We start from the raw sequence: 143,735 nt of genomic DNA, 5'->3' as shown, positions 1-143,735 counted from the left end.
TGTCCCTCAGAGCTCAGATTCTGGGCTAAGGAGCCCTCTGAGGAAAAGCCCAGTGAAATGTCCAAGATGCCACTCAGAGGAAAATCTTTGTAAATGTTTGGAGCATGGAGAGAGTTCCAGAAGGAGGCCAGAAGATTCAGGATTTCACACAGGAGAGAAACCTTATGAAGACTCTGGGTCTGAAAAATGCTTCAGCGTTAGCTCAGCTCTTCAAATCACTCAGCCAGTGGACTCAGAAGGAAAATTATATAAAGGTGAAGAATGTGGCAAGAGCTTCAAGGGAAGTTCTGGACTTAAGCAACATCAGAGAATACACACGAAGGAGAGACCCTACAAATGTCATGAATGTGGAAAGGGCTTCATGAGGAATTCATATCTCAGAGAACATCAACGGATCCATACAGGAGAGAAACCCTTTCCCTGTGAAGAATGTGGGAAAAAGTTTTCTAAAAACTCCAACCTCATAGCACACCAACGAATTCACTCCAGAGAAAAACCGCATGCATGCGATGAATGTGGGAAATGTTTCACGCGGCTCTCCAATTTAACCAGACATCAACGCTCACATTCAGGGGATAAACCCTATCATTGTAAAAGTTGTGGCAAAAAGTTCAGCTCCAGTTCAAACCTCACCGTACATCAACGAATTCACTCAGGGGAGAAACCTTATACATGCAAAGAATGTGGAAAATGTTTCAGTGATCCAACAGCTTTCAAAGTACATCAGCGCTGTCACACAGGGGAGAAACCTTATCAATGTGAAGAATGTGGAAAAATGTTCTCCCAACACTCTCACCTTACAAGACACCAACGAAGTCACTCTGAAGGAAAACCGTATGCATGTGAAAATGTTTCACACGTCTCTCCAATTTAACCATACATCAGCGCTCACATTCACGGAAGAGTCCATATCGTTCTGAAGAATGTGGGATAAGCTTCACAGCCTAGTCACCCTTCACAGAACATCAACAACTTTGTACTGGGGAGAAACCACATGAATGTGAGGAATGTGGAGAAAGATTTCTCTGGTTCTTCAGTCTGAGAGAACACAAGAAAATTCACTTCAGTCAGAACCTCTAAAATGATTCTTTGTCTGCACCAATTGTGTCTTTTACTTCAATAGTTTTATCATAATTTTAACTTCATCATTTTATGAAAATTGCCTTGAAACTAATAAATGATCGGATTCCAACTAAGTCTTTTTAGACTATCTGGAATATGGAAAGAGGAATCCTGACTGTGTGAGTGTGGAAATGTTGAGCTTCTTTACAAGAGAGGTGCTGACACAAGTTGGAAGTTTTATGTGTCAAGTTGCATCCAAGTTGCAGCAACGCTAAAAGGATTTAGAGGTTCTAACTCAGAGTCAAAGGACAACAACATAAATCATATTATCCTGGAGTAACCAATGATAAGTCTTTTCAGTGGACATTTTGGTCCATTCGTTGCCTCTTAAATGGTTTCGGGAGGAGACTGGCATTGGCCCGTACATAAGGAATCACAGCCTGGATGTTGAGCCCAGTTTTCCTTGGCATCTCTTCCTCTTGACTCATTCCCTTCCTCCTGTGTTTGAGGTTCCCCTCTCGATCGTCTCCTGGGTGGGATTCCATGAGTTTTCTCTTCTCCCTCTAGTCTTTTCCCTGGTCTTCCTTTCACGTTCTATGTGGTGGTATAGTGGTGCCTCACACAACGAGTGCACCGTAGAGCGATGAATTCGCTCTACGAGGCCGATTTTGCGATCGCAAATGCGATCGCATACCGATGCCTCAATAGGGAAAAAATTGCAGAGCGAAGGTCGGTAAGCGGTTCGCTTACTGACCTTCGCTTTGTGACCTGCCGATCAGCTGTTCGGCGGCTATAAAATGGCCACCGGAAGCTGCAAAATGGCTACGCGCAGCATTTTCGCACCCTCGTTAAGCGAGGGGAGGGCGCGAAAATGGCTGCCGGCCATCGGAGAAACATCGCTGAACGGTGAGTACAGCAGCCGATTGGAATGCATTAAACACTGTTTAATGCATTCCAATGGGTTTTTCTGCCCTGCTCAGCGATGTTTTCACACAGCGAGGTTAATCAGGAACGGATTAACCTCGCTGTGCGAGGCACCACTGTATTCTCTTTTTCTCTCCCCCAAATAGAGGGTTTTCTAGAAGGGTGATGTTTCCCTGCTTCTTATTGGACGACCTTCAGCTGGTGGCTTTTAATGTGGAAATCCTTTGGAGGAAATGTTCTCTTCCTCCCAAGGTTCACAAACCCCACATTCCTGAGCACATTCTATATGAGGAAGGAGATGGTCAACTGGGGTAATGCTCTGGTTCAACATCTGCATGTCAGAAGAGAGTGAAATAGACTGGATGTGATGTGTGGAACTTCCTGCCTCATGCTCTGTGAGTCTTTGTCTGCACCAATTGCGTCTTTTACTTCAATGATTTTATCCTGATTTTAACTTAATCATTATATGAAAATTGCCATGAAACCAATAAACAATCTGATTCCAACTAAGTCTTTTTAGACTACATGAAATATGGAAATAGGATTCCTGATTGTGTGAGTGTGGAAATGTTGATCTTCTTTACAAGAGAGCTGCTGACACAATTTGGAAGTTATGTCTGTCAGGTTGCATCCACGTTACAGCAACTCTGACAGGATTTACAAGTTCTAACTCAGAGTCAAAGGTGAACAACATAACAAGTCATAGCATCCTAGGGTACTTAACTTATAGAAAGCAAACGATATCTGCCAGGTAGTTGTCAAAGTTTCTCAGTGTGGGACTACTTACTACCTTTTGAGGTCATTGGTTTCACTGTTGTACTGCTCTAACAGATAGGATTTTATTCTGACATTCAATCGAAATCTTGCTTCCTGTAACTTTAGCCCATTGTTGCATGTCCGGCATTCTGGGGTCCATTCCAACACTTCATGTAGTTTGAATTTTTCTCTTTTACTTCTGCCTCAAAATTTTCCACAATTATCTTTCTTAGTGTTCCTTTGCTTCTCTTACTATAGCATTTTTCGTGAGTCTCCTTTCTCCTCTGTCAGTTCTTCCCGCCTCCCGTCTACGGTGCTTTCTTGATCTCAAGCCATTCACCTCCAAAACCTAAACTTTTTGCACTGCACTCGCAAGCATAACTGTCAATATCTTGGTGTGGCGTGCGTATATATATGTGTCTAAAGTCCTGTTGCCTCTGAAGAGTTCATCCTGAATTTCAGCGCAGTGCTGAAAGGTCTGCCTCTAGAGTCAGCTCATCATTCTCAAGTGAGCTTCTCTTGTCTCTTCTCCAAACCGTCGTTTGTAGGAACTCCTTTTCCAGTGTGAGGCAAGCAGTGCCATTTCACGAACTCTTCTATCAGGTCATTGGTATTTTACCTCACAAAGACATTTTTTAAAAGTGGGCCGATGTTCTGACAGAGGAGAGTAGAGAGTCTGTGATCCCGTGAGGGTTACATTGACTTGACATGTGGTTTGCTCTCTAGCTGAGAAAGTGGTCTGGGATAATAAACATTCCAAGGGAAAAACACCAGTGATTGAACAGTGAAAGGGAATTTCAGATAGACCTGGGACAACCCTGTGACAAACCCAGACCTACTGGGATATGCCACAGTTAACTAAGCTGCCACCAACCATTCCCTATAAGAAGTCACACAGACCAGGGATGGATTTTTAACAAATAAAGGAATAAGGTTTATTAAATAACACACAGGGAAAAATAAAAGGATCAAGTGAATAAGATATAGTAACGTGGCTTAGTCTCACTCATACATACACACAGTTTGGTTCACACAGAACACTCAACTTGAAGCACAGACCCTGAACCTATCAGTTCTGGCTAACCATACAGACACCTGAACCTATCAGGTTGGTACTGACTGACACACAGTAGTACCCTGTCTGACACACAGACTCCCACTCAAGCTTCTTCTCTCAGCTCTTCCAGCTCCTCCTCCAGCTCTCCTAACTTCTCCACACACGCTTCACATATATATACAGTACAGCCCCTCCTCCTGATGTCCCGCCTTCCACTCCCCATAGGATGGAACTTTCCCTCCAAACCCATGACAGACAGGTAACATCAGTGCTGTATGTAACAAACCCGCCTCCCTAGTTCCACAAAGATTGAGCCTTTAGAGGTTGGTATACAAAGGTTATAACTGTCAGTATCTTGGTGTGGCGTGTGTATATATATATATGTGTCTAAAGTCCTCTTGCCTCTGAAGTGTTCATCCCGAATTATAGCACACTTCCGAAAGGTCTGCTTGTAGAGTTGGCTCGTCCTCATCAAGTGACCTTCTCTTGTCTCTTCTCCAAACTGTTGTTTGTAGGACCTTTTTCCAGCTACGTGTGAGGCAAGCAGTGCCATTTCATGAGCTGTTCTATCAGATCACTCATACTTTACCTCACAAAGGCGTTTTTAAAAAAGTGGGGCAGTTTTCTGACAGAGGAGAGTGGGGAGTCTGTGATCCTGAGAAAAGTATAATGATTTGTCATGTGGTTTGCACTCTTGCCCTAAAAGTGGTCTGGAATAATTGAACAATCCAAGTCTGTCAGAGCCTGAGACCACAAAGGCCCTCCGTTGTTTTAAAACATCTTTTCTCCAAATAATTCAAGGGAATTTTTACCGACTCACACCCCTTGGGAACCCACTTCCACTTCCACTGGGTTTCTCTAAAATACCTTTGTGGTGATCAAAACCTAACCTCCACTTTCCAGATTTTATGATGCTTCTCAGCTTGCCTGCAGGTGACCTAATCAGAGGCCAGGATCCCTCCCAGAAACATGGATAGGAATGCAAACAAAGCAGGCTCATGGTTGGAAGAAAAGGGGGAGAGGAGGGAGGTTTGTAGCTCCAAATTCAGTGTAGAATGAGGAAGGATTTTAGGAACCTTTTCACCAAAGTTGAGTGTGTAAAGTTTTGGCGGTGAAAATCATTGCCACTGTGGTAGAATCAACAGGAACGAGAACAAATGCGGTGGATTTAAAATGTTCAATCCAGAAGCCAGGTTACCTTTTCCGCCCCCATGCAATGGCAATGAAATGAACTCTTTTCAACAGAGAAAAACTCTCCAGAAATATGAGGAAAGCGCTGTTGAGATTTTGATGTGAAAATGAATTTAATATAAATGTCGTATAGTTGAAAGTAAAATGATGGATTTTATCTGCGTCATTGTACTGATTATACAAGGGAATGTATGACGGTATCAAGCAGGATTTAGGTCCAATACAGAAAAAATCTGCTCATTTGAAGTCTGCTGCAGGTGTGATCATCCAGGAACGAGCACAGCAGATGGAACGCTGGGTGCAGCACTACTCTGAGCTATATTCTAGAGAGAATGTAGTAACTGAAGAGGCATTAAATAACTGCTCGACTGTCGTTTTAAAGGCTGAACACTTGTGCTGCTTTACTGTGTCCATCTATCTTGTATTTGATTCCTTTTTAAAAAATTTACTGGCCAGAATGTCTGTAAATCATCCAAATCATCTCTGAAGACACTCTTGCAAGACCTCTTGCATCCAGAGAGGTCTTGCAAGAGTGTCTGCAGAGATGATTTGCATGATTTACAGACTTTCTGGCCAGTAATTTTTTTTAAAAAAGGAAATGGTTACTGTCATTATAAAGGCTGAACACTTACTTGTGCTTCCCTACAGAGTCCATCTATCTTGTATTTGGTTGTCCTTCTCTGTTTTCCAGGAGAAATTGAACTGAATCCCAAAACCAGCAAAATCAGGGAGGTGGACAGGGGACAGATTATATTTGCCTTCAGTGTGGAATGGATTGTCACTCTCGAACTGGCTTTCTCAGCCACACTCCAAATCCTCCATACATACCACGTTATCATAGTCTCTCGAGACTAAAGGTTGCCAGAACAAATGAATTGTGGAGCAGAGAAATCTATCATCTGGGCTAGATGTTGTTTGGCTTATTTGGACTCCAACTCCCTGAATTCTTTGAAAATTCCCGGGAAGGAATTCTGCACTGCAGACCCACATCTTCAAGCACTTACATTTTCCTCAAAGCCTAGACAATGGAGGGTGCATTTGAGGCCTCAATTTCCTGCCCCATAACTTTTCTGGATATTCTAGTCTCTTTCCCTTTAAGGTCTGCAGTGGGCCCCTCCCAAAGTACTGCAACTCCCAGGAAGCATTGCAGCCCCAAATGAAGGTCTGGAATGCAACTTCATAAGACTTGGTTCTGGTACAGGTGAGGGAAATATAAGCGTCCCTCGGTGTGAGTTTGTGGACTGGGACTCTCAAGTCTTCAGGGGTCGGGGAGGAAGTCTTGGAATGTTCTGGGAATTGGAGTCCAAAAAGTTTTTATTCGCGTATCTGGACTGTCTTGTTTCAGTGGGTTTAGATAGTGAGCTTCGTGGTGCAATGGTTAAACTGCGGTCTTGCAGCCAAAACTCTGCTCCTGACTTGAGTTCAATTCCATGAGTCAAGGTTGACTCAGTCTTAAGCCCTTCTGTGGTTTGTAAGTTGAGTACTCAGCTCAGTGGGTTCATGGGAATATGTACCCTGCAAGATTGTTATCAACTCAGAGAGTGATTTGAATGCTCTGGGGCACCATATAAGCATAACACAGAGTGATCAATGACAAAACAAACAGCTGGATGAGATTGTCCCATGCAAAGCAATGGGACTGCTTAACCAAGACTAGTCAAGGGGACAGGATTGTACTCCTAGAAGGATTCTCCTCTGTTGTCCCAGGTGGCACATGAAGACAAGCGCTTGGCGCATACCTGGAAGGCCAGGAACACTTCTTGAGGGTGAGTAGAAGCAGCTGGAGACCCCGGAGGATCCAGAAGATGATGATGGAGACGAAGCTCTTGCTCTCCCCTCAGGCATATCGGAGGCATCTCAACCTCTGCTGGGTATAGAATCTTTTCTATGAAGGAGTCGGAGAGCCTTTCATCCTTGGAGTTGCGACAAAGTTACTCTGTTTCCCTATGCATGTTAATCATTGTATACATTTGTCTTGATTGCCACTCATTGCTTCTCTGTTTTATAATAACTTTATGTGTAACTTCCGATTCGTTCACCAGCAATGTATCTTAGACACTTAATGCCTTAGTTAAGCTGATTTTTCATCTTTTTAGTGTGCTTTATAGTCTATTCTGACTCACAACGCCCCTTTCCATGCTGTAGGGTACTCAGAGATGGTTGACCTGTCCCCTTTTTAGGTTGGACATGTATATCAAGTCCTTCTTGCTTTTCCGAATGTCAGTGTTTACTGTTTTCATACCTCTTGTGTATGGATTGGGAAGCAAAACAGAACAGGGGGAGTGCTACAAAAAATGGTTTTAGTTTACTGGTCTTGCTAATGCAATAGCTGATTCATTGTTCCTGGAACACTTGTAGTAAAAAAAAATCTTCATTCCGTATGTTTAATAGAACTAGGGCAATTTGGGGTTAATTTCTATACCCCTCCTATAATTGTTTTAACCCCACAGAAGAAAAAAGGTAGCAAATTATGAGAAAACATTACAAAGTCCCAAGAAGTATCATGGGGGTATCGAAACCTTGAACTCTACATCCACACTGCATTCACTGATCTCTTCATCCAGCTAGTTTTAGAAAAACATTTTGCTTCATGATAGGAACTTTTGTATTTGCATTCTCCTTTACATTCCCTTCCCAAGCAAAAATAAATGTTCTTGAACTTTAGTGCTCAGCCAATAAACCCTCGTTGTTCGTTCAGTTCCACCTAAAACATTTAGCACTATGACTGGAAATCGGATTCCTTTAAATTCTTTGACTGCTGTTGGTTTTTTGTTGTTGTTGTTTAGTCATTTAGTCTTGTCCGACTCTTCGTGACCCCATGGACCAGAGCACGCCAGGCCCTCCTGTCTTCCACTTCCTCCCAGATTTGGGTGAAATTCATGTTGGTCACTTCAATAACACTGTCCAACCATCCTGCCCTCTGCCGTCTCTTTCTCCTCTTGCCTTCACACTTTCCCAGTATCGGGGTCTTTTCCAGGGAGTCTTCTCTTCTCATGAGGTGGCCAAAGTATTAGAGCTCCTTCCAGTGATCACTCAGGTTTGATTTCTTTCAAAATGGATAGTTTTGTTCTCTTGAGAAGGGATTCTCAAGAGTCTCCTCCAGCACCACAATGTCAAAGCATCAATTCATTGGCGGTCAGCCTTCTTTATGGTCCAGCTCTCACTTCCATACATTGCTACTGGAAAAGCCATAGCTTTGACTATGCAGACCTTTGTTGGCATGGAGATGTCTCTGCTTTTTAAGATGCTGTCTAGCTTTGTCATCGCTTTCCTCCCCAGAAGCAGGCATCTTTTAATTTCGTGGCTGCTGTCACCATCTGCAGTGATCATGGAGCCCAAGAAAGTAAAATCTGTCACTGCCTCCATATCTTCCCCTTCTATTTGCCAGGAGGGGATGGGACCAGTGGCCATGATCTTAGTTTTTTTGAAGTTGAGCTTCAGACCATTTTTTGCACTCTCCTCTTTCACCATCATTAAGAGGTTCTTTAATTCCTCCACACTTTTTACCATTGAAGCAGTATCATCTGCATACAGTGGGGTCTTGACTTAAGAACGGCTCGAGTTAAGAACATTTTGACTTAAGAACTACTCTCATAGGAAAATAATGACTTGACTTACATACTTAGATTTGAGTTAAGAATTGAAAAAGAACCATGTGGGAGGCAGGGAAAGTGCAAAATGTGAACTTTCAGTTAACTGTTGGCCAGTGAAAAGTGTTCCTGTCTGCTTCCTCACTCCTCCCAGCGTTTAGAGAGTGGATTGGGAGACAGTCTTCAGACTGCCTGGTACTGTACTGCCTGGACTGTACAGTGGTGCCTCACTTAGCGACGTTAATCCGTTCCAGGAAAAACGTCGCTAAGTGATTTAATCGTTAATCTTTTCACTGGCCAACAATTAACTGAAAGTTCACATTTTGCACTTTCCCTGCCTCCCACGTGGTTTCCGCATAGGCGCCATTTTCCCCCAGCTGAGTGGCGGGAGCTTTGAAGCCTCACAGCTCAGCTGGGGGAAAATGTCGGCAGTGGGCTGCGGCCTCGGAAGGACCCCGAAGCCACCGTCCCCTGCCGACAATTCCCTTCCGAGCTTTCAAAGGGCCCCCTCCGATATTGAAAAAAGCCCTTTCGGAGCTCAGATGGCTCTCAGCGGCGGCGGGGGAAGGGTACGGGGGTGTCAAAGGCTTCCAGGCCTTTGCCTGGAAGCCTTCCGGACACCCCCCCACCCTGTCCCCGCTGCCGGCAGCCTCCCTGCGCTGCCTATCCCGGCTGTTCTCGGACGACTGGAAGTCCGAGAACGGCTGGGGAAAGCGGCGCGGGGAGGCTTCAAGCATCGGGGACAGGGTGGGGGTGGATCGGGAAGCTTGAAGCCTACCCGCGCCGCTTACCCAGGCCATTCTCGGACTTCCAGAAGTCCGAGAACGGCCTGGGTAAGCGGCGCGGGTAGGCTTCAAGCTTTCCGATCCACCCCCCACCCTGTCTCCGATGCCGGTAGCCTCCCCGTGCCGCCTACCCTGGCCGTTCTCGGACGCCTGGAAGTCCGAGAACGGCTGGGGAAAGTGACATGGGGAGGCTTCAAGAGGCGGCTGCAGGGTGGGGGGATGTCCGCACCCAGCCTCCCCCCGTGGCTTGGATCTGAGCAGCAGCGGCTAACCCAGCCATGGCCGGACTCTAGGGAGTCCAGCCATGGCTGAGGTAGCCGCCGTGGGTCAGATCCAAGCCGCGGGGGGAGGGAGAAAACCGGATAATCCATTCCAATTTGAACGGATTAACCGGTTTTCAATGCATTCCTATGGGAAACGGTGCTTCACATAACGATGTTTTCACATAACGTTTTTTTTCGGAACCAATTAACATCGGTATGCGAGGCACCACTGTAGATGTTTTTCTGTTACTCTCTGGCTTTCTCCATAATCCAGTGCTTGTTAGCAATTTGGTCTCTAGCTCCTCTGCCCCTTCGAAATCCAGCTTGTACTTCTGGAGGTTCTCGGTCCACATACTGCTGAAGCCTACCTTGTACGATTTTGAGCATAACCTTGCTAGCGTGGGAAATGAGTGCAATTGTACGGTAGTTGGAGCATTATTTGGCACTGCCCTTCTTTGGGGTTGGGATGTAGACTGATCTTTTCCAGTCCTCTGGCCACTGTTGAGTTTTCCAAATTTGCTGGCATATTGAATGTAGCACCTTAACAGCATCTTCTTTTAAGATTTTAAATAGTTGAACTGGAATGCCATCACCTCCACTGGCTTTGTTGTTAGCCAAGCTTTCTAAGGCCCACATGACTTCACTCTCCAGGATGTTTGGCTCAAGGTCAGTAACTACACTATCTGGCTTGTCCGGTGTATCCAAATCTTTCTGGTATAATTCCTCTGTGTATTCTTGCCACCTATTCTTGATGTCTTCTGCTTCTGTGAGGTCCTTGTCATTTTTGTCCTTTATCCTATCCATCTTTGCACAAAATGTTCCTTTAATATCTCCAATTTTTTGAACAGATCTCTGGTTTCCCCTTTGTAGTATTTTCCTCTATATCTTTGTATTCTTCATTTAAGAAGGCCCTCTTGTCTCTCCTTGCTATTCTTTGGAAGTCCACATTCAATTTTCTGTAACTTTCCCTATCTCCCTTGCATTTTGTTTCCCTTCTCTTCTCTGCTATTTGTAAGGCCTTGTTCGACAGCTACTCTGCTTTCTTGCATTTCCTTTTCTTTTGATGGTTTTTGCTGCTGTCTCCTGTACAATATTACTAGCCTCCAGCCATAGTTCTTCAGGCACTCTGTCCACTAAGTCTTGTTCCTTAAATCTGTTCTTTTCCACTGTGTATTCGAAAGGGATTTGGTTTAAACCAGTAGTTTTTCCTACTTTCTTCAGTTTAAGCTTAAATTTTGCTATAAGAAGCTGATGATCAATCCGCTCCTGGTCTGGTTTTTGCTGACTGTATATACAGTAGCTTCTCCATCTTTACCTGTAGAGAATATAATGAATCTGAATCAGCTTGTTCTCTTGACAAAACTCTATTATCCTTTGCCCTCCTTCATTTTGAACTCCAAGGCCAAACTTGCCTGTTGTTCCTTTTATCTATTGAGTCCTTACTTTAGCCTTCCAGTCCCCTCTAAAGAGAAGAACACCTTTCTTTGGTGTCAGTTCTAGAAGGTGTTGTAATTCTTCATAGAATTGGTCAATTTCAGCCTCTCTAGCATTGGTGATTGGTGCATAAACTTGGATTACTGTAATGTTGAAAGGTCTGCCTTGATTTCATATTGAAATCATTCTATCATTTTTGAGATTGTATCCCAGTACAGCTTTCTGCACTCTTTTGTTGACTATGAGGGCTAGTCCATTTCTTCTATGGGATTCTTGCCCACAATATTAGATATGACAATTGTCTGAATTGAATTCAACCATTCCCGTCCATATTAGTTCACTGACGCTCAGGATGTCAATGTTTATTCTTGCCACAGGACTCCACAGGACATCCCCAGAAAGAGTGGAGAATGAAAATGAGAACTGTGGGATCAGAGATGAATCACGAAGACCTAATGAAAATGATGTGAAACACAGAGAGAAGAACAATCCTCAGCATTATCTGAGAGGATCTGTCTGTGAACAAGAAGAGGAAAAGACAATAAAAAGACACCTCCAAGTCATTCAGAACTCAGAGTTTGGGCTAAGGAGCCCGATGAGGAAAAGGCCAGGGAAAGGTCCAACATGCCACACAGAGGAAAGTCTGTGTCACTGTTTGGAGCATGGAGAGAGTTCCAGAAGGAGGCCAAAAGATCCAGCATTTCCCAGAGGAGAGAAACCTTATGAAGACTCACGGTCTGAAAAATGCCTCAGTGTTAGCTCAGCTCTTCAAGTCACTCAGCCAGTGCACTCAGAAGGAAAATTGCATAAGTGTGAAGAATGTGGCAAGAGCTTCAAGGGAAGGTCTGGACTTAAGCAACATCAGGGAATGCACACTGAGGAGAGTCCTTACAAATGTCATGCATGTGGAAAGGGCTACATGTGGCATTTACATCTCAGAGAACATCAATGAATTCATACAGGGGAGAAACCCTTTTCCTGTGAAGAATGTGGGAAAATGTTTTCCCAAAACTCCAACCTTGTAGTTCATCAACTACTTCACTGGTTCTTAACCTTGGGTTACTAAGGAGTTTTGGACTGCAACTCCCAGAAGCCTTCATCACCAGCTGTCCTGACTGGGGTTTCTGGGAATCACAGTTCAAAAGAATCCGAGTAACAAAGGTTAAGAACCACTGAACTAATTCACTCAGGGGAAAAATCGTATGCATGTGATGAATGTGGGAAACGTTTCACTGCTCCCGCAACTTTGAAAGCACATCAACTATCACATTCAAGGGAGAAACTCTATCAATGTAAAATATGTGGGAAACAGTTCAGGTTCTGTTCATGCCTCAGTGTACATCAACGAATTCACTCAGGGGCAAAACCTTATACATGCAAAGAATGTGGGAAATGTTTCAGTGATCCGTCAGCTTTCAAAATACATCAGCGCCGTCATTCAGGGGAGAAACTCTATTGTTGTGAAGAATGTGGGAAAAGCTTCAACCAGAGGAAAAATCTTAGAGCACATCAGAGAATTCATACAGGAAAGAAGCCCTATCAGTGTGAAGAATGTGGGAAATTGTTCTCCCGATACTCTTACCTCACAGTACACCAACGAAGTCACTCCAGAGAAAAACCGTATGCATGCGATGAATGTGGGAAATGTTTCAACCGTCTCTGCAATTTAACCATACATCAGCGTTCACATTCACGGTAGAATCCGTATTGTTGTGAAGAATGTGGGATAAGCTTCAAAGCCGAGTCATCCTGAGATTCAAGGGACAATGTCAGCTCTACTGTTGACCTAAGCCTTTGTGGAAGGCTTTATAGAAAGAAACGTTATGGGGGCTTTGAATGTGGAAATCCTTTGGAGGAAATGTTCTCTTCCTCCCAAGGTTCACAAACCCCACATTCCTGAGCACATTCTACAGCAATAAGTAGACAGTCAACTGGGCTAATGCTCTGGTTCAACGTCTGCATGTCAGAAGACAGTGACAAAGACTGGATGTGATGTGTGGATCTCCCCGCCTCGTGTTCTGTGATTCTTAGTTTTCACCAATTGCGTCTTTTACTTCAATGGTTTTATCATATCTTTAACTTAATTGTTTTATGAAAATTGCCCTGAAACCAATAAATGATTTCGTTTTAGACTATCTGAAATATGGAAATAGGAATCCTGACTCGGAGTCAGAGGGCAATGACATAAAAAGTACTATCATTCTCTGGTACCAAATGATGAGTCTTTTTTGTGGACATTTTGGTCCATTTTTTATCTCTAGACCGGTTGGGGGAGGAGATTGGCATTGGCCTGTACATAAGGAGTCAGAGCCTGAATGTTTAGCCCAGTTTTCCTTGGCATCTCTTCCCCTCGACTCATTCCCTTCCTCCTGTGCTTGAGGTTCCTCTCTGGATCATCTCCTGGGTGGGATTCCATGAGTCTTCTCTTCTCCCTCTAGTCTCTTCCCTGGTCTTCCTTTCACATTCTATATGGTGTTATTCTTGCTTTCCCCCAAATAGAGGGTTTTCTAGGAGGTTGATGTTTCCCTACTTCTTCTTATAGGACCTGAAGCTGGACCATCTCCCTCATCCACGGACCCTTTTTGATGATCATAGAATCATGAAGTTGGAAGAGCCCTCTAAGGCCATTAATTCCAACAGCCTACTCTGTGCAGGAATACAAAACAAAGGATATCTGCCAAGTGCTTCTCAATGTGGGAGCACTTACCACCTTTTGAGGTCATTGGTTCCATTGTTGTGCTGCTCTAACAGATTGGAAGTTTTTCTGATATTCAACCAAAATCTGGTTTCCTGTAACTTTAGCCCATTGTTGCATGTCCTGCATTCTGGAATCCATTCTTACACTTCATGTAGTTCAGATTCTTTCTCTTTCACTTCTCCCTCAAAATTTTCCACAATTATCTTTCTTTCTGTTTGTGAGGGTTCTCTTTCAGGCTCCAGTTTTTCTTCAAAAAAAAAATCACTAGACTTGTGAGGTTTAGAAATTCGTGTAGAACTTATTGGATTGTACAACTGGAAAACAGTATCAGCAAAAGTGTTCCAACATTTATCCCCTTCTAACAACGTGTCTGCAAGTTTCCATTCTTCAACCTGGAAGTGGTTTCTCCCTTGAACGTTCCATGGCCCTGGCCAGTTCACCCAGGTTCAATAATGGTCTGGTCTCCCCTTCCAATAAGGGGACTATGTCTTCGTCTCTGTCGTCCAGCCAGGCCAGGTTTCTGGAGGGGGAATTGCCCTGCCAAGGTCCCTGGGGTGTCCCCTCATTTGCATCTCCTTCACCCTCCATTCTATCCTTTCTCTCCTCTCTCTCTCTCCTCCTTTAATTTCTTTCTCCACTCTTTAGCTTCTCTTTCTCCCCAATACGAGGGTTTACAGGTTGCTTCCCTCCTTCTCTGGGTGTCATCCTCCTCTCTTGGTATCCGGAGCTTCGCCACCTTCCCTGTCCAATGATCTTCTAACCAGACCCATTCCCAGCCTGGCGGCAACTCCTCCTCACCCCTCTTTATATCCACCAGGCCAGCCTCCACTTCCACCTGCGGTTTCCGCTCTGTTCCAGCCAAAACAGTCCCGGTCTTTTCAAGCGTTACCCCTTTCCATCGAGAAACCAGCTCGATATACTAGCGGCGCGGTAAGAAAAACTCAGGAAGCAGAAGATCTTTCTTTCAGCTCTGGAGGCATGGATGGAGTGTGGAGTGTTCGCTGTTCCAGCATATCAGTCTACCCCTGCTCTGTGTCAGCGCATATTTATTACTTACATACACACATACCAGAGCCCACTGTGGCAAAACTTAGCCTACCAAATACACACTGCGGCATTCCTTATCACATACTGCAGCATTTCTTATCCTATTACAACATTCTACAGGGCTTACTTATAAGAGTGGTCTTAACCGACCAGATAGGCGGGATATAAAATAAATAAATAAATAAACAAACAAATAAACAAATAAACAAACAAACAAACAAACAAACAAACAAACAAACAAATAAACAAATAAATGCCCATATGCATACATAAGCTATATGGAAATACACTAGTCATAGTTGTGACGATAATGTGCTCGCACTGCTCGGTCCCAACACCTTTCAAACTTTCTTCTATCTTCCCCAGGTCTGATCCCAGCGGTCTTATCTTCCTGGGTGAGGGAATAGGCAATGTCTGTACAGTGGTGCCTTGACTTACGAACTTAATCAGTATTGGAATGGTGGCCGTAAGTCAAAACATTCGAAAGTCAAAGCACCATTTCCCATAGGAATGCATTGAAAACCGATAAATCCGTTCCGGCTGAAGAAAAATATACCAAAAAATTAAAAATAAAAATAAAAATAAAATAAAAATAAAACACTGCAAGGCCCACGCTGGGACTGAAAAATATATATCCAAAAATAAACATTGGAGTGCTGGGAGTGCAAATAAACCCCACCAAAAAACAAAACAACACAGAACTGTAACCCCCCCCAGCCCAAATCTACCCTCCAAAACTCACCCAGAAGAACTTTTTTATAAGGAAAAAGGAGCACCTTACCAATCTGAAGCCTCTGCGGAGGCTTCTTGGGCTTCCAAAGCTCTGCCACCCGGCCACTTCTCCTTCCTCCTCCTGTGCTGCTGCTGCACGCCCCATCCACGGAGCCCTTCCGACCCACGTGCCCTGCCCAGGGCCTTCAGTGGCCCTTACTCCCAAGTAGACCTGCATTTTCCATGGGACTTACTCCCAAGTAGACCCAAACCAGGGATGGGCAGGGAGCGCACTGGCTTCCCGCACCCGGTGGAGATCCGGAGCTGCCCCGCCTCTCCTTCCTCCTCCTGCTCGGCCGAAGTAAAAAAAGTTCCCTGACCCCCTGCTCTAACCATTGGGACAAAAGAGCTTTGCCACCAATGGTTTGAATTTACCACCTTTCCCGCCTGCCTTTTTCCGTAAGTCAAAGCTCCGGCAGCAAGTCGAAGCAAAATTTTGCGGGCAAAGCATGTTAGTAAGTCAAATTGTTCATAGGCCAGGGCATTTGTTCTTTGTCGGCAACAGGCAGGAGGGGCGGCACTCCCATGAGAGGGGTTTTACTCTCACCAGTCTTACACTGTTCCTTTGCTTCTCTTACTATAGCCACTTTCGTGAGTCTCCTTTCTCCTTTGTCAGCTCTCCCCGCCTCCTGTCTAGAGTGCTTTCTTGATCTGAAGCCATTCACCTCCAAAACCTACACTTTTTGAACTGCACTCGCAAGCGTAACTGTCAGCATCTTGGTATGGCGTGTGTGTATACCTGTGTCTAAAAAGTCCTGTTGCCTCTGAAGTCATCATCCTGAATTTCAGCACAGTGCTGAAAGGTCTGCCTCTAGAGTCGGTTCGACCTCCTCAAGTGACCTCCTCTTGTCTCTTCTCCAAACCTTAGTTTGTAGGTGTCATGAATTTGATTATGAAAATAGAATAGTGTTGTATTTCATAGGATTTAGTTCAGAGCTGCAACGAAAAAGCTAGAAATCTGCTTATGCCCAGGTGCTAATTAGAGAGAAAATGTACAAGGTCAGTTCTTCTCCAGCTAAAGAAAAAAAAAGTTAAGAAGAGCAAGCTGACCCTTATCTTATCTCAACTCCGATAGACAAGGACATAACTTCTTAATTTAAGGAAGATGGGCGAAGGAGAAGGAGAAGGACGGAGAAGAGATGGAAGGGAGAGAGACGACACCGAGCGAAATGCAGCCGACAGAACTTTAATCAAAAGGATTGCGTAAGAATGCTTATTTAAGATCTAGTTAGACATTTTATTGTTTTCACTTTATAGAGGAAATGACTGGTGGCTAAGGCTGGGGGTTATTTTGGAAATACTAAATGACGTTAAACTAAGCTTGTTGAAATGGTATCTTTTGTAATAAAATATAAAAAGACAAATTGTCTGTAAGCTGTCTCCTTGTTTAGACCAAGCTACTGGAGTAAACTGGATATTTTTGAACTAAGATTGTTTTGATCTGGCCACATTACCATATTACCAAATGAGGGTCCTAAAGTAATACAAGAGGAAGAGCAGACCTTCCAGATTGTTTATTTAAAATCGAGACAGACTTGGGTGAAGGAGTGTGAAGTCGCCTAGAGCAAAATTACAGGACCCGATTTTGCTGGCATTAGGGACTAATCATTCTGAATCCCTCTCTGTCTCGTGTAAAGGCAGTTCTAAGGAACGCTTTTACCACAGTAGGAACCCCTTTTCCAGTGAAGTGCCGTGTGAGGCAAGCAGTGCTAGTTCATGAGCTGTTCTATGAGGTCACTGCTATTTTACCTCACAAAGGCATTTATTAAAAGTGGGGGAGGAAGAGGGCAGTTTTCTGACAGAGGAGAGTGGACAGTCCGGGATCCTGTTGAGAATTACTTTCATTAGACATGTGGTTTGGCGCTTGCCTGGCACCTTCTTGAGGGAATGTCCCCAGAGAGTACAACTTGGGGAGAGTGTTTCGGTCCCATGGAGTCTCAATTGTGGGGTTCTGCAGGGGTCGATTATCTCCCCAACGCTGTTTAATATCTATATGAGGCTGCTGGGTGGGGTCATCAGGGGTTGTGGGGCATTGTGTCATCAATATGCTGATGACACCCAGCTCTACATCTCCTTTTCACCAACTGCAAGGTGATGCCATCCTGTCCCTTCAGCGCTGCCTGGGGACCGTACTGCAATGGATGCAGGAAAATGGGCTGAGGCTGAACTCAGACAAGACGGACGTTCTGAGGGTGGGTGCCCCCACTGTTGGTGGTCTGGGTGACTCTCTCTCATTTGGGGGGGTGACCCTTGCCGCAAAGAGTGGGGTTTGCAGACTGGGGATCCATCTGGACCCAGTGCTCAGGATGGAAACGCAGGTGGCGTCGGTGGTCCACACCGCTTTCTTCCTCCTTTGGCATAGCCCGGCTGCGACCCTATCTCGATGTGGAGGCGCTCACCACTTTGGTGCATGCACTTGTAATCTCAAGATTATATCACTGTAATGTGCTCTATGTGGGACTGCCTTTGAGGCTGATATGGAAACTCCAAGTGGTGCAGAATGCGGCGGCCAGACTCCTTAATGTAGCAAGAAAATACCAACATATTTCTCTTATTCTGGCTGCGCTTCATCGGCTGCCCATTCGGTTCCGCATTGACTTCAAAATATTAATGCTTACTTATAAAGCCCTAAACGGTTTAGGACCTTGATATTTGGTGGAACGCCTGCTCCCACCAAGGTCTACCCGTATCACCCGTGCAAGTCAGGAGGTGAAGCTGAGGAGCCTGACACCAAGAGAGGCCCGGAAGGAAAGAACTAGAAACTGGGCCTTCTCGGCGGTGGCTCCTCGTCTCTGGAACAATCTCCCTCCGATGATTCGTGCGGCCCCCTCGCTGGGTATCTCCGAAAACCAACTAAATACATGGATGTTTGTACAGGCCTTCCCTCCAGTTAATCCTTGATTATTTCTTCTTTCTCTTTTCTTGCCACCTTGACTAATATATTATTTCTTAGCTGATGTTATAAGTTTTGTATATATTTTTATGTTTTTATTTATGCATCTGGAAGCTGCCTAGAGTGGTCGCAAGACCAGATAGGCGGGGTATTAAATAAATAAATAAATAAATAAATAAATAAATAAATAAATAAATAAATAAATAAGCCATATGTTTCCATATGTCTGACAAAGTGGACGAGTCCACGAAACCTCACATTAAAATGTAATGGCCGGTGTTTAAAGTGCAACATATTTATGTCTTTTTCTTTTGTTTCCGTTGCCTTTGCCTTATATGCTTGCACATCCTAACCCAGCTGCCTCTCCCATGATTTCCCCTGGACCCCTGTGACTGAGTCTCTGTTTTGTTCTGAACTACGCTTCCCAGGAGACCTTGAAGAATAAATGGCAAATCCTGGGCAGCTGGCTGGATTTGAAGGAGGAAACGCAAACCTGGGAGTGATCAAAGGGGAAAGAAAAGAGCAGAGTTGCAATTAGCAATGAGAGGCCAGCAGAAAGAAACAGGGATTGAAGGGGAAAGAGGGCCAAATCTGGCCACTTTTTTCTGTTCTTTTTCACATCAGATAAACTGTCCCACTGCCTTATCTATCTGGGATAGATGCTGTTTGGCTTATTTGGACTCCAACTCCCTGAAATACTTTGAAAATTCCCAGGGTGGAATTCTGCACTGCAGACTCACATCTTCAACCACTTACATTTCCCTTAAAGGTCTAGTCAACGGAAGGTGCATTTGAGGCCTCAATTTCCCATTTTGTTTCTGATATTCTAGTCTCTTGCCCTTTAAGCTCTGCAGTGGGCCTCTGCCAAAGAACTGCGACTCCCAGGAAGCATTGCAGCCCCAAATGAAGGTCTGGAATGAAGCTTCATAAGACTTGGTTCTGGTACAGGTGAGGGAAATTTCGCTGTCAATTGGTGTGAATTTGTGGACTGGGATTCCCAAGGTTTCAAGGGTGTGGGAGGGACTCTTGGAATGTTCTGGGAGTTGGAGTCCAAACAATTCTATTTGCACATCTGGACTGTCTTGTTTCAGTGGGTTTAGATAGTGTGCTTCGTGGTGCAATGGTTAAACTGCAGTCCTGCACCCAAAACTCTGCTCATGAGCCTGGTTCAATTCCATGAGTCAAGGCTGACTCACACTTCTGTCCTTCTGGATTTCATAAATTGAATACAGTGGTGCCTCACTTAACGAGTGCACCGTTTAACGAAAAATCCGTATAGCGATCCCTTTTTGGGGATCACTATACGGATCAGCCCCAATCGCCGCACTCGCTTTGCGACGATTGGGGCTCCGGCGGCCATTTTGGAGCCACCGAACAGCTGATCGGCGGCTCCAAAATGGCCGCCGCATGACCCGAAATGGCCCCTATCAGCGTTTTCGCGCCCTCCCCTTGCTTACGGAGGTCGCGAAAACGCTGTGGGGGGGCATTTCGGGTCATCCGGCGGCCATTTTGGAGCCGCCGATCAGCTGATCGGTGGCTCCAAAATGGCCGCCGGACGCGAAAACATCGCTGGAGGGGTAAATTTGCACACTTATTGGAACGCATTAAACTAACTAAGTTTAATGCGTTCCAATAGGTTTTACTTACCCGCACAGCGATGTTTTCGTATAGCGAAGGTTAATCCGGAACGGATTAACCTCGCTATACGGGGCACCACTGTACTCGGCTCCAGGGGTGGTGTAGGGGTGGGGATATGTAGCCTGCAGGATTGTCATCAGCTCAGAGAGAGCTTTGAATGCTATGGGGTGCCATATAAGCATCACAGAGGGTGAAGATCAATGACAAAAGAAGCAGCTGGATGAGATCGTTCCATGCGAAGCAATGGGACTGCTTAACCAAGACTAGGCTCAGGGACAGGATTGTACTCCTAGAAGGACTTTCCTCTGTTGCCCAGGTGGCCCATGAAGACAAACGCTTGGTGCATACCTGGAAGGCCAGGAAGTCTTCTTGAGGGTGAGCAGAAGCAGCTGGAGACCCTGGAGGACCCAGAAGATGATGGTGGAGAAGAAGCACTTGCTCTCCCCTCAGGCATATTGGAGGCATCTCGACCTCTGCCGGGTATAGAATCTTTTCTACAAAGGAATCGGGAAGCCTTTCATCCTTGGAATTGGGACAAAGTTACTCTGTTACCCTCTGCATGTTCATCATTGTAGACGTTTGTCTTCATTGCCAATCATTGCTTCTCTGTTTTATAATAACTTTATGTGTAACCTCTGATATGAAAAAAATATCTTCATGCCGTATGTTTAATAGAATTTCATGTCTATGGTAGTTTGATGGTGATTGAACAGAACAGAAAAGGTAGCAAATTCTGAGAAAAGCTTACAAAGTCCCAAGAAGTATCATGGGGGAATTGAACCCTTGAACTCTAGATCCAAACTCCATTCATACTGATCTCTTCATCCAGCTAGGTTTAGAAAACACTTTTCTTCATGATACTAATTTTTGCATTTAAATTCACTTTTACCTTCCCTTCCCAAGCAAAAATAAATGTTCTTGGACTTCAGTGCTCAACCAATAAACACTTGTTGTTCGTTCAGGTCCACCTAAAACTTTTAGCACTAAGACTGGAAATCTGATTCCTTTAAATCCTTTTATGACTATTGGTTAAAATGGTGGAAACCTAGGTCAGGAATGATTGTGATCTACTGTTTTCTCAGTAGAGAAAGGGAAGCAGCAGGAAATTGGTGTATTGATAGGAGTTTTCCCTGTTAAATGGCAAAAGCCTCTAATCACCATGAATTTTCTCTTTCTTCCAGCAGATGATGCACAGGAGGAGGAACGAAAACTCCACAGGACATACTCAGAAAGAGGGGAGGATGAAAATGAGAACTGTGGGAACAGAGATGAATCGCAGAGGAAGAAGGAAAATGAGACCAAGGAGAGGAAAAACAATTCTCACCCTTATCTGATAGGAGCTGTCTGTCAAGAAGAGGAGGAAAAGACAAGAAACAGATGCCTCAATGTCCTTCAGAACTCAGAGTCTGGGCTAAGGAGCCCTCTGAGGAAAAGCCCAGTGAAATGTCCAACATGCCACTCAGATGGAAATCTGTGTCACTGTTTGGAGCATGGAGAGAGTTCCAGAAGGAGGCCAGAAGATCCAGCATTTCCCACAGGAGAGAAACCTTATGAAGACTCAGGGTCTGAAAAATGCTTCAGCGTTAGCTCAGCTCTTCAAGTCACTCAGCCTGTAGACTCAGAAGGAAGATTGTATAAATGTGAAGAATGTGGCAAGAGCTTCAAGGGAAGTTCTGGACTTAAACAACATCAGGGAATGCACACTGAGGAGAGACCTTGCAAATGTCATGAATGTGGAAAGGGCTTCATGTGGCTGTCACGTCTTAGAGAACATCAACGAATTCATACAGGAGAGAAACACTTTCCCTGTGAAGAATGTGGGAAGAGGTTCACCAGACACACAAATCTTGTAGAACATCAACGAATTCATTCAGGGGAAAAACCATTTCCCTCTGAAGAATGTGGGAAAATGTTTTCCCGGAAGTGCAACCTTGTAGTACACCAACGAATTCACTCAGGAGAAAAACTGTATTCATGCGATGAATGTGGGAAATGTTTCACTGCTCCCTCAACTTTGAAAGAACATCAGGGCCGTCATTTAAGGAAGAAATCCTATCAATAGAAAATATGTGGCAAACCGTTTGGCTGCTGTTGAAACCTCACCATATATCAACAAATTCACTCAGGGGAAAAACCTTACACATGCAAAGAATGTGGTTACTGTTTCCGTCATCCATCATCTTTCAAAGTACATCAGTGCTGTCATTCAGGGGAGAAACCCTATTGGTGTGAAAAATATGGGAAAAGCTTCAAACAGAGCAAAGATCTTAGAGAGAAACCTTATGAATGCGTAGAATGGGGAGAAATGTTCTCCCAACACTCTAACCTCACAGTACACCAACGACGTCCATCCGGAGAAAAATCGTATCCATGCGATGAATGTGGGAAATGTTTCACGCGTCTCCCCAGTTTAACCATACATCTGCACTCACATTCATGGAAGAATCCGTATCGTGGTGAAGAATGTGGGATTAGCTTCACAGCTGAGTTACCCTTCACAGCACATCAACAACTTCATACTGGGGAGAAGCCACATCAATGTGAGGAATGTGGAGAAAGATTTCTCTGGTTGTTCAATCTGAGAGAACACAAGAAAATTCACTCCAGTGAGAACCTCTAAAATGGAGAGAATGTGGGGGAAATCTTGCAATGCAGAACCCAGAGCGTTACACAGCTTATGCACAGAAAGCAGAAAGTCTGCAAATTCTGCAAAATGACCTGAAACTTCTAAAACTCCATCTGAATATCTCTCCTGGGAAGAAAACATTCGGAGATTCAAGGGATAGTGAGAGCTGTACTGTTGACTTATGCCTTTGTGGACCTACAAATGAACTTTAGAAAGAAAAGTTATGGTGGCTTTGAATGCGGAAATCCTTTGGAGGAGATATTCTCTTCCTCCCAAGGTTCACAAACCCTACATTCCGGAGCACAATCTACATCAGGAAGGAGACAGTCAACTGGGGTAATGCTCTGGTTCAACTTCTGCATGTCGGAAGAAATTGACAAAGAGTGGATGTGATGTGTGGATCTCCCTGCCTCGTGTTCTGTGATTCTTTGGCTGTACCAATTGTGTCTTTTACTTCAATGGTTTTATCATAATTTTAACTTCATCATTTTATGAAAATTGCCTTGAAAGTAATAAATGATCTGATTCCAGCTAAGTCTTTTTAGACTACCTGAAATATGGAAATAGGAATCCTGACTGTGTGAGTGTGGAAATGTTGATCTTCTTTACAAGAGAGCTGCTGACACAATTTGGAAATTATATGTGTCAGGTTGCATCTAAGTTACAGCAACTCTAACAGGATTTAGAGGTTCTAACTCAGAGTCAAAGGGCAACGACATAAAAAGTCATATCGTCCTAGGGTACTTAATAATAGGTCTTTTCGGTGGACATTTTGGTCCATTCATTGCCTCTAGACAGGTTTGGGGAGGAGATTGGCATTGTCCCGTACATGAGGAATCACAGCCTGGATGTTGAGCCCAGTTTTCCTCGGCATTTCTTCCTCTCGATCCATCCCCTTCCTCCTGTGCTTGAGGTTCCCCTCTGGATCGTCTCCTGGATGGGATTCCAGGAGTTTTCTCTTCTCCCTCTAGTCTCTTCCCTGATCTTCCTTTCATGTTCTATGTGGTGGTGTTCTCTTTCTCTCTCCCCCAAATAGAGGGTTTTCTAGGAGGTCGATGTTTCCCTGCTTCTTCTTGTAGGATTTTAAGTTGGAAAATCTCCCTATTTTGTGCAGGAATATAAACCAGAGGATATCTGCCAGATGGTTGTCTAAATTTCTCATTGTGGGAGCACTTACCACCTTATCAGATCATTGGTTCCATTGTTGTGCTACTCTAACAGTTAGGAAGGTTTTCCTGATATTCAACCAAAACTTGGCTTCTTGTAACTTTAGCCCATTGTTGCATGTCCCGTATTCTGGGATTCATTCTCACCCTTCAAGTAATTTGGGTTCTTTCTCGTCGACTTCTCCCTCAAAAATTTCAACAATTATCTTTCTTTCTGGTCCTTTGCTCCTCTCATTATTGCCCTCTTTCGGAGTCTCCTTTCTCCTCTGTCATCTCTTTCTCCTTTCTCTACTTCCCCCCATTTTAATTTCCTTCTCCATGGCTGGCCCATCCTCTGCTGAAGATTGCTTTTCTCCTGGGCTGACAGGGATGTTCAGGGGAGTCAATTTCCCCTCTTTTCTTCACCTGTATCTAGAAGTGAAGAGGAGGTTATAATGTCCTCAGTTTCTGAAGGATGAAGGGGGTGACATATTGATAGCAGGGTTCTCCTCCATGTCCCTTTTCTCACTCCCACCCAGACCTTCATGCTTCCCCAACCATTTATTCCGTCGTCATGGAGAGTCATGCTGTCCCACCTGGAGATTTGTGCCATAAATGCAGTGACTCTGGAGATGCAGCACCCAACGCCTCCCATCTATGGTGCTTTCTTGATCTGAAGCCATCCACCTCCAAAACCTAAACTTTTTGCACTGCACTTGAAGCTTAGCTGTCAGTATCTTGGTGTGGTGTGTGTGCATATCTGTGTCTAAAAAGTCCTGTTGCCTCTGAAGTGTTCATCCCGAATTTCAGTGCAGTGCTGAAAGGTCTGCCTCTAGAGTTGGCTCATCATCCTCAAGTGAGCATCTCTTGTCTCTTCTCCCAACCATTGTTTGTAGGCACCCTTTTTCCAGTGTGAGGCAAGCAGTGCCATTTCATAGAACTCTTCTGTCAGGTCACTGGTAGTTTACCTCACAAAGACATTTTTTAAAAGAGGCGCAATGTTCTGACAGAGGAGAGTGGAGAGCCCGTGATCCTGCGAGGATTAAATTGACTTGACATGTGGTTTCTCTAGCCAAAGAAAAGTAATCTGGGATAATAAACACTCCAAGGAAACAACACCAGTGATTGAACAGTGAAAGTGAATTTCAAATTGACCTGGGACAGCCCACCTCCCCACTTCCTCAAAGATTGAGCCTTTAGAGGTTGGTGTACAGGATCATGACTGCAACCAGGTGACAAAGTGTCTTGACATGTTCATGGCACGGCATGTAGGAAATGAATCAAGATGGTTAATTGCCTGGCAAATTGTTAGACATAATTAACCATAGCAAGTTGCACAAACCTTCCGTGAACCCTGATAGGATTCTAGGTGATAAGTTGTTATCAAATGGCATTTCCTAGTTTTGCGTGCCCTCCTCTATGAAAGGTGGTCAGAGCCTGAGAACCACAATGGCCCTCCTTTATTTTAAAACATCTTTTCTCCAAATAATTCAAATGATTTTTTTAAATCAACTGATATCCCACAGGAACCTATGCAGGAACCCACCAGGTTTCCCCGGAATCAGTTGGTGATGGTCCAAACCTAACGTCCACTTTCCTCTCACTTTTAACCGTACAAGGAATGGTCTAGAATTTGTGATGATTCTCAGCTTGCCTGCAAGCGACCTAATCAGAGGCCAGGATCCCTCCCAGAAACATGGATAGGAATGCAAACAAGGCAGGCTGAAGAAAAGGGGGAGAGGAGGGAAGATTGTAACTCCAAATCCTGTGTTGGGTGTGGAAGGATATTAGGAATCTTTCCACCAGAAAGCTCTGGTGGTGGAACTCATTGCCACTGTGGTAGAAGCAACAGGATTGAGAATAGTTTTTTAGCTGTTCTTCCACATGGAACAAATGCAGTGGATTTAAAATGGTCAACCCAGGTTACTTTTTCCTGCCCCCTTGCCATGGCAATGAAACAAATGCTTTCAACACAGAAAAAGCTCTCCATAAACATGAGGAAATTACTCCTCTCATAACGCTGGTCCACCCTCCATTCCCTGGGTTTTTTAGTGCCACCCTCTGTTCTGGGGGGAGGGATATATTTCAACTGCCTTCACCCCAAGAAACAGACTCAGCCAATATATTTAGGAGATGAAATATTTTTTTGAAGGAATAGAGAAGAGCAGATTTCATTAATCTATGAAATTTAATAGAAAATACCTCCACATTATTGTTTTCTTTTCTTTTTTATTTGTTTGTTTTTAGACCAGTGGGTCACCCAAATGTTCTTGGACTACAACTCCCAGAAACCCCAGCCGGCACAGCTGGTGCTGAAGACTTGTGGGAATTGAAGTCCAAGAACACCTGAGTTACCCAAGATTGGGAACCACTGTTTTTTGACAACAACATAAGCCATAAATTACTCCATGTGAACATAGCAGAAAACCAACAGCCAATGGAGATTTAGAATGTTCTGCTTATAGGACAGATATTTCATTCACCGTTTCACTCTGTTTTTGTATGTCTGAGAAAGTGAATGAGTCCACAGAAGATCACATTAAAATGTCATAATTGGTCTTTAAAGTGCCACATATTCATGTCTTTTTTTTCCTTTTGTTTCTGTTGCTTTTGCCTGATATGCTTGCATAGCCTATCCCGGCTGCCTTTCCCAGGATTTCCCCTGGACCACCGTGCCTGAGTCTCCCTTTTGTTCTGAACTACACTTCCCAGAAGACCTTCAAAAATCAAGGGCAAATCCTGGGCAGCTGGCTCAATTTGAAGGAGAAAGCGCAAACCTGGGAGTGATTAAAGGGGAAAGAAAAGAATAGAGTTGCAATTAGCAATGAGACGCCAGCAGAAAGAAACAGGGATTGAAGGGGAAAGAGAGCCAAAGCTGCGAACAGGCTGCTTCCCTGTACCTGGTTTGCAAACTTTCCTGGGCTGTTGAGGTCACCTGGTGAGTAAGAGGAAAAGAATAAGAGAGGTTTCTCAGAGAGAGAGAGAGAGAGAGAGACGGGGGGTCTTGCAATAGTGATTGCAGAGATGATGTGGATGATGTACAGACATTCTGGCCAGTAATTTTTTTAAAAAAAGAAATGGTGACTGCCATTTTAAAGGCTGAACATTCACTTGTGCTGCTTTACTGCATCCATCTATCTTGTATTTGATTGCCTTCCCTGTTTTCCAGGAAAACCATTGAATTGCAGAGCACAGAAATCTTTCACCTGCGATAGACGCTGCTTGGTTTATTTGGGCTCCAACTCCTCGAATTCTGTGAAAATTCCTAGGGTGGAGTTCTGGGCTGAAGACACCCCTCTTCACGCACTTACATTTCCCTTGAAGACTACTCAACAGAGGGTGCATTTGAGGCCTCAATTTCCTGCCCAATTTCTTTTCTGGATATTCTAGTCTCCTGCCCTTTCAGCTCTACAGTGGGCCCCTCCCAAAGAACTGCGACTCCCAGGAAGCATTGCAGCCCGAAATAAAGGTCTAGAATGCAGCCTCAGAAGTCTTGGTTCTGGTACAGGTGAGGGAATTACAGGCATCCGATGGTATGAGTTTGTGGAATGGGATTCCCAAGATTTTGGGGGTGGGGGAGGGACTCTTGGAATGTTCTGGGAGTTGGAGTCTGAAAATTCTATTCCCACCTCTGTACTGTCTTGTTTCAGGGGTTTTAGATAGTGAGCGTTATGGTGCAGTGGTTAAACTGCAGTCCTGCAGCCAAAACTCTGCTCATGACCTGAGTTCAGTTCCATGAATCAAGGCTGACTCATCCTTCCATCCTTTCGGGGTTGGTAAATTGAGTACTCAGCTCACAGGGGTGGTGTGGGGGTAGGAATATATAGCCTACAGGACTGACCCGCTTCAGGCACACTTAGACGAAACAGATGCCCCGGATCTGTTTCAGTTGGGCTTCAGGTCGCACCATGGTACAGAGATGGCATTGGTCGCTGTGGCGTTCAGCTCTGCTCTCACCTGTCCATCACAGCTGGGCAGGGGAACCTCAGCCAATGAGAGGACAGAGGGTGGTGCAGAAGTGGGAGGAGCTGAGTTATATAAGGGGTGTGTGTGGAGTTTTGAGAGATCAGTTTGAGAGATGAGTGATCAGAGGGATTGATAGAAAGTGAGAAAGAGCCCGTCAGCGAGGGGAAAGTCTGTGTGAGCTAGTGTCTTAAAACAGTGATTGACTAATTGATTTTACATCAGTGATTTACTACTTTTATTTCTTGTAATCAATAAATCTTTTATTTGTTTGAAAGAAACCCTTGTCCTTTTGATTTAAAGGATAGGTTGGTGGCAGCAGTTTTTGGTGAGAGGTGGTGAGCACTCTTATAGGCCTGGATGGGTAGAGGCTTGAGAGTGGCCTGCTACAATATAAATTGGTGTCCAGTAAAGCCTTGTACTGGAAAGGTGCCCAGAGCAGGGGTCTTTATTCAGGGACGTCTGAGGGAGCGCGTGGGTAACCTTCTAGGACTTGTCTCACGGGGAGAAAGTCTAGTAGAAGGGCGTGCAAACTCAGATTGGAGATTAAGATAGGGAGGCTCTGTGGTAACCATTTCTGTGGAGAGAGTTGCCCAAGACAGAAATCTCTGGCAGTTTGGCTAGCTTGTCCTGAGTTTAAGGGAAAACTCTGAAGGGACAAAAGCGGAGCCAAGGGCAGATACGCTGAGAGGACTCAAGACAGCTAAACCTAGGACAGGGTAAAGCTGTGGGCTTTGAGTGATTTTGTGGCCTGAGGCAGAGAGAGAAGTTCTGTCTGTGGTGGGAGGCCTAGCTGGAGGCAGAGGCCGAGACACTGTAGCTAGATTACCAGCACTGGTGAAGCAGCAACTTTATAACACAGACTAGCACTGACAGGAAAAAAGTGTACTGTAGTTTTAAATCGAGGCTTGTAAGTTGGATCTGAAGCCTGAGGAAAGGAAAATGCCTTTGACTAGGGGAAAGAAAGCTGAGCAGGTGCCTTATGAAATGGCAGCTGGGTCAGATAGTGAAAATGGGGATGTTGAGGGAGGATTTACCTCAGCTCAGGAGGGAGAGTCCTCCAGGGAAGACCCAATAGAGTTCAGAAAATGGAAATTTGAGCTAGAAATGAAGGCCAAAGCTGAGGAAAGACAAGCCAAAGCTGAGGAAAGACAAATGGCCTTACAAATGGAGAAAGAGAAAATAGAGATGGAGAAAGAAAAACTGGCCTTACAAATGGAGAAAGAGAAAATGGAGATGGAGAAAGAGAAAATGGAGAGGGAGGAAAGAATGAGGCAGAGAGAAATGGAGGCCCAATTAGAGAAAGAGAGAATGGCTTTTGAGCTTAGGAGATTAGAGCTGGCAGCTCAGGCTAACAATAATAATAACAATACTGGCAGAGATGATTCTGAGGGAAGACAGTTATCAAAGGCAGATCTAAAGAAATTCCCTGTTTTCAGAAAAGGAGATGATCCAGAATCATTCTTATTGATGTTTGAAAGAGCTTGTGAAGATTTTTCTGTGAGGGATTCTGAAAGAATGATAGTATTGAGATCCCAAATTACAGTGGTGCCTCGCATAGCGAGGTTAATCCGTTCCGGAATAAAAAAAGCCATAGAATAAAATAAAAAATTCCGTTCCGGAATAAAAAAAGCCATAGAAACGCATTGAACTTTGTTCAATGCGTTCCTATGGCTTGAAAACTCACCGTTCAGTGATGTTTCTTCATAGCGCCGCCATTTTCGCGCCCTCGTTAAGCGAGGGCAGGGCGCGAAAATGCGGCGCGGACCTTCCGGCGGCCATTTTGGAACCGCCGATCAGCTGTTCTCCCCGGCTTCGTTCTGCGAAGATCGCTAAGCGAATCGCTTAGCGATCTTCGCAAAGCGAAAAAACCCCATAGGGGCCATCACTCATTAAGCGAGGCACCACTGTAGTGGTGGACTGGCAGAAATCTATGCGGAGACGTCTATCGAATTAATTAAAGATTATAATGAGTTCAAAAAGTTAGTTTTTGCATAAATTCAGAACAGTTGAGACAGAAATTCAGGTCTTTGACCAAGAAACCTGATGAGTCTTACTCTCATTTAGGGGCCAACCTGTCCAGATATTAAGACAAATGGCTGGTACAGGAAAAAGCTGAGACAGTAGAAGACCTTAAAAATATTTTTGGATTGGAGCAGTTCTATTCTCTCTTACCTGGAGAACTGAGATTTTTGGTCAAGGACAGGAAACCGAGAAATTTGAGAGAGGCAGGGTAGATTGTGGATTTTATTTCCCAGATCAGAAAATCAAGTGGTTATGAGGGGAAGGTTGTGAGAAAAGTGTGGGAAGACTCTAATAAGTACCCCAGAGGGCAATTTAAAAACCAGCAGAAGGTTGGAGGCCATTTTGTGGGAAAGTCCTCAGACCAAAACCAAGCCAGAGGACAAAATTTGGAGGGAAAAGGAGGTAAAGGTGCTTGGAATGATCAATGGAACTCTAGAACTTGTTTTAGGTGTAATGAAAAAGGCCATATTGCATCCAAATAAAGAATTTGTACCACAAAAAGTAAATTTAGGTAAGCCTAAGGCAGTATACTGTGTGCAACAAGAGCAGAACAATCCACCAAGGGAGGAGTCAGTCGCTATGGCAACACAAGCTGAACTCTCTACACAGGCTGATTATATTGAACCTGATTTACCTTTGGCCAAGATTAGACATTGCTTTTAATTAAAACGAACCAAGAGATATTTCAAACAACTGGGGACCATATTTATATCTTTGATAACAAATACATGGCTTTGAGGGACTCATGTTCACAAGTCACTCTGTGTCACATTGATATAATACCTCAGAAATACATCTTAAAAGGGGAAAACATGGTTGTAAAGGGAATTGGTGAAAAAGCAGTCACTTTGCTTGTGGCTGAGGTACACCTTAGGTACCGGGGATGGGAAGGACCTTGGAGAATTGGGATTTCTTCTCAGGTTCCAGCAGCGGTTTTAATTGGCAATGACCTCTCTGAACATGTGAAGAGGGTTTTAGTTGTGACACGTTCCCAACAAGATAAAGCAGAGACAGCTGAGGAAGGGAGTGAAAATCAGAGAAAGGGAATGCCTGACAGTAGTAACTCAGCTGAAATTTTTCCACTTAATATTTCTCAAAGCAATGCGTTCAGTCAAGAACAGAAATCAGATTCCACACTGAAACAATGCTTTGAGAGCATTTCTGAAGCAAAATTAACCCATGAAAGACCTGAGAGGTTCCACCTTGAACAGGGCTTATTGTATCAAGAGTCTCTAAGGGACGCCAAGAAAGGGGGGGGGACAATCTGCAAAAACAGTTAGTGGTGCCTATGAAATATCACCCGCAAACTAACGGGCTCACAGAGAGATTTAATGGGCCCCTTATGAGCATGATTAGGTCCTATTCTGCTGAGAACCCTTACAATTGGGATCAGAGAATACAACTTCTGTTATATGTATATATGTCTGTACCCCAAGACAGTACAGGATTTAGTCCTTTTGAATTGCTTTTGAATTGCTAATTAATTGACTTAATTAGACAAAGTTGGGAGAAGATAACAGAGTCTGATCCTGAGAACGTAATTTCATATTTAGACAACCTGATGAACACTTTGAAAAGAAATCTAGAGATAGCTGCTGAAAGTTTACAGGGGCAGAAAAATAAGCAGAAAGTATGGTATGACAAGAAAGCCAGGGAAAGAAGTTTTAATCCTGGAGATGAGGTGCTCGTGCTAAGACCTCTCAAAGGGAATAAGTTACAATTAACTTGGGCAGGACCATTTAGAATCATTGCCAAAATGAATGACCTTAATTATGTAATTAAGGAAGATGGAGAACTAGGCTGGAGGGTGGTTCATGTGAATATGATAAAACCATATTATAGGGAAGAGAGCAGAGTGTTGTTTGCTATGAAAGAAGCTGATAATGAAAAACATGACTTACCCTATTGGGAAGGAAGGGGGAAAACAATATATAATCCTGAAGACGTTAAAATCAGCCCTGTACTTTCCCATGAGCAACAGTGTGAATTGAGGACCTTATAACAAAGTACCGACAGGTTTTCTCCAACAAACAAAGGGAGTAGTGCACAAGATTGATACTGGAGATGCACCCCCACAATCAGTTACTCCATATAGGGTCACTGGGCCATATGTTGAGAAGGTGTGCAAGGAGCTACATGATATGCTGAAAGAAAACATCATTGTTCCGTCATCCAGTCCTTGGTCTGCTCCTATAGTCTTGGTCGACAAATCAGATGGCAGTGTTCGATTTTGTGTAGATTATAGGAAGCTGAATCATGTCACCAAGCCAGATGCGTATCCTATGCCCAGATTAGACAACCTAATAGAGACAGTAGGGGGATGTCAATATATTTCCTGCCTAGACCTAACGAAAGGATTCTGGCAAGTGAGAATTGACCTCAAAGACCAGGAGAAAACAGCTTTTTGTAGTCCTTTTGGTTTATACGAGTTCTGTGTTTTGAGTTTTGGTCTAAGAAACTCACCGGCAACTTTCCAGAGACTTATGGACCAAACTTTACAGGGACCTAGCGATTTCACAGTGGCTTATATAGACGACATAGGTATTTTTAGCCACACCTGGAGAGATCACCTGTGTCACCTAGAGACAGTGCTGCAAAGATTAACAGCAGCTGGGCTAACAGTGAAAGCAAGCAAATGCCAGCTGGGTAGCCCCGAATTGAAGTATTTAGGTCATGTAGTAGGGGGAGGTAGGATTAAACCCCTGGAAGCTAAGGTAGAAGCTATAAGTATCTGGCCTAGACCCACCACCAAGAAGAAAGTCAGATCATTTCTTGGGCTGGTAGGCTATTATAGGAGATTTATTCCTAGTTTCAGTGAGATAGCAGCTCCTTTGACTCAATTGCGGGGTTCCACAGGGGTCGATTATCTCCCCAATGCTGTTCAACATCTATATGAGGCCGCTGGGTGGGGTCATCAGGGGGTCTGGGGCCTCGTGTCATCAGTACGCTGATGACACCCAGCTCTACATCTCCTTCTCACCAACCGCAGGAGACACCGTTCTGTCCCTCCAGCGCTGCCTGGAGACCGTACTGCAATGGATGCAGGAAAATGGACTGAGGCTGAACCCAGATAAGACGGAGGTACTGAGGATGGGCGCCCCCATAGTAGGTGGTTTGGGAAACTCTCTCTTTTGGGGGGGGTGACTCTTGCCTCCAAGAGTGAAGTTCGCAGTCTGGGGTTCCATCTGGACCCAACGCTCACTATGGAAACCCAGGTGGAGTCGGTGGTCCGCACCGCCTTTTTTCACCTTTGGCGGATAGCCCAGCTGTGACCCTATCTTGATGTTGGGGCGCTCACTACCTTGATGCATGGGCTCGTAATCTCAGATTAGACCACTGTAACGCTCTCTATGTGGGGCTACCTTTGAGGCTGATGCGGAAACTCCAAGTGGTGCAGAATGCGGTGGCCAGACTTCTTAGTAGTGTGAGGAAATACCCACACATCACACCCACTCTGGCCACATTGCATTGGCTGCCATTCGGTTCCGCATTGACTTCAAAGTGTTGATGCTTACGTATAAAGCTCTATACGGTTTAGGGCCTAAATATTTGACAGAATGCCTTCTCCCACCAAGAACTACCCGGGTCACTCGATCAAGTCAGGAGGTGAGGCTGAGGAGCCTTACGCCGAGGGAGGCTGAAAGGAAAAAACAAGAAATCGGGCCTTCTCGGCGGTGGCGCCTCGCCTCTGGAACAACTTGCCTCCAGAGATTCGTGAGGCCCCATCGCTGGGTATTTTCAAGACCAATCTAAAAACATGGAGGTATTAGCAGGCCTTCCCTCCAGATAACAATTAAATCTTTTTCCTTCTTTGCCTATTATGTGCTATTTTTCGCCATCTTGAAGAATTTGCTTATTGTTTTTCCTTATTGTTTATTGTTTAATTGTTTACTTTTGTATATTTTTATTTTTTGTTATATGTGTTTAAGTCTGTGTTTTTATCTGTCTGGACGCAGCCTAGAATGGTTGTTTCAACCAGATAGGTGGGGTATAAATAGAATGAATGAATGAATGAATGAATGAATGAATGAATGAATGAATGAATGAATGAATGAATGAATAAATAAATAAATAAATAAATGTATAAATAAATAAATAAAACAAGCAGCTGGTGAGATCGTTCCATACGAAGCAATGGGACTGCTTAACCAAGACTAGGCTTGGTGCCAGGATAGTACTCCTAGAAGGATTCTCCTCTGTTGTCCCAGGTGGCTCATGAGGAGAAGTGCTTGGCACATAACTGGAAGGCCAGGAACTCTTCTTGCGGGTGAGCAGCAGCAGCAGCAGCAGCAGCTGGAGACCCCAGAGGACCCAGAAGATGATGACGGAGAAGAAGCTCCTGCTCTCCCCTCAGGCATATCGGAGGCTTCTCCAGATCTTCAGGGGATGGATTCTTTTCTACAGAGGAATCGGGGAGCCTTTCATCCTTGGAGTCGGGACAAAGGTATTCTGTTTCCCTCTGCACATTAATCATTGTATACTTTTGTCTTGATTACAACTCATCGTTTCTCTGTTTTATAATAACTTTATATGTAACTTCCGATTCCTTCTAATTGGGTGACTGAACCAGGAATGTATTTTAGACACTCAATGCCTCACTTAATCTGCATGTTCATCTTTTTACAGTGGACCCTCGACTTCCGGATTTAATCCGTATTGGAACGGTGGTTGCAGGTCGAAAAGTCCGTAGGTTGAGGGTCTATTTCCCATAGGAATGCATTGAAAACCTCTTTTTTTATTAAACACAGACAAACATACAAAACAAACACAAAAACTTATATGCAGAGAGAATATATCCATTTAACATATAAACCTGACTACATAAACCATATGCCCTACTAAGCATCTTTAGGCCATATCCATTTAATATATACAGTGGTGCCTCGCTTAACGAGCACCTTGTATAGCGACGAATCCGCATAGCGATCCCTTTTCCGGGATCGCTAATGCGGAGGCATCGCGTCGGCCTCTATGGCCGAAACTCGCATAGCGAAGATCGGTAAGCGTTTCGCTTACCGACCTTCGCTTTGTGACCCGCCGATCAGCTGTTCGGCGGGTCCAAAATGGCCGCCGGAACAGCCGAAATGGCTGCGCGCAGCGTTTTCGCGCCCTCCCTTCGCTTACCGAGGGCGCGAAAATGGCTGCCGGCTATGGGAAGACTTCGTTAAACTGTGAGTTTTCTGCCGATTTGGAACGCATTAAACGATGTTTAATGCGTTCCAATGGCTTTTTTGTTCCGTTTAACGAAGTATTCACATAGCGAGGCACCACTGTAATTCTGACTACATAAACCCTAAAGATTAACATACTTAAATTGTCTAATAGATAATCTTAAGCCTGTATTGATCTTATATTCAAGCCATTCTTAGTTGCATAGACCAGTGGTTCTTAACCTTTGTTACTCGGATGCTTTTGAACTGCAACTCCCAGAAACCCCAGTCAGGACAGCTGGTGGTGAAGGCTTCTGGGAGTTGCAGTCCAAAACTCCTGAGTAACCCAAGGTTAAGAACCAGTGCCATAGACCAACTATAGTTCACAAGTTACTTAGTATCTTCATGTTTCTAACTCCTCATCAATATGTGTGATCAGAATATGCAATCGAATTTAAGCATTACCTATATTTATCAACCATTAAAGACATTCAGCAAGTAACTTCCCCATTTTTATTATATTTCTTTGCTCCATGTATAAACCAGGGATTTTTAGTTATTTATAGCCTTGTGAATCTAGGAATTCATTTCTTTCATTCTTTTTACTGGCTTTTAAAGTGCTATCTATATAGTCTCTATATATTCTTTCACCTGTGTACACCTCTAACCAGTACTCATCATAAGCAATTCTAATTTCATCATAAAGGTGGCTTAGCCATACACACCTCCCCACGTAGAGGCTCTAGGCTGGCTCAATACATTTCTGAAAGATCCCCACTTTTACAGGTTAAAAGACATTGTAAGTCTCATCTTGTCTATATAATCAATATAGTGATTCACTCATATTTAAGCTCAATATATAAACCATAAGAGCCCAAGCATCTAATATTATTATTCTTCATTTACCTTTATGAAATTTATAGCTACATATATTTACCTACCTTTTAGCTTCCCACCTAGCCAAAATTGCTTATAATGTGATTACTCATATTGCTTTCTGTGTGGATATATCTCTCTCAGGACCAAGAAATCTTATCATTTAATCCGCAGGTTATTTTCTCCCCTTTCCCTTTTGCTTCTTGACTCCAGTATCAAACTTCCAAGATTAATTTCTTACACCCCTTTTACCAGTTTTAAAATGCCATCTATAAAATTTCATTGACATTTTCTATGCGATTTACTAATTTCCTCTCAATATAATCCATATCTTGATTTCCAAGCAACACAGATCTATTCGACCTCTGATCACAAATTTCTGCCTCTAAATTCACCCATGTCTTCCCTTTAACATTATTTTCCATCAGGATGAAATCCATGTACTCGCCCACCTTGTCTCCACCCCTCCTTTCCTCATTTTAAAATATTTCATTCTGTTTTTTTTTTTTAAGTCTCTCTCTGCCTCTTCGGAGGCTGTTGTTCGATTAGTTCAGAGCAGTCAATTGTTTCATCTCCCATCTCCTCCTCAGGAATGGTGGTCTCTCCCTCTCTCTCTGGCGATGATTCAGCTGATTCAAAAGATGCTGTCTGTTTGTCTCCTGTCTCTATCATAGTGACCAAGCCAAGAAGTATTGCTTTAATATCTGTCTTCAGTTCTGAAATTTGAGCCTTAAGATGATTTTTTATTTATTTATTTTATTTTATTTTGTTTATTTATTTTATTTATATCCCGCCTATCTAGTCGATAGACCACTCTAGGTGGCTGATTGATGAGATTAGATCGAAATTCCTGAAGACAGAATATCAGATTGGTTTCCATTTTAAAATCCCAAAGATGAGTCTCGCCCTTAAATTTTCATCCAAAAATCGGGAGGCGGGGCTTTGTTGCGGTGCTGCCAGCAACTCCAGAGAGGAGCTCTCTGGAAAAAGCTGGAACCCTCCGGCCCGGGATCCCCTTTTTGAAATGGGGATCAAAGGAGAGTCTAGAAGTCTCTCTGAAGCAGATGGTGAGCAGCAGAAGGAGAAGAAAGGGAGGCAGACCCGGACTTTTTTCTTCTGAAGAAATCACCGTGCACGGACTGGAGCGGGCGCCATTTTTTGGCACTGAGCCGCGAGGAACCCTTTACCGGGGGAGAGGAGAGCAATCAATATAAACTAATAATATATAACAAGTAAGTAAGCCGAAGCCTCTGATTTATGAAACAGCCTCATTAAGCTGAAATAAGAATGAAAATATTTGGCTGAAAGAATAAATGCAGCGGCGGGTTTATCTTATCAGTCTGACTCAAAAACGAAACTAAGCTTCTCCAAGTGAACTTTTAAACACCAGGCTGATTCTAAAGCCGAGAGTCTGAGATGGAAAAATAAATCTTATGTTTCTGGAGAAGAATCCCAGACAGCAACACCGTCTGACTGGATTTAAGAGACTTCGGTGGATGCAGTGTGGCTGGGATACGTTACTCTTTGCCTTCTCTGGAGTTTGTGAACTATAAATAATAGAATCTGGTGGTTTTCGGGAGAAGGAGCTGACGTGGCCGACTGGACTAAGGAGCATTAAGGGGTTAATGAAGATCACAAGACGAGCTCCAAGGACAATCTACTGGACAGTTTGAAACTCTGTGACTGTTGTTTTGTTTATCGGACTGCAGACCGCGTGTGAGTCTAATAATAGAAGCTTGCTGAACTCAGGAGAAGAAGAAATAACTGCGTCACGGTTCTAATTGATATTGTATTTGCTGGGCTAAAAGTTGATTTTTATACTACAATATTTGGACAAAGATTGGAGGGAGATCTAAGGGGAGGTTTATGATGAGGGGTTTGAATTGTTGATAAAATTGTGGAAACTGTGGAAGGATTTCTAGGGGGTGATTATTGTGGTATTTATACAAACCCCAAAGCCTGAGATGGACCCCAAAAATTCAAAAGAACAAATGGAGACTTGGTCTGTTCAATCCCAAAGTTCTGGAATAGTGGTGCAAGAAATAGAAAAGGAATGGCAGATTAATATACAAAGGCTAATATTATCAGGGTTCCAGCAAGTGAATGCAGGTCTTAGCAAAATAGAAGATTTGATGAAAGGGACGAAAGAGGGGACAGTAGATGCCAAACAAAACTTAAATGAAGTTGTACAGACTTTAGAATCGTCTGTATTAGACATGACACCAGGTAATATGAATGCAGTAGAGAGTTATCCAGTGACCCATGCAGCTTCCAAAATTAAAAAGCATTATGACAAAAATCTTAAGGAGGCAGAGATACTGAAACCAGACAATTTTATGGTGAAAATATGGGAAGTGAAAAAAATGGATATTCTGTCAGATGGGCTGAAAGACTGTTCAATTCAAAAAGAAACTGAACGATGGGATGTATTGTATAAATGGCAGCAGCTACCAGACAATGTTGGAATAACATAGAATAAAATTAAAATTAAATGATAAGATAAAAGCAGGAGGGTAATCAAACTGTGAAAAAGCAAAAAGTTGATATGTATTAGTAATATGAATTGATTGGATGATGTTATACTTTATGCTCTCCTATCCCCCAAAACCATTTTTCCTTTCCTATCCCCTCTTTCTTTTTGTACCCTTTATCCCTGTTCCTAAATAAAAAAAAAAGAGAGAGAGAGAGAAAAAAAATTTTCATCCAAAAATCATTAGAGTCAGACAGACGAAGTTACTACGCTTTCCATTCTCCTCCTTGGCCAAAACTGATTCAGAGACTTGTGGAAAACATTCTGGTCATAAAAGTGACTATTTGATATATAATCCTCCTTTATGGTCAAAGTAAAGTTCCATAGATTTAAGCTGCTCAGAGTCATTCAAGATTCTCAAGCTTCTAATGTATAAAAAGCCAAGACATAGGAGGGGGGTTAGGGTGGAAAGGACAGTTAAGTTTCATTTTCTCAGTTCTAACCAAGTTATGGTGTAGTAAGAAATACCTCCAAAGTTTGCCAAGATCCTCTGCCGCTTAAGAGATCGTCTCCACAATCAAACTTCCAAGAGAGAAACAAAATATCTGGTCTGTTACTTGCCATAGAGATAGCCCATCAACTTCTGTTCAAGCAGTCAGATCATAAATCTTCCTTTCTCCCCCTTCTCTGAGCAGCTACGCACCAATTCATCATGGCCATTTCACGAGTCAGTTGCTATTGAGGAAAGGAAACTCGTCCGAAAAAGCAGATTGCAGTCTAGCTTCTTCGGCATCTCCAGCCCCCCTGCTACAGTCCCGCTTCTCCTGTGGAAACTCGCCCCCCTTTCTTGGGGGGTCCACTGATTTGGAGTAAACCCAGTGGTTATCAGAGTCCTGAGAATTCTCCTGTTCTTGGTGCCTATTGCTCCACCCCTTTGAAAACCTCTTAATCTGTAACCCACCAAAGAAAAAAACACACCCCCAAAAGAAAACAAATGCAAAAAGCAGCACCTTACCTGTCCAAAAGGGTCCCTCGCTGCTGCCATCACCACTGCTGAAGCTCTCTGAGGGCTTCTCCGCTGCTGACGGAGGCCTCATGGTGGTCTGGGGCTGCCACCATCGCCGCTGCAGAAGCCCTCTGAGGGCTTCTCCACCGCCATGGGAGGCCTCTCAGAGGTCGGCTGCTGGTGGTGGTGGCGGACTTCTCAGGGTACACCGGGCCTACTCCCCTGGTAGGCCCGGTAGGCCCTGGGAAAGCCAGCGGTGGCGGACTTCTCAGGGTACAACGGGCCTACTCCCTTGGTAGGCCCAGTAAGCCCTGGGAAAGCCAGCAGTGGCGGACTTCTCCGGGTACACTGGGCCTACTCCCCTGGTAGGCCCGGTAGGCCCTAGGAAAGCCAGCAGTGGCAGACAACCAGAGAAGCTTTGGAGGCACAATCAGCGGTGAGGGGGACCTCTGGAGGCCTTCCAGGGCTACTCTGCCGCCATGGGAGGCATCTCAGAGGTCCCCCTGCCACCAATCGTGCTTTGGAGGCCTCCAGCAGTGGTGGGGGAGCCTCATAGATGCCTCCCATTGCGGTGGAGAAGCGCGGGAAGGCATCCGGAGACACGATCGGCAGCCTACGGACTGGAAGGGAGAGGCGGGGGAAGCGCCAAATTCAAATTTGGTGCTTTCCCCTCCTCCCTCTTCCAATCCATAGGTTGGTTCTCCAGCCGCAAGCCGAAGTGAAATTTTCCAGCCAGAGAAGTCTGTAAGTCAAAAAGTTTGCAGGTGGAGCCGTCTGCAAGTCGAGGGTCCACTGTAATGTGCTGGGTACTCAGAGATGGTTTACTCTTTCCCTTTTTCGGTTGGACGTGTAAATCAACTCCTCCTTGCTTTCCCAAGGTTCAGTGTTTACTGTTTTTATGCCTCTTATGTATGGATTGGAAGCAAAACAGTGCAGGGGTTTGCCAAAAATTGTTTTCATTCAGTGATATTTCTGGTGATTCATTGTTTTCAGAACACTTGTAGTAAACAATACCTTCACAACGTCTGTTTAAAAGTGCTTTTCTTTTAGGGTAATTGGGGTGGGGATTTTTATACACCCCTATGATTGTTTTAACACTCTTGAAAAGAAAAGGTGGCATATTCTGAGACAAGATAACAAAGTCCCATGAGCTATCATGGGGGATCAAACCCCTGAATTCTGGATCCACACTCCATTCAATGATCTCTCCATCCAGCTATACCTGGTTTAGAAAAACACTTTTGCATCTGATAGGACCTTTTGCACTTCCTTCCTCTTTATCATTCTCCTTCCAGGCAAAATAAATGTTCTTGGACTTCAGTGCTCAGCAATTCTGCTCATTGTTTGTTCTGGTCCACCTAAAAGTTCTTAAGCACTGAGACTGGAAAACAGATTCTTCAAAATCCTCTGACTTCTGTAGGTCAAGAAGGTTGAAACCCAGGTCACGAATCATAGAATCATGTCCATCAAGTCGAACTTCCTGCTCAACTCAGTAATACAATTGTGATGTACTGTTTTCTCAGCACAGAAAGGGGAGGTAGCAGGAAATTTGCTTATCGATAGATATTTTCCCTATTAAATGGCAAAATCCTTTAATCACCATGAATTCTCTCCTTTTCCATATGCAGAAGACCTGAAGACATGAAGAAGTGTTTTTAAAACTTGCTGGATGGAGAAACCAGTGAGTGGAGTGTGGATGTGGAATTCAATGGTTCGATCCCCCATGATGGCTCATGGGGCTTTACTGTTCAAAAGTGTTAGAACAATTGTAGGGGGGTATAGAAATCACACCCAAATTATTTTTCTGGACTCTCTGGCTTTCTCCATAATCCAGCGCATGTTAGCAATTTGGTCTCTAGTTCCTCTGCCCCTTTGAAATTCAGTTTGTGCACTTAGACTGGAAAACTGATTCCTTAAAATCCTCAGACTTCTGATGGTTAAGAAGGTTGAAACCCAGGTGATCTGCTGTTTTCTCAGCACAGAAAGGGAGGCAGCAGGAAATTGGTTTATCGATAGATATTTTCCATGTTAAATGTCCAAAGTTTCTAATCACCATGAATTCTCTCCTTCTTCCAGCAGATGATGCACAGGAGGAGGAAGGAAAACTCCACAGAACATCCCCAGAAAGAGTGGAGGGTGAAAATGAGAACTGTGGGAACAGAGATGAATCGCAGAGGGAGACGGAAAATGAGGCAAATGAGAGGAAAAACAAACCTCACCCTTATCTGAGAGGAGTTGTCTGTAAACAAGAACAGGAAAAGATAATAAACAAGGACCTCAATGTCCTTCAGAACTCAGAGTTTGAACTAAGGAGTCCTCATACAGGAGAGAAAACCTTTCCCTGTGAAGAATGTGGGAAGAGGTTCACTCACCGTTCAAACCTTGTAGTACATCAACAAATTCATTCAGGAGAAAAAACCTTTCCCTCTGAAGAATGTGGGAAAAGGTTTTCCCAAAACTCCAACCTCGTAGCACACCAACGAATTTACTCTGGAGAAAAAAGGTATGCATGTGATGAATTGAGAAATGTTTAAGTGCTCCCTCAAAGTTGATAGCACATCAGCACTCACATTCAGGGGAGAAACCCTATCAATGTAAAATATGTGGCAAACAGTTTAGCTCCTTTTCAAACCTCACCAAACATCAACGAATTCACTCAGGGGAAAAACCTTACACATGCAAAGAATGTGGGAAATGTTTCAGTGATCCGTCAGCTTTGAAAGTACATCAGTACCGGTAGGTAGAAGTACCTGGTGGCGCACTAGTTAAACTGCAGTCCTGCAGCCAAAACTCTGCTCATGACCCGTATTTAATTCCATGAGTCAAGGCTGACTCACCCTTCAGTCCTTCTGGGGTTGGAAAATTGAGTACTCAGCTTACAGGGGTGGCGTGGGGGTGGGGATATGTAGTCTGCAGGATTGTCATCAGCTCAGAGAGTGATTTGAATGCTCTGGGTACCATATAAGCATAACAGAGAGTGATCAATGACAAGAAAAGCAGCTGGATGAGATCGTACCATGCAAAGAAAGGGGATTGCTTAACCAAGACTAGTCAAGGGGACAGGATTGTACTCCTAGAAGGACTCTCCTCTGTTGTCCCAGGTGGCCCATGAAGAGAAACGCTTGGCGCATACCTGGAAGACCAGGACCTCTTCTTGAGGGTGAGCAGAAGCAGGTGGAGACCCCAGAGGACCCAGAAGATGATGACGGAGAAGAAGCTGTTGCTCTCCCCTCAGGCATATTGGAGGCATCTCGAACTCTGCTGGGTATAGAGTCTTTTCTACAAAGGAATCGGGGAGCCTTTCATCCTTGGAGTTGGGACAAAGTTATTCTGTTTCCCTCTGCATGTTAATCATTGTATACGTTTGTCTTGATTACCACTCATCACTTCTCTGTTTTATAATAACTTTACGTGAAACTTCCGATTCATTCTAATTGTGTTACTGCACCAGCAATGTGTCTTAAACACTTAATGCCTCTGTTAAGCTGATTTTTCATCTTTTAAATGTGTTATTTAGATTATTCTGACTCACAACACCCCTTTCCCAGCTGGAGGCTACTCAGAGATGGTTGACCTGTCCCCTTTTCAGGTTGGACATGTACATCAACTACCTTTTCTGTATGGATTGGGAAGCAAAACAGAACAGGGGATTGCTAAAAAAACTTGTTTTAGTTTAGTAGTCTTGCTAGTACAGTAGCTGATTCATTGTTCTTGGAACACTTGTATTAAAACATATATCTTCATGCTGTATATTTAATAGATCTTCAAGTCTAGGGCAATTTGGGGTTGATTTCTATACTCCCAAAGTTGTTTTAACCCTCTTGAACAGAAAAGGTAGCAAATTCTGAGAAAAGGTTACGAAGTCCCAGGAAGTATCATGATGGAATCAAAACCTTGAACTCTAGATCCACAGTCCATTCACTGATCTCTTCATCTAGCTAGGATTAGAAAAACAATTTTTTCAGGACATGAACTTTTGCATTTGCATTCTCTTTTACATTCCCTTCCCGAGCAAAAATAAATGTTCTTGGACTTTAGTGCTCAGCCAATAAACACTCATTTTTTGTTCAAATCCACCTAAAACTTTTAGCACTAAGACTGGAAATATGATTCCATTAAATCCATGGATTTATGTTGGTTAAGAAGCTGGAAACCCAGATCACGAATGATTGGGATCTACTGTTTTCTCAACAGAGAAATGAAGGCAGCAAGAAATTGGCATATTGATAGGTATTTTCCCTGTTAAATGCGAAAAGCCACTAACTGCCATGAATTCTCTCTTTCTTCCAGCAGATGATGCACAGGAGGAGGAAAGAAAACTCCACGGGACATCCCCAGAAAGAGTGGAAGATGAAAATGAGAACTGTGGGATCAGAGATGAATCACCAAGGCAGAAGGAAAATGAGGCAAATGAGATGAAAAACAAACCTCACCCTTATCAGAGAGAAGTTTTCTGTCAAGAAGAAGAGGAAAAGACAATAAAAACATGCCTCAATGTCCCTCAGAGCTCAGATTCTGGGCTAAGGAGCCCTCTGAGGAAAAGCCCAGTGAAATGTCCAAGATGCCACTCAGAGGAAAATCTTTGTAAATGTTTGGATCATGGAGAGAGTTCCAGAAGGAGGCCAGAAGATCCAGGATTTCCCACAAGAGAGAAACCTTATGAAGACTCAGGGTCTGTAAAATGCTTCAGTGTTAGCTCAGCTCTTCAAGTCACTCAGCCAGTGGACTCAGAAGGAAAATTATATAAAGGTGAAGAATGTGGCAAGAGCTTCAAGGGAAGTTCTGGACTGAAGCAACATCAGGGAATGCACACTGAGGAGAGACCCTACAAATGTCATGAATGTGGAAAGGGCTTCATGAGGAATTCATATCTCAGAGAACATCAACGGATCCATACAGGAGAGAAACCCTTTCCCTGTGAAGAATGTGGGAAAATGTTCTCCCAACACTCTAACCTCAGAGTACACCAACGAATTCACTCCGGAGAAAAACCGCATGCATGCGATGAATGTGGGAAATGTTTCACGCAGCTCTCCAATTTAACCAGACATCAACGCTCACATTCAGGGGATAAACCCTATCATTGTAAAAGTTGTGGCAAAAAGTTCAGCTCCAGTTCAAACCTCACCGTACATCAACGAATTCACTCAGGGGAGAAACCTTATACATGCAAAGAATGTAGGAAATGTTTCAGTGATCCAACAGCTTTCAAAGTACATCAGCGCCGTCACACAGGGGAGAAACCTTATCAATGCGAAGAATGTGGAAAAATGTTCTCCCAACACTCTCACCTTACAAGACACCAACGAAGTCACTCTGAAGGAAAACCGTATGCATGTGAAAATGTTTCACACGTCTCTCCAATTTAACCATACATCAGCGCTCACATTCACGGAAGAGTCCATATCGTTCTGAAGAATGTGGGATAAGCTTCACAGCCTAGTCACCCTTCACAGAACATCAACAACTTTGTACTGGGGAGAAACCACATGAATGTGAGGAATGTGGAGAAAGATTTCTCTGGTTCTTCAGTCTGAGAGAACAGAAGAAAATTCACTTCAGTCAGAACCTCTAAAATGATTCTTTGTCTGCACCAATTGTGTCTTTTACTTCAATAGTTTTATCATAATTTTAACTTCATCATTTTATGAAAATTGCCTTGAAACTAATAAATGATCTGATTCCAACTAAGTCTTTTTAGACTATCTGGAATATGGAAATAGGAATCCTGACTGTGTGAGTGTGGAAATGTTGAGCTTCTTTACAAGAGAGGTGCTGACACAAGTTGGAAGTTTTATGTGTCAAGTTGCATCCAAGTTACAGCAACTCTAACAGGATTTAGAGGATCTAACTCAGAGTCAAAGGGCAACAACATAAAAAGTCATATCATCCTAGGGTACGTAATGATAAGTCTTTTTGGTGGACATTTTGGTCCATTCATTGCCTCTTAAATGGTTTCAGGAGGAGACTGGCATTGGCCCGTACATAAGGAATCACAGCCTGGATGTTGAGCCCAGTTTTCCTTGGCATCTCTTCCTCTTGACTCATTCCCTTCCTCCTGTGTTTGAGGTTCCCCTCTCGATCATCTCCTGGGTGGGATTCCATGAGTTTTCTCTTCTCCCTCTAGTCTTTTCCCTGGTCTTCCTTTCACGTTCTATGTGGTGGTATAGTGGTGCCTCACACAACGAGTGCACCGTAGAGCGATGAATTCGCTCTTCGAGGCCGATTTTGCGATCGCAAATGCGATCGCATACCGATGCCTCAATAGGGAAAAAAATTGCAGAGCGAAGGTCGGTAAGCGGTTCGCTTACTGACCTTCGCTTTGCGACCTGCCGATCAGCTGTTCGGCGGCTATAAAATGGCCACCGGAAGCTGCAAAATGGCTACGCGCAGCATTTTCGTGCCCTCGTTAAACGAGGGGAGGGCGCGAAAATGGCTGCCAGCCATCGGAGAAACATCGCTGAACGGTGAGTACAGCAGCCGATTGGAATGCATTAAACACTGTTTAATGCATTCCAATGGGCTTTTCTGCCCCGCTCAGCGATGTTTTCACACAGCGAGGTTAATCAGGAACGGATTAACCTCGCTGTGCGAGGCACCACTGTATTCTCTTTTTCTCTCCCCCAAATAGAGGGTTTTCTAGAAGGGTGATGTTTCCCTGCTTCTTATTGGACGACCTTCAGCTGTTGGCTTTTAATGTGGAAATCCTTTGGAGGAAATGTTCTCTTCCTCCCAAGGTTCACAAACCCCACATTCCTGAGCACATTCTATATGAGAAAGGAGATGGTCAACTGGGGTAATGCTCTGGTTCAACGTCTGCATGTCAGAAGAGAGTGACATAGACTGGATGTGATGTGTGGAACTTCCTGCCTCATGCTCTGTGATTCTTTGTCTGCACCAATTGCGTCTTTTACTTCAATGATTTTATCCTGATTTTAACTTAATCATTATATGAAAATTGCCATGAAACCAATAAACAATCTGATTCCAACTAAGTCTTTTTAGACTACATGAAATATGGAAATAGGATTCCTGATTGTGTGAGTGTGGAAATGTTGATCTTCTTTACAAGAGAGCTGCTGACACAATTTGGAAGTTATGTCTGTCAAGTTGCATCCACGTTACAGCAACTCTGACAGGATTTAGACGTTCTAACTCAGAGACAAAGGTCAACAACATAACAAGTCATAGCATCCTAGGGTACTTAACTTATAGAAAGCAAAGTATACCTGCCAGGTAGTTGTCAAAGTTTCTCAGTGTGGGACTACTTACTACCTTTTGCGGTCATTGGTTTCACTGTTGTACTGCTCTAACAGATAGGATTTTATTCTGACATTCAATCGAAATCTTGCTTCCTGTAACTTTAGCCCATTGTTGCATGTCCGGCATTCTGGGGTCCATTCCAACACTTCATGTAGTTTGAATTTTTCTCTTTTACTTCTGCCTCAAAATTTTCCACAATTGTCTTTCTTAGTGTTCCTTTGCTTCTCTTACTATAGCATTTTTGTGAGTCTCCTTTCTCCTCTGTCAGTTCTTCCCGCCTCCCGTCTACGGTGCTTTCTTGATCTCAAGCCATTCACCTCCAAAACCTAAACTTTTTGCACTGCACTCGCAAGCATAACTGTCAATATCTTGGTGTGGCGTGCGTATATATATGTGTCTAAAGTCCTGTTGCCTCTGAAGTGTTCATCCCGTATTTCAGCGCAGTGCCGAAAGTTCTGCCTCTAGAGTCAGCTCATCATTCTCAAGTGAGCTTCTCTTGTCTCTTCTCCAAACCGTAGTTTCCAGGAACCCCTTTTCCAGTGTGAGGCAAGCAGTGCCATTTCACGAACTCTTCTATCAGGTCATTGGTATTTTACCTCACAAAGACATTTTTAAAAAGTGGGCCGATGTTCTGACAGAGGAGAGTAGAGAGTCTGTGATCCCGTGAGGGTTACATTGACTTGACATGTGGTTTGCTCTCAGGCTGAGAATGTGGTCTGGGATAATAAACATTCCAAGGGAAAAACACCAGCGACTGAACAGTGAAAGGGAATTTCAGATAGACCTGGGACAACCCGCCTCCCTAGTTCCACAAAGATCGAGCCTTTAGAGGTTGGTATACAAAGGTTATAACTGTCAGTATCTTGGTGTGGCGTGTGTATATATATGTGTCTAAAGTCCTCTTGCCTCTGAAGTGTTCATCCCGAATTATAGCACACTTCCGAAAGGTCTGCTTGTAGAGTTGGCTCGTCCTCATCAAGTGACCTTCTCTTGTCTCTTCTCCAAACTGTTGTTTGTAGGACCTTTTTCCAGCTACGTGTGAGGCAAGCAGTGCCATTTCATGAGCTGTTCTATCAGATCAATCATACTTTACCTCACAAAGGTGTTTTTAAAAAAGTGGGGCAGTTTTCTGACAGAGGAGAGTGGAGACTCTTTGATCCTGAGAAAAGTATAATGATTTGTCATGTGGTTTGCACTCTTGCCCTAAAAGTGGTCTGGAATAATTGAACAATCCAAGTCTGTCAGAGCCTGAGAACTGCAAAGGCCCTCCGTTGTTTTAAAACATCTTTTCTCCAAATAATTCAAAGGAATTTTTACCGACTCACACCCCTTGGGAACCCACTTCCACTTCCACTGGGTTTCTCTAAAATACCTTTGTGGTGATCAAAACCTAACCTCCACTTTCCTCTCTCTTTTAACCATGCAAGGAATGGCCCAGAATTTGTGATGCTTCTCAGCTTGCCTGCAGGTGACCTAATCAGAGGCCAGGATCCCTCCCAGAAACATGGATAGGAATGCAAACAAAGCAGGCTCATGGTTGGAAGAAAAAGGGAGAGGAGGGAGGTTTGTAGCTCCAAATTCAGTGTAGAATGAGGAAGGATTTTAGGAACCTTTTCACTAAAGTTGAGTGTGTAAAGTTTTGGCTGAAAATCATTGCCACTGTGGTAGAATCAACAGGAACGAGAACAAATGCGGTGGATTTAAAATGTTCAATCCAGAAGCCAGGTTACCTTTTCCGCCCCCATGCAATGGCAATGAAATGAACTCTTTTCAACAGAGAAAAACTCTCCATGAATATGACGAAAGCGCTGTTGAGATTTTGATGTGAATACAAATTTAATATAAATGTTGTATTGTTGAAAGTAAAACGATTGATTTTATCTGCGTCATTGTACTGATTGTACAAGGGAATGTATGACGGTATCAAGCAGGATTTAGGTCCAATACAGAAGAAATCTGCTCCCTTGAAGTCTGCTACAGGTGTGATCATCCAGGACCGAGGATAGCAGATGGAACGCTGGGTGCAGCACTACTCTGAGCTATATTCTAGAGAGAATGTAGTAACTGAAGAGGCATTAAATAACTGCTCGACTGTCGTTTTAAAGGCTGAACACTTGTATTTGATTCCTTTTTAAAAAACATTTACTGGCCAGAATGTCTGTAAATCATCCAAATCATCTCTGAAGACACTCTTGCAAGACCTCTTGCATCTAGAGAGGTCTTGCAAGAGTGTCTGCAGAGATGATTTGGATGATTTACAGACTTTCTGGCCAGTAATTTTTTTTAAAAAAGGAAATGGTTACTGTCATTTTAAAGGCTGAACACTTCCTTGTGCTTCCCTACAGAGTCCATCTATCTTGTATTTGGTTGTCCTTCTCTGTTTTCCAGGAGAAATTGAACTGAATCCCAAAACCAGCAAAATCAGGGAGGTGGACAGGGGACAGATTATATTTGCCTTCAGTGTGGAATGGATTGTCACTCTCGAACTGGCCTTCTCAGCCACACTCCAAATCCTCCATACATACCACGTTATCATAGTCTCTCGAGACTAAAGGTTGCCTGAACAAATGAATTGTGGAGCACAGAAATCTATCATCTGGGCTAGATGTTGTTTGGCTTATTTGGACTCCAACTCCCTGAATTCTTTGAAAATTCCCGGGAAGGAATTCTGCACTGCAGACCCACATCTTCAAGCACTTACATTTTCCTCAAAGCCTAGACAATGGAGGGTGCATTTGAGGCCTCAATTTCCTGCCCCATAACTTTTCTGGATATTCTAATCTCTTTCCCTTTAAGGTCTGCAGTGGGCCCCTCCCAAAGTACTGCAACTCCCAGGAAGCATTGCAGCCCCAAATGAAGGTCTGGAATGCAACTTCATAAGACTTGGTTCTTGTACAGGTGAGGGAAATATAAGCGTCCCTCGGTGTGAGTTTGTGGACTGGGACTCTCAAGGCTTCAGGGGTGGGGGAGGAAGTCTTGGAATGTTCTGGGAATTGGAGTCCAAAAAGTTTTTATTCGCGTATCTGGACTGTCTTGTTTCAGTGGGTTTAGATAGTGAGCTTCGTAGTGCAATGGTTAAACTGCAGTCTTGCAGCCAAAATTCTGCTCATGACTTGAGTTCAATTCCATGAGTCAAGGCTGACTCAGTCTTAAGCCCTTCTGTGGTTTGTAAGTTGAGTACTCAGCTCAGTGGGTTCATGGGAATACGTACCCTGCAAGATTGTTATCAACTCAGAGAGTGCTTTGAATTATCTGGGGCACCGTATAAGCATAACAGAGAGTGATCAGTGACAAAACAAACAGCTGGATGAGATCGTTCCCTGCAAAGAAAGGGGACTGCTTACCCAAGACTAGTCAAGGGGACAGGATTGTACTCCTAGAAGGATTCTCCTCTGTTGTCCCACGTGGCCCATGAAGACAAACGCTTGGTGCATACCTGGGAGGACTGGAACTCTTCTTGAGGGTGAGCAGAAGCAGCTGGAGACCCTAGATGATGATGATGGAGAAGAAGCTCCTGCTCTCCGTTCAGGCATATCGGAGGCATCTCAACCTCTGCCGGGTATAGAATCTTTTCTACGAAGGAATCAGGGAGCCTTTCATCCTTAGAGTTGGGACAAAGTTACTCCGTTTCCCTCTGCATGTTAATCATTGTATACATTTGTCTTGATTGCCACTCATTGCTTCTCTGTTTTATAATAACTTCATGTGTAACTTCTGATTCGTTCACCAGCAATGTATCTTAGACACTTAATGCCTTAGTTAAGCTGATTTTTCATCTTTTTAGTGTGCTTTATAGTCTATTCTGACTCACAACGCCCCTTTCCATGCTGTAGGGTACTCAGAGATGGTTGACCTGTCCCCTTTTTAGGTTGGACATGTACATCAACTCCTTCTTGCTTTTCCAAAGGTCAGTGTTTACTGTTTTCATACCTCTTGTGTATGGACTGGGAAGCAAAACAGAACAGGGGGAGTGCTACAAAAAATGGTTTTAGTTTACTGGTCTTGCTAATGCAATAGCTGATTCATTGTTCCTGGAACACTTGTAGTAAAAAAATCTTCATTCCGTATGTTTAATAGAACTAGGGCAATTTGGGGTTAATTTCTATACCCCTCCTATAATTGTTTTAACCCCACAGAAGAAAAAAGGTAGCAAATTATGAGAAAACATTACAAAGTCCCAAGAAGTATCATGGGGGTATCGAAACCTTGAACTCTACATCCACACTGCATTCACTGATCTCTTCATCCAGCTAGTTTTAGAAAAACATTTTGCTTCATGATAGGAACTTTTGCATTTGTATTCTCCTTTACATTCCCTTCCCAAGCAAAAATAAATGTTCTTGGACTTTAGTGCTCAGCCAATAAACTCTCGTTGTTCGTTCAGTTCCACCTAAAACTTTTTGCACTATGATTGGAACTCGGATTCCTTTAAATCCTTTGACTGCTGTTGGTTTGTTGTTGTTGTTTAGTCATTTAGTCATGTCCGACTCTTCATGACGCCATGGACCAGAGCACACCAGGCCCTCCTGTCTTCCACTTCCTCCAAGAGTTGGGTCAAATTAATGCTGGTCACTTCAATAACACTGTCCAACCATCCTGCCCTCTGCCGTCTCTTTCTCCTCTTGCCTTCACACTTTCCCAGTATCGGGGTCTTTTCTAGGGAGTCTTCTCTTCTCATGAGGTGGCCAAAGTATTAGAGCGTCAGCATCAGGATCTGTCCTTCCAGTGATCACTCAGGGTTGATTTCCTTCAGAATGGATAGTTTTTTTCTCTTGAGAAGGGATTCTCAAGAGTCTCCTCCAGCACCACAATGTAAAAGCATCAATTATTTGGTGGCCAGCCTTCTTTATAGTCCAGCTCTCACTTCCATACATTGCTACTGGAAAAGCCATAGCTTTGACTATGCAGACCTTTGTTGGCATGGAGATGTCTCTGTTTTTTAAGATGCTGTCTAGCTTTGTCATCGCTTTCCTCCCCAGAAGCAGGCATCTTTTAATTTCGTGGCTGCTGTCACCATCTGCAGTGATCATGGAGCCCAAGAAAGTAAAATCTGTCATTGCCTCCATATCTTCCCCTTCTATTTGCCAGGAGGTGATGGGACCAGTGGACATGATCTTAGCTTTTTTGAAGTTGAGCTTCAGACCATTTTTGCACTCTCCTCTTTCACCCTCATTACAAGGTTCTTTAATTCCTCCACACTTTCTGTCATTGAAGCAGTATCATCTGCATATTGGAGGTTGTTGATATTTCTTCCAGCAATCTTAATTCCGGCTTGAGATTCATCCAGTCCAGCCTTTCACATGATGTATTCTGCATATAAGTTAAATAAGCTGGAGGACAATATACAGCCTTTTTGTACTCCTTTCCCAATTTAGAACCATATTCAGTTGTTCCATATCCAGTTCTAACTGTTGCTAGTCAATGAAGCAGAAGTAGATGTTTTGCTGTTACTCTCTGGCTTTCTCCATAATCCAGTGTTTTAGCAATTTGGTGTCTAGTTCCTCTGCCCCTTTGGAATCCAGCTTGTACTTCTGGGAGTTCTCGGTCCACATACTGCTGAAGCCTACCTTGGAGGATTTTGAGCATAACCTTGCTAGCGTGTGAAATGAGTGCAACTGTATGGTAGTTGGAGCATTCTTTGGCACTTCCCTTCTTTGGGGTTGGGATATAGACTGAGTTTTTCTAATCCTCTGGCCACTGCTGAATTTTCCAAATTTGCTGGCATAGTGAATGTAGCACCTTAACAGCATCATCTTTTAAGATTTTAAATACAGTGGTGCCCCGTATAGCGATGTTAATCCGTTCCAGGATTAACATCGCTATACGGAAACATCGTACAGCGAAATTAAAAAGCCCATTGAAACGCATTAAAACCTGGTTAATGCGTTCCAATTGACTAAAAACTGGCAGGGACAGGGTGGGTGGGGGATCCCGAAGGCTTCCAGGCAAAAGCCTGGAAGCCTTCAGGACCCCTCCACCCTGTCCCCGCCGCCCCGCGCTGCCTTTCCTAGCCGAGATCGGACTCCCAGGAGCCCGATCCAGGCTGGGGAAAGCAGCGAGGGGTGGCTGCCAGCTAAGGGGACAGGGAGGAGGGGGAATCCCGAAGGCTTCAGGACCCCTCCACCCTGTCCCCGCCGCCCCGCGCTGCCTTTCCTAGCCGAGATCGGACTCCCAGGAGCCCGATCCAGGCTGGGGAAAGCAGCGAGGGGTGGCTGCCAGCGAAGGGGACAGGGAGGAGGGGGAATCCCGAAGGCTTCAGGACTCCTCCTCCCTGTCCCCGCCGCCCCGCGCTGCCTTTCCTAGCCGAGATCGGACTCCCAGGAGCCCGATCCAGGCTGGGGAAAGCAGCGAGGGGTGGCTGCCAGCGAAGGGGACAGGGAGGAGGGGGAATCCCGAAGGCTTCAGGACTCCTCCTCCCTGTCCCCGCCGCCCCGCGCTGCCTTTCCTAGCCCAGATTGGACTCCCAGGAGCCCGATCCAGGCTGGGGAAAGCAGCGAGGGGTGGCTGCCAGCGAAGGGGACAGGGAGGAGGGGGAATCCCGAAGGCTTCAGGACTCCTCCTCCCTGTCCCCGCCGCCCCGCGCTGCCTTTCCTAGCCGAGATCGGACTCCCAGGAGCCCGATCCAGGCTGGGGAAAGCAGCGAGGGGTGGCTGCCAGCGAAGGGGACAGGGAGGAGGGGGAATCCCGAAGGCTTCAGGACTCCTCCTCCCTGTCCCCGCCGCCCCGCGCTGCCTTTCCTAGCCGAGATCGGACTCCCAGGAGCCCGATCCAGGCTGGGGAAAGCAGCGAGGGGTGGCTGCCAGCGAAGGGGACAGGGAGGAGGGGGAATCCCGAAGGCTTCAGGACTCCTCCTCCCTGTCCCCGCCGCCCCGCGCTGCCTTTCCTAGCCCAGATCAGACTCCCAGGAGCCCGATCCAGGCTGGGGAAAGCAGCGAGGGGTGGCTGCCAGCGAAGGGGACAGGGAGGAGGGGGAATCCCGAAGGCTTCAGGACTCCTCCTCCCTGTCCCCGCCGCCCCGCGCTGCCTTTCCTAGCCCAGATTGGACTCCCAGGAGCCCGATCCAGGCTGGGGAAAGCAGCGAGGGGTGGCTGCCAGCGAAGGGGACAGGGAGGAGGGGGAATCCCGAAGGCTTCAGGACTCCTCCTCCCTGTCCCCGCCGCCCCGCGCTGCCTTTCCTAGCCCAGATCGGACTCCCAGGAGCCCGATCCAGGCTGGGGAAAGCAGCGAGGGGTGGCTGCCAGCGAAGGGGACAGGGAGGAGGGGGAATCCCGAAGGCTTCAGGACTACTCCTCCCTGTCCCCGCCGCCCCGCACTGCCTTTCCTAGCCCAGATTGGACTCCCAGGAGCCCGATCCAGGCTGGGGAAAGCAGCGAGGGGTGGCTGCCAGCGAAGGGGACAGGGTGGGGGAGGGATCCCGCAGGCTTCCAGGCAAAAGCCTGGAAACCTTCGGGACCCCTCCACCCTGTCCCTGCCGCCCCGCGCTGCCCAGCCCAGGATGCCTGACAGGCATCGGGTCTCCCCACCTTCCCCCCGCGGCTTGGATCCGGCTTGGATCCGACCCGCGGGGGCTACCCCGGGCATGGCTGGACTCTTGGGAGTCCAGCCATGGCAGGGCTAGCCCCCACGGGTCCGATCCAAGGCGGCGGGGGGAGAGTGGGAGAGCGGGGGGATCCGGATGCCTTTCAGGCATCCCGGGCTTGTATCCCACCCGCCACCGGTTACCCAAGGCTGGGTAACCGGCGGCGGGTGGGATACAAGCCCGGGATGCCTGACAGGCATCGGATCCCCCCGCCCTCCCCCCGCGGTGGCCTCAAAAGGACCCTTCGGAAGGGTCCTTCTAAGGCCACCGCAGGCATTTTCCCCCAGCTGAGTGGCGGGAGTGCTCCTTTGGAGGCTCCCGCCGCTCAGCTGGGGGAAAATGGTGCTTACGGGGAAAACATCGCAAAGCGATTTTTCCCCATAGGCACCTTCGTTATACGATCGTTAAACGGGGCACTCGTTATACGAGGCACCACTGTAGTTCAGTTGGAATGCCATCACCTGCACTGGCCTTGTTGTTAACCAGGCTTCTAAGACCCACTTGACTTCACTCTCCAGGATGTCTGGCTCAAGGTCAGTAACTACACTATCTGGCTTGTCCGGTGTATCCAAATCTTTTTAGTATAATTCCTCTGTGGTCTTGCCACCTCTTCTTGATGCCTTCTGCTTCTTTTAGGGCCCTACAATTTTTGTTCTTTATCATATCCATCTTTGCACAAAATGTTCCTTTAATGTCTCCAATTTTTTGAACAGATCTCTGGTTTCCCCTTCGTACTGTAGTATTCTCCTCTATATCTTTGCATTCTTCAATTAAGAAGGCCCTCTTGTCTCTCCTTGCTATTCTTTGGAAGTCCACATTCAATTTTCTGTAACTTTCCCTATCTCCCTTGCATTTTGTTTCCCTTCTCTTCTCTGCTATTTGTAAGGCCTTGTTCGACAGCCACTCTGCTTTCTTGCATTTCCTTTTCTTTCGATGGTTTTTGGTGCTGTCTCCTGTACAATATTACTAGCCTCCAGCCATAGTTCTTCAGGCACTCTGTCCACTAAGTCTTGTTCCTTAAATCTGTTCTTCTTTTCCACTGTGTATTCAATAGGGATTTGATTTAAACCAGTGGTTTTTCCTACTTTCTTCAGTTTAAGCTTGAATTTTCCTATAAGAAGCTGATGATCAATCTGCTCCTGGTCTGGTTTTTGCTGACTGTATAGAGCTTCTCCATCTTTGGCTGCAGAGAATATAATCAATATGATTTTGATATTGCCCATCTGGTGATGTCCATGTGTAGAGTCGCTTCTTGTGTTGTTGGAAAAGAGTGTTTGTGATGGCCAGATTGTTCTCCTGATGAAACTCTATTATCCTTTGCTCTGCTACATTTTTATCTCTTGACTCCCTACTTTAGCTTTCCAGTCCCCTATAATTAGAAGAACATCTTACTTCAGTTCTAGAAGGTCTTTTAGGTCTTCATGGAATTGGTCAGTTTCAGCCTCTCTAGCATTGGTGGTTGGTGCATAAACTTGGATTACTGTGATGCTGAAAGGTCTGCCTTGATTTCGTATTGAAATCATTCTCTCATTTTTGAGATTGTATCCCAGTACAGCTTTCCGCACACTTTTGTTGACTATGAGGACTAGTCCATTTCTTCTATGGGATTCTTGCCCACAATAGTAGATATGATAATCATCTGAGTTGAGTTCACCCATTCCTGTCCATTTTAGTTCACTGACGCCCAGGATGTCAATGTTTATTCTTGCCATCTCCTGTTTGACCACATCTAACTTACCAACGTTCTTAGATCTTACATTACAGGTTTCTATGAAGTATTTTTCTTTGCAGCATTAGATCGCATTTAGTCAAAACTCTCCACCATGACCTGTCTGGCTTTGGTGTCCATACCTTCTCTGAATTACTCAAGTCCTTTCATCGCAACGTCAGCAATCCATGAAGGGGCAATCTGTGAAGGGTTGATTAAGAAGGTAGAAACCCACGTCACGAATGATTGTAATCTACTGTTTTCTCAGCAGAGAAAAGGAAGCAGCAGGACATTGGCTTACCGATAGATATTTTCTCTGTTAAATGGCAAAAGCCACTAATCACCATGAACTCTCTCCTTCTTCCAGCAGATGATGCACAGGAGGAGGAAAGAAGACTCCACGGGACATCCCCAGAAAGAGTGGAGGATGAAAACGGGAACTGTGGGATCAGAGATGAATTGCAGAGGGAGAAGGAAAATGAGGCAAATGGGAGGAAAACCTTGCCCTTATCTGAGAGGTATTGTCTGTCAAGAAGAAGAGGAAAAGACAATAAAATGACACTTCAGTGTCCTTCAGAACTCAGAGTTTGAACTAAGGAGTCCTCTGAGGAAAAGCCCAGTGAACTGTCCAAGATGCCACTCAGAGGAAAGTCAGTGTCACTGTTTGGAGCATGGGGAGAGTTCCAGAAGGAGCCCAGATCGAGGATTTCCCACAGGAGAGAAACCTTATGAAGACTCTGGGTTTGAAAAATGCTTCAGCGTTAGCTCAGTTCTTCAAGTCACTCAGCCTGTGGACTCAGAAGGAAAATTATATAAAGGTGAAGAATGTGGTAAGAGCTTCAAGGGAAGTGCTGGACTTAAGGAACACCAGGGAATACACACTGAGGAGAGTCCTTACAAATGTCATGCATGTGGAAAGGGCTTCACAAGGCATTCAAGTCTCAGAGAACATCAACCAATTCATACAGGGGAGAAACCCTTTCCCTGTGAAGAATGTGGGAAGAGGTTCACTAAAAGTTCATACTTGTAGTACATCAACGAATTCACTCAGGGGAAAAACCTTATACATGCAAAGAATGTGGGAGAAGCTTCAACTTTAAGAGAGTTCTTACATTACATCAGAGAATTCATACAGGAGAGAAACCCTTTCCCTGTGAAGAATGTGGGAAAACGTTCAAACCTTGTAGTACATCAACGAATTCACTCAGGGGAAAAACCTTATACATGCAAAGAATGTGGGAAAAGCTTCAAGCAGAAGAAAGTTCTTACAGTACATTAGAGAATTCATACAGAAGAGAAACCCTTTCTCTGTGAAGAATGTTGGAAAAGGTTTTCCCAAATTTCCAACCTTGTTGTACAGCAACAAATTCACTCAGCAGATAAACTGTATGCATGCGATGAATGTGGGATATGCTTCACTTTTCCCTCATCTTTGAAAGTACATCAGTGCTCACATTCAGGGGAGAAACCCTATCAATGTAATATATGTGGCAAACAGTTAAGCGACTGTTCAAACCTCAAAAAACATGAACAAATTCACTCAGGGGAAAAACCTTAGACATGTAAAGAATGTGGGAAATGTTTCCGTCATCCGTCAGCTTTCAAAGTACATTAGCGCTGTCATACAGGAGAGAAACCCTATCAGTGCAAAGATGTTGGGAAAATGTTCTCCGAACACTCTAACCTCACAGTACACCAACAAAGTCACTCTGGAAGAAAACCGTATGCATGTGATGAATGTGGGAAATGTTTCAACCGTCTCTGCAGTTTAATCATACATCAGCACTCACATTCACAGACAAATCCATATTGTTGTGAAGAATGTGGGATAAGCTTCAAAGCTGAGTCACCCTTCACAGCACATCAACAACTTCGTACTGGGGAGAAACCACATAAATGTGAGGAATGTGGAGAAAGATTTCTCTGGTTGTTCAGTCTGAGAGAACACAAGAAAATTCACTCCAGTGAGAACCTCTAAAATGGAGAGAATGTGGGGGAAAGCTTGCATTGCAGAACACAAAGTGTTACACATCAGCTTATGCACAGAGAGGAGAAAGTCTGAAGATTCTGCAAAATGACCTTAAACTTCTCAAAAGCCATCTGAATATCTCTCCTGGGAAGAAAACATTTGGAAATTCAAGGGATACTGAGAGCTCTACTGTTGACTTAAGCCTTTGTGGACCTACGAAACACTTTGGAAAGAAACATTATGGTGGCTTTTAATGTGGAAATCCTTTGGAGGAAATGTTTTCTTCCTTCCAAGGTTCACAAACACCACATTCCTGAGCACAATCTACTTCAGGAAGGAGATAGTCAACTGGGTTAATGCTCTGGTTCAACGTCTGCATGTCGGAAGACAGTGACATAGACTGGATGTGATGCGTGGATCTCCCTGCCTCGTGCTCTGTGATTCTTTGGCTGTACCAATTGCGTCTTTTACTTCTATGGTTTTATCATAATTTTAACTTAATTTTATTTATTTATTTATTTATTTATTTATTTATTTATTTATTTATTTATTTATTTATTTATTTATTTATTTATTTATTTATTTACAATTTTTTTTAGCCGCACCATTGCCAGTGGCTTTATGACAATTGCCTTGAAACTAATAAATGATCTGATTCCAACTAAGCCTTTTTAGACTACCTGAAATATGGAAATAGGAATCCTGACTGTGTGAGTGTGGAAATGTTGATCTCCTTTACAAGAGAGGTGCTGACACAAGTTGGAAGTTATGTTTGTCAAGTTGCATCCAAATTACAGCAACTCTAACAGGATTTAGAGGTTCTAACTCAGAGTCAAAGGACAACAACATAAAGAGTCATATCATCCTGGGTTACCTAATGATAAGTCTTTTCAGTGGACATTTTGGTCCATTCGTTGCCTCTTGACCAGTTTGGGGAGGAGATTGGCATTGTCCCGTACATGAGGAATCACAGCCTGGATGTTGAGCCCAGTTTTCCTCGGCATCTCTTCCTCTCGACTCATCCCCTTCCTCCTGTGCTTGAGGTTCCCCTCTCGATCGTCTCCTTGATAGGATTCCAGGAGTTTTTTCTCCTCCCTCTAGTCTCTTCCCTGGTCTTCCTTTCACGTTCTACGTGGTGGCATTTTCTCTTTCTCTCTCCCCCAAATAGAGGGTTGACAGGGATGTTCAGGGGAGTCAATTTCCCCTCTTTTCTTCACCTGTATCTAGAAGTGAAGAGGAGGTTATAATGGCCTCCGTTTCTGAAGGATGAAGGGGGTGACATATTGATGGCAAGGTTCTCCTCCATGTCCCTTTTCTCCCTCCCTCCCAGACCTTCATACTTCCCCAACCATTTATTTCATCGTCATGGAGAGTCATGCTGTCCCACCAGATTTTTGCCATAAATGCAATGACTCTGGAGATGCAGCGCCCAACGCCTCCCATCTACAGTGCTTTCTTGTTCTGAAGCCATCCACCTCCAAAACCTAAACTTTTTGCACTGCACTTGAAGCGTAGCTGTCAGTATCTTGCTGTGGTGTGGGTGTGTATCGGTGTCTAAAAAGTCTGTTGCCTCTGAAGTGTTCATCCCAAATTTCAGCACAGTGCCGAAAGGTCTGCCTCTAGAGTCGGCTCATCATCCTCTAGTGAGCATCTCTTGTCTCTTCTCCAAATCGTCGTTTGTAGGCACCCTTTTTCCAGTGTGAGGCCAGCAATGCCATTTCATAGAACTCTTCTGTCAGGTCACTGGTAGTTTACCTCACAAAGACATTTTTTAAAAGAGGCGCAATGTTCTGACAGAGGAGAGTGGAGAGCCCGTGATCCTGCGAGGATTTAATTGACTTGACATGCGGTTTCTCTAGCCAAAAAAGTCATCTGGGATAATAAACAATCCAAGGAAACAACACCAGTGACTGAACAGTGAAAGTGAATTTCAAATTGACCTGGGACAGCCCACCTCCCTACTTCCACAAAGATTGAGCCTTTAGAGGTTGGTGTACAGGATCATGACTGCAACCAGGTGACAAAGTGTCTCGACATGTTCATGGCATGGCATGTAGGAAATGAATCAAGATGGTTAATTGCCTGGCAAATTGTTAGACATAATTAACCGTAGCAAGTTGCACAAACCTTCCTTGAACCCTGATAGGATTCTAGCTGATAAGTTGTTATTAAATGACATTTCCTAGTTTCAGCATGCCCTCCTCTATGAAAGGAGGTCAGAGCCTGAGAACCACAACGGCCCTCCTTTATTTAAAAACATCTTTTCTCCAAATAATTCAAATGATTTTTTAAAATCAACTCATATCCCACAGGAGCCTATGCAGGAACCCACCAGGTTTCCCCGGAATCAGTTGGTGATGGTCCAAACCTAACGCCCACTTTCCTCTCACTTTTAACCATACAAGGAATGGTCCAGAATTTGTGATGGTTCTCGGCTTGCCTGCAAGCGACCTAATCAGAGGCCAGGATCCCTCCCAGAAACATGGATAGGAATGCAAACAAGGCAGGATTATGGATGAAGAAAAGGGGGAGAGGAGGGAAGATTATAACTCCAAATCCTGTGTTGGGTGTGGAAGGATATTAGGAATCTTTTCACCAAAAAGCTCTGGCGGTGGAACTCATTGCCACTGTGGTAGAAGCAACAGGATTGAGAATCGGTTTTTTAGCTGTCCTTCCTCGTGGAACAAATGCAGTGGATTTAAAATGTTCAACCCAGAGGACAGGTTACTTTTTCCTGCCCCCTTGCCATGGCAATGAAACAAATGCTTTCAACACAGAAAAAGCTCTCCATAAACATGAGGAAATTACTCCCCTCATAACGCTGGTCCAGCCTCCATTCCCTGGGTTTTTTAGTGCCACCCTCTGTTCTGGGGGGGGGGGAGGATATATTTCAACCGGCTTCACCCCAAGAAACAGACTCAGCCAATATATTTAGGAGATGAAACATTTTTGAAGTAACAGAGATGAGCAGATTTCATTAATATATGAAATTTAATAGAAAATACCTCCACATTATTGTTTTATTTTCTTTTTTGTTTGTTTGTTTTTAGACCAGTGGTTCACCCAGGTGTTCTTGGACTACAACTCCCAGAAACCCCAGCCGGCACAGCTGGTGCTGAAGACTTGTGGGAATTGAAGTCCAAAAACACCTGAGTTACCCAAGATTGGGAACCACTGTTTTTTGACAACAGCATAAGCCATAAATTACTCCATGTGAACATAGCACAAAACCAAGAGCCAATGTAGATTTAGAGTGTTCTGCTTATAGGACAGATATTTCCTTCAGCGTTCCACTCTGTTTTTGTATGTCTGAGAAAGTGAATGAGTCCACAGAAGATCACATTAAAATGTCATAATTGGTCTTTAAAGTGCCATATATTCATGTCTTTTTTTTCTTTTGTTTCTGTTGCTTTTGCCTGATATCCTTACATAGCCTATCCCGGCTGCCTTTCCCAGGATTTCCCCTGGACCACTGTGCCTGAGTCTCCCTTTTGTTCTGAAGGTCTTCCCAGAAGACCTTCAAAAATCAAGGGCAAATCCTGGGCAGCTGGCTCAATTTGAAGGAGAAAGCGCAAACCTGGGAGTGATTAAAGGGAAAGAAAAGAGTAGAGTTGCAATTAGCAATGAGACGCCAGCAGAAAGAAACAGGGATTGAAGGGGAAAGAGAGCCAAAGCTGCGAACAGGCTGCTTCCCTGTACCTGGTTTGCAAACTTTCCTGGGCTGTTGAGGTCACCTGGTGAGTAAGAGGAAAAGAATAAGAGAGGTTTCTCAGAGAGAGAGAGAGAGAGAGAGACGGGGGGGGTCTTGCAATAGTGATTGCAGAGATGATGTGGATGATGTACAGACATTCTGGCCAGTAATTTTTTTAAAAAAAGAAATGGTGACTGCCATTTTAAAGGCTGAACATTCACTTGTGCTGCTTTACTGCATCCATCTATCTTGTATTTGATTGCCTTCCCTGTTTTCCAGGAAAACCATTGAATTGCAGAGCACAGAAATCTTTCACCTGCGATAGACACTGCTTGGTTTATTTGCGCTCCAACTCCTCGAATTCTGTGAAAATTCCTAGGGTGGAGTTCTGGGCTGAAGACACCCCTCTTCACGCACTTACATTTCCCTCGAAGACTACTCAACAGAGGGTGCATTTGAGGCCTCAATTTCCTGCCCAATTTCTTTTCTGGATATTCTAGTCTCCTGCCCTTTCAGCTCTACAGTGGGCCCCTCCCAAAGAACTGCGACTCCCAGGAAGCATTGCAGCCCGAAATAAAGGTCTAGAATGCAGCCTCAGAAGTCTTGGTTCTGGTACAGGTGAGGGAATTACAGGCATCCGATGGTATGAGTTTGTGGACTGGGATTCCCAAGATTTTGGGGGTGGGGGAGGGACTCTTGAAATGTTCTGGGAGTTGGAGTCTGAAAATTCTATTCCCACCTCTGGACTGTCTTGTTTCAGGGGTTTTAGAGAGTGAGCGTTATGGTGCAGTGGTTAAACTGCAGTCCTGCAGCCAAAACTCTGCTCATGACCTGAGTTCAGTTCCATGAATCAAGGCTGACTCATCCTTCCATCCTTCTGGGGTTGGTAAATTGAGTACTCAGCTCACAGCGGTGGTGTGGGGGTAGGAATATATAGCCTACAGGACTGACCCGCTTCAGGCAGACTTGGACGAAACAGATGCCCCGGATCTGTTTCAGTTGGGCTTCAGGTCGCACCATGGTACAGAGATGGCATTGGTCGCTGTGGCGTTCAGCTCTGCTCTCACCTGTCCATCACAGCTGGGCAGAGGAACCTCAGCCAATGAGAGGACAGAGGGTGGTGCAGAAGTGGGAGGAGCTGAGTTATATAAGGGGTGTGTGTGGAGTTTTGAGAGATCAGTTTGAGAGATGAGTGATTAGAGGGATTGATAGAAAGTGAGAAAGAGCCCGTCAGCGAGGGGAAAGTCTGTGTGAGCTAGTGTCTTAAAACAGTGATTGACTAATTGATTTTACATCAGTGATTTACTACTTTTATTTCTTGTAATCAATAAATCTTTTATTTGTTTGAAAGAAACCCTTGTCCTTTTGATTTAAAGGATAGGTTGGTGGCAGCAGTTTTTGGTGAGAGGTAGTGAGCACTCTTATAGGCCTGGAGGGGTAGAGGCTTGAGAGTGGCCTGCTACAATATAAATTGGTGTCCAGCGTGTGGGATACAAATTGATCCAGTAAAGCCTTGTACTGGAAAGGTGCCCAGAGCAGGGGTCTTTATTCAGGGACGTCTGAGGGAGCGCATGGGTAACCTTCTAGGACTTGTCTCACGGGGAGAAAGTCTAGTAGAAGGGAGTGCAAACTCAGATTGGGGATTAAGATAGGGAGGCTCTGTGGTAACCATTTCTGTGGAGAGAGTTGCCCAAGACAGAAATCTCTGGCAGTTTGGCTAGCTTGTCCTGAGTTTAAGGGAAAACTCTGAAGGGACAAAAGCGGAGCCAAGGGCAGATACGCTGAGAGGACTCAAGACAGCTAAACCTAGGACAGGGTAAAGCTGTGGGCTTTGAGTGATTTTGTGGCCTGAGGCAGAGAGAGAAGTTCTGTCTGTGGTGGGAGGCCTAGCTGGAGGCAGAGGCCGAGACACTGTAGCTAGATTACCAGCACTGGTGAAGCAGCAACTTTATAACACAGACTAGCACTGACAGGAAAAAAGTGTACTGTAGTTTTAAATCGAGGCTTGTAAGTTGGATCTGAAGCCTGAGGAAAGGAAAATGCCTTTGACTAGGGGAAAGAAAGCTGAGCAGGTGCCTTATGAAATGGCAGCTGGGTCAGATAGTGAAAATGGGGATGTTGAGGGAGGATTTACCTCAGCTCAGGAGGGAGAGTCCTCCAGGGAAGACCCAATAGAGTTCAGAAAATGGAAATTTGAGCTAGAAATGAAGGCCAAAGCTGAGGAAAGACAAGCCAAAGCTGAGGAAAGACAAATGGCCTTACAAATGGAGAAAGAGAAAATAGAGATGGAGAAAGAAAAACTGGCCTTACAAATGGAGAAAGAGAAAATGGAGATGGCGAAAGAGAAAATGGAGAGGGAGGAAAGAATGAGGCAGAGAGAAATGGAGGCCCAATTAGAGAAAGAGAGAATGGCTTTTGAGCTTAGGAGATTAGAGCTGGCAGCTCAGGCTAACAATAATAATAACAATACTGGCAGAGATGATTCTGAGGGAAGACAGTTATCAAAGGCAGATCTAAAGAAATTCCCTGTTTTCAGAAAAGGAGATGATCCAGAATCATTCTTATTGATGTTTGAAAGAGCTTGTGAAGATTTTTCTGTGAGGGATTCTGAAAGAATGATAGTATTGAGATCCCAAATTACAGTGGTGCCTCGCATAGCGAGGTTAATCCGTTCTGGAATAAAAAAAGCCATAGAATAAAATAAAAAATTCCGTTCCGGAATAAAAAAAGCCATAGAAATGCATTGAACTTTGTTCAATGCGTTCCTATGGCTTGAAAACTCACCGTTCAGCGATGTTTCTTCATAGCGCCGCCATTTTTGCACCCTCGTTAAGCGAGGGCAGGGCGCAAAAATGCGGCGCGGACCTTCCGGCGGCCATTTTGGAACCGCCGATCAGCTGTTCTCCCCGGCTTCGTTCTGCGAAGATCGCTAAGCGAATCGCTTAGCGATCTTCGCAAAGCGAAAAAACCCCATAGGGGCCATCGCTGAGCGAATGCTCCAGCGATGGCCCAGAGTGCCTCGTTAAGCGATTTCATCGCTCAGCGAGGCACTCGTTAAGCGAGGCACCACTGTAGTGGTGGACTGGCAGAAATCTATGCGGAGACGTCTATCGAATTAATTAAAGATTATAATGAGTTCAAAAAGTTAGTTTTTGCATAAATTCAGAACAGTTGAGACAGAAATTCAGGTCTTTGACCAAGAAACCTGATGAGTCTTACTCTCATTTAGGGGCCAACCTGTCCAGATATTAAGACAAATGGCTGGTACAGGAAAAAGCTGAGACAGTAGAAGACCTTAAAAATATTTTTGGATTGGAGCAGTTCTATTCTCTCTTACCTGGAGAACTGAGATTTTTGGTCAAGGACAAGAAACCGAGAAATTTGAGAGAGGCAGGGTAGATTGTGGATTTTATTTCCCAGATCAGAAAATCAAGTGATGAGGGGAAGGTTGTGAGAAAAGTGTGGGAAGACTCTAATAAGTACCCCAGAGGACAATTTAAAAACCAGCAGAAGGTTGGAGGCCATTTTGTGGGAAAGTCCTCAGACCAAAACCAAGCCAGAGGACAAAATTTGGAGGGAAAAGGAGGTAAAGGTGCTTGGAATGATCAATGGAACTCTAGAACTTGTTTTAGGTGTAATGAAAAAGGCCATATTGCATCCAAATAAAGAATTTGTACCACAAAAAGTAAATTTAGGTAAGCCTAAGGCAGTATACTGTGTGCAACAAGAGCAGAACAATCCACCAAGGGAGGAGTCAGTCGCTATGGCAACACAAGCTGAACTCTCTACACAGGCTGATAATATTGAACCTGATTTACCTTTGGCCAAGATTAGACATTGCTTTTTAATTAAAATGAACCAAGAGTTATTTCAAACAGCTGGGGACCATATTTATATCTTTGATAACAAATACATGGCTTTGAGGGACTCATGTTCACAAGTCACTCTGTGTCACACTGATATAATACCTCAGAAATACATCTTAAAAGGGGAAAACATGGTTGTAAAGGGAATTGGTGAAAAAGCAGTCACTTTGCCTGTGGCTGAGGTACACCTTAGGTACCGGGGATGGGAAGGACCTTGGAGAATTGGGATTTCTTCTCAGGTTCCAGCAGCGGTTTTAATTGGCAATGACCTCTCTGAGGGTTTTAGTTGTGACACGTTCCCAACAAGATAAAGCAGAGACAGCTGAGGAAGGGAGTGAAAATCAGAGAAAGGGAATGCCTGACAGTAGTAACTCAGCTGAAATTTTTCCACTTAATATTTCTCAAAGCAATGCATTCAGTCAAGAACAGAAATCAGATTCCACACTGAAACAATGCTTTGAGAGCATTTCTGAAGCAAAATTAACCCATGAAAGACCTGAGAGGTTCCACCTTGAACAGGGCTTATTGTATCAAGAGTCTCTAAGGGACGCCAAGAAAGGGGGGGGGACAATCTGCAAAAACAGTTAGTGGTGCCTATGAAATATCACCCGCAAACTAACGGGCTCACAGAGAGATTTAATGGGCCCCTTATGAGCATGATTAGGGCCTATTCTGCTGAGAACCCTTACAATTGGGATCAGAGAATACAACTTCTGTTATATGTATATATGTCTGTACCCCAAGACAGTACAGGATTTAGTCCTTTTGAATTGCTGTTTGGGAGGAAAGTGAGAGGACCCCTTGACTTAATTAGACAAAGTTGGGAGAAGATAACAGAGTCTGATCCTGAGAACGTAATTTCATATTTAGACAACCTGATGAACACTTTGAAAAGAAATCTAGAGATAGCTGTTGAAAGTTTACAGGGGCAGAAAAATAAGCAGAAAGTATGGTATGACAAGAAAGCCAGGGAAAGAAGTTTTAATCCTGGAGATGAGGTGCTCGTGCTAAGACCTCTCAAAGGGAATAAGTTACAATTAACTTGGGCAGGACCATTTAGAATCATTGCCAAAATGAATGACCTTAATTATGTAATTAAGGAAGATGGAGAACTAGGCTGGAGGGTGGTTCATGTGAATATGATAAAACCATATTATAGGGAAGAGAGCAGAGTGTTGTTTGCTATGAAAGAAGCTGATAATGAAAAACATGACTTACCCTATTGGGAAGGAAGGGGGAAAACAATATATAATCCTGAAGACGTTAAAATCAGCCCTGTACTTTCCCATGAGCAACAGTGTGAATTGAGGACCTTATAACAAAGTACCGACAGGTTTTCTCCAACAAACAAAGGGAGTAGTGCACAAGATTGATACTGGAGATGCACCCCCACAATCAGTTACTCCATATAGGGTCACTGGGCCATATGTTGAGAAGGTGTGCAAGGAGCTAGATGATATGCTGAAAGAAAACATCATTGTTCCGTCATCCAGTCCTTGGTCTGCTCCTATAGTCTTGGTCGACAAATCAGATGGCAGTGTTCGATTTTGTGTAGATTATAGGAAGCTGAATCATGTCACCAAGCCAGATGCGTATCCTATGCCCAGATTAGACAACCTAATAGAGACAATAGGGGGATGTCAATATATTTCCTGCCTAGACCTAACGAAAGGATTCTGGCAAGTGAGAATTGACCTCAAAGACCAGGAGAAAACAGCTTTTTGTAGTCCTTTTGGTTTATACGAGTTCTGTGTTTTGAGTTTTGGTCTAAGAAACTCACCGGCAACTTTCCAGAGACTTATGGACCAAACTTTACAGGGACCTAGCGATTTCACAGTGGCTTATATAGACGACATAGGTATTTTTAGCCACACCTGGAGAGATCACCTGTGTCACATAGAGACAGTGCTGCAAAGATTAACAGCAGCTGGGCTAACAGTGAAAGCAAGCAAATGCCAGTTGGGTAGCCCCGAATTGAAGTATTTAGGTCATGTAGTAGGGGGAGGTAGGATTAAACCCCTGGAAGCTAAGGTAGAAGCTACAAGTATCTGGCCTAGACCCACCACCAAGAAGAAAGTCAGATCATTTCTTGGGCTGGTAGGCTATTATAGGAGATTTATTCCTAGTTTCAGTGAGATAGCAGCTCCTTTGACTCAATTGCGGGGTTCCACAGGGGTCGATTATCTCCCCAATGCTGTTCAACATCTATATGAGGCCGCTGGGTGGGGTCATCAGGGGGTGTGGGGCCTCGTGTCATCAGTACGCTGATGACACCCAGCTCTACATCTCCTTCTCACCAACCGCAGGAGACACCGTTCTGTCCCTCCAGCGCTGCCTGGAGACCGTACTGCAATGGATGCAGGAAAATGGACTGAGGCTGAACCCAGACAAGATGGAGGTACTGAGGATGGGCGCCCCCATAGTAGGTGGTTTGGGAAACTCTCTCTTTTGGGGGGGGTGACTCTTGCCTCCAAGAGTGAAGTTCGCAGTCTGGGGTTCCATCTGGACCCAACGCTCACTATGGAAACCCAGGTGGAGTCGGTGGTCCGCACCGCCTTTTTTCACCTTTGGCGGATAGCCCAGCTGTGACCCTATCTTGATGTTGGGGCGCTCACTACCTTGATGCATGGGCTCGTAATCTCAGATTAGACCACTGTAACACTCTCTATGTGGGGCTACCTTTGAGGCTGATGCGGAAACTCCAAGTGATGCAGAATGCGGTGGCCAGACTTCTTAGTAGTGTGAGGAAATACCCACACATCACACCCACTCCGGCCACATTGCATTGGCTGCCCATTCGGTTCCGCATTGACTTCAAAGTGTTGATGCTTACGTATAAAACTCTATGTGGTTTAGGGCCTAAATATTTGACAGAATGCCTTCTCCCACCAAGAACTACCCGGGTCACTCGATCAAGTCAGGAGGTGAGGCTGAGGAGCCTTACACCGAGGGAGGCTGAAAGGAAAAAACAAGAAATCGGGCCTTCTCGGCGGTGGCGCCTCGCCTCTGGAACAACTTGCCTCCAGAGATTCGTGAGGCCCCATCGCTGGGTATTTTCAAGACCAATCTAAAAACATGGAGGTATTAGCAGGCCTTCCCTCCAGATAACAATTAAATCTTTTTCCTTCTTTGCCTATTATGTGCTATTTTTTGCCATCTTGAAGAATTTGCTTATTGTTTTTCCTTCTTGTTTATTGTTTAATTGTTTACTTTTGTATATTTTTATTTTTTGTTATATGTGTTTAAGTCTGTGTTTTTATCTGTCTGGACGCAGCCTAGAATGGTTGTTTCAACCAGATAGGTGGGGTATAAATAGAATGAATAAATGAATGAATGAATGAATGAATGAATAAATAAATAAATAAATGTATAAATAAATAAATAAAACAAGCAGCTGGTGAGATCGTTCCATACGAAGCAATGGGATTGCTTAACCAAGACTAGGCTTGGTACCAGGATAGTACTCCTAGAAGGATTCTCCTCTGTTCTCCCAGGTGGCTCATGAGGAGAAGTGCTTGGCACATAACTGGAAGGCCAGGAACTCTTCTTGCGGGTGAGCAGCAGCAGCAGCAGCAGCAGCTGGAGACTCCAGAGGACCCAGAAGATGATGACGGAGAAGAAGCTCCTGCTCTCCCCTCAGGCATATCGGAGGCTTCTCCAGATCTTCAGGGGATGGATTCTTTTCTACAGAGGAATCGGGGAGCCTTTCATCCTTGGAGTCGGGACAAAGGTATTCTGTTTCCCTCTGCACATTAATCATTGTATACTTTTGTCTTGATTACAACTCATCGTTTCTCTGTTTTATAATAACTTTATATGTAACTTCCGATTCCTTCTAATTGGGTGACTGAACCAGGAATGTATTTTAGACATTCAATGCCTCACTTAATCTGCATGTTCATCTTTTTACAGTGGACCCTCGACTTCCGGATTTAATCCGTATTGGAACGGTGGTTGCAGGTCGAAAAGTCCGTAGGTTGAGGGTCTATTTCCCATAGGAATGCATTGAAAACCTCTTTTTTTATTAAACACAGACAAACATACAAAACAAACACAAAAACTTATATGCAGAGAGAATATATCCATTTAATATATAAACCTGACTACATAAACCATATGCCCTACTAAGCATCTTTAGGCCATATCCATTTAATATATACAGTGGTGCCTCGCTTAACGAGCACCTTGTATAGCGACAAATCCGCATAGCGATCCCTTTTCCGGGATCGCTAATGCGGAGGCATCGCGTTGGCCTCTATGGCCGAAACTCGCATAGCGAAGATTGGTAAGCGTTTCGCTTACCGACCTTCGCTTTGTGACCCGCCGATCAGCTGTTCGGCGGGTCCAAAATGGCCGCCGGAACAGCCGAAATGGCTGCGCGCAGCGTTTTCGCGCCCTCCCCTCGCTTACCGAGGGCGCGAAAATGGCTGCCGGCTATGGGAAGACTTAGTTAAACTGTGAGTTTTCTGCCGATTTGGAACGCATTAAACGATGTTTAATGCGTTCCAATGGCTTTTTTGTTCCGTTTAACTAAGTATTCACATAGCGAAGGTTAATCCGGAACTGATTAACCTCGCTATGCGAGGCACCACTGTAATTCTGACTACATAAACCCTAAAGATTAACATACTTAAATTGTCTAATAGATAATCTTAAGCCTGTATTGATCTTATATTCAAGCCATTCTTAGTTGCATAGACCAGTGGTTCTTAACCTTTGTTACTCGGATGCTTTTGAACTGCAACTCCCAGAAACCCCAGTCAGGACAGCTGGTGGTGAAGGCTTCTGGGAGTTGCAGTCCAAAACTCCTGAGTAACCCAAGGTTAAGAACCAGTGGCATAGACCAACTATAGTTCACAAGTTACTTAGTATCTTCATGTTTCTAACTCATCAATATGTGTGATCAGAATATGCAATCGAATTTAAGCATTACCTATATTTATCAACCATTAAAGACATTCAGCAAGTAACTTCCCCATTTTTATTATATTTCTTTGCTCCATGTATAAACCAGGGATTTTTAGTTATTTATAGCCTTGTGAATCTAGGAATTCATTTCTTTCATTCTTTTTACTGGCTTTTAAAGTGCTATCTATATAGTCTCTATATATTCTTTCACCTGTGTACACCTCTAACCAGTACTCATCATAAGCAATTCTAATTTCATCATAAAGGTGGCTTAGCCATACACACCTCCCCACGTAGAGGCTCTAGGCCGGCTCAATACATTTCTGAAAGATCCCCACTTTTACAGGTTAAAAGACATTGTAAGTCTCATCTTGTCTATATAATCAATATAGTGATTCACTCATATTTAAGCTCAATATATAAACCATAAGAGCCCAAGCATCTAATATTATTATTCTTCATTTACCTTTATGAAATTTGTAGCTACATATATTTACCTACCTTTTAGCTTCCCACCTAGCCAAAATTGCTTATATTGTGATTACTCATATTGCTTTCTGTGTGGATATATCTCTCTCAGGACCAAGAAATCTTATCATTTAATCCGCAGGTTATTTCCTCCCCTTTCCCTTTTGCTTCTTGACTCCAGTATCAAACTTCCAAGATTAATTTCTTACACCCCTTTTACCAGTTTTAAAATGCCATCTATAAAATTTCATTGACATTTTCTATGCGATTTACTAATTTCCTCTCAATATAATCCATATCTTGATTTCCAAGCAACACAGATCTATTTGACCTCTGATCATAAATTTCTGCCTCTAAATTCACCCATGTCTTCCCTTTAACATTATTTTCCATCAGGATGAAATCCATGTACTCGCCCACCTTGTCTCCACCCCTCCTTTCCTCATTTTAAAATATTTCATTCTGTTTTTTTTTTTAAGTCTCTCTCTGCCTCTTCGGAGGCCATTGTTCGATGAGTTCAGAGCAGTCAATAGTTTCACCTCCCGTCTCCTCCTCAGGAATGGTGGTCTCTCCCTCTCTCTCTGGCGATGATTCAGCTGATTCAAAAATGCTGTCTGTTTGTCTCCTGTCTCTATCATAGTGACCAAGCCAAGAAGTATTGCTTTAATATCTGTCTTCAGTTCTGAAATTTGAGCCTTAAGATGATTTTTTATTTATTTATTTTATTTTATTTAATTAATTTATTTTATTTATATCCCGCCTATCTAGTCGATAGACCACTCTAGGTGGCTGATTGATGAGATTAGATCGAAATTCCTGAAGACAGAATATCAGATTGGTTTCCATTTTAAAATCCCAAAGATGAGTCTCGCCCTTAAATTTTCATCCAAAAATCGGGAGGCGGGGCTTTGTTGCGGTGCTGCCAGCAACTCCAGAGAGGAGCTCTCTGGAAAAAGCTGGAACCCTCCGGCCCGGGATCCCCTTTTTGAAATGGGGATCAAAGGAGAGTCTAGAAGAAGTCTGTCTGAAGCAGATGGTGAGCAGCAGAAGGAGAAGAAAGGGAGGCAGACCCGGACTTTTTTCTTCTGAAGAAATCACCGTGCACGGACTGGAGCGGGCGCCATTTTTTGGCACTGAGCCGCGAGGAACCCTTTACCGGGGGAGAGGAGAGCAATCAATATAAACTAATAATATATAACAAGTAAGTAAGCCGAAGCCTCTGATTTATGAAACAGCCTCATTAAGCTGAAATAAGAATGAAAATATTTGGCTGAAAGAATAAATGCAGCGGCGGGTTTATCTTATCAGTCTGACTCAAAAACGAAACTAAGCTTCTCCAAGTGAACTTTTAAACACCAGGCTGATTCTAAAGCCGAGAGTCTGAGATGGAAAAATAAATCTTATGTTTCTGGAGAAGAATCCCAGACAGCAACACCGTCTGACTGGATTTAAGAGACTTCGGTGGATGCAGTGTGGCTGGGATACGTTACTCTTTGCCTTCTCTGGAGTTTGTGAACTATAAATAATAGAATCTGGTGGTTTTCGGGAGAAGGAGCTGACGTGGCCGACTGGACTAAGGAGCATTAAGGGGTTAATGAAGATCACAAGACGAGCTCCAAGGACAATCTACTGGACAGTTTGAAACTCTGTGACTGTTGTTTTGTTTATCGGACTGCAGACTGCGGGTGAGTCTAATAATAGAAGCTTGCTGAACTCAGGAGAAGAAGAAATAACTGCGTCACGGTTCTAATTGATATTGTATTTGCTGGGCTAAAAGTTGATTTTTATACTACAATATTTGGACAAAGATTGGAGGGAGATCTAAGGGGAGGTTTATGATGAGGGGTTTGAATTGTTGATAAAATTGTGGAAACTGTGGAAGTATTTCTAGGGGGTGATTATTGTGGTATTTATACAAACCCCAAAGCCTGAGATGGACCCCAAAAATTCAAAAGAACAAATGGAGACTTGGTCTGTTCAATCCCAAAGTTCTGGAATAGTGGTGCAAGAAATAGAAAAGGAATGGCAGATTAATATACAAAGGCTAATATTATCAGGGTTCCAGCAAGTGAATGCAGGTCTTAGCAAAATAGAAGATTTGATGAAAGGGACGAAAGAGGGGACAGTAGATGCCAAACAAAACTTAAATGAAGTTGTACAGACTTTAGAATCGTCTGTATTAGACATGACACCAGGTAATATGAATGCAGTAGAGAGTTATCCAGTGACCCATGCAGCTTCCAAAATTAAAAAGCATTATGACAAAAATCTTAAGGAGGCAGAGATACTGAAACCAGACAATTTTATGGTGAAAATATGGGAAGTGAAAAAAATGGATATTCTGTCAGATGGGCTGAAAGACTGTTCAATTCAAAAGGAAACTGAACGATGGGATGTATTGTATAAATGGCAGCGGCTACCAGACAATGTTGGAATAACATAGAATAAAAGTAAAATTAAATGATAAGATAAAAGCAGGAGGGTAATCAAACTGTGAAAAAGGAAAAAGTTGATATGTATTAGTAATATGAATTGATTGGATGATGTTATACTTTATGCTCTCCTATCCCCCAAAACCATTTTTCCTTTCCTATCCCCTCTTTCTTTTTGTACCCTTTATCCCTGTTCCTAAATAAAAAAAAAAAGAGAGAGAGAGAGAAAAAATTTTCATCCAAAAATCATTAGAGTCAGACAGACGAAGTTACTACGCTTTCCATCCTCCTCCTTGGCCAAAACTGATTCAGAGACTTGTGGAAAACATTCTGGTCATAAAAGTGACTATTTGATATATAATCCTCCTTTATGGTCAAAGTAAAGTTCCATAGATTTAAGCTGCTCAGAGTCATTCAAGATTCTCAAGCTTCTAATGTATAAAAAGCCAAGACATAGTACGGGGGTTAGGGTGGAAAGGACTGTTAAGTTTCATTTTCTCAGTTCTAACCAAGTTAGGGCGTAGTAAGAAATACCTCCAAAGTTTGCCAAGATCCTCTGCCGCTTAAGAGATCATCTCCACAATCAAACTTCCAAGGGAGAAACAAAACATCTGGTCTGTTACTTGCCATAGAGATAGCCCATCAACTTCTGTTCAAGCAGTCAGATCATAAATCTTCCTTTCTCCCCCTTCTCTGAGCAGCTACGCAGCAATTCATCATGGCAATTTCACGAGTCAGTTGCTATTGAGGAAAGGAAACTCGTCCGAAAAAGCAGATTGCAGTCTAGCTTCTTCGGCATCTCCAGCCCCCCTGCTACAGTCCCGCTTCTCCTGTGGAAACTCGCCCCCCCTTTCTTGGGGGGGTCCACTGATTTGGAGTAAACCCAGGGGTTATCAGAGTCCTGAGAATTCTCCTGTTCTTGGTGCCTGTTGCTCCACCCCTTCGAAAACCTCTTAATCTGTAACCCACCAAAGAAAAAAACACCCCCCCAAAAGAAAACAAATGCAAAAAGCAGCACCTTACCTGTCCGAAAGGGTCCCTCGCCGCTGCCATCACCACTGCTGAAGCTCTCTGAGGGCTTCTCCGCTGCTGACGGAGGCCTCATGGTGGTCTGGGGCTGCCACCATCGCCGCTGCAGAAGCCCTCTGAGGGCTTCTCCACCGCCATGGGAGGCCTCTCAGAGGTCGGCTGCTGCTGGTGGTGGCGGACTTCTCAGGGTACACCGGGCCTACTTCCCTGGTAGGCCCGGTAGGCCCTGGGAAAGCCAGCGGTGGCGGACTTCTCAGGGTACAATGGGCCTACTCCCTTGGTAGGCCCAGTAAGCCCTGGGAAAGCCAGCAGTGGCGGACTTCTCAGGGTACACTGGGCCTACTCCCCTGGTAGGCCCGGTAGGCCCTAGGAAAGCCAGCAGTGGCAGACAACCAGAGAAGCTTTGGAGGCACAATCAGCGGTGAGGGGGACCTCTGGAGGCCTTCCAGGGCTACTCTGCCGCCATGGGAGGCATCTCAGAGGTCCCCCTGCCACCGATCGTGCTTTGGAGGCCTCCAGCAGTGGTGGGGGAGCCTCATAGATGCCTCCCATTGCGGTGGAGAAGCGCGGGAAGGCATCCGGAGGCACGATCGGCAGCCTACGGACTGGAAGGAAGAGGCGGGGGAAGCGCCAAATTCAAATTTGGTGCTTTCCCCTCCTCCCTCTTCCAATCCATAGGTTGATTCTCCAGCCGCAAGCCGAAGTGAAATTTTCCAGCCAGAGAAGTCTGTAAGTCAAAAAGTTTGCAGGTGGAGCCGTCTGCAAGTCGAGGGTCCACTGTAATGTGCTGGGTACTCAGAGATGGTTTACTCTTTCCCTTTTTCGGTTGGACGTGTAAATCAACTCCTCCTTGCTTTCCCAAGGTTCAGTGTTTACTGTTTTTATGCCTCTTATGTATGGATTGGAAGCAAAACAGTGCAGGGGTTTGCCAAAAATTGTTTTCATTCAGTGATCTTTCTGGTGATTCATTGTTTTCAGAACACTTGTAGTAAACAAGACCTTCACGACGTCTGTTTAAAAGTGCTTTTCTTTTAGGGTAATTGGGGTGGGGATTTTTATACACCCCTATGATTGTTTTAACACTCCTGAAAAGAAAAGGTGGCATATTCTGAGACAAGATAACAAAGTCCCATGAGCTATCATGGGGGATCAAACCCCTGAATTCTGGATCCACACTCCACTCAATGATCTCTCCATCCAGCTATACCTGGTTTAGAAAAACACTTTTGCATCTGATAGGACCTTTTGCACTTCCTTCCTCTTTTTTAATCCCCTTCCAGGCAAAATAAATGTTCTTGGACTTCAGTGCTCAGCCATTCTGCTCATTGTTTGTTCAGGTCCACCTAAAAGTTCTTAAGCACTGAGACTGGAAAACAGATTCTTCAAAATCCTCTGACTTCTGTAGGTCAAGAAGGTTGAAACCCAGGTCACGAATCATAGAATCATGTCCATCAAGTCGAACTTCCTGCTCAACTCAGTAATACAATTGTGATGTACTGTTTTCTCAGCACAGAAAGGGGAGGCAGCAGGAAATTTGCTTATTGATAGATATTTTCCCTATTAAATGGCAAAATCCTTTAATCACCATGAATTCTCTCCTTTTCCATATGCAGAAGACCTGAAGACATGAAGAAGTGTTTTTAAAACTTGCTGGATGGAGAAACCAGTGAGTGGAGTGTGGATCTGGAATTCAATGGTTCGATCCCCCATGATGGCTCTTGGGGCTTTACTGTTCAAAAGTGTTAGAACAATTGTAGGGGGGTATAGAAATCACATCCAAATTATTTTTCTGGACTCTCTGGCTTTCTCCATAGTCCAGCGCATGTTAGCAATTTGGTCTCTAGTTCCTCTGCCCATTCTAAATCCAGTTTGTAGCACTAAGACAGGAAACTGATTCCTTAAAATCCTCAGACTTTGATGGTTAAGAAGGTTGAAACCCAGGTCACGAATGATTGCGATCTATTGTTTTCTCAGCAGAGAAAGGGAGGCAGCAGGAAATTGGCTTATTGATAGATATTTTCCCTGTTAAATGGCAAAAGTCTCTAATCACCATGAATTCTCTCCTTCTTCCAGCAGATGATGCACAGGAGGAGGAAGGAAGACTCCACGGGACATCCCCAGAAAGAGTGGAGGATGAAAAGGAGAACTGTGGGAAGAGAGATGAATCACAGAGGGGGAAGGCAAATGAGGCAAATGAGAGGAAAAACAAACCTCACCCTTATCTGAGAGGAGTTGTCTGTAAACAAGAACAGGAAAAGATAATAAACAAGGACCTCAATGTCCTTCAGAACTCAGAGTTTGAACTAAGGAGTCCTCATACAGGAGAGAAACCCTTTCCCTGTGAAGAATGTGGGAAGAGGTTCACTCACCGTTCAAACCTTGTAGTCCATCAACAACTTCATTCAGGAGAAAAAACCTTTCCCACTGAAGAATGTGGGAAAAAGTTTTCCCAAAACCCCAACCTCGTAGCACACCAACGAATTTACTCCGGAGAAAAAAGGTATGCATGCGATGAATGTGAGAAATGTTTAAGTGCTCCCTCAAAGTTGACAGCACATCAGCACTCACATTCAGGGGAGAAACCCTATCAATGTAAAATATGTGGCAAACAGTTTAGCTCCTTTTCAAACCTCACCAAACATCAACGAATTCATTCAGTGGAAAAACCTTATATATGCAAAGAATGTGGGAAATATTTCAGTGATCCGTCAGCTTTGAAAGTACATCAGCACCGGTAGGTAGAGGTACCTGGTGACACAGTAGTTAAACTGCAGTCCTGCCACCAAAACTCTGCTCATGACCCGTATTTAATTCCATGAGTCAAGGCTGATTCACCCTTCAGTCCTTCTGGGGTTGGAAAATTGAGTAGTCAGCTCACAGGGGTGGCGTGCAGGTGGGGATATATAGTCTGCAGAATTGTCATCAGCTCAGAGAGTGATTTGAATGCTCTGGGTACCATATAAGCATAACAGAGAGTGATCAATGACAAGAAAAGCAGCTGGATGAGATTGTCCCATGCAAAGAAAGGGGATTGCTTAACCAAGACTAGTGAAGGGGACAGGATTGTACTCCTAGAAGGACTCTCCTCTGTTGTCCCAGGTGGCCCATGAAGAGAAGCGCTTGGCACATACCTGGAAGACCAGGACCTCTTCTTGAGGATGAGCAGAAGCAGGTGGAGACCCCAGAGGACCCAGAAGATGATGACGGAGAAGAAGCACTTGCTCTCCCCTCAGGCATATCGGAGGCATCTCGACCTCTGCCGGGTATAGAATCTTTTCTACAAAGGAATCGGGAAGCCTTTCATCCTTGGAGTCGGGACGAAGGTATTCTGTTTCCCTCTGCATGTTAATCATTGTATACGTTTGTCTTGATTACCACTCATCACTTCTCTGTTTTATAATAACTTTATGTGAAACTTCCAATTCATTCTAATTGTGTTACTGCACCAGCAATGTGTCTTAAACACTTAATGCCTCTGTTAAGCTGATTTTTCATCTTTTTAATGTGTTATTTAGACTATTCTGACTCACAACACCCCTTTCCCAGCTGGAGGCTACTCAGAGATGGTTGATCTTTCCCCTTTTCAGGTTGGACATGTACATCAACTACCTTCTCTGTTTGGATTGGGAAGCAAAACAGAACAGGGGATTGCTAAAAATACTTGTTTTAGTTTAGTAGTCTTGCTAGTACAGTAGCTGATTCATTGTTCTTGGAACACTTGTATTAAAACATATATCTTCATGCTGTAGATTTAATAGATCTTCAAGTCTAGGGCAATTTGGGGTTGATTTCTATACTCCTAAAGTTGTTTTAACCCTCTTGAACAGAAAAGGTAGCAAATTCTGAGAAAAGGTTACGAAGTCCCAGGAAGTATCATGATGGAATCAAAATCTTGAACTCTAGATCCACACTCCATTCACTGATCTCTTCATCTAGCTAGGATTAGAAAAACAATTTTTTCAAGACATGAACTTTTGCATTTGCATTCTCTTTTACATTCCCTTCCCGAGCAAAAATAAATGTTCTTGGACTTTAGTGCTCAGCCAATAAACACTCATTTTTTGTTCAAATCCACCTAAAACTTTTAGCACTAAGACTGGAAATCTGATTCCTTTAAATCCATGGATTTATGTTGGTTAAGAAGCTGGAAACCCAGATCACGAATGATTGGGATCTACTGTTTTCTCAACAGAGAAATGAAGGCAGCAAGAAATTGGCATATTGATAGGTATTTTCCTTGTTAAATGCGAAAAGCCACTAACTGCCATGAATTCTCTCTTTCTTCCAGCAGATGATGCACAGGAGGAGGAAAGAAAACTCCACGGGACATCCCCAGAAAGAGTGGAAGATGAAAATGAGAACTGCGGGATCAGACATGAATCACCAAGGCAGAAGGAAAATGAGGAAAATGAGATGAAAAACAAACCTCACCCTTATCAGAGAGAAGTTTTCTGTCAAGAAGAAGAGGAAAAGACAATAAAAACATGCCTCAATGTCCCTCAGAGCTCAGATTCTGGGCTAAGGAGCCCTCTGAGGAAAAGCCCAGTGAAATGTCCAAGATGCCACTCAGAGGAAAATCTTTGTAAATGTTTGGATCATGGAGAGAGTTCCAGAAGGAGGCCAGAAAATTCAGGATTTCCCACAGGAGAGAAACCTTATGAAGACTCAGGGTCTGTAAAATGCTTCAGCGTTAGCTCAGCTCTTCAAGTCACTCAGCCAGTGGACTCAGAAGGAAAATTATATAAAGGTGAAGAATGTGGCAAGAGCTTCAAGGGAAGTTCTGGACTTAGGCAACATCAGGGAATGCACACTGAGGAGAGACCCTACAAATGTCATGAATGTGGAAAGGGCTTCATGAGGAATTCATATCTCAGAGAACATCAACGGATCCATACAGGAGAGAAACCCTTTCCCTGTGAAGAATGTGGGAAAAAGTTTTCCAAAAACTCCAACCTCATAGCACACCAACGAATTCACTCCGGAGAAAAACCGCATGCATGCGATGAATGTGGGAAATGTTTCACGCGGCTCTCCAATTTAACCAGACATCAACGCTCACATTCAGGGGATAAACCCTATCATTGTAAAAGTTGTGGCAAAAAATTCAGCTCCAGTTCAAACCTCACCGTACATCAACGAATTCACTCAGGGGAGAAACCTTATACATGCAAAGAATGTGGGAAATGTTTCAGTGATCCAACAGCTTTCAAAGTACATCAGCGCCGTCACAGAGGGGAGAAACCTTATCAATGCGAAGAATGTGGAAAAATGTTCTCCCAACACTCTCACCTTACAAGACACCAACGAAGTCACTCTGAAGGAAAACCGTATGCATGTGAAAATGTTTCACACGTCTCTCCAATTTAACCATACATCAGCGCTCACATTCACGGAAGAGTCCATATCGTTCTGAAGAATGTGGGATAAGCTTCACAGCCTAGTCACCCTTCACAGAACATCAACAACTTTGTCCTGGGGAGAAACTACATGAACGTGAGGAATGTGGAGAAAGATTTCTCTGGTTCTTCAGTCTGAGAGAACACAAGAAAATTCACTTCAGTCAGAACCTCTAAAATGATTCTTTGTCTGCACCAATTGTGTCTTTTACTTCAATAGTTTTATCATAATTTTAACTTCATCATTTTATGAAAATTGCCTTGAAACTAATAAATGATCGGATTCCAACTAAGTCTTTTTAGACTATCTGGAATATGGAAATAGGAATCCTGACTGTGTGAGTGTGGAAACGTTGAGCTTCTTTACAAGAGAGGTGCTGACACAAGTTGGAAGTTTTATGTGTCAAGTTGCATCCAAGTAGCAGCAACGCTAAAAGGATTTAGAGGTTCTAACTCAGAGTCAAAGGACAACAACATAAATCATATTATCCTGGAGTAACCAATGATAAGTCTTTTCAGTGGACATTTTGATCCATTCGTTGCCTCTTAAATGGTTTCGGGAGGAGACTGGCATTGGCCCGTACATAAGGAATCACAGCCTGGATGTTGAGCCCAGTTTTCCTTGGCATCTCTTCCTCTTGACTCATTCCCTTCCTCCTGTGTTTGAGGTTCCCCTCTCGATCGTCTCCTGGGTGGGATTCCATGAGTTTTCTCTTCTCCCTCTAGTCTTTTCCCTGGTCTTCCTTTCACGTTCTATGTGGTGGTATAGTGGTGCCTCACACAACGGGTGCACCGTAGAGCGATGAATTCGCTCTACGAGGCTGATTTTGTGATCGCAAATGCGATCGCATACCGATGCCTCAATAGGGAAAAAATTGCAGAGCGAAGGTCGGTAAGCGGTTCGCTTACTGACCTTCGCTTTACGACCCGCCGATCAGCTGTTTGGCGGCTATAAAATGGCCACCGGAAGCTGCAAAATGACTACGCGCAGCATTTTCGCGCCCTCGTTAAACGAGGGGAGGGCGCGAAAATGGCTGCCGGCCATCGGAGAAACATCGCTGAACAGTGAGTACAGCAGCCGATTGGAATGCATTAAACACTGTTTAATGCGTTCCAATGGGCTTTTCTGCCCCGCTCAGCGATGTTTTCACACAGCGAGGTTAATCAGGAACGGATTAACCTCGCTGTGCTAGGCACCACTGTATTCTCTTTTTCTCTCCCCCAAATAGAGGGTTTTCTAGAAGGGTGATGTTTCCCTGCTTTTTATTGGACGACCTTCAGCTGGTGGCTTTTAATGTGGAAATCCTTTGGAGGAAATGTTCTCTTCCTCCCAAGGTTCACAAACCTCACATTCCTGAGCACATTCTATATGAGGAAGGAGATGGTCAACTGGGGTAATGCTCTGGTTCAACGTCTGCATGTCAGAAGAGAGTGACATAGACTGGATGTGATGTGTGGAAATTCCTGCTTCATGCTCTGTGATTCTTTGTCTGCACCAATTGCGTCTTTTACTTCAATGATTTTATCCTGATTTTAACTTAATCATTATATGAAAATTGCCATGAAACCAATAAACAATCTGATTCCAACTAAGTCTTTTTAGACTACATGAAATATGGAAATAGGATTCCTGATTGTGTGAGTGTGGAAATGTTGATCTTCTTTACAAGAGAGCTGCTGACACAATTTGGAAGTTATGTCTGTCAAGTTGCATCCACGTTACAGCAACTCTGACAGGATTTAGAGGTTCTAACTCAGAGTCAAAGGTCAACAACATAACAAGTCATAGCATCCTAGGGTACTTAACTTATGGAAAGCAAACGATATCTGCCAGGTAGTTGTCAAAGTTTCTCAGTGTGGGACTACTTACTACCTTTTGAGGTCATTGGTTTCACTGTTGTACTGCTCTAACAGATAGGATTTTATTCTGATATTCAATCGAAATCTTGCTTCCTGTAACTTTAGCCCATTGTTGCATGTCCGGCATTCTGGGGTCCATTCCAACACTTCATGTAGTTTGAATTTTTCTCTTTTACTTCTGCCTCAAAATTTTCCACAATTAACTTTCTTAGTGTTCCTTTGCTTCTCTTACTATAGCATTTTTCGTGAGTCTCCTTTCTCCTCTGTCAGTTCTTCCCGCCTCCCGTCTACGGTGCTTTCTTGATCTCAAGCCATTCACCTCCAAAACCTAAACTTTTTGCACTGCACTCGCAAGCATAACTGTCAATATCTTGGTGTGGCGTGCGTATATATATGTGTCTAAAGTCCTGTTGCCTCTGAAGTGTTCATCCCGTATTTCAGCACAGTGCCGAAAGTTCTGCCTCTAGAGTCAGCTCATCATTCTCAAGTGAGCTTCTCTTGTCTCTTCTCCAAACTGTAGTTTCCAGGAACCCCTTTTCCAGTGTGAGGCAAGCAGTGCCATTTCACGAACTCTTCTATCAGGTCATTGGTATTTTACCTCACAAAGACATTTTTTAAAAGTGGGCCGATGTTCTGACAGAGGAGAGTAGAGAGTCTGTGATCCCGTGAGGGTTACATTGACTTGACATGTGGTTTGCTCTCTAGCTGAGAAAGTGGTCTGGGATAATAAACATTCCAAGGGAAAAACACCAGTGATTGAACAGTGAAAGGGAATTTCAGATAGACCTGGGACAACCCGCCTCCCTAGTTCCACAAAGATTGAGCCTTTAGAGGTTGGTATACAAAGGTTATAACTGTCAGTATCTTGGTGTGGCGTGTGTATATATATGTGTCTAAAATCCTCTTGCCTCTGAAGTGTTCATCCCGAATTATAGCACACTTCCGAAAGGTCTGCTTGTAGAGTTGGCTCGTCCTCATCAAGTGACCTTCTCTTGTCTCGTCTCCAAACTGTTGTTTGTGGGACCTTTTTCCAGCTACGTGTGAGGCAAGCAGTGCCATTTCATGAGCTGTTCTATCAGATCACTCATACTTTACCTCACAAAGGCGTTTTTAAAAAAGTGGGGCAGTTTTCTGACAGAGGAGAGTGGGGAGTCTGTGATCCTGAGAAAAGTATAATGATTTGTCATGTGGTTTGCACTCTTGCCCTAAAAGTGGTCTGGAATAATTGAACAATCCAAGTCTGTCAGAGCCTGAGAACCGCAAAGGCCCTCCGTTGTTTTAAAACATCTTTTCTCCAAATAATTCAAAGGAATTTTTACCGACTCACACCCCTTGGGAACCCACTTCCACTTCCACTGGGTTTCTCTAAAATACCTTTGTGGTGATCAAAACCTAACCTCCACTTTCCTCTCTCTTTTAACCATGCAAGGAATGGCCCAGAATTTGTGATGCTTCTCACCTTGCCTGCAGGTGACCTAATCAGAGGCCAGGATCCCTCCCAGAAACATGGATAGGAATGCAAACAAAGCAGGCTCATGGTTGGAAGAAAAGGGGGAGAGGAGGGAGGTTTGTAGCTCCAAATTCAGTGTAGAATGAGGAAGGATTTTAGGAACCTTTTCACCAAAGTTGAGTGTGTAAAGTTTTGGCGGTGAAAATCATTGCCACTGTGGTAGAATCAACAGGAACGAGAACAAATGCGGTGGATTTAAAATGTTCAATCCAGAAGCCAGGTTACCTTTTCCGCCCCCATGCAATGGCAATGAAATGAACTCTTTTCAACAGAGAAAAACTCTCCAGAAATATGAGGAAAGCGCTGTTGAGATTTTGATGTGAAAATGAATTTAATATAAATGTCGTATAGTTGAAAGTAAAATGATGGATTTTATCTGCGTCATTGTACTGATTATACAAGGGAATGTATGACGGTATCAAGCAGGCTTTAGGTCCAATACAGAAAAAATCTGCTCATTTGAAGTCTGCTGCAGGTGTGATCATCCAGGAACGAGCACAGCAGATGGAACGCTGGGTGCAGCACTACTCTGAGCTATATTCTAGAGAGAATGTAGTAACTGAAGAGGCATTAAATAACTGCTCGACTGTCGTTTTAAAGGCTGAACACTTGTGCTGCTTTACTGCATCCATCTATCTCGTATTTGATTCCTTTTTAAAAAACATTTACTGGCCAGAATGTCTGTAAATCATCCAAATCATCTCTGAAGACACTCTTGCAAGACCTCTTGCATCCAGAGAGGTCTTGCAAGAGTGTCTGCAGAGATGATTTGCATGATTTACAGACTTTCTGGCCAGTAATTTTTTTTAAAAAAAGGAAATGGTTACTGTCATTTTAAAGGCTGAACACTTACTTGTGCTTCCCTACAGAGTCCATCTATCTTGTATTTGGTTGTCCTTCTCTGTTTTCCAGGAGAAATTGAACTGAATCCCAAACCCAGCAAAATCAGGGAGGTGGACAGGGGACAGATTATATTTGCCTTCAGTGTGGAATGGATTGTCACTCTCGAACTGGCCTTCTCAGCCACACTCCAAATCCTCCATACATACCACATTATCATAGTCTCTCGAGACTAAAGGTTGCCAGAACAAATGAATTGTGGAGCACAGAAATCTATCATCTGGGCTAGATGTTGTTTGGCTTATTTGGACTCTAACTCCCTGAATTCTTTGAAAATTCCCGGGAAGGAATTCTGCACTGCAGACCCACATCTTCAAGCACTTACATTTTCCTCAAAGCCTAGACAATGGAGGGTGCATTTGAGGCCTCAATTTCCTGCCCCATAACTTTTCTGGATATTCTAGTCTCTTTCCCTTTAAGGTCTGCAGTGGGCCCCTCCCAAAGTACTGCAACTCCCAGGAAGCATTGCAGCCCCAAATAAAGGTCTGGAATGCAACTTCATAAGACTTGGTTCTGGTACAGGTGAGGGAAATATAAGCGTCCCTCGGTGTGAGTTTGTGGACTGGGACTCTCAAGGCTTCAGGGGTCGGGGAGGAAGTCTTGGAATGTTCTGGGAATTGGAGTCCAAAAAGTTTTTATTCGCGTATCTGGACTGTATTGTTTCAGTGGGTTTAGATAGTGAGCTTCGTGGTGCAATGGTTAAACTGCAGTCTTGCAGCCAAAACTCTGCTCATGACTTGAGTTCAATTCCATGAGTCAAGGCTGACTCAGTCTTAAGCCCTTCTGTGGTTTGTAAGTTGAGTACTCAGCTCAGTGGGTTCATGGGAATATGTACCCTGCAAGATTGTTATCAACTCAGAGAGTGCTTTGAATTATCTGGGGCACCATATAAGCATAACAGAGAGTGATCAGTGACAAAACAAACAGCTGGATGAGATCGTTCCATGCAAAGAAAGGGGACTGCTTACCCAAGACTAGTCAAGGGGACAGGATTGTACTCCTAGAAGGATTCTCCTCTGTTGTCCCACGTGGCCCATGAAGACAAACGCTTGGTGCATACCTGGGAGGACTGGAACTCTTCTTGAGGGTGAGCAGAAGCAGCTGGAGACCCTAGATGATGATGATGGAGAAGAAGCTCCTGCTCTCCGTTCAGGCATATCGGAGGCATCTCAACCTCTGCCGGGTATAGAATCTTTTCTACGAAGGAATCAGGGAGTTGGGACAAAGTTACTCTGTTTCCCTATGCATGTTAATCATTGTATACATTTGTCTTGATTGCCACTCATTGCTTCTCTGTTTTATAATAACTTTATGAGTAACTTCTGATTCGTTCACCAGCAATGTCTCTTAGACACTTAATGCCTTAGTTAAGCTGATTTTTCATCTTTTTAGTGTGCTTTATAGTCTATTCTGACTCACAACGCCCCTTTCCATGCTGTAGGGTACTCAGAGATGGTTGACCTGTCCCCTTTTTAGGTTGGACATGTACATCAACTCCTTCTTGCTTTTCCAAAGGTCAGTGTTTACTGTTTTCATACCTCTTGTGTATGGACTGGGAAGCAAAACAGAACAGGGGGAGTGCTACAAAAAATGGTTTTAGTTTACTGGTCTTGCTAATGCAATAGCTGATTCATTGTTCCTGGAACACTTGTAGTAAAAAAATCTTCATTCCGTATGTTTAATAGAACTAGGGCAATTTGGGGTTAATTTCTATACCCCTCCTATAATTGTTTTAACCCCGCAGAAGAAAAAAGGTAGCAAATTATGAGAAAACATTACAAAGTCCCAAGAAGTATCATGGGGGTATCGAAACCTTGAACTTTACATCCACACTGTATTCACTGATCTCTTCATCCAGCTAGTTTTAGAAAAACATTATGCTTCGTGATAGGAACTTTTGTATTTGCATTCTCCTTTACATTCCCTTCCCAAGCAAAAATAAATGTTCTTGAACTTTAGTGCTCAGCCAATAAACTCTCGTTGTTCATTCAGTTCCACCTAAAACTTTTAGCACTATGATTGGAAATCGGATTTCTTTAAATCCTTTGACTACTGTTGGTTTGTTGTTGTTGTTGTTTAGTCATTTAGTCATGCCCGACTCTTCATGACACCATGGACCAGAACACGCCAGGCCCTCCTCCCAGAGTTGGGTCAAATTAATGTTGGTCACTTCAATAACACTGTCCAACCATCCTGCCCTCTGCCGTCTCTTTCTCTTCTTGTCTTCACACTTTCCCAGTATCGGGGTCTTTTCCAGGGAGTCTTCTCTTCTCATGAGGAGGCCAAAGTATTAGAGCGTCAGCATCAGGATCTGTCCTTCCAGTGATCACTCAGGGTTGATTTCCTTCAGAATGGATAGTTTTTTTCTCTTGAGAAGGGATTCTCAAGAGTCTCCTCCAGCATCACAATGTAAAAGCATCAGTTATTTGGTGGTCAGCCTTCTTTATAGTCCAGCTCTCACTTCCATACATTGCTACTGGAAAAGCCATAGCTTTGACTATGCAGACCTTTGTCGGCATGGAGATGTCTCTGCTTTTTAAGATGCTGTCCAGCTTTGCCATTGCTTTCCTCCCCAGAAGCAGGCATCTTTTAATTTCGTGGCTGCTGTCACCATCTGCAGTGATCATGGAGCCCAAGAAAGTAAAATCTGTCATTGCCTCCATATCTTCCCCTTCTATTTGCCAGGAGGTGATGGGACCAGTGGCCATGATCTTAGCTTTTTTGAAGTTGAGCTTCAGACCATTTTTTGCACTCTCCTCTTTCACCATCATTAAGAGGTTCTTTAATTCCTCCACACTTTCTACCATTGAAGCAGTATCATCTGCACATTGGAGGTTGTTGATATTTCTTCCAGCAATCTTAATTCCGGCTTGAGATTCATCCAGTCCAGCCTTTCACATGATGTATTCTGCATATAAATAAGCTGGGGGACAATATACACCCTTCTTGTACTCCTTTCCCAATTTTGAACCAATCAGTTGTTCTATATCCAGTTCTAACTGTTGCTTCCTGTCCCACAGATAGATTTCTCAGGAGATAGATAAGGTGGTCAGGCACTCCTATTTCTCGAAGAATTTTGCATCTTTTGCCGTGGTCCACACAGTCAAAGGCTTTTGAGTAGTCAATGAAGCAGATGTAGATGTTTTTCTGTTACTCTCTGGCTTTCTCCATAATCCAGTGCTTGTTAGCAATTTGGTCTCGAGTTCCTCTGCCCCTTCGAAATCCAGCTTGTACTTCTGGAGGTTCTCGGTCCACATACTGCTGAAGCCTACCTTGTAGGATTTTGAACATAACCTTGCTCGTGTGGGAAATGAGTGCAACTGTATGGTAGTTGGAGCATTCTTTGGCACTGCCCTTCTTTGGGGTTGGGATGTAGACTGAGCTTTTCTAATCCTCTGGCCACTGCTGAATTTTCCAAATTTGCTGGCATATTGAATGTAGCACCTTAACAGCATCATCTTTTAAGATTTTAAATAGTTCAACTGGAATGCCATCACCTCCACTGGCCTTGTTGTTAGCCAAGCTTTCTAAGGCCCACATGACTTCACTCTCCAGGATGTTTGGCTCAAGGTCAGTAACTACACTATCTGGCTTGTCCGGTGTATCCAAATCTTTCTGGTATAACTCCTCTGTGGTCTTGCCACCTCTTCTTGATGCCTTCTGCTTCTTTTAGGGCCCTACCATTTTTGTTCTTTATCATATCCATCTTTGCACAAAATGTTCCTTTAATATGTCCAGTTTTTTGAACAGATCTCTGGTTTCCCCTTTGTAGTTTTTCCTCTATATCTTTGCATTCTTCATTTAAGAAGGCCCTCTTGTCTCTCCTTGCTATTCTTTGGAAGTCCACATTCAATTTTCTGTAACTTTCCCTATCTCCCTTGCATTTTGTTTCCCTTCTCTTCTCTGCTATTTGTAAGGCCTTGTTTGACAGCCACTCTGCTTTCTTGCATTTCCTTTTCTTTCTATGGTTTTTGGTGCTGTCTCCTGTACAATATTACTAGCCTCCAGCCATAGTTCTTCAGGCACTCTGTCCACTAAGTCTTGTTCCTTAAATCTGTTCTTCTTTTCCACTGTGTATTCGATAGGGATTTGGTTTAAACCAGTGGTTTTTCCTACTTTCTTCAGTTTAAGCTTGAATTTTGCTATAAGAAGCTGATGATCAATCTGCTCCTGGTCTGGTTTTTGCTGACTGTATAGAGCTTCTCCATCTTTGGCTGCAGAGAATATAATCAATATGATTTTGATATTGCCCATCTGGTGATGTCCATGTGTAGAGTCGCTTCTTGTGTTGTTGGAAAAGAGTGTTTGTGATGGCCAGATTGTTCTCCTGATGAAACTCTATTATCCTTTGCTCTGCTACATTTTTATCTCTTGACTCCCTACTTTAGCTTTCCAGTCCCCTATAATTAGAAGAACATCTTACTTCAGTTCTAGAAGGTCTTTTAGGTCTTCATGGAATTGGTCAGTTTCAGCCTCTCTAGCATTGGTGGTTGGTGCATAAACTTGGATTACTGTGATGCTGAAAGGTCTGCCTTGATTTCGTATTGAAATCATTCTCTCATTTTTGAGATTGTATCCCAGTACAGCTTTCCGCACTCTTTTGTTGACTATGAGGACTAGTCCATTTCTTCTATGGGATTCTTGCCCACAATAGTAGATATGATAATCATCTGAGCTGAATTCGCCTATTCCTGTCCATATTAGTTCACTGACGCCCAGGATGTCAATGTTTATTCTTGCCATCTCCTGTTTGACCACATCTAACTTACCAACGTTCTTAGATCTTACATTACAGTTTTCTATGAAGTATTTTTCTTTGCAGCATTAGATCGCATTTAGTCAAAACTCTCCACCATGACCTGTCTGGCTTTGGTGTCCATAACTTCTCTGAATTACTCAAGTCCTTTCATCGCAATGTCAGCAATCCATGAAGGGGCAATCTGTGAAGGGTTGATTAAGAAGGTGGAAACCCACGTCACGAATGATTGTAATCTACTGTTTTCTCAGCAGAGAAAAGGAAGCAGCAGGACATTGGCTTACCGATAGATATTTTCTCTGTAAAATGGCAAAAGCCACTAATCACCATGAACTCTCTCCTTCTTCCAGCAGATGATGCACAGGAGGAGGAAAGAAGACTCCACGGGACATCCCCAGAAAGAGTGGAGGATGAAAACGGGAACTGTGGGATCAGAGATGAATTGCAGAGGGAGAAGGAAAATGAGGCAAATGGGAGGAAAACCTTGCCCTTATCTGAGAGGTGTTGTCTGTCAAGAAGAAGAGGAAAAGACAATAAAATGACACTTCAGTGTCCTTCAGAACTCAGAGTTTGAACTAAGGAGTCCTCTGAGGAAAAGCCCAGTGAACTGTCCAAGATGCCACTCAGAGGAAAGTCTGTGTCACTGTTTGGAGCATGGGGAGAGTTCCAGAAGGAGCCCAGATCGAGGATTTCCCACAGGAGAGAAACCTTATGAAGACTCTGGGTTTGAAAAATGCTTCAGCGTTAGCTCAGTTCTTCAAGTCACTCAGCCTGTGGACTCAGAAGGAAAATTGTGTAAAGGTGAAGAATGTGGCAAGAGCTTCAAGGGAAGTGCTGGACTTAAGGAACACCAGGGAATACACACTGAGGAGAGTCCTTACAAATGTCATGCATGTGGAAAGGGCTTCACAAGGCATTCAAGTCTCAGAGAACATCAACCAATTCATACAGGGGAGAAACCCTTTCCCTGTGAAGAATGTGGGAAGAGGTTCACTAAAAGTTCATACTTGTAGTACATCAATGAATTCACTCAGGGGAAAAACCTTATACATGCAAAGAATGTGGGAGAAGCTTCAACTTTAAGAGAGTTCTTACATTACATCAGAGAATTCATACAGGAGAGAAACCCTTTCCCTGTGAAGAATGTGGGAAAACGTTCAAACCTTGTAGTACATCAACGAATTCACTCAGGGGAAAAACCTTATACATGCAAAGAATGTGGGAGTAGCTTCAAGCAGAAGAAAGTTCTTACAGTACATTAGAGAATTCATACAGGAGAGAAACCCTTTCTCTGTGAAGAATGTTGGAAAAGGTTTTCCCAAATTTCCAACCTTGTTGTACAGCAACAAATTCACTCAGCAGATAAACTGTATGCATGCGATGAATGTGGGATATGCTTCACTTTTCCCTCATCTTTGAAAGTACATCAGTGCTCACATTCAGGGGAGAAACCCTATCAATGTAATATATGTGGCAAACAGTTAAGCGACTGTTCAAAACTCAAAAACCGTGAACAAATTTACTCAGGGTAAAAACCTTAGACATCTAAAGAATGTGGGAAATGTTTCCGTCATCCATCAGCTTTCAAAGTACATTAGCGCTGTCATACAGGAGAGAAACCCTATCAGTGCAAAGATGTTGGGAAAATGTTCTCCGAACACTCTAACCTCACAGTACACCAACAAAGTCTGGAGAAAAACCGTATGCATGTGATGAATGTGGGAAACGTTTCACCCGTCTCTGCAATTTAATCATACATCAGCACTCACATTCACAGACAAATCCATATTGTTGTGAAGAATGTGGGATAAGCTTCAAAGCTGAGTCACCCTTCACAGCACATCAACAACTTCGTACTGGGGAGAAACCACATAAATGTGAGGAATGTGGAGAAAGATTTCTCTGGTTCTTCAGTCTGAGAGAACACAAGAAAATTCACTCCAGTGAGAACCTCTAAAATGGAGAGAATGTGGGGGAAAGCTTGCATTGCAGAACACAAAGTGTTACACATCAGCTTATGCACAGAGAGGAGAAAGTCTGAAGATTCTGCAAAATGCCAAAACTTCTTAAAAGTCCATCTGAATATCTCTCCTGGGAAGAAAACATTTGGAAATTCAAGGGATACTGAGAGCTCTACTGTTGACTTAAGCCTTTGTGGACCTACGAAACACTTTGGAAAGAAACATTATGGTGGCTTTTAATGTGGAAATCCTTTGGAGGAAATGTTTTCTTCCTCCCAAGGTTCACAAACACCACATTCCTGAGCACAATCTACTTCAGGAAGGAGACAGTCAACTGGGTTAATGCTCTGGTTCAATGTCTGCATGTCGGAAGACAGTGACATAGACTGGATGTGATGCGTGGATCTCCCTGCCTCGTGCTCTGTGATTCTTTGGCTGTACCAATTGCGTCTTTTACTTCTATGGTTTTATCATAATTTTAACTTAAATTTATTTATTTATTTATTTATTTATTTATTTATTTATTTATTTATTTATTTATTTATTTATTTATTTATTTATTTACAATATTTTTTAGCCGCACCATTGCCAGTGGCTTTATGACAATTGCCTTGAAACTAATAAATGATCTGATTCCAACTAAGCCTTTTTAGATTAGCTGGAGTTTGGAAATCGGACTCCTGACTGTGTGAGTGGAAATGTTGATCTCCTTTACAAGAGAGGTGCTGACACAAGTTGGAAGTTATGTTTGTCAAGTTGCATCCAAATTACAGCAACTCTAACAGGATTTAGAGGTTCTAACTCAGAGTCAAAGGACAACAACATAAAGAGTCATATCATCCTGGGTTACCTAATGATAAGTCTTTTCAGTGGACATTTTGGTCCATTCGTTGCCTCTTGACCAGTTAGGGGAGGAGATTGGCATTGTCCCGTACATGAGGAATCACAGCCTGGGTGTTGAGCCCAGTTTTCCTCGGCATCTCTTCCTCTCGACTCATCCCCTTCCTCCTGTGTTTGAGGTTCCCCTCTCGATCGTCTCCTTGATAGGATTCCAGGAGTTTTTTCTCCTCCCTCTAGTCTCTTCCCTGGTCTTCCTTTCACGTTCTACGTGGTGGTATTTTCTCTTTCTCTCTCCCCCAAATAGAGGGCTGACAGGGATGTTCAGGGGAGTCAATTTCCCCTCTTTTCTTCACCTGTATCTAGAAGTGAAGAGGAGGTTATAATGGCCTCAGTTTCTGAAGGATGAAGGGGGTGACATATTGATGGCAAGGTTCTCCTCCATGTCCCTTTTCTTACTCCCACCTGGACCTTCATACTTCCCCAACCATTTATTTCATCGTCATGAAGAGTCATGCTGTCCCACCAGATTTTTGCCATAAATGCAGTGACTCTGGAGATGCAGCGCCCAACGCCTCACATCTACAGTGCTTTCTTGTTCTGAAGCCATCCACCTCCAAAACCTAAACTTTTTGCACTGCACTTGAAGGGTAGCGGTCAGTATCTTGGTGTGGTGTGGGTGTATATCGGTGTCTAAAAAGTCTGTTGCCTCTGAAGTGTTCATCCCAAATTTCAGCGCAGTGCCAAAAGGTCTGCCTCTAGAGTTGGCTCATCATCCTCAAGTGAGCATCTCTTGTCTCTTCTCCAAATCGTCGTTTGTAGGCACCCTTTTTCCAGTGTGAGGCCAGCAATGCCATTTCATAGAACTCTTCTGTCAGGACACTGGTAGTTTACCTCACAAAGACATTTTTTAAAAGAGGCGCAATGTTCTGACAGAGGAGAGTGGAGAGCCCGTGATCCTGCGAGGATTAAATTGACTTGACATGCGGTTTCTCTAGCCAAAAAAGTCATCTGGGATAATAAACAATCCAAGGAAACAACACCAGTGATTGAACAGTGAAAGTGAATTTCAAATTGACCTGGGACAGCCCACCTCCCTACTTCCACAAAGATTGAGCCTTTAGAGGTTGGTGTACAGGATCATGACTGCAACCAGGTGACAAAGTGTCTCGACATGTTCATGGCACGGCATGTAGGAAATGAATCAAGATGGTTAATTGCCTGGCAAATTGTTAGACATAATTAACCGTAGCAAGTTGCACAAACCTTCCTTGAACCCTGATAGGATTCTAGCTGATAAGTTGTTATTAAATGACGTTTCCTAGTTTCAGCGTGCCCTCCTCTATGAAAGGAGGTCAGAGCCTGAGAACCACAATGGCCCTCCTTTATTTTAAAACATCTTTTCTCCAAATAATTCAAATGATTTTTTAAAATCAACTCATATCCCACAGGAACCCATGTAGGAACCCACCAGGTTTCCCCGGAATCAGTGGGTGATGGTCCAAACCTAACGCCCACTTTCCTCTCACTTTTAACCATACAAGGAATGGTCTAGAATTTGTGATGATTCTCGGCTTGCCTGCAAGCGACCTAATCAGAGGCCAGGATCCCTCCCAGAAACATGGATAGGAATGCAAACAAGGCAGGCTGAAGAAAAGGGGGAGAGGAGGGAAGATTGTAACTCCAAATCCTGTGTTGGGTGTGGAAGGATATTAGGAATCTTTCCACCAGAAAGCTCTGGTGGTGGAACTCATTGCCACTGTGGTAGAAGCAACAGGAATGAGAATCGGTTTTTTAGCTGTCCTTCCTCATGGAACAAATGCAGTGGATTTAAAATGTTCAACCCAGAAGGCAGGTTACTTTTTCCTGCCCCCTTGCCATGGCAATGAAACAAATGCTTTCAACACAGAAAAAGCTCTCCATAAACATGAGGAAATTACTCCCCTCATAACGCTGGTCCAGCCTCCATTCCCTGGGTTTTTTAGTGCCACCCTCTGTTCTGGGGGGGAGGGATATATTTCAACTGCCTTCACCCCAAGAAACAGACTCAGCCAATATATTTAGGAGATGAAATATTTTTTTGAAGGAATAGAGAAGAGCAGATTTCATTAATCTATGAAATTTAATAGAAAATACCTCCACATTATTGTTTTCTTTTCTTTTTTATTTGTTTGTTTTTAGACCAGTGGGTCACCCAAATGTTCTTGGACTACAACTCCCAGAAACCCCAGCCGGCACAGCTGGTGCTGAAGACTTGTGGGAATTGAAGTCCAAGAACACCTGAGTTACCCAAGATTGGGAACCACTGTTTTTTGACAACAACATAAGCCATAAATTAGTCCATGTGAACTTAGCAGAAAACCAACAGCCAATGGAGATTTAGAATGTTCTGCTTATAGGACAGATATTTCATTCACCGTTTCACTCTGTTTTTGTATGTCTGAGAAAGTGAATGAGTCCACAGAAGATCACATTAAAATGTCATAATTGGTCTTTAAAGTGCCACATATTCATGTCTTTTTTTTCCTTTTGTTTCTGTTGCTTTTGCCTGATATGCTTCATAGCCTATCCCGGCTGCCTTTCTCAGGATTCCCCCTGGACCACCGTGCCTGAGTCTCCCTTTTGTTCTGAACTACACTTCCCAGAAGACCTTCAAAAATCAAGGGCAAATCCTGGGCAGCTGGCTCAATTTGAAGGAGAAAGCGCAAACCTGGGAGTGATTAAAGGGGAAAGAAAAGAGTAGAGTTGCAATTAGCAATTAGCCGCCAGCAGAAAGAAACAGGGATTGAAGGGGAAAGAGAGCCAAAGCTGCGAACAGGCTGCTTCCCTGTACCTGGTTTGCAAACTTTCCTGGGCTGTTGAGGTCACCTGGTGAGTAAGAGGAAAAGAATAAGAGAGGTTTCTCAGAGAGAGAGAGAGAGAGAGAGAGAGAGAGAGAGACGGGGGGGTCTTGCAATAGTGATTGCAGAGATGATGTGGATGATGTACAGACATTCTGGCCTGTAATTTTTTTAAAAAAAGAAATGGTGACTGCCATTTTAAATGCTGAACATTCACTTGTGCTGCTTTACTGCATCCATCTATCTTGTATTTGATTGCCTTCCCTGTTTTCCAGGAAAACCATTGAATTGCAGAGCACAGAAATCTTTCACCTGCGATAGACGCTGCTTGGTTTATTTGGGCTCCAACTCCTCGAATTCTGTGAAAATTCCTAGGGTGGAGTTCTGGGCTGAAGACACCCCTCTTCACGCACTTACATTTCCCTCGAAGACTACTCAACAGAGGGTGCATTTGAGGCCTCAATTTCCTGCCCAATTTCTTTTCTGGATATTCTAGTCTCTTGCCCTTTCAGCTCTACGGTGGGCCCCTCCCAGAGAACTGCGACTCCCAGGAAGCATTGCAGCCCGAAATAAAGGTCTAGAATGCAGCCTCAGAAGTCTTGGTTCTGGTACAGGTGAGGGAATTACAGGCATCCGATGGTATGAGTTTGTGGACTGGGATTCCCAAGATGTTGGGGGTGGGGGAGGGACTCTTGGAATGTTCTGGGAGTTGGAGTCTGAAAATTCTATTCCCACCTCTGGACTGTCTTGTTTCAGGGGTTTTAGATAGTGAGCTTCGTGGTGCAGTGGTTAAACTGCAGTCCTGCAGCCAAAACTCTGCTCATGACCCGAGTTCAGTTCCATGAATCAAGGCTGACTCATCCTTCCATCCTTCTGGGGTTGGTAAATTGAGTACTCAGCTCACAGGGGTGGTGTGGGGGTAGGTATATATAGCCTACAGGACTGACCCGCTTCAGGCAGACTTAGACGAAACAGATGCCCCGGATCTGTTTCAGTTGGGCTTCAGGTTGCACCATGGTACAGAGATGGCATTGGTCGCTGTGGCGTTCAGCTCTGCTCTCACCTGTCCATCACAGCTGGGCAGAGGAACCTCAGCCAATGAGAGGACAGAGGGTGGTGCAGAAGTGGGAGGAGCTGAGTTATATAAGGGGTGTGTGTGGAGTTTTGAGAGATCAGTTTGAGAGATGAGTGATTAGAGGGATTGATAGAAAGTGAGAAAGAGCCTGTCAGTGAGGGGAAAGTCTGTGTGAGCTAGTGTCTTAAAACAGTGATTGACTAATTGATTTTACATCAGTGATTTACTACTTTTATTTCTTGTAATCAATAAATCTTTTATTTGTTTGAAAGAAACCCTTGTCCTTTTGATTGAAAGGATAGGTTGGTGGCAGCAGTTTTTGGTGAGAGGTAGTGAGCACTCTTATAGGCCTGGATGGGTAGAGGCTTGAGAGTGGCCTGCTACAATATAAATTGGTGTCCAGCGTGTGGGATACAAATTGATCCAGTAAAGCCTTGTACTGGAAAGGTGCCCAGAGCAGGGGTCTTTATTCAGGGACGTCTGAGGGAGCGCATGGGTAACCTTCTAGGACTTGTCTCACGGGGAGAAAGTCTAGTAGAAGGGCGTGCAAACTCAGATTGGGGATTAAGATAGCGAGGCTTCTGTGGAGAGAGTTGCCCAAGGCAGAAATCTCTGGCAGTTTGGCTAGCTTGTCCTGAGTTTAAGGGAAAACTCTGAAGGGACAAAAGCGGAGCCAAGGGCAGATACGCTAAGAGGACTCAAGACAGCTAAACCTAGGACAGGGTAAAGCTGTGGGCTTTGAGTGACCCAATAGAGTTCAGAAAATGGAAATTTGAGCTAGAAATGAAGGCCAAAGCTGAGGAAAGACAAGCCAAAGCTGAGGAAAGACAAATGGCCTTACAAATGGAGAAAGAGAAAATAGAGATGGAGAAAGAAAAACTGGCCTTACAAATGGAGAAAGAGAAAATGGAGATGGAGAAAGAGAAAATGGAGAGGGAGGAAAGAATGAGGCAGAGAGAAATGGAGGCCCAATTAGAGAAAGAGAGAATGGCTTTTGAGTTTAGGAGATTAGAGCTGGCAGCTCAGGCTAACAATAATAATAACAATACTGGCAGAGATGATTCTGAGGGAAGACAGTTATCAAAGGCAGATCTAAAGAAATTCCCTGTTTTCAGAAAAGGAGATGATCCAGAATCATTCTTATTGATGTTTGAAAGAGCTTGTGAAGATTTTTCTGTGAGGGATTCTGAAAGAATGATAGTATTGAGATCCCAAATTAGTGGTGGACTGGCAGAAATCTATGCGGAGACGTCTGTCGAATTAATTAAAGATTATAATGAGTTCAAAAAGTTAGTTTTTGCATAAATTCAGAAGAGTTGAGACAGAAATTCAGGTCTCTGACCAAGAAACCTGATGAGTCTTACTCTCATTTAGGGGCCAACCTGTCCAGATATTAAGACAAATGGCTGGTACAGGAAAAAGCTGAGACAGTAGAAGACCTTAAAAATATTTTTGGATTGGAGCAGTTCTATTCTCTCTTACCTGGAGAACTGAGATTTTTGGTCAAGGACAAGAAACCGAGAAATTTGAGAGAGGCAGGGTAGATTGTGGATTTTATTTCCCAGATCAGAAAATCAAGTGGTTATGAGGGGAAGGTTGTGAGAAAAGTGTGGGAAGACTCTAATAAGTACCCCAGAGGACAATTTAAAAACCAGCAGAAGGTTGGAGGCCATTTTGTGGGAAAGTCCTCAGACCAAAACCAAGCCAGAGGACAAAATTTGGAGGGAAAAGGAGGTAAAGGTGCTTGGAATGATCAATGGAACTCTAGAACTTGTTTTAGGTGTAATGAAAAAGGCCATATTGCATCCAAATAAAGAATTTGTACCACAAAAAGTAAATTTAGGTAAGCCCAAGGCAGTATACTGTGTGCAACAAGAGCAGAACAATCCACCAAGGAAGGAGTCAGTCGCTATGGCAACACAAGCTGAACTCTCTACACAGGCTGATAATATTGAACCTGATTTACCTTTGGCCAAGATTAGACATTGCTTTTAATTAAAACGAACCAAGAGATATTTCAAACAGCTGGGGACCATATTTATATCTTTGATAACAAATACATGGCTTTGAGGGACTCATGTTCACAAGTCACTCTGTGTCACACTGATATAATACCTCAGAAATACATCTTAAAAGGGGAAAACATGGTTGTAAAGGGAATTGGTGAAAAAGCAGTCACTTTGCCTGTGGCTGAGGTACACCTTAGGTACCAGGGATGGGAAGGACCTTGGAGAATTGGGATTTCTTCTCAGGTTCCAGCAGCGGTTTTAATTGGCAATGACCTCTCTGAACATGTGAAGAGGGTTTTAGTTGTGACACGTTCCCAACAAGATAAAGCAGAGACAGCTGAGGAAGGGAGTGAAAATCAGAGAAAGGGAATGCCTGACAGTAGTAACTCAGCTGAAATTTTTCCACTTAATATTTCTCAAAGCAATGCGTTCAGTCAAGAACAGAAATCAGATTCCACACTGAAACAATGCTTTGAGAGCATTTCTGAAGCAAAATTAACCCATGAAAGACCTGAGAGGTTCCACCTTGAACAGGGCTTATTGTATCAAGAGTCTCTGAGGGACGCCAAGAAAGGGGGGGGGACAATCTGCAAAAACAGTTAGTGGTGCCTATGAAATATCACCCGCATACTAACGGGCTCACAGAGAGATTTAATGGGCCCCTTATGAGCATGATTAGGGCCTATTCTGCTGAGAACCCTTACAATTGGGATCAGAGAATACAACTTCTGTTATATGCATATAGGTCTGTACCCCAAGACAGTACAGGATTTAGTCCTTTTGAATTGCTGTTTGGGAGGAAAGTGAGAGGACCCCTTGACTTAATTAGACAAAATTGGGAGAAGATAACAGAGTCTGATCCTGAGAACGTAATTTCATATTTAGACAACCTGATGAACACTTTGAAAAGAAATCTAGAGATAGCTGCTGAAAGTTTACAGGGGCAGAAAAATAAGCAGAAAGTATGGTATGACAAGAAAGCCAGGGAAAGAAGTTTTAATCCTGGAGATGAGGTGCTCGTGCTAAGACCTCTCAAAGGGAATAAGTTACAATTAACTTGGGCAGGACCATTTAGAATCATTGCCAAAATGAATGACCTTAATTATATAATTAAGGAAGATGGAGAACTAGGCTGGAGGGTGGTTCATGTGAATATGATAAAACCATATTATAGGGAAGAGAGCAGAATGTTGTTTGCTATGAAAGAAGCTGATAATGAAAAACATGACTTACCCTATTGGGAAGGAAGGGGGAAAACAATATATAATCCTGAAGACGTTAAAATCAGCCCTGTACTTTCCCATGAGCAACAGTGTGAATTGAGGACCTTGATAACAAAGTACCGACAGGTTTTCTCCACAAACAAAGGGAGTGGTGCACAAGATTGATACTGGAGATGTACCCCCACAATCAGTTACTCCATATAGGGTCACTGGGCCATATGTTGAGAAGGTGTGCAAGGAGCTAGATGATATGCTGAAAGAAAACATCATTGTTCCGTCATCCAGTCCTTGGTCTGCTCCTATAGTCTTGGTCGACAAATCAGATGGCAGTGTTCGATTTTGTGTAGATTATAGGAAGCTGAATCATGTCACCAAGCCAGATGCGTATCCTATGCCCAGATTAGACAACCTAATAGAGACAATAGGGGGATGTCAATATATTTCCTGCCTAGACCTAACGAAAGGATTCTGGCAAGTGAGAATTGACCTCAAAGACCAGGAGAAAACAGCTTTTTGTAGTCCTTTTGGTTTATACGAGTTCCGTGTTTTGAGTTTTGGTCTAAGAAACTCACCGGCAACTTTCCAGAGACTTATGGACCAAACTTTACAGGGACTTAGCGATTTCACAGTGGCTTATATAGACGACATAGGTATTTTTAGCGACACCTGGAGAGATCACCTGTATCACCTAGAGACAGTGCTGCAAAGATTAACAGCAGCTGGGCTAACAGTGAAAGCAAGCAAATGCCAGCTGGGTAGCCCCGAATTGAAGTATTTAGGTCATGTAGTAGGGGGAGGTAGGATTAAACCCCTGGAAGCTAAGGTAGAAGCTATAAGTAACTGGCCTAGACCCACCACCAAGAAGAAAGTCAGATCATTTCTTGGGCTGGTAGGCTATTATACGAGATTTATTCCTAGGTTCAGTGAGATAGCAGCACCTTTGACTAACTTAACCCGCAAGAAGAGTGCTGACTGTATCCATTGGTCCAGCAACTGCGAGGAGGCGTTCGGGAAGCTGAAGGAGGCGTTAATAACCAACCCAGTCCTGAGAGCTCCTGAATTCCAGCTCGAGTTTATCATCTTTACCGATGCGTCTAACTCCGGGTTAGGAGCTGTGCTGTGCCAAAGTGACGACGGTGGAGACCTTCATCCGGTGGCGTGCCTGAGTAAGAAGCTGCAGGGAGGCGAAAGACATCTGTCCACCATCGAGAAAGAGTGTCTTGCGATTGTGTATGCGGTGCAGAAACTTAAGCCGTACATGTGGGGAAGACATTTTGTCCTTTGTACTGACAATTCCCCACTATTGTGGTTAAGGACTATCAAAGCTAACAACAGCAAGCTGATGAGGTGGGCTTTGCTTCTACAGGACTTTGATTTTGAGGTTCGAGTGATTAAAGGGACTCAGAACTGTTCTGCAGATGCCCTCTCTAGAAGACCGGACGACTGAGGAAGACAGAAAATGGACTCTTATATTGGTTAAAGTATTTAAAAGTTTGTTCTTCATGTACACCCTGATATATTTGATTTGTTGTATGTAAGTATAATTGTCATGTTTTATTCTAATATTGAGTGTATGCATGAGTGATCTTGGTAAGTGTTAGTGAATGTATGAGTAAGACTTGCAGGTAAGATGTTTATTTAATGTTTATGAAAATGTTTAGCAAATGTATTATTGTTATTAAGTTAATTTTATTATTGTATTGCTCCTCATTGTGTATAGAGGAAAGCACTTTAGCTTTCCCCCATAAAACAACTTGTTAAGGGGGGAGGTATTGTGGCATTCAGCTCTGCTCTCACCTGTCCATCACAGCTGGGCAGGGGAACCTCAGCCAATGAGAGGACGGAGGGTGGTGCAGAAGTGGGAGGAGCTGAGTTATATAAGGTGTGTGTGTGGAGTTTTGAGAGATCAGTTTGAGAGATGAGTGATTAGAGGGATTGATAGAAAGTGAGAAAGAGCCAGTCAGTGAGGGAAAAGTCTGTGTGAGCTAGTGTCGTAAAACAGTGATTGACTAATTGATTTTACATCAGTGATTTACTACTTTTATTTCTTGTAATCAATAATTTTTTTATTTGTTTGAAAGAAACCCTTGTCCTTTTGATTTAAAGGATAGGTTGGTGGCAGCAGTTTTTGGTGAGAGGTAGTGAGCACTCTTATAGGCTTGGATGGGTAGAGGTTTGAGAGTGGCCTGCTACAGTCGCCCTGTACGATGACCTGTTGAGGGAGACCAATAGGGGTAAAATGTCTCTGTTGGTCCTCCTCGACATCTCAGCGGCCTTTGATACCATTGACCTTGGTATCCTCCTGGGGAGGCTCTCTGAGCTGGGAATCGGTGGTCTGGCACTTGCCTGGCTCCGTTCCTTCTTGGAGTATTGCCCCCAGAGAGTGCAGCTTGGGGACAGTGTCTCGGCCCTGTGGAGTCTTAATTGCGGGGTTCCACAGGGGTCGATTATCTCCCCAATGCTGTTCAACATCTATATGAGGCCGCTGGGTGGGGTCATCAGGGGGTGTGGGGCCTCGTGTCATCAGTACGCTGATGACACCCAGCTCTACATCTCCTTCTCACCAACCGCAGGAGACACCGTTCTGTCCCTCCAGCGCTGCCTGGAGACCGTACTGCAATGGATGCAGGAAAATGGACTGAGGCTGAACCCGGACAAGACGGAGGTACTGAGGATGGGCGCCCCCATAGTAGGTGGTTTGGGAAACTCTCTCTTTTTTGGGGGGGGTGACTCTTGCCTCCAAGAGTGAAGTTCGCAGTCTGGGGTTCCATCTGGACCCAACGCTCACTATGGAAACCCAGGTGGAGTCGGTGGTCCGCACCGCCTTTTTTCACCTTTGGCGGATAGCCCAGCTGTGACCCTATCTTGATGTTGGGGCGCTCACTACCTTGATGCATGGGCTCGTAATCTCAGATTAGACCACTGTAACGCTCTCTATGTGGGGCTACCTTTGAGGCTGATGCGGAAACTCCAAGTGGTGCAGAATGCGGTGGCCAGACTACTTAGTAGTGTGAGGAAATACCAACACATCACACCCACTCCGGCCACATTGCATTGGCTGCCCATTCGGTTCCGCATTGACTTCAAAGTGTTGATGCTTACGTATAAAGCTCTATACGGTTTAGGGCCTCAATATTTGACAGAATGCCTTCTCCCACCAAGAACTACCCGGGTCACTCGATCAAGTGAGGAGGTGAGGCTGAGGAGCCTTACGCCAAGGGAGGCCGAAAGGAAAAAACAAGAAATCGGGCCTTCTCGGCAGTGGCGCCTCGCCTCTGGAACAACTTGCCTCCAGAGATTCGTGAGGCCCCATCGCTGGGTATTTTCAAGACCAATCTAAAAACATGGAGGTATTAGCAGGCCTTCCCTCCAGATAACAATTAAATCTTTTTCCTTCTTTACCTATTATGTGCAATTTTCCCCATCTTGAAGAATTTGCTTATTGTTTTTCCTTATTGTTTATTGTTTAATTGTTTACTTTTGTCTATTTTTATTTTTTGTTATATGTGTTTAAGTCTGTGTTTTTATCTGTCTGGACGCAGCCTAGAGTGGTTGTTTCAACCAGATAGGTGGGGTATAAATAGAATGAATGAATGAATGAATGAATGAATGAATGAATGAATGAATGAATGAATGAATGAATGAATGAATGAATAAATAAATAAATAAATAAATAAATAAATAAATAAATAAATAAATAAATAAATAAATAAATAAATAAATAAAACAAGCAGCTGGTGAGATCGTTCTATACGAAGCAATGAGATTGCTTAATCAAGACTAGGCTTGGTGCCAGGATTGTACTCCTAGAAGGATTCTCCTCTGTTGTCCCAGGTGGCTCATGAGGAGAAGTGCTTGGCACATAACTGGAAGGCCAGGAACTCTTCTTGTGGGTGAGCAGCAGCAGCAGCAGCTGGAGACCCCAGAGGACCCAGAAGATGATGACGGAGAAGAAGCTCCTGCTCTCCCCTCAGGCATTTCGGAGGCTTCTCCAGATCTTCAGGGGATGGATTCTTTTCTACAGAGGAATCAGGGAGCCTTTCATCCTTGGAGTCGGGACAAAGGTATTCTGTTTCCCTCTGCACATTAATCATTGTATACTTTTGTCTTGATTACAACTCATCGTTTCTCTGTTTTATAATAACTTTATGTTTAATTTCCGATTCCTTCTAATTGGGTGACTGAACCAGGAATGTATTTTAGACACTCAATGCCTCACTTAAGCTGCGTGTTCATCTTTTTACAGTGGACCCTCGACTTCCGGATTTAATCCGTATTGGAACGGTGGTTGCAGGTCGAAAAGTCCGTAGGTTGAGGGTCTATTTCCCATAGGAATGCATTGAAAACCTCTTTTTTTATTAAACACAGACAAACATACAAAACAAACACAAAAACTTATATGCAGAGAGAATATATCCATTTAACATATAAACCTGACTACATAAACCATATGCCCTACTAAGCATCTTTAGGCCATATCCATTTAATATATACAGTGGTGCCTCGCTTAACAAGCACCTTGTATAGCGACGAATCCGCATAGCGATCCCTTTTCCGGGATCGCTAATGCGGAGGCATCGCGTCGGCCTCTATGGCCGAAACTCGCATACCGAGGGCGCGAAAATGGCTTCCGGCTATGGGAAGACTTCGTTAAACTGTGAGTTTTCTGCCGATTTGGAATGCATTAAACGATGTTTAATGTATTCCAATGGCTTTTTTGTTCCGTTTAACGAAGTATTCACATAGCGAAGGTTAATCCGGAACGGATTAACCTCGCTGTGCGAGGCACCACTGTAATTCTGACTACATAAACCCTAAAGATTAACATACTTAAATTGTCTAATAGATAATCTTAAGCCTGTATTGATCTTATATTCAAGCCATTCTTAGTTGCATAGACCAGTGGTTCTTAACCTTTGTTACTCGGATGCTTTTGAACTGCAACTCCCAGAAACCCCAGTCAGGACAGCTGGTGGTGAAGGCTTCTGGGAGTTGCAGTCCAAAACTCCTGAGTAACCCAAGGTTAAGAACCAGTGGCATAGACCAACTATAGTTCACAAGTTACTTAGTATCTTCATGTTTCTAACTCCTCATCAATATGTGTGATCAGAATATGTAATCGAATTTAAGCATTACCTATATTTATCAACCATTAAAGACATTCAGCAAGTAACTTCCCCATTTTTATTATATTTCTTTGCTCCATGTATAAACCAGGAATTTTTAGTTATTTATAGCCTTGTGAATCTAGGAATTCATTTCTTTCATTCTTTTTACTGGCTTTTAAAGTGCTATCTATAAAGTCTCTATATATTCTTTCACCTGTGTACACCTCTAACCAGTACTCATCATAAGCAATTCTAATTTCATCATAAAGGTGGCTTAGCCATACACACCTCCCCACGTAGAGGCTCTAGGCCGGCTCAATACATTTCTGAAAGATCCCCACTTTTACAGGTTAAAAGACATTGTAAGTCTCATCTTGTCTATATAATCAATATAGGGATTCACTCATATTTAAGCTCAATATATAAACCATAAGAGCCCAAGCATCTAATATTATTATTCTTCATTTACCTTTATGAAATTTATAGCTACATATATTTACCTACCTTTTAGCTTCCCACCTAGCCAAAATTGCTTATATTGTGATTACTCATATTGCTTTCTGTGTGGATATATCTCTCTCAGGACCAAGAAATCTTATCATTTAATCCGCAGGTTATTTCCTCCCCTTTCCCTTTTGCTTCTTGACTCCAGTATCAAACTTCCAAGATTAATTTCTTACACCACTTTTACCAGTTTTAAAATGCCATCTATAAAATTTCATTGACATTTTCTATGCGATTTACTAATTTCCTCTCAATATAATCCATATTTTGATTTCCAAGCAACACAGATCTATTCGACCTCTGATCATAAATTTCTGCCTCTAAATTCAGCCATGTCTTCCCTTTAACATTATTTCCCATCAGGATAAAATCCATGTACTCTCCCACCTTGTCTCCACCCCTCCTTTCCTCATTTTTAAATATTTCATTCTGTGTTTTTTTTTAAAAGTCTCTCTCTGCCTCTTCGGAGGCTGTTGTTCGATTAGTTCAGAGCAGTCAATTGTTTCATCTCCCATCTCCTCCTCAGGAACGGTGGTCTCTCCCTATCTCTCTGGCGATGATTCAGCTGATTCAAAAGATGCTGTCTGTTTGTCTCCTGTCTCTATCTGGGTGACCAAGCCAAGAAGTATTGCTTTAATATCTGTCTTCAGTTCTGAAATTTGAGCCTTAAGATGATTTATTATTTATTTATTTATTTATTTTATTTATTTTATTTATATCCCACCTATCTAGTCGATAGACCACTCTAGGTGGCTGATTGATGAGATTAGATCGAAATTCCTGAAGACAGAATATCAGATTGGTTTCCATTTTAAAATCCCAAAGATGAGTCTCGCCCTTAAATTTTCATCCAAAAATCATTAGAGTCAGACAGACGAAGTTACTACGCTTTCCATCCTCCTCCTTGGCCAAAACTGATTCAGAGACTTGTGGAAAATATTCTGGTCATAAAAGTGACTATTTGATATATAATCCTCCTTTATGGTCAAAGTAAAGTTCCATAGATTTAAGCTGCTCAGAGTCATTCAATATTCTCAAGCTTCTAATGTATAAAAAGCCAAGACATAGGAGGGGGGTTAGGGTGGAAAGGACAGTTAAGTTTCATTTTCTCAGTTCTAACCAAGTTATGGTGTAGTAAGAAATACCTCCAAAGTTTGCCAAGATCCTCTGCCGCTTAAGAGATCGTCTCCACAATCAAACTTCCAAGAGAGAAACAAAACATCTGGTCTGTTACTTGCCATAGAGATAGCCCATCAACTTCTGTTCAAACAGTCAGATCATAAATCTTCCTTTCTCCCCCTTCTCTGAGCAGCTACGCACCAATTCATCATGGCGATTTCACGAGTCAGTTGCAATTGAGGAAAGGAAACTCGTCCGAAAAAGCAGATTGCAGTCTAGCTTCTTCGGCATCTCCAGCTCCCCTGCTACAGTCCCGCTTCTCCTGTGGAAACTCGCCCCCCTTTCTTGGGGGGGTCCACTGATTTGGAGTAAACCCAGGGGTTATCAGAGTCCTGAGAATTCCCCTGTTCTTGGTGCCTGTTGCTCCACCCCTTCGAAAACCTCTTAATCTGTAACCCACCAAAGAAAAAAACACCCCCCAAAAGAAAACAAATGCAAAAAGCAGCACCTTACCTGTCCGAAAGGGTCCCTCGCTGCTGCCATCACCGCTGCTGAAGCTCTCCGAGGGCTTCTCCGCTGCTGACGGAGGCCTCATGGTGGTCTGGGGCTGCCACCATTGCCGCTGCAGAAGTCCTCTGAGGGCTTCTCCACCGCCATGGGAAGCCTCTCAGAGGTCGGCTGCTGCTGGTGGTGGCGGACTTCTCAGGGTACACCGGGCCTACTCCCCTGGTAGGCCCAGTAGGCCCTGGGAAAGCCAGCGGTGGCGGACTTCTCAGGGTACAACGAGCCTACTCCCTTGGTAGGCCCAGTAAGCCCTGGGAAAGTCAGCAGTGGCGGACTTCTCCGGGTACACTGGGCCTACTCCCCTGGTAGGCCCGGTAGGCCCTAGGAAAGCCAGCAGTGGCAGACAACCAGAGAAGCTTTGGAGGCACAATCAGCGGTGAGGGGGACCTCTGGAGGCCTTCCAGGGCTACTCTTCCGCCATGGGAGGCATCTCAGAGGTCCCCCTGCCGCCGATCGTGCTTTGGAGGCCTCCAGCAGTGGTGGGGGAGCCTCATAGATGCCTCCCATTGCGGTGGAGAAGCGCGGGAAGGCATCCGGAGGCACGATCGGCAGCCTACGGACTGGAAGGGAGAGGCGGGGGAAGCGCCAAATTCAAATTTGGTGCTTTCCCCTCCTCCCTCTTCCAATCCATAGGTTGATTCTCCAGCCGCAAGCCGAAGTGAAATTTTCCAGCCAGAGAAGTCTGTAAGTCAAAAAGTTTGCAGGTGGAGCCGTCTGCAAGTCGAGGGTCCACTGTAATGTGCTGTAAGGGTACTCAGAGATGGTTTACTCTTTCCCTTTTTCGGTTGGACGTGTAAATCAACTCCTCCTTGCTTTCCCAAGGTTCAGTGTTTACTGTTTTTATGCCTCTTATGTATGGATTGGAAGCAAAACAGTGCAGGGGTTTGCCAAAAATTGTTTTCATTCAGTGATATTTCTGGTGATTCATTGTTTTCAGAACACTTGTAGTAAACAATACCTTCACGACGTCTGTTTAAAAGTGCTTTTCTTTTAGGGTAATTGGGGTGGGGATTTTTATACACCCCTATGATTGTTTTAACACTCCTGAAAAGAAAAGGTGGCATATTCTGAGACAAGATAACAAAGTCCCATGAGCTATCATGGGGGATCAAACCCCTGAATTCTGGATCCACACTCCACTCACTGATCTCTCCATCCAGCTATACCTGGTTTAGAAAAACACTTTTGCATCTGATAGGACCTTTTGCACTTCCTTCCTCTTTATCATTCTCCTTCCAGGCAAAATAAATGTTCTTGGACTTCAGTGCTCAGCAATTCTGCTCATTGTTTGTTCTGGTCCACCTAAAAGTTCTTAAGCACTGAGACTGGAAAACAGATTCTTCAAAATCCTCTGACTTCTGTAGGTCAAGAAGGTTGAAACCCAGGTCACGAATCATAGAATCAAGTCCATCAAGTCGAACTTCCTGCTCAACTCAGTAATACAATTGTGATGTACTGTTTTCTCAGCACAGAAAGGGGAGGCAGCAGGAAATTTGCTTATTGATAGATATTTTCCCTATTAAATGGCAAAATCCTTTAATCACCATGAATTCTCTCCTTTTCCATATGCAGAAGACCTGAAGACATGAAGAAGTGTTTTTAAAACTTGCTGGATGGAGAAACCAGTGAGTGGAGTGTGGATCTGGAATTCAATGGTTCGATCCCCCATGATGGCTCTTGGGGCTTTACTGTTCAAAAGTGTTAGAACAATTGTAGGGGGGTATAGAAATCACACCCAAATTATTTTTCTGGACTCTCTGGCTTTCTCCATAGTCCAGCGCATGTTAGCAATTTGGTCTCTAGTTCCTCTGCCCATTCTAAATCCAGTTTGTAGCACTAAGACAGGAAACTGATTCCTTAAAATCCTCAGACTTTGATGGTTAAGAAGGTTGAAACCCAGGTCACGAATGATTGCGATCTATTGTTTTCTCAGCAGAGAAAGGGAGGCAGCAGGAAACTGGCTTATTGATAGATATTTTCCCTGTTAAATGGCAAAAGTCTCTAATCACCATGAATTCTCTCCTTCTTCCAGCAGATGATGCACAGGAGGAGGAAGGAAGACTCCACAGGACATCCCCAGAAAGAGTGGAGGATGAAAAGGAGAACTGTGGGAAGAGAGATGAATCACAGAGGGGGAAGGCAAATGAGGCAAATGAGAGGAAAAACAAACCTCACCCTTATCTGAGAGGAGTTGTCTGTAAACAAGAACAGGAAAAGATAATAAACAAGGACCTCAATGTCCTTCAGAACTCAGAGTTTGAACTAAGGAGTCCTCATACAGGAGAGAAACCCTTTCCCTGTGAAGAATGTGGGAAGAGGTTCACTCACCGTTCAAACCTTGTAGTACATCAACAAATTCATTCAGGAGAAAAAACCTTTCCCTCTGAAGAATGTGGGAAAAGGTTTTCCCAAAACTCCAACCTCGTAGCACACCAACGAATTTACTCCGGAGAAAAAAGGTATGCATGTGATGAATGTGAGAAATGTTTAAGTGCTCCCTCAAAGTTGACAGCACATCAGCGCTCACATTCAGGGGAGAAACCCTATCAATGTAAAATATGTGGCAAACAGTTTAGCTCCTTTTCAAACCTCACCAAACATCAACGAATTCATTCAGTGGAAAAACCTTATATATGCAAAGAATGTGGGAAATATTTCAGTGATCCGTCAGCTTTGAAAGTACATCAGCACCGGTAGGTAGAGGTACCTGGTGACACAGTAGTTAAACTGCAGTCCTGCCACCAAAACTCTGCTCATGACCCGTATTTAATTCCATGAGTCAAGGCTGATTCACCCTTCAGTCCTTCTGGGGTTGGAAAATTGAGTAGTCAGCTCACAGGGGTGGCGTGCGGGTGGGGATATATAGTCTGCAGAATTGTCATCAGCTCAGAGAGTGATTTGAATGCTCTGGGTACCATATAAGCATAACAGAGAGTGATCAATGACAAGAAAAGCAGCTGGATGAGATTGTCCCATGCAAAGAAAGGGGATTGCTTAACCAAGACTAGTGAAGGGGACAGGATTGTACTCCTAGAAGGACTCTCCTCTGTTGTCCCAGGTGGCCCATGAAGAGAAACGCTTGGCACATACCTGGAAGACAAGGACCTCTTCTTGAGGATGAGCAGAAGCAGGTGGAGACCCCAGAGGACCCAGAAGATGATGACGGAGAAGAAGCACTTGCTCTCCCCTCAGGCATATCGGAGGCATCTCGACCTCTGCCGGGTATAGAATCTTTTCTACAAAGGAATCGGGAAGCCTTTCATCCTTGGAGTCGGGACGAAGGTATTCTGTTTCCCTCTGCATGTTAATCATTGTATACGTTTGTCTTGATTACCACTCATCACTTCTCTGTTTTATAATAACTTTATGTGAAACTTCCAATTCATTCTAATTGTGTTACTGCACCAGCAATGTGTCTTAAACACTTAATGCCTCTGTTAAGCTGATTTTTCAACTTTTTAATGTGTTATTTAGACTATTCTGACTCACAACACCCCTTTCCCAGCTGGAGGCTACTCAGAGATGGTTGACCTGTCCCCTTTTCAGGTTGGACATGTACATCAACTACCTTCTCTGTTTGGATTGGGAAGCAAAACAGAACAGGGGATTGCTAAAAATACTTGTTTTAGTTTAGTAGTCTTGCTATTACAGTAGCTGATTCATTGTTCTTGGAACACTTGTATTAAAACATATATCTTCATGCTGTAGATTTAATAGATCTTCAAGTCTAGGGCAATTTGGGGTTGATTTCTATACTCCTAAAGTTGTTTTAACCCTCTTGAACAGAAAAGGTAGCAAATTCTGAGAAAAGGTTACGAAGTCCCAGGAAGTATCATGATGGAATCAAAATCTTGAACTCTAGATCCACACTCCATTCACTGATCTCTTCATCTAGCTAGGATTAGAAAAACAATTTTTTCAAGACATGAACTTTTGCATTTGCATTCTCTTTTACATTCCCTTCCCGAGCAAAAATAAATGTTCTTGGACTTTAGTGCTCAGCCAATAAACACTCATTTTTTGTTCAAATCCACCTAAAACTTTTAGCACTAAGACTGGAAATCTGATTCCTTTAAATCCATGGATTTATGTTGGTTAAGAAGCTGGAAACCCAGATCACGAATGATTGGGATCTACTGTTTTCTCAACAGAGAAATGAAGGCAGCAAGAAATTGGCATATTGATAGGTATTTTCCCTGTTAAATGCGAAAAGCCACTAACTGCCATGAATTCTCTCTTTCTTCCAGCAGATGATGCACAGGAGGAGGAAAGAAAACTCCACGGGACATCCCCAGAAAGAGTGGAAGATGAAAATGAGAACTGTGGGATCAGAGATGAATCACCAAGGCAGAAGGAAAATGAGGAAAATGAGATGAAAAACAAACCTCACCCTTATCAGAGAGAAGTTTTCTGTCAAGAAGAAGAGGAAAAGACAATAAAAACATGCCTCAATGTCCCTCAGAGCTCAGATTCTGGGCTAAGGAGCCCTCTGAGGAAAAGCCCAGTGAAATGTCCAAGATGCCACTCAGAGGAAAATCTTTGTAAATGTTTGGATCATGGAGAGAGTTCCAGAAGGAGGCCAGAAGATTCAGGATTTCCCACAGGAGAGAAACCTTATGAAGACTCAGGGTCTGTAAAATGCTTCAGCGTTAGCTCAGCTCTTCAAGTCACTCAGCCAGTGGACTCAGAAGGAAAATTATATAAAGGTGAAGAATGTAGCAAGAGCTTCAAGGGAAGTTCTGGACTTAGGCAACATCAGGGAATGCACACTGAGGAGAGACCCTACAAATGTCATGAATGTGGAAAGGGCTTCATGAGGAATTCATATCTCAGAGAACATCAACGGATCCATACAGGAGAGAAACCCTTTCCCTGTGAAGAATGTGGGAAAAAGTTTTCCAAAAACTCCAACCTCATAGCACACCAACGAATTCACTCCGGAGAAAAACCGCATGCATGCGATGAATGTGGGAAATGTTTCACACGGCTCTCCAATTTAACCAGACATCAACGCTCACATTCAGGGGATAAACCCTATCATTGTAAAAGTTGTGGCAAAAAGTTCAGCTCCAGTTCAAACCTCACCGTACATCAACGAATTCACTCAGGGGAGAAACCTTATACATGCAAAGAATGTGGAAAATGTTTCAGTGATCCAACAGCTTTCAAAGTACATCAGCGCCGTCACAGAGGGGAGAAACCTTATCAATGCGAAGAATGTGGAAAAATGTTCTCCCAACACTCTCACCTTACAAGACACCAACGAAGTCACTCTGAAGGAAAACCGTATGCATGTGAAAATGTTTCACACGTCTCTCCAATTTAACCATACATCAGCGCTCACATTCACGGAAGAGTCCATATCGTTCTGAAGAATGTGGGATAAGCTTCACAGCCTAGTCACCCTTCACAGAACATCAACAACTTTGTACTGGGGAGAAACCACATGAATGTGAGGAATGTGGAGAAAGATTTCTCTGGTTGTTCAGTCTGAGAGAACAGAAGAAAATTCACTTCAGTCAGAACCTCTAAAATGATTCTTTGTCTGCACCAATTGTGTCTTTTACTTCAATAGTTTTATCATAATTTTAACTTCATCATTTTATGAAAATTGCCTTGAAACTAATAAATGATCTGATTCCAACTAAGTCTTTTTAGACTATCTGGAATATGGGAATAGGAATCCTGACTTTGTGATTGTGGAAATGTTGATCTTCTTTACAAGAGAGGTGCTGACACAAGTTGGAAGTTTTATGTGTCAAGTTGCATCCAATTTACAGCAACTCTAACAGGATTTAGAGGATCTAACTCAGAGTCAAAGGGCAACAACATAAAAAGTCATATCATCCTAGGGTACGTAATGATAAGTCTTTTTGGTGGACATTTTGGTCCATTCATTGCCTCTTAAATGGTTTCGGGAGGAGACTGCCATTGGCCCGTACATAAGGAATCACAGCCTGGATGTTGAGCCCAGTTTTCCTTGGCATCTCTTCCTCTTGACTCATTCCCTTCCTCCTGTGTTTGAGGTTCCCCTCTCGATCATCTCCTGGGTGGGATTCCATGAGTTTTCTCTTCTCCCTCTAGTCTTTTCCCTGGTCTTCCTTTCACGTTCTATGTGGTGGTATAGTGGTGCCTCACACAACGAGTGCACCGTAGAGCGATGAATTCGCTCTTCGAGGCCGATTTTGCGATCGCAAATGCGATCGCATACCGATGCCTCAATAGGGAAAAAAATTGCAGAGCGAAGGTCGGTAAGCGGTTCGCTTACTGACCTTCGCTTTGCGACCTGCCAATCAGCTGTTCGGCGGCTATAAAATGGCCACCGGAAGCTGCAAAATGGCTACGCGCAGCATTTTCGTGCCCTCGTTAAACGAGGGGAGGGCGCGAAAATGGCTGCCGGCCATCGGAGAAACATCGCTGAACGGTGAGTACAGCAGCCGATTGGAATGCATTAAACACTGTTTAATGCATTCCAATGGGCTTTTCTGCCCCGCTCAGCGATGTTTTCACACAGCGAGGTTAATCAGGAATGGATTAACCTCGCTGTGCGAGGCACCACTGTATTCTCTTTTTCTCTCCCCCAAATAGAGGGTTTTCTAGAAGGGTGATGTTTCCCTGCTTCTTATTGGACGACCTTCAGCTGTTGGCTTTTAATGTGGAAATCCTTTGGAGGAAATGTTCTCTTCCTCCCAAGGTTCACAAACCCCACATTCCTGAGCACATTCTATATGAGGAAGGAGATGGTCAACTGGGGTAATGCTCTGGTTCAACGTCTGCATGTCAGAAGAGAGTGACATAGACTGGATGTGATGTGTGGAACTTCCTGCCTCATGCTCTGTGATTCTTTGTCTGCACCAATTGCGTCTTTTACTTCAATGATTTTATCCTGATTTTAACTTAATCATTATATGAAAATTGCCATGAAACCAATAAACAATCTGATTCCAACTAAGTCTTTTTAGACTACATGAAATATGGAAATAGGATTCCTGATTGTGTGAGTGTGGAAATGTTGATCTTCTTTACAAGAGAGCTGCTGACACAATTTGGAAGTTATGTCTGTCAAGTTGCATCCACGTTACAGCAACTCTGACAGGATTTAGACATTCTAACTCAGAGTCAAAGGTCAACAACATAACAAGTCATAGCATCCTAGGGTACTTAACTTATAGAAAGCAAACGATATCTGCCAGGTAGTTGTCAAAGTTTCTCAGTGTGGGACTACTTACTACCTTTTGAGGTCATTGGTTTCACTGTTGTACTGCTCTAACAGATAGGATTTTATTCTGACATTCAATCGAAATCTTGCTTCCTGTAACTTTAGCCCATTGTTGCATGTCCGGCATTCTGGGGTCCATTCCAACACTTCATGTAGTTTGAATTTTTCTCTTTTACTTCTGCCTCAAAATTTTCCACAATTGTCTTTCTTAGTGTTCCTTTGCTTCTCTTACTATAGCATTTTTCGTGAGTCTCCTTTCTCCTCTGTCAGTTCTTCCTGCCTCCCGTCTACGGTGCTTTCTTGATCTCAAGCCATTCACCTCCAAAACCTAAACTTTTTGCACTGCACTCGCAAGCATAACTGTCAATATCTTGGTGTGGCGTGCGTATATATATGTGTCTAAAGTCCTGTTGCCTCTGAAGTGTTCATCCCGTATTTCAGCACAGTGCTGACAGTTCTGCCTCTAGAGTCAGCTCATCATTCTCAAGTGAGCTTCTCTTGTCTCTTCTCCAAACTGTAGTTTCCAGCAACCCCTTTTCCAGTGTGTGGCAAGCAGTGCCATTTCACGAACTCTTCTATCAGGTCATTGGTATTTTACCTCACAAAGACATTTTTTAAAAGTGGGCCGATGTTCTGACAGAGGAGAGTAGAGAGTCTGTGATCCCGTGAGGGTTACATTGACTTGACATGTGGTTTGCTCTCTAGCTGAGAAAGTGGTCTGGGATAATAAACATTCCAAGGGAAAAACACCAGTGATTGAACAGTGAAAGGGAATTTCAGATAGACCTGGGACAACCCGCCTCCCTAGTTCCACAAAGATTGAGCCTTTAGAGGTTGGTATACAAAGGTTATAACTGTCAGTATCTTGGTGTGGCGTGTGTATATATATGTGTCTAAAATCCTCTTGCCTCTGAAGTGTTCATCCCGAATTATAGCACACTTCCGAAAGGTCTGCTTGTAGAGTTGGCTCGTCCTCATCAAGTGACCTTCTCTTGTCTCTTCTCCAAACTGTTGTTTGTAGGACCTTTTTCCAGCTACGTGTGAGGCAAGCAGTGCCATTTCATGAGCTGTTCTATCAGATCACTCATACTTTACCTCACAAAGGCGTTTTTTAAAAAGTGGGGCAGTTTTCTGACAGAGGAGAGTGGAGAGTCTGAGATCCTGAGAAAAGTATAATGATTTGTCATGTGGTTTGCACTCTTGCCCTAAAAGTGGTGTGGAATAATTGAACAATCCAAGTCTGTCAGAGCCTGAGAACCGCAAAGGCCCTCCGTTGTTTTAAAACATCTTTTCTCCAAATAATTCAAAGGAATTTTTACCGACTCACACCCCTTGGGAACCCACTTCCACTTCCACTGGGTTTCTCTAAAATACCTTTGTGGTGATCAAAACCTAACCTCCACTTTCCTCTCTCTTTTAACCATGCAAGGAATGGCCCAGAATTTGTGATGCTTCTCAGCTTGCCTGCAGGTGACCTAATCAGAGGCCAGGATCCCTCCCAGAAACATGGATAGGAATGCAAACAAAGCAGGCTCATGGTTGGAAGAAAAGGGGGAGAGGAGGGAGGTTTGTAGCTCCAAATTCAGTGTAGAATGAGGAAGGATTTTAGGAACCTTTTCACCAAAGTTGAGTGTGTAAAGTTTTGGCGGTGAAAATCATTGCCACTGTGGTAGAATCAACAGGAACGAGAACAAATGCGGTGGATTTAAAATGTTCAATCCAGAAGCCAGGTTACCTTTTCCGCCCCCATGCAATGGCAATGAAATGAACTCTTTTCAACAGAGAAAAACTCTCCAGGAATATGAGGAAAGCGCTGTTGAGATTTTGATGTGAAAATGAATTTAATATCAATGTCGTATAGTTGAAAGTAAAATGATGGATTTTATCTGCGTCATTGTACTGATTATACAAGGGAATGTATGACGGTATCAAGCAGGATTTAGGTCCAATACAGAAGAAATCTGCTCCTTTGAAGTCTGCTACAGGCGTGATCATCCAGGAACGAGCACAGCAGATGGAACGCTGGGTGCAGCACTACTCTGAGCTATATTCTAGAGAGAATGTAGTAACTGAAAAGGCATTAAATAACTGCTCGACTGTCATTTTAAAGGCTGAACACTTGTGCTGCTTTACTGCATCCATCTATCTTGTATTTGATTCCTTTTTAAAAAACATTTACTGGCCAGAATGTCTGTAAATCATCCAAATCATCTCTGAAGACACTCTTGCAAGACCTCTTGCATCCAGAGAGGTCTTGCAAGAGTGTCTGCAGAGATGATTTGGATGATTTACAGACTTTCTGGCCAGTAATTTTTTTTAAAAAAGGAAATGGTTACTGTCATTTTAAAGGCTGAACACTTACTTGTGCTTCCCTACAGAGTCCATCTATCTTGTATTTGGTTGTCCTTCTCTGTTTTCCAGGAGAAATTGAACTGAATCCCAAAACCAGCAAAATCAGGGAGGTGGACAGGGGACAGATTATATTTGCCTTCAGTGTGGAATGGATTGTCACTCTCGAACTGGCCTTCTCAGCCACACTCCAAATCCTCCATACATACCACGTTATCATAGTTTCTCGAGACTAAAGGTTGCCAGAACAAATGAATTGTGGAGCACAGAAATCCATCATCTGGGCTAGATGTTGTTTGGCTTATTTGGACTCCAACTCCCTGAATTCTTTGAAAATTCCCGGGAAGGAATTCTGCACTGCAGACCCACATCTTCAAGCACTTACATTTTCCTCAAAGCCTAGACAATGGAGGGTGCATTTGAGGCCTCAATTTCCTGCCCCATAACTTTTCTGGATATTCTAGTCTCTTTCCCTTTAAGGTCTGCAGTGGGCCCCTCCCAAAGTACTGCAACTCCCAGGAAGCATTGCAGCCCCAAATGAAGGTCTGGAATGCAACTTCATAAGACTTGGTTCTGATACAGGTGAGGGAAATATAAGCGTCCCTCGGTGTGAGTTTGTGGACTGGGACTCTCAAGGCTTCAGGGGTCGGGGAGGAAGTCTTGGAATGTTCTGGGAATTGGAGTCCAAAAAGTTTTTATTTGCGTATCTGGACTGTCTTGTTTCAGTGGGTTTAGATAGTGAGCTTCGTGGTGCAATGGTTAAACTGCAGTCTTGCAGCCAAAACTCTGCTCATGACTTGAGTTCAATTCCATGAGTCAAGGCTGACTCAGTCTTAAGCCCTTCTGTGGTTTGTAAGTTGAGTACTCAGCTCAGTGGGTTCATGGGAATATGTACCCTGCAAGATTGTTATCAACTCAGAGAGTGCTTTGAATTATCTGGGGCACCATATAAGCATAACAGACAGTGATCAGTGACAAAACAAACAGCTGGATGAGATCGTTCCATGCAAAGAAAGGGGACTGCTTACCCAAGACTAGTCAAGGGGACAGGATTGTACTCCTAGAAGGATTCTCCTCTGTTGTCCCAGGTGGCCCATGAAGACAAATGCTTGGTGCATACCTGGGAGGACTGGAACTCTTCTTGAGGGTGAGCAGAAGCAGCTGGAGACCCTAGATGATGATGATGGAGAAGAAGCTCCTGCTCTCCATTCAGGCATATCGGAGGCATCTCAACCTCTGCCGGGTATAGAATCTTTTCTACGAAGGAATCAGGGAGCCTTTCATCCTTAGAGTTGGGACAAAGTTACTGTGTTTCCCTCTGCATGTTAATCATTGTATACATTTGTCTTGATTGCCACTCATTGCTTCTCTGTTTTATAATAACTTTATATGTAACTTCTGATTCGTTCACCAGCAATGTATCTTAGACACTTAATGCCTTAGTTAAGCTGATTTTTCATCTTTTTAGTGTGCTTTATAGTCTATTCTGACTCACAACGCCCCTTTCCATGCTGTAGGGTACTCAGAGATGGTTGACCTGTCCCCTTTTTAGATTGGACATGTACATCAACTCCTTCTTGCTTTTCCAAAGGTCAGTGTTTACTGTTTTCATACCTCTTGTGTATGGATTGGGAAGCAAAACAGAACAGGGGGAGTGCTACAAAAAACGGTTTTAGTTTACTGGTCTTGCTAATGCAATAGCTGATTCATTGTTCCTGGAACACTTGTAGTAAAAAAATCTTCATTCCGTATGTTTAATAGAACTAGGGCAATTTGGGGTTAATTTCTATACCCCTCCTATAATTGTTTTAACCCCACAGAAGAAAAAAGGTAGCAAATTATGAGAAAACATTACAAAGTCCCAAGAAGTATCATGGGGGTATCGAAACCTTGAACTCTACATCCACACTGCATTCACTGATCTCTTCATCCAGCTAGTTTTAGAAAAACATTTTGCTTCATGATAGGAACTTTTGTATTTGCATTCTCCTTTACATTCCCTTCCCAAGCAAAAATAAATGTTCTTGAACTTCAGTGCTCAGCCAATAAACTCTCGTTGTTCGTTCAGTTCCACCTAAAACGTTTTGCACTATGATTGGAAATCGGATTCCTTTAAATCCTTTGACTGCTGTTGGTTTGTTGTTGTTGTTGTTTAGTCATTTAGTCATGTCCGACTCTTCATGACCCCATGGACCAGAGCACGCCAGGCCCTCCTGTCTTCCACTTCCTCCCAGAGTTGGGTCAAATTAATGCTGGTCACTTCAATAACACTGTCCAACCATCCTGTCCTCTGCCGTCTCTTTCTCCTCTTGCCTTCACACTTTCCCAACATCGGGGTCTTTTCCAAGGAGTCTTCTCTTCTCATGAGGTGGCCAAAGTATTAGAGCGTCAGCATCAGGATCTGTCCTTCCAGTGATCACTCAGGGTTGATTTCCTTCAGAATGGATAGTTTTTTTCTCTTGAGAAGGGATTCTCAAGAGTCTCCTCCAGCATCACAATGTAAAAGCATCAATTATTTGGTGGTCAGCCTTCTTTATAGTCCAGCTCTCACTTCCATACATTGCTACTGGAAAAGCCATAGCTTTGACTATGCAGACCTTTGTCGGCATCGAGATGTCTCTGCTTTTTAAGATGCTGTCTAGCTTTGTCATCGCTTTCCTCCCCAGAAGCAGGCATCTTTTAATTTCGTGGCTGCTGTCACCATCTGCAGTGATCATGGAGCCCAAGAAAGTAAAATCTGTCATTGCCTCCATATCTTCCCCTTCTATTTGCCAGGAGGTGATGGGACCAGTGGCCATGATCTTAGCTTTTTTGAAGTTGAGCTTCAGACCATTTTTTGCACTCTCCTCTTTCACCATCATTAAGAGGTTCTTTAATTCCTCCACACTTTCTATCATTGAAGCAATATCATCTGCACATTGGAGGTTGTTGATATTTCTTCCAGCAATCTTAATTCCACCTTGGGATTCATCCAGTCCGGCCTTTCGCATGATGTATTCTGCATATAAGTTAAATAAGCTGGGGGACAATATACAGCCTTTTTGTACTCCTTTCCCAATTTTGAACCATATCCAGTTGTTCCATATCCAGTTCTAACTGTTGCTAGTCAATGAAGCAGAAGTAGATGTTTTGCTGTTACTCTCTGGCTTTCTCCATAATCCAGTGTTTTAGCAATTTGGTGTCTAGTTCCTCTGCCCCTTTGGAATCCAGCTTGTACTTCTGGGAGTTCTCGGTCCACATACTGCTGAAGCCTACCTTGGAGGATTTTGAGCATAACCTTGCTAGCGTGTGAAATGAGTGCAACTGTATGGTAGTTGGAGCATTCTTTGGCACTTCCCTTCTTTGCGGTTGGGATGTAGACTGAGCTTTTCTAACCCTCGCCACTGCTGAATTTTCCAAATTTGCTGGCATATTGAATATAGCACCTTAAGAGCACCATCTTTGAAGATTTTAAATAGTTCAACTGGAATGCCATCACCTCCACTGGCCTTGTTGTTAGCAAAGCTTTCTAAGGCCCACATGACTTCACTCTCCAGGATGTTTGGCTCAAGGTCAGTAACTACACTATCTGGCTTGTCCGGTGTATCCAAGTCTTTCTGGTGTAATTCCTCTGTGGTCTTGCCACCTCTTCTTGATGCCTTCTGCTTCTTTTAGGGCCCTACCATTTTTGTTCTTTATCATATCCATCTTTGCACAAAATGTTCCTTTAATATCTCCAATTTTTTGAACAGATCTCTGGTTTCCCCTTTGTAGTATTTTCTTCTATATCTTTGCATTCTTCAATTAAGAAGGCCCTCTTGTCTCTCCTTGCTATTCTTTGGAAGTCTGCATTCAATTTTCTGTGACTTATCCTATCTCCCTTGCATTTTGTTTCCCTTCTTTTCTCTGCTATTTGTAAGGCCTTGTTCGACAGCCACTCTGCTTTCTTGCATTTCCTTTTCTTTCAGATGGTTTTTGCTGCTGTCTCCTGTACAATATTACTAGCCTCCAGCCATAGTTCTTCAGGCACTCTGTCCACTAAGTCTTGTTCCTTAAATCTGTTCTTCTTTTCCACTGTGTATTCGAAAGGGATTTGGTTTAAACCAGTGGTTTTTCCTACTTTCTTCAGTTTAAGCATGAATTTTGCTATAAGATCAATCTGCTCCTGGTCTGGTTTTTGCTGACTGTATAGAGCTTCTCCATCTTTAGCTGCAGAGAATATAATCAATCTGATTTTGTTATTGCCCATCTGGTGATGTCCATGTGTAGAGTCGCTTCTTGTGTTGTTGGAAAAGAGTGTTTGTGATGACCAGATTGTTCTCTTGATGAAACTCTATTATCCTTTATTCTGCTACATTTTGAACTCCAAGGCCAAACTTACCTGTTGTTCCTTTTATCTCTTGACTCCCTACTGGAGCCCAGAGGATCCAGGATTTCCCACAGGAGAGAAACATTATGAAGACTCTGGGTTTGAAAAAGGCTTCAGTGTTAGCTCAGCTCTTCAAGTCACTCAGCCAGTGGACTCAGAAGGAAAATTATATAAAGGTGAAGAATGTGGCAAGAGCTTCAAGGGAAGTTCTGGACTTAAGAAACATCAGGGAATGCACACTGAGGCGAGTCCCCACAAATGCCATGAATGTGGAAAGGGCTTCACAAGGCATTCAAGTCTCAGAGAACATCAACCAATTCATACAGGGGAGAAACCCTTTCCCTGTGAAGAATGTGGGAAGACGTTCACGAAACGATCAAACCTTGCAGTACATCAAAGAATTCACTCAGGGGAAAAACCTTATACATGCAAAGAATGTGGGAGTAGCTTCAAGCAGAAGAAAGATCTTACAGTACATTAGAGAATTCATACAGGAGAGAAACCCTTTCTCTGTGAAGAATGTGGGAAAAGGTTTTCCCAAATTTCCAACCTTGTTGTACAGCAACGAATTCACTCAGCAGATAAACTGTATGCATGCGATGAATGTGGGATATGCTTCACTTTTCCCTCATCTTTGAAAGTACATCAGCGCTCACATTCAGGGGAGAAACCCTATCAATGTAATATATGTGGCAAACAGTTCAGCGACTGTTCAAACCTCAAAAAACATGAACAAATTCACTCAGGGGAAAAACCTTAGACATGTAAATGTGGGAAATGTTTCCGTCATCCGTCAGCTTTCAAAGTACATTAGCGCTGTCATACAGGAGAGAAACCCTATCAGTGCAAAGATGTTGGGAAAATGTTCTCCGAACACTCTAACCTCACAGTACACCAACAAAGTCACTCTGGAGAAAAACCGTATGCATGTGATGAATGTGGGAAATGTTTCAACCGTCTCTGCAATTTAATCATACATCAGCACTCACATTCACGGACGAATCCGTATTGTTGTGAAGAATGTGGGATAAGCTTCAAAGCCGAGTCACCCTTCACAGCACATCAACAACTTCGTACTGGGGAGAAACCACATAAATGTGAGGAATGTGGAGAAAGATTTCTCTGGTTGTTCAGTCTGAGAGAACACAAGAAAATTCACTCCAGTGAGAACCTCTAAAATGGAGAGAATGTGGGGGAAAGCTTGCATTGCAGAACACAAAGTGTTACACATCAGCTTATGCACAGAGAGGAGAAAGTCTGAAGATTCTGCAAAATGCCAAAACTTCTTAAAAATCCATCTGAATATCTCTCCTGGGAAGAAAACATTTGGAAATTCAAGGGATACTGAGAGCTCTACTGTTGACTTAAGCCTTTTTGGACCTACGAAACACTTTGGAAAGAAACATTATGGTGGCTTTTAATGTGGAAATCCTTTGGAGGAAATGTTTTCTTCCTCCCAAGGTTCACAAACACCACATTCCTGAGCACAATCTACTTCAGGAAGGAGATAGTCAACTGGGTTAATGCTCTGGTTCAATGTCTGCATGTCGGAAGACAGTGACATAGACTGAATGTGATGCGTGGATCTCCCTGCCTCGTGCTCTCTGATTCTTTGGCTGTACCAATTGCGTCTTTTACTTCTATGGTTTTATCATAATTTTAACTTAATTTTATGACAATTGCCTTGAAACTAATAAATGATCTGATTCCAACTAAGCCTTTTTAGATTAGCTGGAGTTTGGAAATAGGACTCCTGACTGTGTGAGTGGAAATGTTGATCTCCTTTACAAGAGAGGTGCTGACACAAGTTGGAAGTTATGTTTGTCAAGTTGCATCCAAATTACAGCAACTCTAACAGGATTTAGAGGTTCTAACTCAGAGTCAAAGGACAACAACATAAAGAGTCATATCATCCTGGGTTACCTAATGATAAGTCTTTTCAGTGGACATTTTGGTCCATTCGTTGCCTCTTGACCAGTTTGGGGAGGAGATTGGCATTGTCCCGTACATGAGGAATCACAGCCTGGATGTTGAGCCCAGTTTTCCTTGGCATCTCTTCCTCTCGACTCATCCGCTTCCTCCTGTGCTTGAGGTTCCCCTCTGGATCGTCTCCTTGATAGGATTCCAGGAGTTTTTTCTCCTCCCTCTAGTCTCTTCCCTGGTCTTCCTTTCACGTTCTACGTGGTGGTATTTTCTCTTTCTCTCTCCCCCAAATAGAGGGTTGACAGGGATGTTCAGGGGAGTCAATTTCCCCTCTTTTCTTCACCTGTATCTAGAAGTGAAGAGGAGGTTATAATGGCCTCAGTTTCTGAAGGATGAAGGGGGTGACATATTGATGGCAAGGTTCTCCTCCATGTCCCTTTTCTCCCTCCCTCCCAGACCTTCATACTTCCCCAACCATTTATTTCATCGTCATGGAGAGTCATGCTGTCCCACCAGGGGATTTTTGCCATAAATGCAGTGACTCTGGAGATGCAGCGCCCAACGCCTGCCATCTACAGTGCTTTCTTGTTCTGAAGCCATCCACCTCCAAAACCTAAACTTTTTGCACTGCACTTGAAGCTTAGCTGTCAGTATCTTGGTGTGGTGTGGGTGTATATCGGTGTCTAAAAAGTCCTGTTGCCTCTGAAGTGTTCATCCCGAATTTCAGCGCAGTGCCGAAAGGTCTGCCTCTAGAGTCGGCTCATCATCCTCAAGTGAGCATCTCTTGTCTCTTCTCCAAATCGTCATTTGTAGGCACCCTTTTTCCAGTGTGAGGCCAGCAATGCCATTTCATAGAACTCTTCTGTCAGGTCACTGGTAGTTTACCTCACAAAGACATTTTTTAAAAGAGGCACAATGTTCTGACAGAGGAGAGTGGAGAGCCCGTGATCCTGCGAGGATTAAATTGACTTGACATGCGGTTTCTCTAGCCAAAGAAAAGTCATCTGGGATAATAAACCAAGGAAACAACACCAGTGATTGAACAGTGAAAGTGAATTTCAAATTGACCTGGGACAGCCCACCTCCCTACTTCCTCAAAGATTGAGCCTTTAGAGGTTGGTGTACAGGATCATGACTGCAACCAGGTGACAAAGTGTCTTGACATGTTCATGGCACGGCATGTAGGAAATGAATCAAGATGGTTAATTGCCTGGCAAATTGTTAGACATAATTAACCGTAGCAAGTTGCACAAACCTTCCTTGAACCCTGATAGGATTCTAGCTGATAAGTTTTTATTAAATGACGTTTCCTAGTTTCAGCGTGCCCTCCTCTATGAAAGGAGGTCAGAGCCTGAGAACCACAATGGCCCTCCTTTATTTTAAAACATCTTTTCTCCAAATAATTCAAATGATTTTTTAAAATCAACTCATATCCCACAGGAACCCATGTAGGAACCCACCAGGTTTCCCCGGAATCAGTTGGTGATGGTCCAAACCTAACCTCCACTTTCCTCTCACTTTTAACCATACAAGGAATGGTCCAGAATTTGTGATGATTCTCGGCTTGCCTGCAAGCGACCTAATCAGAGGCCAGGATCCCTCCCAGAAACATGGATAGGAATGCAAACAAGGCAGGATTATAGCTGAAGAAAAGGGGGAGAGGAGGGAAGATTGTAACTCCAAATCCTGTGTTGGGTGTGGAAGGATATTAGGAATCTTTTCACCAAAAAGCTCTGGCGGTGGAACTCATTGCCACTGTGGTAGAAGCAACAGGATTGAGAATCGGTTTTTAGCTGTTCTTCCACATGGAACAAATGCAGTGGATTTAAAATGTTCAACCCAGAAGACAGGTTACTTTTTCCTGCCCCCTTGCCATGGCAATGAAACAAATGCTTTCAACACAGAAAAAGCTCTCCATAAACATGAGGAAATTACTCTTCTTATAACGCTGGTCCAGCCTCCATTCCCTGGGTTTTTTAGTGCCACCCTCTGTTCTGTGGGGGGGAAGGATATATTTCAACCGGCTTCACCCCAAGAAACAGACTCAGCCAATATATTTAGGAGATGAAACATTTTTGAAGTAACAGAGATGAGCAGATTTCATTAATACATGAAATTTAATAGAAAATACCTCCACATTATTGTTTTCTTTTCTTTTTTGTTTGTTTGTTTTTAGACCAGTGGGTCACCCAGGTGTTCTTGGACTACAACTCCCAGAAACCCCAGCCGGCACAGCTGGTGCTGAAGACTTGTGGGAATTGAAGTCCAAAAACACCTGAGTTACCCAAGACTGGGAACCACTGTTTTTTGACAACAGCATAAGCCATAAATTACTCCATGTGAACATAGCACAAAACCAAGAGCCAATGTAGATTTAGAATGTTCTGCTTATAGGACAGATATTTGATTCAGCGTTTCACTCTGTTTTCGTATGTCTGAGAAAGTGAATGAGTCCACAAAAGCTCACATTAAAATGTCATAATTGGTCTTTAAAGTGCCACATATTCATGTCTTTTTTTTCTTTTGTTTCTGTTGCTTTTGCCTGATATGCTTGCATAGCCTATACCGCCTGCCTTTCCCAGGATTTCCCCTGGACCACCGTGCCTGAGTCTCCCTTTTGTTCTGAACTACACTTCCCAGAAGACCTTCAAAAATCAAGGGCAAATCCTGGGCAGCTGGCTCAATTTGAAGGAGAAAGCGCAAACCTGGGAGTGATTAAAGGGGAAAGAAAAGAGTAGAGTTGCAATTAGCAATGGGACGCCAGCAGAAAGAAACAGGGATTGAAGGGGAAAGAGGGCCAAAGCTGCGAACAGGCTGCTTCCCTGTACCTGGTTTGGAAACTTTCCTGGGCTGTTGAGGTCACCTGGTGAGTAAGAGGAAAAGAATAAGAGAGGTTTCTCAGAGAGAGAGAGAGAGAGAGAGACGGGGGGTCTTGCAATAGTGATTGCAGAGATGATGTGGATAATGTACAGACATTCTGGCCAGTAATTTTTTTAAAAAAAGAAATGGTGACTGCCATTTTAAAGGCTGAACATTCACTTGTGCAGCTTTACTGCATCCATCTATCTTGTATTTGATTGCCTTCCCTGTTTTCCAGGAAAACCATTGAATTGCAGAGCACAGAAATCTTTCACCTGTGATAGACGCTGCTTGGTTTATTTGCGCTCCAACTCCTCGAATTCTGTGAAAATTCCTAGGGTGGAGTTATGGGCTGAAGACACCCCTCTTCACGCACTTACATTTCCCTCGAAGACTACTCAACAGAGGGTGCATTTGAGGCCTCAATTTCCTGCCCAATTTCTTTTCTGGATATTCTAGTCTCTTGCCCTTTCAGCTCTACGGTGGGCCCCTCCCAAAGAACTGCAACTCCCAGGAAGCATTGCAGCCCGAAATAAAGGTCTAGAATGCAGCCTCAGAAGTCTTGGTTCTGGTACAGGTGAGGGAATTACAGGCATCCGATGGTATGAGTTTGTGGACTGGGATTCCCAAGATGTTGGGGGTGGGGGAGGGACTCTTGGAATGTTCTGGGAGTTGGAGTCTGAAAATTCTATTCCCACCTCTGTACTGTCTTGTTTCAGGGGTTTTAGATAGTGAGCGTTATGGTGCAGTGGTTAAACTGCAGTCCTGCAGCCAAAACTCTGCTCATGACCCGAGTTCAGTTCCATGAATCAAGGCTGACTCATCCTTCCATCCTTCTGGGGTTGGTAAATTGAGTACTCAGCTCACAGGGGTGGTGTGGGGGTAGGAATATATAGCCTACAGGACTGACCCGCTTCAGGCAGACTTGGACGAAACAGATGCCCTGGATCTGTTTCAGTTGGGCTTCAGGTCGCACCATGGTACAGAGACGGCATTGGTCGCTGTGGCGTTCAGCTCTGCTCTCGCCTGTCTGTCACAGCTGGGCAGGGGAACCTCAGCCAATGAGAGGACAGAGGGTGGTGCAGAAGTGGGAGGAGCTGGGTTATATAAGGGGTGTGTGTGGAGTTTTGAGAGATCAGTTTGAGAGATGAGTGATTAGAGGGATTGATAGAAAGTGAGAAAGAGCCTGTCAGTGAGGGGAAAGTCTGTGTGAGCTAGTGTCTTAAAACAGTGATTGACTAATTGATTTTACATCAGTGATTTACTACTTTTATTTCTTGTAATCAATAAACCTTTTATTTGTTTGAAAGAAACCCTTGTCCTTTTGATTTAAAGGATAGGTTGGTGGCAGCAGTTTTTGGTGAGAGGTGGTGAGCACTCTTATAGGCCTGGATGGGTAGAGGCTTGAGTGTGGCCTGCTACAGTTGCCCTGTACGATGACCTGTTGAGGGAGACCAATAGGGATAAAATGTCTCTGTTGGTCCTCCTCGACATCTCAGCTGCCTTTGATACCATTGACCATGGTATCCTCCTGGGGAGGCTCTCTGAGCTGGGAATTGGTGGTCTGGCACTTGCCTGGCTCCGTTCCTTCTTGGAGGATCGCCCCCAGAGAGTGCAGCTTGGGGACAGTGTCTCAGCCCCGTGGAGTCTCAATTGCGGTGTTCCACAGGGGTCGATTATCTCCCCAATGCTGTTCAACATCTATATGAGGCCGCTGGGTGGGGTCATCAGGGGGTGTGGGGCCTCATGTCATCAGTACGCTGATGACACCCAGCTCTACATCTCCTTCTCACCAACTGCAGGAGACGCCATTCTGTCCCTTCAGCGTTGCCTGGAGGCTGTACTGCAATGGATGCAGGAAAATGGGCTGAGGCTGAACCCGGACAAGACGGAGGTACTGAGGGTGGACGCCCCCACAGTAGGTGGTTTGGGAAACTCTCTCTTTTGGGGCGGGTGACTCTTGCCGCCAAGAGTGGGGTTCGCAGTCTGGGGTTCCATCTGGACCCGACGCTCACTATGGAAACCCAGGTGGCGTCGGTGGTCCGCACTGCCTTTTTTCACCTTTGGCGGATAGCCCAGCTGTGACCCTATCTTGATAGTGGGGCGCTCACTACCTTGATGCATGGGCTCATAATCTCAAGTTTAGACCACTGTAACGTGCTCTACGTGGGTCTACCTTTGAGGCTGATGCGGAAACTCCAAGTGGTGCAGAATGCGGCGGCCAGACTTCTTAGTAGTGTGAGGAAATACCAACACATCACACCCACTCTGGCCACATTGCATTGGCTGCCCATTCGGTTCCGCATTGACTTCAAAGTGTTGATGCTTACGTATAAAACTCTATGTGGTTTAGGGCCTCGATATTTGACAGAACGCCTTCTCCCACCAAGAACTACCCGGGTCACTCGATCAAGTCAGGAGGTGAGGCTGAGGAGCCTTACACCGAGGGAGGCTGAAAGGAAAAAATAAGAAATCGGCCCTTCTCGGCGGTGGCGCCTCGCCTCTGGAACAACTTGCCTCCAGAGATTCGTGAGGCCTCATCGCTGGGTATTTTCAAGACCAATCTAAAAACATGGATGTATTAGCAGGCCTTCCCTCCAGATAACAATTATTTCCCCCCCTTCTTTACCTATTATGTGCAATTTTTCACCATCTTGAAGAATTTGCTTATTGTTTTTCCTTATTGTTTATTGTTTAATTGTTTACTTTTGTATATTTTTATTTTTTGTTATATGTATTTAAGTCTGTGTTTTTATCTGTCTGGACGCTGCCTAGAGTGGTCGTTTCGACTAGATAGGTGGGGTATAAATAGAATGAATGAATGAATGAATGAATGAATGAATGAATGAATGAATGAATGAATGAATGAATAAATAAATAAATAAATAAATAAATAAATAAAACAAGCAGCTGGTGAGATCGTTCCATACGAAGCAATGGGATTGCTTAACCAAGACTCGGCTTGGTACCAGGATTGTATTCCTAGAAGGATTCTCCTCTGTTGTCCCAGGTGGCTCATGAGGAGAAGTGCTTGGCACATAACTGGAAGGCCAGGAACTCTTCTTGAGGGTGAGGAGCAGGAGCAGCAGCTGGAGACCCCGGAGGACCCAGAAGATGATGACGGAGAAGAAGCTCCTGCTCTCCCCTCAGGCATATCGGAGGCTTTTCCAGATCTTCAGGGGATGGATTCTTTTCTACAGAGGAATCAGGGAGCCTTTCATCCTTGGCGTTGGGACAAAGGTATTCGGTTTCCCTCTGCACGGCTCAATATATTTCTGAAAGATCCCCACTTTTACAGGTTAAAAGACATTGTAAGTCTCATCTTGTCTATATAATCAATATAGTGATTCACTCATATTTAAGTTCAGTATATAAACCATAAGAGCCCAAGCATCTAATATTATTATTCTTCATTTACCTTTATGAAATTTATAGCTACATATATTTACCTACCTTTTAGCTTCCCACCTAGCCAAAATTGCTTATAATGTGATTACTCATATTGCTTTCTGTATGAATATATCTCTCTCAGGACCAAGAAATCTTATCATTTAATCCGCAGGTTATTTCCCCCCCCCTTTCCCTTTTGCTTCTTGACTCCAGTATCAAACTTCCAAGATTAATTTCTTACACCACTTTTACCAGTTTTAAAATGCCATCTATGAAATTTCATTGACATTTTCTATGCGATTTACTAATTTCCTCTCAATATAATCCATATCTTGATTTCCAAGCAACACAGATCTGTTCGACCTCTGATCATAAATTTCTGCCTCTAAATTGACCCATGTCCTCCCCTTAACGTTATTTTCCATCAGGATAAAATCCATGTACTCTCCCACCTTGTCTCCACCCCTCCTTTCCTCATTTTTAAGTATTACATTCTGTGTTTTTTAAAAAAGTCTCTCTCTGCCTCTCCGGAGGCCGTTGTTCGATTAGTTCAGAGCAGTCAATATTTCACCTCCCGTCTCCTCCTCAGGAATGGTGGTCTCTCCCTCTCTCTCTGGCAATGATTCAGCTGATTCAAAAGATGCTGTCTGTTTGTCTCCTGTCTCTATCATAGTGTCCAAGCTAAGAAGTATTGCTTTAATATCTGTCTTCAGTTCTGAAATTTGAGCCTTAAGATGATTGATGAGATTAGATTGGAATTCCTGAAGACAGAATATCAGATTGGTTTCCATTTTAAAATCCCAAAGATGACTCTCGCCCTTAAATTTTCATCCAAAAACCATTAGAGTCAGACAATGGAAGTTACTCTGCTTTCCCTCCTCCTCCTTGGCCAAAACTGATTCAGAGACTTGCGGAAAACATTCTGGTCATAAAAGTGACTATTTGATATATAATCCTCCTTTATGGCTCAAAGTAAAGTTCCATAGATTTAAGCTGCTCAGAGTCATTCAAGATTCTCAAGCTTCTAATGTATAAAAAGCCAAACCATAGGAGGGGGGTTAGGGTGGAAAGGACAGTTAAGTTTCATTTTCTCAGTTCTAACCAAGTTATGGCGTAGTAAGAAATACCACCAAAGTTTGCCAAGATCCTCTGCCGCTTAAGAGATCGTCTCCACAATCAAACTTCCAAGGGAGAAACAAAACATCTGGTCTGTTACTTGCCATAGAGATAGCCCATCAACTTCTGTTCATGCAGTCAGATCATAAATCTTCCTTTCTTCCCCTTCTCTAAGCAGCTACGCACCAATTCATCATGGCGATTTCACGAGTCAGTTGCAATTGAGGAAACTCCTCCGAAAAAGCAGATTGCAGTCTAGCTTCTTCGGCATCTCCAGCTCCCCTGCTACAGTCCTACTTCTCCTGTGGAAACTCGCCCCCCCTTTCTTGGGGGCCCACTGATTTGGAGTAAACCCAGGGGTTATCAGAGTCCTGAGAATTCCCCTGTTCTTGGTGCCCGTTGCTCCACCCCTTCGAAAACCTCTTTATCCGTAACCCACCAAAGAAAAAACACCCCCCCAAAAGAAAATAAATGCAAAAAGCAGCACCTTACCTGTCCGAAAGGGTCCCTCGCCGCTGCCATCAATGCTGCTGAAGCTCTCCGAGGGCTTCCCCGCTGCTGACGGAGGCCTCATGGTGGTCTGGGGCTGCCGCCATCGCTGCTGCAGAAGCCCTCTGAGGGCTTCTCCACCGCCATGGGAGGCCTCTCAGAGGTCGGCCACTGCTGGTGGTGGCGGACTTCTCAGGGTACACCGGGACTACTCCCCTGGTAGGCCCAGTAGGCCCTGGGAAAGCCAGCAGTGGTGGACAACCAGAGAAGCTTTGGAGGCACAATCAGTGGTGAGGGGGACCTCTGGAGGCCTTCTGGGGCTACTCTACCACCATGGGAGGCATCTCAGAGGTCCCCCTGCCATCGATCGTGCTTTGGAGGCCTCCAGCAGTGGTGGGGGAGCCTCCTAGATGCCTCCCATTGTGGCAGAGAAGTCCAGGAAGGCATCCGGAGGCATGATCGGTGGCCTACGGTCCAGAAGGGGGAGGCAGGGGAAGTCGATAAGTCCGCAGGTGGAGCCGTCTGTAAGTCGAGAGTCCACTGTAATGTGCTGTAAGGGTACTCAGAGATGTATTCGCGAAGGCTTTCACGGCCGGGACCTAATGGTTGTTGTGGGTTTTTCGGGCTTCTTGGCCATGTTCTGAAGGTGTTTTTTCCTAATGTTTCGCCAGTCTCTGTGGCCGGCATCTTCAGAGGACAGCAAACTGTGCTCTAATGTAGTTTGGCTAGGGCGTGGCCACAGAGACTGGCGAAACGTTAGGAAAAACCACCTTCAGAACACGGCCAAGAAGCCCAAACCCCCAACAACAACCAGTACTCAGAGATGGTTTACCATTTCAGTTTTTTGGTTGGACGTGTAAATCAACTCCTCCTTGCTTTCCCAAAGTTCAGTGTTTACTGCTTTTATGCCTCTTATGTATGGATTGCAAGCAAAACAGAACAGGAGTTTGCCAAAAATTGTTTTCATTCAGTGATCTTTCTGGTGTAGTCGCTGATTCATTGTTTTCAGAACACTTGTAGTAAACAAGACCTTCATGACATCTGTTTAAAAATGCTTTTCGTTTAGGGTTAGTGGGGTGGGGATTTCTATACATCCCTACGATTGTTTTAACGCTCCTGAACAGAAAAGGTAGCAAATTCTGAGACAAGGTTACAAAGGACGAAGGGGCACCTGTGGGATCGAACCCCTGAACTCTAGAGTCACACTCCACTCACTGATCTCTCCATCCAGCTATACCTGGTTTAGAAAAACACTTTTCTTTCTGACAGGACCTTTTGCATTTTTATCCTCTTTATCATTCTCCTTCCAGCCAAAATAAATATTCTTGGACTTCAGTGCTCAGCCATTCCAGTCATTGTTTGTTCAGGTCCACCTAAAAGTTTTAGCACTGAGACTGGAAAACTGATTCTGTAGGTCAAGAAGGTTGAAAACCAGGTCACGAATCACAGAATCATGTCCATCAAGTCCAACCTCCTGCTCAACTCAGTAACACAATTGTGATGTACTGTTTTCACAGCACAGAAAGGGGAGGCAGCAGGAAATCTGCTTATCGATAGATATTTTCCCTAATACCTGTAAATTTTCTCCTTTTGCAAATGCATAAGGTGCAATCATGAAGAAAAGAGTTTTTTTAAAACTTGCTGGTTGGAGAAACCAGTGAGTGGAGTGTGGATCTGGAATTCAATGGGTCGATTCCCCATAATAGCTCATGGGACTTTGTAACTTTTTCTCAGATTTTGCTACCTTTTCTGTGCAAAAGTGTTAGAACAATTATAGGGGGGGCAGTATAGAAATCACCCCCAAATTATTTTTCTGGAACTCTCTGGCTTTCTCCATAGTCCAGCGCATGTTAGCAATTAGGTCTCTAGTTTCTCTGCCCATTCTAAATCCAGTTTGTAGCACTAAGACAGGAAACTGATTCCTTAAAATCCTCAGACTTTGATGGTTAAGAAGGTTGAAACCCAGGTCACGAATGATTGCGATCTATTGTTTTCTCAGCAGAGAAAGGGAGGCAGCAGGAAATTGGCTTATTGATAGATATTTTCCCTGTTAAATGGCAAAAGTCTCTAATCACCATGAATTCTCTCCTTCTTCCAGCAGATGATGCACAGGAGGAGGAAGGAAGACTCCACAGGACATCTCCAGAAAGAGTGGAGGATGAAAAGGAGAACTGTGGGAAGAGAGATGAATCACAGAGGGAGAAGGCAAATGAGAGGAAAAACAAACCTCACCCTTATCTGAGAGGAGTTGTCTGTCAAAAAGAAGAGGAAAAGACAATAAAAAAATGCCTCAATGTCCTTCAGAGCTCAGAGTCTGGGCTAAGGAGTCCTCTGAGGAAAAGCCCAGTGAAATGTCCAACATGCCACTCAGAGGAAAATCTTTGTAAATGTTTGGAGCATGGAGAGAGTTCCAGAAGGAGGCCAGAAGATCCAGCATTTCCCACAGGAGAGAAAGCTTATGAAGACTCTGGGTCTGAAAAATGCTTCAGTGTTAGCTCAGCTCTTCAAGACACTCAGCCTGTGCACTCAGAAGGAAAATTGTATAAAGGTGAAGAATGTGGCAAGAGCTTCAAGGGAAGTTCTGGACTTAAACAATATCAGGGAATGGACAGTGAGAAGAGCTGCCACAAATGTCTTGAATGTGGAAAGTTCTTCATGTGGCATTTAAGTCTTAGAGAACATAAAAAAATTCATGCAAGAGAGAAACCCTTTCCCTGTGAAGAATGTGGGAAGAGGTTCACTAACCGTTCAAACCTTGTAGTACATCAACAAATTCATTCAGGAGAAAAAAACTTTCCCTCTGAAGAATGTGGGAAAATGTTTTCCCGAAGCTCCAACCTCGTAGCACACCAACGAATTTACTCTGGAGAAAAAAGGTATGCATGTGATGAATGTGAGAAATGTTTAAGTGCTCCCTCAAAGTTGACAGCACATCAGCGTTCACATTCAGGGGAGAAACCCTATCAATGTAAAATATGTGGCAAACCGTTCAACTCCTTTTCAAACCTCACCAAACATCATCGAATTCATTCAGGGGAAAAACCTTATACATGCAAATAATGTGGGAAATATTTCAGTGATCCGTCAGCTTTGAAAGTACATCAGCAACGGTAGATAGAGGTACCTGGTGGCACAGTAGTTAAACTGCAGTCCTGCAGCCAAAACTCTGCTCATGAGCCAGGTTCAATTCCATGAGTCAAGGCTGACTCACCCTTCAGTCCTTCTGGGGTTGGAAAATTGAGTAGTCAGCTCCAGGGGTGGTGTAGGGGTGGGGATATGTAGCCTGCAGGATTGTCATCAGCTCAGAGAGTGATTTGAATGTTCTTGGGTAACATATAAGCATAACAGAGAGTGATCAATGACAAAAAAAGCATCTGGATGAGATCGTCCCATGGAAAGCAATGGGACCACTTAACTAAGACTAGTGAAGGGGACAGGATTGTACTCCTAGAAGGATTTTCCTCTGTTGCACTAGGTGGCCCATGAAGACAAATGCTTGGCGCATACCTGGAAGACCAGGACCTCTCCTTGAGGGTGAGCAGCAGCAGCTGGAGACCCTGGAGAACCCAGAAGATGATGACGGAGAAGAAGCACTTGCTGTCCCCTCAGGTGTATCGGAGACATCTCGACCTCTGCCGGGTATAGAGTCGTTTCTACAAAGGAATCGGGGAGCCTTTCATCCTTGGAGTTGGGAGAAAGTTATTCTGTTTCCCTCTGCATGTTAATCATTGTATACCTTTGTCTTGATCACCACTCATCACTTCTCTGTTTTGTAATAACTTTATGTTTAACGTCCAATTCATTCTAATTGGGTGACTGCACCAGCAATGTATCTTAGACACTTAATGCCTCAGTTAAGCTGATTTTTCATTTTTTTAATGTGTTTTATAATCTATTCTAACTCACAACTCCCCTTTCCTAGCTGGAGGGTACTCAGAGATGGTTGATCTTTCCCCCTTTTTAGGTTGGACATGTACATCAAGTACATTTTCTATATGGATTGGGAAGCACAACAGAACAGGGGATTGCTAAATAAATTGTTTCTGTTTATTTTATTTATTTTAATTTATATGCTGCCCACATTACCCAAAGGTCTAGTGGTCTTGCTAGTACAGTAGCTGATTCATTGTTCTTGGAACACTTGTAGTAAAAAATATCTTCATGCTGTATGTTTAATAGAACTTCAAATCTAGGGCAATTTGGGGGTGACTTCTATATCCCCCTATAATTGTTTTAACCCTCTTTAACAGAAAAGGTAGCAAATCCTCAGAAAACGTTACAAAGTCCCAAGAAGCGTCATGGGGGAATCAAAACCTTGAAATCTAGATCTACACTCCATTCACTGATCTCTTCATCCAGCTAGATTTAGAAAAAGACTTTTCTTCATTATAGGAACTTTTGCATTAGCATTCTCTTTTACATTCCCTTCTGAAGCAAAAAGAAATGTTCTTGGACTTTAGTGCTCAGCCAATAAACATTCATTTTTTGTTCATGTCCACCTAAAACTTTTAGCACTAAGACTGGAAATCTGATTCCTTTAATTCCCTTGACTTCTGTTGGTTAAGAAGCTGGAAACCCAGGTCAGGAATGATTGCGATCTACTGTTTTCTCAACAGAGAAAGGGAGGCAGCAGGAAATTGGTGTATTTTCCCTGTTAAATAGCAAAAGCCTCTAATCACCATGAATTCTCTCCTTCTTCCAGCAGATGATGTACAGGAGGAGGAACGAAAACTCCACAGGACATCCTCAGAAAGAGTGGAGGATGAAAATGGGAACTGTGGGAAGAGAAATGAATCGCAGAGGGAGAAGGAAAATGAGGCAAATGAGAGGAAAAACAAACCTCACCCTGATCTGAGAGGAGTTGTCTGTCAAGAAGAAGAGGAAAAGAGTATAAAAAGATCTCTCAATCTCTTTCAGAGCTCAGAGTCTGGGCTAAGGAGCCCGCTGAGGAAAAGCCCAGTGAAATGTCCAACATGCCACTCCGAGGAAAATCTTTGTAAATGTTTGGAACATGGAGAGAGTTCCAGAAGGAGGCCAGAAGATCCAGGATTTCCCACAGGAGAGAAACCTTATGAAGACTCAGAGTCTGAAAAATGTTTCAGTGTTAGCTCACCTCGTCTAGTCACTCAGCCAGTGCACTCAGAAGGAAAATTGTATAAAGGTGAAGAATGTGGCAAGAGCTTCAAGGGAAGTTCTGGACTTAAGGAACATCAGGGAATGGACAGTGACAAGAGCTGCCACAAATGTCTTGAATGCGGAAAGTTCTTCATGTGGCATTTAAGTCTTAGACAACATAAAAAAATTCATTCGGGAGAAAAACCCTTTCCCTGTGAAGAAAGTGGGAAGCGGTTCACTAACCATTCAAACCTTGTAGTACATCAGCGGGTTCACTCAGGAGAAAAAACATTTCCCTTTGAAGAATGTGGGAAAATGTTTACCCAAAACTCCAACCTCGTAGCACACCAACGAATTTACTCCGGAGAAAAAAGGTATGATTGCGATGAATGTGGGAAATGTTTAAGTGCTCCCTCAAAGTTTTTTTTAATTATAATTTTATTTTTTACATAAGGGTGACATAGGAACATGGGCGTTTGTGAGGGAAGGGGATTTGTGAGGGAGAGGGGAAATCATAGCATACTAATATCCAATCTATACCCATTGCCATATCAAATCCAAAATCATTCTATTTACTCTTTTCTGCCTTATGTATAAGGTTCTCACTATATATATTCAGCTACTACCTGTTAATTCAGTCCATTTATAAAATAAGTCCCATCTTTCTGTTGCCCTTTGCAAGGATTGTTCCTTCATAACTTCTGATAAGATGCCCATTTCGGCTATTTCCCGTATCTTTTCCATCAGATCTTCTTGTTCCGGCACCGCCGTACTTTTCCAACTTCTAGCATACATAATTCTGGCTGCTGTAATAATATATATAACTATATGTTCCTTTGACCTATCTATGTTATCGGGTATCATGCTTAATAGAAACAATTCTGGGGTTAGTGGTACTTTACAAAGCAGAATTTGTTGTAACATAACATGCACTCTTTTCCAATATTTTTTCGCTACCCCACACGACCACCACATATGATAATAACTTCCCATTTGTGTTTCACATTTCCAACACTTATTTGATACATCAGTATACATCTTAGACAGTTTTTCAGGAGTCATATGCCATCTATAGAACATCTTATATATATTCTCCTTAAAATTAACCAATCTTGTGAGCTTTATGTTATTTTGCCATATTTTCAGCCATTGATCAATATCAATGTTGTGCCCTATATTTTGTGCCCACTTAATCATAGGTTCTTTAACCATTTCCTCTTGCATTTGAATTTCCAACATATAATTATACATTTTCTTAACAATTTGTTCTTTTGAACCCAATAACAGTTTATCAAAGATAGTTTGTTCGAAGTAGAAACCCTCTATTTTATCTTTTGTATATCTGGATAAGTGCTCCCTCAAAGTTGATAGCACATCTGCGCTCACATTCAGGGGAGAAACCCTATCAATGTAAAATATGTGGCAAACCATTCAGCTCCTTTTCAAACCTCATCAAACATCAACGAATTCACTCAGGGGAAAAACCTTATACATACAAAGAATGTGGGAAATGTATCAGTGATCCGTCAGCTTTGAAAGTACATCAGCACCGGTAGGTAGAAGGACCTGGGGGCGCACTAGTTAAACTGCAGTTCTGCGTCCAAAACTCGGCTCATGACCCGTATTTAATTCCATGAGTCAAGGCTGACTCACCCTTCAGTCCTTCTGGGGTTGGAAAATTGAGTACTCAGCTCACAGAGGTGGTATGGGGGTGGGGATATGTAGCCTGCAGGATTGTCATCAGCTCAGAGAGTGATTTGAATGCTCTGGGGCACCATATAAGCATAACAGAGAGTGGTCAATGACAAAAGAAGCAGCTGGATGAGATCATCCCATGGAAAGCAATGGGACTGCTGAACCAAGACTAGGCTTGGTACCAGGATTGTACTCCTAGAAGGATTCTCCTCTGTTGTCCCAGGTGGCCCATGAAGAGAAACGCTTGGTGCATACCTGGAAGACCAGGACCTCTCCTTGAGGGTGAGCAGAAGCAGCTGGAGACCCTGGAGAACCCAGAAGATGATGACGGAGAAGAAGCACTTGCTCTCCCCTCAGGTGTATTGGAGGCATCTCGACCTCTGCCGGGTATAGAATTTTTCTACAAAGGAATTGGGGAGCCTTTCGTCCTTGGAGTCGGGAGAAAGTTATTCTGTTTCCCTCTGCATCTTAATCATTGTACACGTTTGTCTTGATTATCACTCTTCGCTTCTCTGTTTTATAATAAATTTATGTGTAACTTTCGATTCAGTGAAGCTGATTTCTCATCTTTTTAATGTGTTGTATAGTCTATTCTGACTCACAACTCCCCTTTCCCAGCTGTAGGGTACTCAGAGATGGTTGATCTTTCCACTTTTTAGGTTGGACATGTACGGATGGATTGGGAAGCAAAACAGAACAGTGGATTGCTAAAAAAATTGTTTTACTTTAGTGGTCTTTCTAGTGCATTAGCTGATTCATTGTTCTTGGAACATTTGTAGTTAAAAAATATTTTCATGCTGTATGTTTAATAGAACTTCAAGTCTAGGGCAATTTGGGTTGTGATTTCTATAACCCCCTATAATTGTTTTAACCCTCTTGAATATAAAAGGTAGTAAATTCTGAGAAAAGGTTACAAAGTCCCAAGAAGTATCATGGGGGAATCATAACCTTGAACTCTAGATCCACACTCCAGTCACTGACCTCTTCATCCAGCTAGGTTTAGAGAAACACTTTTTGTCATCATTCCTTTAAATCCCTTGACTTCTGTTGGTTAAGAAGGTTGAAACCCAGGTCAGGAATGATTGCGATCTACTATTTTCTCAACAGAGAAAGGGAGGCAGCAGGAAATTGGCGTATTGATAGATATTTCCCCTGTTAAATGGCAAAAGCCTCTAATCACCATGAATTCTCTCTTTCTTCCAGCAGATGATGCACAGGAGGAGGAAGGAAGACTCCACGGGACATCCCCAGAAAGAGTGGAGGATGAAAAGGAGAAATGTGGGAAGAGAGATGAATTGCAGAGGAAGAAGGAAAATGAGGCAAATGAGAGGAAAAACAAACCTCACCCTTATCTGAGAGGAGTTGTCTGTCAAGTAGAAGAGGAAAAGTCAATAAAAAGATGCCTCAGTGTCCCTCAGAGCTCAGAGTCTGGGCTAAGGAGTCCTCTGAGGAAAAGCCCAGTGAAATGTCCAACATGCCACTCACAGGAAAGTCTTTGTAAATGTTTGGAACATGGAGAGAGTTCCAGAAGGAGGCCAGAAGATCCAGGGTTTCCCACAGGAGAGAAACCTGAAGACTCAGGGTCTGAAAAATGCTTCAGCGTTAGCTCAGCTCTTCAAGACACTCAGCCGGTGCACTCAGAAGGAAAATTGTATAAGTGTGAAGAATGTGGCAAGAGCTTCAAGGGAAGGTCTGGACTTAAGCAACATCAGAGAATACACACGAAGGAGAGACCCTACAAATGTCATGAATGTGGAAAGGGCTTCATACGGCTGTCAAGTCTCAGAGAACATAAAAAAATTCATACAGGAGAGAAACCCTTTCTCTGTGAAGAATGTGGGAAAACGTTTTCCAAAAACTCCAACCTCACCGTACATCAACGAATTCACTCAGGGGAGAAACCTTATACATGTAAAGAATGTGGGAAATGTTTTAGTGGTCCATCAGTTTTCAAAGTACATCAGCGCTGTCACACAGGAGAGAAACCCTATCAATGCAACGAATGTGGAAAAATGTTCTCCCAACACTCTAACCTCAAAGTACACCAACGAAGTCACTACGGAGAAAAACCGTATCCATGCGATGAATGTGGGAAACGTTTCACACGTCTCTTCAGTTTAATCATACATCAACGCTCACATTCAGGGGAGAAACCCTATCATTGTAAAAGTTGTGGCAAACAGTTCAGCTCCTGTTCAAACCTCACGAAACATCAACGAATTCATTCAGTGTAAAAACCTTATACATGCAAGGAATGTGGGAAATGTTTCACGCGCCTCTCTAATTTAACCATACATCAACGCTCACATTCACGGAAGAATCCGTGTCGTTCTGAAGAATGTGGGATAAGCTTCACAGCTGAGTCACCCTTCACAGAACATCAGCAACTTCATACTGGGGAGAAAACCACATCATTGTGAGGAATGTGGAGAAAGATTTCTCTGGTTGTTCAGTCTGAGAGAACACAAGAAAATTCGCTTCAGTCAGAACCTCTAAAATGGAGAGAATGTGGGGGAAACCTTGTATTTCAGAACCAAGAATTTTACACATCAACTTATGCACAGAGAGTAGAAAGTCTGAAAATTCTGCAAAATGCCAACGTCTGAAACTCCATCTGAATATTTCTCCTGGGAAGAAAACATTCGGAGATTCAAGGGATACTGAGATACTGAGAGCTCTACTGTTGACTTAAGCCTTTGTGGATCTACAAAGGCTCTTGGAATGAAACGTTTGGCTTTGAGTGTGGAAATCCTTTGGAGGAAATGTTCTCTTCCTCCCAAGGTTCACAAGCCCCACATTCCCGAGCCCATTCTACATCAGGAAGGAGACAGTCAACTGGGGTAATGCATGCATCTGCATGTCGGAAGATAGTGACAAAGAGTGAATGTGATGCGTGGATCTCCCTGCCTCGTGTTCTGTGATTCTTTGTCTGCACCAATTGCATCTTTTACTTCAATGGTTTTAGCATGATTTTAACTTAATCATTTTGTGAAAATTGCCTTGAAACTAATAAATGATCCCATTCAAACTGAGTCTTTTTAGACTATCTGGAATATGGAAATGGGAATCCTGACTGTGTGAGTGTGGAAGTGTTGATCTTCTTTACAAGAGAGCTGCTGACACAATTTGGAAGTTATGTGTGTCAAGTTGCATCCATGTTACAACAACTCTAACATGATTTACAAGTTGGAAAATTGAGTAGTCAGCTCCAGGGGTGGTGTAGGGGTGGGGATATGTAGCCTGCAGGATTGTCATCAGCTCAGAGAGTGATTTGAATGCTATGGGGCACCATATAAGCATAACAGAGCGTGATCAATGACAAACCAAGCAGCTGGATGAGATCATCCCATGGAAAGCAATGGGACTGCTTAACCAAGACTAGGCTTGGGGACAGGATTGTACTCCTAGAAGGACTCTCCTCTGTTGTCCCAGGTGGCCCATGAAGACAAACGCTTGGCGCATACCTGGAAGACCAGGACCTCTTCTTGAGGGTGAGCAGAAGCAGCTGGAGACCACGGAGGACCCAGAAGATGATGACGGAGAAGAAGGTAAGCTGTCCCCTCAGGTGCATCGGAGGCATCTCGACCTCTGCCGGGTATAAAATCTTTTCTACAAAGGAATCGGGGAGCCTTTCATTTTTGGAGTTGAGACAAAGTTATGGTGTTTCCCTCTGCATGTTAATCATTGTCGATGTTTGTCTTGATCACCACTCATCACTTCTCTGTTTTATAATAACTTTATGTGTAACGTCCGATTCGTTCTAATTGGGTGACTGCACTAGCAATGTATCTTAGACACTTAATGCCTCAGTTAAGCTGATTTTTCACCTTTTTAATGTGTTGTATAGTCTATTCTGACTCAGAACTCCCCTTTCCTAGCTGGAGGCTAGTCAGAGGTGTTTGAGCTGTCCCCTTATCAGGTTGGACATGTACATCAACTACCTTTTCTGTATGGATTGGGAAGCAAAACAGAACAGGGGATTGCTAAAAAAAATGTATTAGTTTTTTGGTCTTGCTAGTAGAGTAGCTGATTCATTGTTCTTGGAACACTTGTAGTAAAAAAAATCTTCATGCTGTATGTTTAATAGAACTTCAAGTTTAGGGCAATTTGGGGGTGATTTCTATACCCACTATAATTGTTTTAACCCTCTTGAACAGAAAAGGTAGCAACTTCTGAGAAAAGGTTAAAAAGTCCCAAGAAGTATCATGGGGGAATCGAATCCTTGAACTCTAGATCCACACTCCATTCACTGATCTCTTCATCCAGCTAGGTTTAGAAAAACACTTTTCTTCATGATGGGAGCTTTTGCATTTCAATTCACTTTTACATTCCCTTCCCAAACAAAAATAAATCTTCTTGGACTTTATTGCTCAGCCAATAAACATTCATTCAGGTCCAACTAAAACTTTTAGCACTAAGATTGGAAATCTGATTCCTTTAAATCATTTGACTTCTGTTGGTTAAGAAGGTGGAAACCCACGTCACGAATGATTGTAATCTACTGTTTTCTCAGGAGAGAAAAGGAGGCAGGAGGACATTGGCTTACCAATAGATATTTCCCCTTTTAAATGGTAAAAGCCACTAATCACCATGAATTCTCTCTTTCTTCCAGCAGATGATGCACAGGAAGAGGAAGGAGGACTCCACGGGACATCCCCAGAAAGAGTGGAGGATGAAAAGGAGAACTGTGGGAAGAGAGATGAATTGCAGAGGGAGAAGGAAAATGAGGCAAATGAGAGGAAAAACAAGCCTCACCCTGATCTGAGAGGAGTTGTCTGTCAAGAAGAAGAGGAAAAGACTATAAAAAGATCCCTCAATCTCTTTCAGAGCTCAGAGTCTGGGCTAAGGAGCCCGCTGAGGAAAAGCCCAGTGAAATGTCCAACATGCCACTCAGAGGAAAATCTTTGTAAATGTTTGGAACATGGAGAGAGTTCCAGAAGGAACCCAGAAGATCCAGGATTTCCCACAGGAGAGAAACCTTATGAAGACTCAGGGTCTGAAAAATGCTTCAGTGTTAGCTCAGCTCTTCAAGTCACTCAGCCTGTGCACTCAGAAGGAAAATTGTATAAAGGTGAAGAATGTGGCAAGAGCTTCAAGGGAAGTTCTGGACTTAAACGACATCAGGGAATGCACATTGAGGAGAGTCCTTACAAATGTCTTGAATGTGGAAAGGGCTTCACAAGACGTTCAGGTCTCAGAGAACATCAACGAATTCATACAGGGGAGAAACCCTATCAATGCAATGAATGTGGAAAAATGTTCTCCCAACACTCTAACCTCAGAGTACACCAACGAATTCACTCCGGAGAAAAACCGTATGCATGCGATGAATGTGGGAAATGTTTCACGCAGCTCTCCAATTTAACCAGACATCAACGCTCACATTCAGGGGATAAACCCTATCATTGTAAAATTTGTGGCAAAAAGTTCAGTTCCATTTCAACCCTCACTATACATCAACGAATTCACTCAGGGGAAAAACCTTATACATGCAAAGAATGTGGGAAATGTTTCAGTGATCCATCAGCTTTCAGAGCACATCAACGCCGTCACACAGGAGAGAAACCCTATCAATGCAAAGAATGTGGAAAAATGTTCTCCCAACACTCTAACCTCAGAGTACACCAACGAAGTCACCCCAGAGAAAAACCATATGCATGCGATTAATTTGGGAAATATTTCATGCGTCTCTCCAATTTAACCATACATCAGCGTTCACATTCACGGTAGAATCCATATTGTTGTGAAGAATGTGGGATAAGCTTCAAAGCTGAGTCACCCTTAACAGCATATCAACAACTTCATACTGGGGAGAAACCACATAAATGTGAGGAATGTGGGGAAAGATTTCTCTGGTTGTTCAATCTGGGAGAATACAAGAAAATTCAGTCCAATCAGAACCTCTAAATTGGATATAATATGGTGGAAAGCTTGCATTGCAGAGCGCAGAGCATCACACATCAGCTTATTCATGGAGAGTAGAAAGTCTGAAATTCTGTAAAAATGCCTTAAACTCTATTTGAATATCTCTCCTGGAAATAAAATATTCAGAGATTCATAGGACAGTGAGAGTTATAGTGTTGACCTAATTCTTTGTGGACCTATGAAGGCACTTTGGAAAGAAACGTTATGGTGGCTTTGAATGTGGAAATCCTTTGGAGGAAATGTTCTCTTCCTCCCAAGGTTCACAAACCCCACATTCCTGAGCACATTATACATCAGGAAGGAGACGGTCAACTGGGGTAATGCTCTGGTTCAACGTCTGCATGTTGGAAGACAGTGACAAAGACTGGATGTGATGTGTGGATCTCCCTGCCTCGTGTTCTGTGATTCTTTGGCTGTACCAATTGTGTCTTTTACTTCAATGGTTTTATCATAATTTTAACTTATTTTATGAAAATTGCCTTGAAACCAATAAATGATCTGATTCCAACTCAGTGTTTTTAGACAATCTGAAATATGGAAATAGGAATCCTGACTGTGTGAGTGTGGAAGTGTTGAGCTTCTTTACAAGAGAGGTGCTGACACAATTTGGAAGTTATGTGTGTCAAGTTGCATCCACGTTACAACAACTCTAACATGATTTACAAGTTCTAACTCAGAGTCAAAGGTCAAGAACATAACAAGTCATAGCATCCTAGGGTACTTAACTTATAGAAAGCAAAGGATATCTGCCAGGTAGTTGTCAAAGTTTCTCACTGTGGGAGTACTTACTACCTTTTGCGGTAATTGGTTTCACTGTTGGACTGCTCTAACAGATAGGATTTTATTCTAATATTAGACTGAAATCTTGCTTCCTGTAACTTTAGCCCATTGTTGCATGTCCTGCATTCTGGGGTCCATTCCTACACTTCATGTAGTTTGAATTCTTTCTCTTATACTTCTGCTTCAAAATTTTCCACAATTATCTTTCTTTCTGTTCCTTTGCTTCTCTTACTATAGCATTTTTCGTGAGTCTCCTTTCTCCTCTGTCAGTTCTTCCCGCCTCCCGTCTACAGTGCTTTCTTGATCTGAAGCCATTCACCTCGAAAACCTAAACTTTTTGCACTGCACTCGCAAGCATAACTTTCAGTATCTTGGTGTGGCATGTGTGTATATATATATGTGTGTGTCTAAAGTCCTGTTGCCTCTGAAGCGTTCATCCCGTATTTCAGCACAATGCCGAAAGTTCTGCCTGTAGAGTTGGCTCGTCCTCATCAAGTGTCCTTCTCTTGTCTCTTCTCCAAACTGTTGTTTGTAGGAACTTTTTCCAGCTACGTGTGAGGCAAGCAATGCCATTTCAGGAGC

At 43.6% G+C, this 143,735-nt stretch overlaps 4 protein-coding genes, 1 long non-coding RNA gene and 2 pseudogenes across 9 annotated transcripts in view; all 7 read left to right on the top strand.

Annotated features, from left to right (window-relative positions):
• LOC140704281 (uncharacterized) overlaps positions 1–46,357 on the top strand; it is a 63,523-nt gene extending 17,166 nt beyond the window's left edge. Inside the window, exons 1-7 of one of the 4 annotated variants that reach the window (XM_078388125.1) lie at positions 26,470–26,818; positions 27,050–27,388; positions 34,077–34,312; positions 41,450–41,873; positions 42,451–42,635; positions 43,661–46,004; positions 46,086–46,357. In XM_078388125.1, coding sequence (XP_078244251.1) covers positions 27,357–27,388; positions 34,077–34,312; positions 41,450–41,873; positions 42,451–42,635; positions 43,661–44,739 — 1,956 coding nt within the window. In that variant the 5' untranslated portion in view covers positions 26,470–26,818; positions 27,050–27,356 and the 3' untranslated portion in view covers positions 44,740–46,004; positions 46,086–46,357. Of the gene's footprint in view, positions 1–26,469; positions 26,819–27,049; positions 27,389–34,076; positions 34,313–41,446; positions 41,874–42,450; positions 42,636–43,660; positions 46,005–46,085 lie in introns of those variants that run through there. The other 3 variants (XM_078388127.1, XM_078388124.1, XM_078388126.1) reach the window with 3 other exon arrangements.
• Positions 46,358–56,553: 10,196 nt separating this feature from the next.
• On the top strand, positions 56,554–57,898 carry LOC144587174 (uncharacterized; annotated as a pseudogene).
• A 3,589-nt stretch (positions 57,899–61,487) lies between these two features.
• LOC144587449 (uncharacterized) lies at positions 61,488–69,025 on the top strand. The gene is made up of 3 exons (XR_013542607.1): positions 61,488–61,626; positions 61,860–62,198; positions 68,941–69,025. It is a non-coding gene; the product is annotated as an uncharacterized LOC144587449 (long non-coding RNA).
• A 9,524-nt stretch (positions 69,026–78,549) lies between these two features.
• LOC140704902 (uncharacterized) lies at positions 78,550–90,675 on the top strand. Its single transcript, XM_078386801.1, has 2 exons — positions 78,550–85,132; positions 89,059–90,675. The coding sequence occupies exon 1, from the start codon at positions 78,550–78,552 to the stop codon at positions 79,648–79,650; it is 1,101 nt and encodes a 366-aa protein (XP_078242927.1). The 3' UTR covers positions 79,651–85,132; positions 89,059–90,675.
• A 3,597-nt stretch (positions 90,676–94,272) lies between these two features.
• Positions 94,273–142,881, top strand: LOC110071571 (uncharacterized). The gene is given in 8 exon segments (XM_078386800.1): positions 94,273–94,374; positions 94,619–94,957; positions 102,485–102,714; positions 134,344–135,127; positions 136,672–136,835; positions 137,655–138,864; positions 139,881–140,043; positions 141,066–142,881. Coding segments are annotated over 7 exon segments (3,873 nt in total). The 5' UTR covers positions 94,273–94,374; positions 94,619–94,925; the 3' UTR covers positions 142,356–142,881.
• Positions 117,073–123,982, top strand: LOC140704893 (uncharacterized; annotated as a pseudogene). Its single transcript, XR_013542038.1, has 2 exons — positions 117,073–117,104; positions 119,910–123,982. The product of XR_013542038.1 is annotated as an uncharacterized LOC140704893 (transcript).
• On the top strand, positions 130,755–134,001 carry LOC144586936 (uncharacterized). Its single transcript, XM_078386106.1, has 3 exons — positions 130,755–132,514; positions 133,114–133,277; positions 133,889–134,001. The coding sequence occupies exons 1-3, from the start codon at positions 131,715–131,717 to the stop codon at positions 133,999–134,001; spliced, it is 1,077 nt and encodes a 358-aa protein (XP_078242232.1). The 5' UTR covers positions 130,755–131,714.
• Positions 142,882–143,735: the final 854 nt, after the last annotated feature.

This window comes from Pogona vitticeps, chromosome 2, assembly GCF_051106095.1.
Source record: "Pogona vitticeps strain Pit_001003342236 chromosome 2, PviZW2.1, whole genome shotgun sequence".
Classification (NCBI taxonomy): domain Eukaryota; kingdom Metazoa; phylum Chordata; class Lepidosauria; order Squamata; family Agamidae; genus Pogona; species Pogona vitticeps.
This window is presented reverse-complemented; position numbering and strand designations above follow the sequence as displayed.

What these genes read in the sequence shown, in the direction of transcription:
- LOC140704902 (XM_078386801.1), top strand. Translation starts at nt 78,550, where the DNA reads ATGAATTCTCTCTTTCTTCCAGCAGATGATGCACAGGAGGAGGAAAGA.
- LOC144586936 (XM_078386106.1), top strand. Translation starts at nt 131,715, where the DNA reads ATGAATTCTCTCCTTCTTCCAGCAGATGATGCACAGGAGGAGGAAGGA. An exon ending in ATTTACTCTGGAGAAAAAAG is followed by an intron (nt 132,515 to 133,113) that starts GTATGCATGTGA and finishes CTGTTGCACTAG; the next exon opens with GTGGCCCATGAAGACAAATG. An exon ending in GACATCTCGACCTCTGCCGG is followed by an intron (nt 133,278 to 133,888) that starts GTATAGAGTCGT and finishes CCTCTTTAACAG; the next exon opens with AAAAGGTAGCAAATCCTCAG.